Raw genomic sequence first — 123,782 nt, 5'->3', positions numbered from 1 at the left:
ACTCAGCAAACTTTTATGGATTATAACTAGAATTGGATGAGCTTACAATCAGTTAAATATCAGTATGTACAAGATATTTCCAACAAAATTCAGAAGATTATTTGAGACAACTGCACTGTTACTGGAACACTGGACATGCATACTGACTGGCTTCATCTACTCATAAATAGCTACACCGTCTAATATAAATGGAGATTTAATTTTTTTAATAAAACGAAATGTGAGCAATCCACGCCGTTGCTGCTCGTGATAGTAATCAATATAGTAAGTTTGAGTCAAATTTTGTATCGTAATCCTTAAAGACTCATGGGGTTATGTGGGACTACTCTTAACATGGGGTTATGTAGAACTAGTTAAAGTACCACGTACAAGTCGAATGCAAAAAAATGCTAACTGCAGTGATGCAGACTTCGGGATATGCTAAAAGTCCAATCAATCAACAATCTGAAGCTGTCATCAAATATACCGGAAGGATCATTTCATGGTCAGAGACAATCTACTCTACCCACGCCAACTGCAGGAAATTTTTTATGAATTTTATATATTTTAAGCAAACTTAATCGTTTGTATTCAGCAAAAAAAAACACGTCTGGTCGTACCGTACATTGGCCACTACAATCAAGAACAAAGACAGTCGAGGAAAGGGTTGATATTGAATAATGTTATTTCTGTTGGAATGTGAGTTTAATAAGATAAATCACACCCCACAGAATTTCGTGATTTCAACGCTATAAAAATTTAATTAAAAAAAAAGGTAAAAAAGAACCATCTAAACACGTGGTCGAAGCCGAGAAGTTAGAATCAGGCAAGTGGTTCATATAGATGGAATCACAATTTTTCTAAGAAACTGAATAGCACCACCGAAAAAGTACCAGAAAACGTAAACGATGTTTTGGTTATCTGCGACAGAGATTTAGGTAAGCAGGTTGAAAGGGCTGATAGAATGATTGCAACGAATCCAAGATTTGAAATGTATTCAGCTAGGTCTAGTACAGAACCATTAGTTTTAGCTATTAGTGACTCGCAAGATTAAATCAAACAATTTCAGCAACAAATAGCGACCTTGAGCTGTAGAGAAGGACAACTGTCACGAAATAGAAGCCACAGCCGAAGCTACAGGGATAGGAATTTCAACAAAGGAGGTAAATATTGTTACTTTTATTTTACATTTAGAAATAAATGTCGACCCGAAAAATACAGGCAACCTTGCAAATCAAGCAACAAAACCAAAGTTCATCCTCAGAATTAGCAGTTTGTAAGAAATGAAAAGACAGCAACACGTTTTCTAGTTAATAGAGGTATTGACGTCTAGATAATACCACCCAAATCCAAAATTTCACCTACATACCACATCATGCCTAGGTACCAATTTACAAAACATTCTCAGCCTAGATTTAGAATTACGCTGGGAACTCCAATGGCCATTCGTACTAGCAAAAGTGAAGAGAGGAATATCAGTTGCAAACTTCTTGAGCAAGTTCAACCTGATGGTAAACATAAAACACAAAAAGATAATGGATGAAGAAACAAAATTATTATAAATTATAATCACAAAACCAAAATCAACGCCAACATATATTAACAAAAGGCAATCCAATTTATTGCTGAGCCTAGTAGTTACTTACACTTAAATTGGTAAAATTTCAATTTGTATTAGGCAATGAAATAATCAGACCATTAAAATCATCATGTCCAAAAAAAGAACACTAAGACCATGCGGATCTTACATTCTTCATGGAAAACAGGTATTCTTGAAAGTTGGCGAAAGCAGCTGCCATCACATCTTTTGGCTTATTTGAACATAATGTAATGAATGAACCCCCAAACCTTCAACGCTTTATAAATGAAGTTTTCCAAGGCTTGAACTTCTTATCTCCCTACTTAAAGGGCGTCCTACGGCATCAACATCATTACAGGACCATCGTAGCCACCTTAAATTAGTTTTTGATAAACTCAATAATTCAAATCAATATGTCAAAGTCAATATTTGGTGAAGGTCAATTGGCATTTTTACCAGAAGGCTCAAAACTTTAATCAAAAAGTTAAAACTATATTATAATATGAATTGAATTAAAATTGAGATTATTAGGAATTTCTATAGCGTGTATTTAAGGAATGTAGTCAAAGTTCGAGTCCCATTACATGAATATTTCAAAGGTGCAAAGAGAAATCAACACCAACAGAAACAAAAAGAAACTTCGAGAAATGCAGCGCTAACATTTCTAAACCAGAACTCCCACTCACATTATGTACAGATTGTGCATCAGTGCCTTTCAATAAGTGCAGTACTTTTGCAACAGTTTGAAGAAGGTAAAACAATTAAAGCACTTTCTAAAGGAAGGTAATTTACAATCCGAACATACCACAAGCCACCAAGTTATGCATTTAAACAAAATAAAAAAAGGAATCTCCGAGGCAACAATAACATTTACAATATCTATCTCAATTCACAACAGCAATACTATATTTTTAATCTCTGACACTGTAGCAGTTAGATTCTAGGACAATATCGCAAGGTTTTTCGTCATATTCATGGATTAACACTTCCATGAGTGAAAGAGACAAATAAGCAAACCGGTGCTCGATATATTTGTATAGAAACAAAAATTAATATACTTAAGAAGTCGACATACTAAGTCTGAAATAAGTAGTTTTTTAGAGCCAGATGAGCCATCAAATTGACATAGTTGGATCTTTTCCGTTATGCACAACAGTAGTCAAGATATTTTTCGAAAATTCGAAAATCTAAAATTGGATTTCGTATAACTGCAAGAATAATAACAGATCAGAATCGACTACACTGTGCTGTAAATTAGTTAGGTACTACTTAATGGTTGTTTCTACTGGAATACGAGTTTTAATAAAAGAAACCCAGACCCTACAGGTTAAATAGGTTACATCGCGAAGCCGGGAGGTCCCAACGGATATGAATCTTACAAACTGATAATTCTACAACGATGAGACTGGCACAAAAGCCTGAATTCCATCACAGAACTAAGGTGCGTACATATGAATGTACTCCGCTCCACTAAAGGGATACATTCATATATTTTCTTATTAAGAATTACGGATACTTGCGTAAATGGATTTTCGATATTATACGGCTACAACAATACAAAATAGTTAACTCTTAACTCACTATAAATTAAAGGAGATATAACAATCAGCATTCCAGAAAGCTAAATATAACATCTATAAGAAACTTCCCATTCTACCCTACTACAAAACCAAATCGAGTACAGAACAGAAACCACCTAATTAATCCTACGACCTAACTTCCAGTAACTATCTCACCATCGCCGATCCGCTTATAGCATAACAAATCAATAATACTGTTACCGTCATTTTAGATGACGATATTTAAGTCACCCAAAGTAAACAAATATACAAGTCAGTGACAGGATATTTATATTATCCCAACCCTGGAAATTTACTATACAAGACCACGGACCACATGTTATCAAGTTCTAGGTAACCCAAGTATTAACAATTGTTTAAGGATATTGGATAACTATCGATCCCCAGCTTGCCGAGAGCAATTCTCTAATTTCAACTATAAAACAAACCATGTTCAGTACACCAAGACAACTAGATTTGCAAGAGTTAATTTCTCCTTTTGTATTATCAAACCAAACGGAAGAAGAATTTAGAAGACAACCCCCAAAGACACTTAACTAGACAACTCAATACCTACAGCAGTTAATTTCTCCTTGATGTGCACTACCAAACCAAATCGAAAATTAAGATAGAACAACCCACCTGAGACAGTTAACTCCCCTACCCAAATTGCAGTAACAACTTAAGTATCCATCATATAGTAACCATCTAAGTATAATGTATAACAAAACAATTTGGTTCATAACAGTTAATTTATCCTCATTATCCATTGCCTAACCAAATTGAAAACTAAGAGAGAACGACCAAACAAGATAAATAGTTATCTCTGGGACCCAAAGTACAGTATTTGTTTCATAGTGTTTCACTGCCCCAAATATGCTGCCAAACTAAAGCAAAAACCAACAAATAGACCACAAACCACCAAAGATAGATAGTCCAGGGCACAGTAAACTATCCAAGCAAGACAAAAAACTATATTATCCAGGCAAAACAGAAAACGAATAGAGAACTGACCAAATAACCAGATTCCAGGGATGAACGAGTGTAACAGCTGCTGGTACCCTTATCTGTAAAAGTTCTGTTCTTCATTAAAAGACAAAAAACTAGAAGGTTTTATTAAATAATACAGAGTAAAATTAAAAATCTTCATTTATATCACATCTCTTCCCATATCACCTCATCTAAAAGTTCACCTTGAGCTGCACTTGAAACTTTTGAAGTTCATAGTGAAAGTCAGTCGCCTGTAAATAAGAAAAAAAGTTAAAAATTGAAAAAATACTCTAGCATTGAAAATACACATTTTTCAAAAAAGTAAAAAAGAAAACCGTTAAATATAAAAAATAACACTTAATCTGGTTATACAACTATAATAAATACTGATAAATAAACTAAAAACTATCAATACTGAGATCTTTAAAATAAAGCAAATTACGAGTGAACAAAAGTGGAAATACCACATGTTGGAATAAATATTCATAAACACTCCTAATTTTTATTAAAACAACATAGACATAAGTTTGATTATGAAAGAAAAAATACAATTATTTTTTAATAAAATCATAATAAAATACAATGCAAACCATACTATTGAGTAATTAAAAAGTAAAACTAATTCCATAGTGCAAAATGGGTCAAACCTACTAAACTAGAATAAACAATTTAAATGTATGAAGTATGCTGGATCCCTAATATAATATTAGGGTTGAGTAGTGATAATGGTTCGCTCACCAAAAAATTAAGTAATTCAACAATAGAAATTACAAAATCAGAGTAAGCATACTAAGTTTCCTGAAATAATTGAACAATTTATACCAATAATTAAGTTCTTAATAATTAAGTAATTAACAAAAAAAGTTGTATTTCAATAATACTAAACATTCCATTATATTAAAATTGTTATAAAACAACTAAATATACTTGGAGAGATTCTTCAACATAATATTTAGTAATTAACACAACATATTAAGAATTCAATGGTATTCAACAAAAATTACAAAATGAGGCAGATTCATTCAAAATAAAATCTAGTTTCACCAACACCAAACTAAAAACGCACTATCATAAACTTATCGTTGGAATTACAAGAACAAAACATTCTCTAGAAAATCACTATTAGAAGTACCTTTAATCATGCCAGTTAAACATTATTTTCAGATAATGTACTAATGTTTCTTGAAAAAAAAAATAATGCACCTCAAATTTTAAAGATGAAAAAACTATTCTGATACCTTTAGTTCCACAAACAAAGAATGGCATATGCATAACACAGGTCAAAGATTCAGAAAGCATAAACTTAGTATCTTGTATCGTAGTCACATTGTATCTATTATATCTATTAGTATGGTCTTTTACTACAATACTAACAATCAAAATCATTATGCATTAGTATGTAGACGTAAATTAGCAGACGGATCCTATAGTAATTATCGAAAAACCTTGGGCTCGATGAAATTATTAATAGCACAAGTTAATCACCACCAATAGTACCAGCTGGTTTATTACAGATTAAGCATATGACGTTCAGTGATTATTTGCTAATAGGTTTTTCATGATGTAAGATCTAAATTCCGCGAAAAAAAAGAAACATTTCGTTACATATCAGATCAATTTTGATAAAAATGTATGTACCTAATATGTTGTATATATTTTGCCATAATATGTTAATCTAAATATTCCCAGCAAATTAGTTTTTTAAGAATTAGTATAGAAAAATTTATTACCTTCGAAAATCACAGGAAAGGCGCCCTTTTTCATGATCCTTGAGGGAAGTACTTCTCCATTTTCCGGACGTTTTCACGGAAACAAACCGTCTTCCATGCTCCAGACTAAACAAATGTAACATTTATATTAGAAATTGCAGGAAAATAATTAGAACGGTCGTTGTATTTTATATTACCTTTTTCATATCGTACTCTAAAACCTTCTGACGAAAAACAATCCCGCCATAAACCGACATAAGTCGTCAATGTCAATGCAGCCAAACTAATTTTTATAGCGATAGGGTTGTCCAAAGTGTATCGAGATTCCTTAAAAATATATCGATACTATCTGGAAACGATGCTTTTTGGAACAAAAACCTTTTTTATATTTGAAATAATAAACCTAATTGGTACTGATGTTGTGAAAAAATTCGTAAAGACAGATAAGTTTTTTTAAATATTGAAATATAGATATATCGACATTACAATATCTTTCAACACCTGTAAAACAGTTTCGCCAATAGTAATTAAAACTATAAAGAATATAATAATACAATTTATAATAATACTACCTGACTCTTGTTTTCTTAAATAAATCATTTTAGAAATCATCAAAACTTATAGGAAACATAATAGAACTTTATAGCAGTAATATGTATCCTGACTTTTTAATATTTGATTTAATCGGACTGTCATTTCATATAGCATCCTAAATATTTTATTATGTCAAAATATAGTACCTTGCGTCTGCATAAATTTAAATGTTTGAATCTTTATGAAACAAGACTGTATGATAATTATAAGTTCAATTTTGATAAAAATGGAAAAATTAAATATACTTTCCTACTTCCTACCAAATAATAAAAATAATATTCGCGCAGGTAGTTATGGTTTCCACTGCCCGCTATTACTGTATAAGTATTTTAAAGGGAATACTAGGAATAAGTAAAAATTAATTCGGTGATATTTTGTTTCTCTTTTACTTTGGAACAATATTTTACTCTTGAGCTAAAAAAAAACAATTTGCCAACGTCGTATGAGACAAGGTAGGATGAGATATAAACAGGAAAATTCCCCATATCTTTATATTATATCATGGAAAATATATATTTTTTAACGTATCAAAAAGGTATAACGAGTGAATTTCAGCAACTGTTCCTTACCATTATTAGATACATTCTTGACCAGAAATAACGAGTTTCGATCGACCAAAAGTGAAATATGGAAGAATAGTTCATTAGATAGTAACTGTAGCAGTTCACTGTAGCTACTATTTGCAATTAGATCAAACTGGCAACAAAGCTAAACTAGCAATGTAGCATAATAAATTAGCTACAAACATTCAGTTGTATATACAAGGTACAACAAGGCAAATCTAAAATTAGTCAAAAAGTCTATTAATAACCATAAATTGGCTCTACTTACAATCAGAGTACTAACTGGAAACAAAGCTAAACTAACATAGCAACGTGAAACTATACACAATATACTATTACTGGGGTAAAAAAACAATTTACCTACGCAGTATGAGACAAGGTAGGAGACGAGGATGATGATATAAGCAGGAAAATTCCCTATATCTTCATATTATATCCAACAAAACATGGAGAATATAACTTTTAAAAAGTATAAATTTAGCAACTGTTGCTTGCCATAACTAGAGGACTTCTTGATCTCGAAGCAACGCGCTGCGATCTACCAAAAATTCCCCCGATATAAGACTTCCTTCATTAATAGGCAGCCTATTTTGTTGATTATTCATAACAAGATCAACAATGGGAGCAATAACAGGACGCTAAAAAAGAAACAGTGACAACTCGTCTGTCAGGGTTGAAAGACGTACAAGTGAACACCATCGCAACAACTTAACTCCAAGGCTATATGAGACAAGGTATAAAAAGAAAAATTCCTATATCTCCAAAACCTTACACTCACATACGCTTACCACCGTGACAAACCTAACTTGTATGTACCTCTAAATTTACAAATTTACATATCAATAGTTAATTGTTTTGAGTTAATATTTTCGACCAAACCAAATCTCAACACAATTTAAATGTAGCGACCTGGAATTTTGCAGGCCATACAACAGCCCCAAATCCAAGAACGTAGATCCTTACGTTAGACACGTCCGGTTCTCTAACAACGAACTGAGATGCGATAGCAAATTAACTGTAGATTCACCGACCAGTGAATAAAAAAAAGGACTAATTTCTGACACCATCCTTCTAGCTACATTAACAACAGACAAACATCTAACAAATATCTATCGACAAATATTTAATAATTAATATTGTGTTTTAACAATTTTTAACTGGAAATCAACCATTGTTGAAAATCGAACATATTAAGGATATAAAATCCTTACACAGAGACAAACTCCACAGAGGTAAGCTCTTATAACCACATCTAATAATAGATTATAAAAGTTTTGATCAAAAATTATCCAAATTAGAAACACAGATGAAGGAAGCGAGGATTTATGGAGTTTTTAGAGATTATTAGAAATATACAAAAAAAACTATTATTATCGGGATATCAATTAAGTGAAATTAATTAATTAGAATTGTTAAATTTAATGTAGCTCTACTATATTACCTGGAAAATGATCCCAGTCAATCTTCCACTGCCAAAAACTCACAAAGATACCACTTATACGAAGGAGTAACTGATAAATGAACTCAGGTGATTTACATTGAAGAAATAGTTGACTGGTAAAGGATTGGGATCGAATCACGTCTGCAATGAAAAAATGCATATTTTGAAGTCCTTGACGCATTGTATTATTTGGTAAGTATAAAACAATATGATTTGACAGAAACGCTAAAGTAGTTAGTTAAAAGGAGAGTATGTTGAGAAATAAAATGCCTTTTGCCAGTCGGTTTCTATTTGAATTTCATTATATTACGTATTTCAGCTTCCGTCCATAAAATTTCAATTTAAAGGTGCTTATTGGGATAGGCATTACACTTAAGGAGGAGAAAATATCTCCACTAACCACAAACATTTCAATACCAATTTTTATCTTGTCATAATCCCCAAGTAAATGCACAAATCAATCAAGCGACAGTGTAAATTTGACGAATAATTGCTGCCAAAATGTCAATAAACAAAGGAGGTTCGCTGAAGCAGCTTATTTAAAGGATGAACTTTACGAGCTAACTAACTGAATACTAACAGATGATACCATTTACAAAAGTTTGTTTACGCTCATGGAAATCAATGTTATTCTTATAAAATTAGAAGATAACTATTGTTTTAATGACATCTTGTGTTATAACTATATAGTTAAATAATGACTCGACCTCTTATGATCATCCGAGCATGAGAGTTGCTAACCTGAAATATTTTGTGGTTATTCGTTGTTGGACATCAGTTATCAAAACTTATGGGTCCTAGAAGAATATAGTAAAAATTACAATCAATTATATGGTAAAAATTGGTGAAGATTTAACAGAAAGTACTTTAGATGATACATGTCTGATGATACATCAGATGTACTTGTCTACCATGATAACTAACATGATCAATTTTTACACTACCTGTACTTCCAATGGCAATCATATTCTATATAAAACCATGACAATATTTTTACCCCCAATACGATATTAAAAAAATACAATTTAAGCGTTATTTTGGTAGATTATAAAAGTCGATAACACTTCAAAGGACTGCTCAACCGCATTATATTTTAAATTTCAATATAATGCAATTTGTGCGAATAAACTATATTTATATATTCATCAGAATATATATCAAACAAAAGACTCTTCTAAAATATTATACATATAATATACTATTATCAGACTATATTAGAGACAACAGAATCTAATGGAAAACTCATGTCAAAATTCTGTCGAGAGAGAAATTTTCAACTATCTGGACAATAGCCAAAATTTCGAATTAAATGAAATTTGTTAAAATGAGATCATTCCAACAAAATGTTGCAGAAAATATGTTTACAAATAATAGAAGTTTTGGATTGTTCCCCTGATATATTCACTACTTGTTAAAACCTAATCGAAATTCTAAAACAAAACAGAATTATTTATAGTAAATCTCATCCAAATGGGACTAAGTTGCGTTATGTCATAAATTAAAACATACTATATATTATTTACCAATATATGATAATTTAACGAACAAAACAACTATACTTTATAAAATATGAAAGAACTGGAATTAATAACCCTGAATAAACGAAAAGTAAAATGCTGCATATAGGTCCTCAAGAAATTCCTTCAATACCAGAAATTTTTTTTCGAAAAAAATAAAATTAATAAAATAACTTTCAAGTCAATTGCACTACTCAAGTCAATTTACAACATTATAAATCGCATATGCTGCATACTACCTATAAAAATAAATATAAAACTGTTAAACATATATACTATTAAACATTATATCTAAGAACTAACTATACATATTACTAATTTTAAACGAGATGAATTCCTATTGAAATTCAAGCTTATAACGAGCTCAATACTAGATCTCGCTATCGACAGCCGTTTCTGTACCAGAGGCATCTTCAGTCAATTATACTAAAAAAAAATGTTCTAGAAAACGACAAACCTGAAGCCAAAAATTCACATCCAACCTCAAAATCATAAAATGCACTTATTTTACCTGGTTTCCATTTGCGAATTTAACCAGATTAGCCTTTTAGAGAAACAAATAGTTACCGATCGGACCCACCCTCAGTGGAAAAGAGGTAGACCCAGCAGGATCAAGATACTTCATACTTTTAAAGAAAATAAACACTGGATTAAGAACATGAAAAATTGAACAAATAAAATTAAAAAAAGGTCTTCTGCGTTTTCTATATTGTCTTGAATTTCAAGCCAATTTAAAATTATGATGACGTTGCTGAAAGAACGGTTTTAGGAAACCTCGATTATCGAGAACCCATTGATAATCCTTTATAATTTAATCGTTTGCTTCAATACATATTCTGAGAAAGCGAGTTTAAATATAAAAAATCTGTTAATGATAAGAGGATGGCATATGCCTTCAATTTCGACGAACATCTATTTCATTTATGTTTCTGGACAAATCGCGATACTTGTTCATAAAAGTATACTTCTAATAAATAGCTTCTACTTCCATTAATTCAAGTGTAATAATACTGTTCGCTTTATAAATGTCAACTTCCATTAAGGCACTAAGCTCTAAATTTATAAAACTATCATATAATTGAACAATACGTGCTTCTCTGGAGGCAGATGCAACATACAGATATTGCCAAATATATTGTTCTCTATAAAAATACATATTTTAAATGTTAAGACGAAGACATTTTAGCTATAAACTGAGAGGAAAACGGTACTCCAATCTAAATAGTAATTCTCCACCAACAGTGACACCAGAAAAAATATTCCATCCGTCATTTTGCCGTTACACACATAACAAAATTATAAAAGGAAACATTTATAAAATGTTGCAAGCCCCACGCAGAAGATCCTCTATAGATTAGAAATCAAAATCGGTCAAATATACCAAGATTTGACTAGGCTGTCCCTCAATTCCAAATGTATTCATACCAAATACAAAAATGACTTGGGTTGATTGTTACCACGTCACGATGGAGTCAGAGACTATCGTATAATGTATTCATATGTTGGAAGTCGAAGACAAGAATGAAATAGATTCACAGGAAATAGTGATATCTCTTTTCCCATATCGAGTATGTCGTTGAATAACGAATAACCAAAAGACTGTCTGAAGTTCAATTATGACTGACCAAGGCGTTTATAAGAGGAAATGACACCAATTTCTTCAATACTGACGTTACTAAATAAAAACAAAAAGCTCTAATGTTCCATTCGTGAGGTATCCAATATAGGTAAGAAAACACCTTACTTTACCAAGCACAAATCCATTATTCTTATTTAAACTTTAGAATTGTTTGCATACAGTAAAATTAGTATGGCAAGTATACAATACACAAGCCAGACAGATGAGAACTAATAAATGAACTCAGCAAATTAGCTGTTGGGGAAATGTTCCATTCAGGCCATTTCTAAATGCTTACTTTGCTAGATTTTCTCCAAGTACAAATGAAAAGTAGTAATAAATTAATTTATATTTAAGATTGTACTAAGCGTATTAAGTGTTAATATTAAGAATAAGGTAATGAATATTGACAAGACAGGACATCTATTATGCATTTGGCACATTGTAAAAGTCTGAATATAATACACATTCTAAATAAAAATTTGATATCAGATGAAAACTGAAATTATCGCCTTTACAACAGCAAAAATAATCATATATGGTAAAGAAAAAAGATATCCGCCGAGACACCATGAATCTTTGAAAGTGTAACAAAATAATTTGGCATGCAAGTATTCAGTTGTCTACATATGCCGTCAAACTGACACGAAGAATCATCGTGTGAAAAACAGAGTAAGCGATCTCCAAAGGGAACACCAATACAAAGGAGACAATTTTAGTGTATCATACTTTTCTTTGTGGTATCTCCATCTGTTTTAGTTTTTGTTGGTAAATTAAAAGACAAAAGCCTACGAAGTTTTATTGAATAACACATTCTAAAGTTTTACGTCTCCATATAATCTAACAGTGCCAACAAACTTCACTTTCTCTGTTCTTCATCTTGATCTAGCTTCAGAAGTCCTGAGGTTGATACGTTAGTCGATCACCTGTAAACATAAAAAGCCAATTTTAAAGTTTGAAATACAGTGCTGCCACAGTGGCAACTAAAATGATCAAATAGTGTTTGAAATAAATGGTCTTGATAAATTTTTAGCTGTACTAATAAAAGTTTAGTAGAAAGGTGGGATTTGGCATCATTGAGTAAATAAGTTGTGTGATAAATAAGAAAGTGATTTTTATTTAACAATTTCTTTGTTAATAAGTAGTTTCAATTAAGCTCAAAACCACGGCACTTGATATTAGGTTTACAAAGGACCATGAATGGAAGATAGAGGAGTTAATTTAAAAAATGTTAAAGTAAAGCTTTGGCTTGATAGATGTTTGTTACTCGGGCTCTGATCCATCGACAACAACAGTTAAGAAGTGAAGAGATTTTTTGGATGATAGCCCCATAAATTATGTGAATGGTACAGACATCATTTGGTAAAAAAAAATTGGAATTAAATCAAGTCAAGGAAAGTCAGATGAAAGAATTAAGATAAACTATTTTTAGCTCATCAAAATATCAAAATATAGCAAATTATACACAAACAGTTAACAAACTTTAAGAAATAACAGGTCAATTGAAAAGTGACACATAGATACATAGATGGCGCTACTAGAATTAAATCCATACGTTTTTTAGTTAGCCCTAATCCTCAAAAGATGCGTATATAAATTTGACAGCAGTGAAGCAACCTTTGTTATTGTGAAAAAAATTGATAAAAGGGATTTTGCTTGTTGATAAAATATTGCTTATTGAAGGGAAAAAAACCGTTGGAGAAAAAACTTGCCCTGATGCCGAGTTTCCGGACACTGCCCCAGGAAAATCAATCATCAGGGATTGGTATGCTAAGTTTAGACGTGGCGAAATGAACACCGAAGACGGTGAACGCAATGGTCGCCCAAAAGAGGCCGTTACGGACGAAAACATTAAAAAATACAGAAAATGATTTTGAATGACTCTAAGTTGAAATTTAATGAAATAGCAGACACTCTAAAGATATAAACTGAACGAGTTGATGTTTCAGAGCAGTGTTTGAAGATGATCAAGCCTAATAAACCCGAGTTTTGCGTCGATTTGTGACAATGGATGAAACATGGCTCCATCGTTTCACTCCGAAGTCCAATCGACAGTCATCTGGGTGGAGTGCACACGGTGAGCCCGCTCCAAAGCGTGGGAAAACGCAACAGTTGGCTGGCAAGGTTATGGCGTCTGTATTTTGGGATCCGCATGGAATAATTTTCATTGACTACCTTGAAAAAGGAAGGACCATCAAGAGTGACTATTACATAGCGTTATTGAACCGTCTGAAGAACGAAATCACCGAGAACCGACCGCATTTGAAGAAAAAGGAAGTGAGGCTTCATTAAAACAATGCACCTTGTCACAAGTCAGTGAAAACGATGGCAAAAATCCATGAATTGGGCTTCGAATTGCCTCCTCATCCACCGTATTCTCCAGATCTAGCCCCCAGCGACAATTTCCTGTTCTCAGATCGAATGATAGAAAGAAATTTTCATCGAATGAAGAAGTGATCGCCAAAACTGAGGCCTATTTTGAAGCAAAGGACAAATCGTATTACAAAAATAGTATCGAAAAGTTCGAGGGTCGCTATAATCAGTATATCACCCTTAAAGGTAATTATGTTGAATAAAAAATCCTATTTTGCCAAAACAATGTGTTTTACTATGATAGGCTGGGGACTTTTCAATTGACCTGTTATATACTTGTATAACAAGGCATAGGTTTCTTAAAGTAGATTTATTTTGACAAAGATATCATATAGTAGAATAAAATCGTCGAAGAAAAAACTTTAGAAACACAAGTTACTCATAGTATTTAGTAATAATATAAATTAAATTTTTTATATTCCATACGCCATATATCCTCCAAGGCACTAGACATAATAACTGGCCGCAAAGAGTAACTTTCGAGAGAAAAGTACTATAATTTTATTAACATATATCTTCTTACATTTACAAAATAACATAGTTGATTGTGGTACTAGATATGTTACTATTGTTACTTACCAACTTATTTCATGGAAAATACCAGTACGGTATAAAGGTATAAGGTAGTATAAAGTAAAATTACTATATTTTGTTAGTATAAAATATTAAAGCCAATTACTATATCAATGCGTTGACAATTTTAAAATGTACATCCTCCGATATCAACTATTTGCTTAGACTTTTAACAATTTGCTACCCGCATTCCATATATTCATATAAAATACCAAAAGTTAAAAAAAGATAAATTAAAAAAAATGTATATATGTACATTTTTAATAAACAATGCAATATAAAAATTAATTTTAAAACGCATTTAGCTTTGAATATCTCTAAGGAACAGTATTTGTTGGTCTTAATTATTCGCTCTTAAACGTAAACCATTGCCGAAAACTAGATAATTATCTTCCAATCTAGGGAGACACAAAATACATATAGAAATTATACCAAAACAGTATTAAATTTAATGTATTACTTTTTTCTACATATTTTCAACTAAAATTCTCACAAAATGTAAAGAAGTCGTTGACTGAAATAAGTTAGTGTTTCTCCTCTCAAGAAACGAAACAAGTCACTGAGTCATAAAATGCGATCATAAAATAGAGGCATAGATTTTTTTTCTTATTCCAGAATGACCAGCTAGAACCAAGTGGTCTTTTGCTGATCTTGCTCCGGTTTCCGGATAGTAAAGTGTTTTGCGGGTGACAGAGACCTTGGGTTACGACTGCGATTGTCGTAGTTGGTTATCTACCGGCGTTTACGGATGGGTAGGGACTTTATCAAGTTGTTATCGTGTTCTAAGGCGCCTAGAGAGAATGTTACACTGGGCATGTTCGTGAAAGTCTTCGAACGAACGGGATGCATGATTCGAGATGAGTGTTGACGTTCCTCATAAACCATAAGGCATTAGGTAACGCGCGGACTTTTTTGGATTGGAACACTTGGAGTAGTTCAAGTTGTCTCTCAGAGACATACCTGTACCACACTTGTACTCTGAAAAGACAGATTGGACGGTCTAGCATCTTAAATAGAGACCTATTCTGGAGGATTGTGAGTTTACTTTTTCTGCAGAGGAGTGGGTAGAGGTACTATACAGGTCATTGCCTTTGCAGATAGGGTGCTGGATATGGGCTAACTATTGGAACCTGCGGTCGAACTGGAGACCGAGGTATAATACCTTCTGGAGTCAGGGTATAAAGACTTTATGATCTGCGGTAGAACAGAATAGTGGAGGCATAGAATGCCACCTCTCATATATAAAGTTGTAGTCAGGTTTTGTGCGACTTAACCACCTGAGGGCGCGCTAAATAGGAATATTAATTAAACAGGATTATTTAAAATGGCACTTTATGAAATATTTTATTTAAATACTTGTTAACGTTTTTAAAATACATAAAGAACTATCTATTCCCACTGATAGCTTATTTTCTAATTGTACATTGTTATTATCTTAAATATTATAAAGTAAAAATTAAAAATAATGAATCTAAAATATACTTAAAAATATAAGGTTTTTTAAGTTAATGAATATAAGGATTATATATTTGAATTCTGATTAGCAAAACTCTTTTTTTTTCTTTTCCCTTATGACCAGCTAGAACCAAATGGTCTTTTGCTGATGTCGCTTCGGATTCGGGATAGTGAGTGTTTTGCGGGCGACAGAGACCCTGTTTTCGACTGGGATTGTTGTAGTTGGTTTACTACCGAGGTTTGTGTATGGGTAGGGATTTCATCAAGGTGTTGTCGTGTTCTAAGGCGCCTATGGAGAACGTTACACTGAGCATGTTCATAAAATTCTTCCCAAACAGGATGCCTGATTCGAGGTGTGTGTTGACGTTCCTCATAAACCATGAGGCATTAAGTAACGCGCGGTCTTTTTTGGATTGGAACATTTGTGGTAGTTCAAGTTGTCTCTTAGAAACATATATGTACCACACCTGTGCTCCGTTGAGGCAGACTTCAACAAATTTCATTTTCTTGTTTATATTTATACAAATGGATGCTAACGATATTTTATGCAGCCATGTAAATTTGTTCAATTTGCCCTATGAAACCCTATTTATCTTTTTCATCCACCAGAACAAATCACATCCAAATTCTTTCTTATTTTTTGGACTCCGAACCACGGTCCTCGGCATAGTAACAGCCAGTAACGAACAGTAAGACCATCCCAGAAGATATCAGGTCTCATAGAGCCTGGTTACTGGCGTAACTGGGATGGTTATTCTTGGTCATACTTCCACTGTTGCCTAAAGACATTTACAATTACAATCACAAACCTAAAGTACACCCATGTCCCAGCAGGATACGAACCCGCGACTATCGCGGCAGTAGGATGGCCGACCTGTCGCCTGGAGCACTATGCTCACGAAGCCTGATTTTTTCTTATTACATGGTCTTGTTCAGCATGCTTTACACAATAAATCTTATTTTAAATAATAGTACCATTTGCTGGCATACTACCTAATTGATAATTTCCATTAAATTTGATTTTGTGCATATTTTTAGCAATAAATAAAAAAGTCTAGAGATAGCTTTACATTAGAACGAATTAACATAAACTCCTAGTACCATTAAGTAACATTTAAATAGCATAATAATAATAATAGCTAAATAACAAAAATACATATAGTCCTCAGTATTTTCAATGTTACACCGTCTGGTTCTTATCTACATGGAGTTGAAGGCACTGATCAAAAGACTGTTTCAAAAGGACATTCAGAGAAACATGTATTAGTTCTCAAATATCTGAATTTGCTTTAAAAAATATTATATTTCTACTTAACTTCTTCTTTTAATCTTAAGATATTTAACTTGTAGCCATATTTTCTTTACCGATAGCTTAAGGCATATGTTCTGTGAATATACATATATTATGGAATTCAATTAAACTATTGATGTAACATTTAATGACAGCCTTACTCTTAAAATTACAATTAGGCATTGAATCTTCCGGAGCAACTATCTTCCACATTTTGGATCATAATGGTTTCTATCTAGCTTGAAACGCAAAGAACAAACCTTCCTCCGAAACCTTGATGTAGTAACTCATAAGAAGTTCCCTTAATTTCATCTTTCTTATTTTCAAAGGCGACCTGTGCGCTAAGACAATTCTTTAAAAGATTTAACCTTATTCGAACTTTCACATCTTGGAAAACATCACTTTTACTCTGTTTTTGCTTTTAAACAATTCATAAGAAATGTTTTTAAAATTATACATAAAAATAAAAAGGATACAAATATAACCTAAGATGTAGGCATTAAGCCTACCTACCGATCGCGAGTAACCAACTTAGAAATCTTCTAGGAAGACATCCGGCCGTATCCACCCTCGTTAATTTAATGACTGGGACCGTTTTCCTTATCGGATTGTACTTCCTTGTCTAGTACAATTATAAATATTCAACATTATCACAAACATACATTTACTACGTAATTTTTTAACGTTTACTTAGTTACGTTAACTTAGTAACGTTAGTTTAATAATGTTACGTTTAGTTAGTAAAGTTGGTATTGTTATCAAGATTCTTTATCAAAAAAGTTTGAATAACCTGAATATTGTCTAAGGGAATATCGTTTGGATAAACGATTTAGGAACATGCTCGTAGATGTCAAACTGTTATCATTTTGCTTGGAGATTCGATTCGAAATTCAAATATTCAGAAATTTTAATATCACGAAATTTTAATAACAAAACAATTTCCTATGGTAGTGAAGATCAGCCAATTAAAACAGTGCCAGGCTTTACTCTTTTATCTGTTCATGAAATATTTAAGCTACATTTAAATTTTATCGCTTTAAACGACAAAGATCGAACTGAAAAAGATACGTGTAAGTGTGTAGTAGAAATTCTCAATTAAATTATGATAAAAGATTTAATTAATTTAATTGATTAATTTAATTAGTATTTAAATATATAATACCTTTATATCTTATACCCTCAATAAAGGGGATATACCAACCAACAGCGCACGAATTACGTTCAGCATTAATAACATACATATAATATATAAGATTATTAAAATAAAAGTTTATATGTAATCAAGTACGTAGAAATAAAAAAGTATTGTTAAGATTTAAATTCCATCTTTTTGTCTTCGAAAGATTCGATACTTCCCATCATTACTTCTTTGTTGAGCAGTTGGCAACGTTGCAGGGTATATGCGGTCGAAGCAAAATTTGCATATAATCAGTTTGGGTCTCCCACAAAGTACTTTTCTCTGACTAGGCTGTGTAAAGGTATTATAATAATTTTAATAGCTTTCATCACAGTTTGCCATAATTTAAAATGTAAATATTTCTTATTTATCTGGATTAGGTGCAGATTTTCTTATTTTAAGAAATACTTGGAAGGAAAATTAAGACCAACAATGGCGCTAAAACTTGTAAGTGATTTTTATATTAACCAATTAACATTATAGTAATATAATAAATTTATTAGCTTTTATCACATTTTACCCTAATTTAAACTGTAAATATTTTTGTATTTATGTAGATCGGGCTCAGATTATCTACTGTTAAGAAATATGTTACTTGGAAGGAAAATGAAGTCGAGGATGGCGTTAAAATCTGTAAAGTAAGTGATTTTTATAATATTAACCAATTGGTAATATAGTAATGTAATGAATTTAATATCTTGTATGAATTTTACAATAATTTAAAATATAAATATTTTTGTGTTTTAGATCTGGCGCAAATTATCTTGTTTCAAAGAATGTGTGACTTGGAAGGAAAATAAAGTCCATGGATGGTGTTCCTTAAAATGTGTAGAGTAAGTGATTTTTATAATATTAACCACATCATTAACATTGTCCAAAGTATTCAGGTTCTCTGGTTGTGTTATGTTTTACATCATCCATTTAAAAAGAACAATCCCTTTTTGTTATATCTTATTTATTTTTAAACACAAAGAAATTTTTTTCGATAAATCAATTTTATGTAAAGTACTAGTATTCAAGTTAATAACTACACTGTTAATTTTCGATATAAACTTTGGTCATAATTCCACCATCAAGTCAGCTGAAGGGTGTTATTATAGACTATTCTTCTTGCCATATAACAGTTCCTGCATGTATATGTTTTTCGATTTGTGTGTGTATAGTAATAATTCTTTACCACATCCTATAACAATTCTATTTGTATATGCGTTGATAGGATGGAAGACGTGTGAAGCTCTGTGGCCATATTATTCATCTACCGTGTAGTTTTTTTCAGATATATTTTTAAATAAATAAAATAAACACAATTAAACGTTTCATTTATATTTATTTAAATAATAATTTAAAATACTTTACACAAATACCGAGTTAGTATTGTCAATTCCTTAATTACAACATCAGCAGATCCACGTGTTGGGATATTGATTCACCAGTGTGCTATGATATGGCGCATTCGTCATAATAATACCTGATGGTTATTTCTAATTCTTTCACAGCTGCTTTTCAAATGAGAGCATAAACTTATGCTTCATTTTTCCATGATAGTAACTCTTGGACCTGGACAAAAACACTGACTCTGCTCAAGGAATAAAGTCATTTCTGTTTCTGGCTTGAAAGGCAATAATATATCACCAACTAATTAGTGTTATCAAATGTATGAACTGTTATTCTTATTTTTAACTTTTTCCATAAATGTTGTCTTTACACTCTTTAATATTAGCGTCTTGCCAAGCGTGGCCTAATGTTCCAATTTGAAATATGTGTTTCTATATACAAATTGAAATAAAAAATCTTATATCTTTATATTGCAGAAATTCTACTATTTTATGCATTTCATAAATTTAATCTTGAATAGCACTAACATGAAGGTAATTAGATGCTTTCCGTGAATATAACATATTTTTTTGAGAGATTTTAGTATTAATGTTCAGTGCAGATGCAACACAATGAAAATATTTTCAATAAAAACTATAGTAACTTAATTTCAATAGTATCAATAATCTGTACTGTGTACTCTACCTCTTTGTTTTGAATTGACTAGAAACGTAATCTATAGCTGACTGACTATATGTTGGGTTTGTCATTTTCAATCAAAGTAACAATAAACAGTGATGTGAAATTTATCACACGTATTGTATCTTTTTTTAACTAGAATATAATGATAAGGAATATATTGTCTGATATTAAAAGACTATGGGTATATTTTGAATAGACTACATTTGCTTTCCGACTGTCGACTGTTTTCCGCCAATGGTAGTGAAATCAGTATCATTCCATGTTTCCCGAAAGTAGTTTCGATAGTTTTCATTCGATTGTTCTCAGCATTAACGGATTGTTTTGCAGGTTCCAGCACTGTTTCGATACTGCAATTATGCCTAATAATCGCATCGGCCCGTTACTCCTTTTGAACTTGGGAAGGGAGAAGGTTGTTTGACAAGATGGCTAATAGGTAATGATTTTTATTTAATATTTAATATTTCTAATTATTTTTTTGAAATTTAAAATACAATTTAAATCTCTTTGTATTTGTCTAGATTGGTCGAATATTACCTTGTATTTGGAGATGACACATGGAAGGGAAACACTTTGTATTAGGAAATAACTTACATGGAAAGAACAAGAAACAAGTCCATTAGTGGCATCCCTTAAAATATTCAAAGTAAGCAATTTTATAATATTAACGTGCTTGTTATTGTCGTAGAAATTATCAATTATAAAGGTATAACCTTTTTCCTAATCGAATTTCATTTTTATTGAATTTTGGAAATGTTAGAAGCTGTTCATTTAATTATGAAATTTAATTTTATATTAAAGTAGGTGTGGTATATGTATAAAATAATTACTAAAATGCTAAATCCTGTCTGTTTCTGGATATTTCATGAAAATACCAAATTTAGGTCTTATTTATTGATCGAAGTGAGTTTATCATATTGAATTTGTCAATAATTTTTAATATGTTATAAGGACATCAACATAGAATATTGATATAATCCATTTCTAGGCGGCTAATTCATTTTATGAGAAATATTATTTGTATTTAATCTATCATTCTACTATTCGAATTATATTTGCTCGTTCATTTTGACTGTCATTTCTTTACGGACTTTATTTTGTTTTTTGTTTTTAATTTATTCGATTTCTATAAGTTATTTAATTGTTCATGATATTCCCTTGGTGGTTACTGCAACAGCGCTGTACAAACAAGATAGTTTTACTTTGATTTATTGCTTGACTACACTTGAAGGAGCCTCATCTATTCATTAATTTTTCAGACAAGACAGGGATCAACAAATATCTTTTAAGCTTATTTGACAAATATCTTATTAGTTATTTTTTGATAATTTCATTAATTTAGTAAATTCTGAGTTTCTATTAAAATGTGGTTTAATGCATTCTTTTTATGTTATCATTGAGATTAAGCTTAATGTGTTCAATAAGTTTGCTTTCTAATTAATCTAATGTAGAAAGTTGTTTAAGGATTTCTGTGTTGAATTGTTCAACCATCGATTCTGATTTGAAGGAATGTTACCATATTTTATTGTAGTTATTCGATATACCTCATACCAGTAGTATCATTTGTTATTTTTTAATGTATTTAATTTTACATATTCGGGCTTCTTGCATTAAAGTTGCATTAAGTTGGACTCCATTGGTAGACAGGACTGTAATTTGTTTAGACTTGTCTGGTCTTTTCAAATCAAATTTATTGTTTTATGGTCTCAAAAACTTAAATATATTTTCGCAATTTTCGCAAAGAACCAACTACCTGTCGTTCTGCTCTGTTTAATTCTAGTTCCACTTTTGGTGCATTTGATATTATTAGTTTCTTATTTCTCATTTATCGTCTTGATCCAGACTCTGTCATGGGACTACTGGTGTTCCATTCAAAATATTTTTTTTGCTGAAGTCTGAGATTTTTGTTCAACCTAGAAACATGTACATGTTACATGTATTAGGTACTTCCATGTACTCTGATAATTTTTTCATTTTAACCATTTCAGTAAGAAGTAAAACAAAAAACTTAAACAACCAAGCTATTTATTATGAAATTTTAAAAAACAAGTTTCTAGTTCTTAATGTACATTATATTTGATGAACAAACTATGGATTTTTCAAGCTTCTTTTTTTTCCATCAAATTCTGCGAAATATCCATAATTCTCCAAAATAACCATCAAATCTGAATTTGCTGGGCGGTTTTACTCCGATGCGGGCTCTCTTAGTTATTGTATTTTCTACCAGAGACGTTTTCACGTCTTGAAGGTTTTGAAGATCCCTTGAGTAGGATAAGATCTTAGCAACTTTTGTTGTTTTGTTTTTATCTTAAAAGCTTATGACTACTCTTTTAAGTAATATCAGTTATTTTTGGGTAATTTAATTAATTTAGTAGATTTTGAGATCTTATTAAAACGTGGTTTGATGCTACCTTTTTATGTTGGACTCTATTAGCAGATGAGAGATCCATCTGTAATCATCGAATCTGAATTCGCTCGGCGGTTTTACTTCAATACGAGCTCTGTTAGCTATTGTATTTTCTACCAAAGTCGTTTTCACGTCTTGAAGGTTTTGATTTCCCTTCAGTAAGTTAAGATCTTCACCAACTTTTTGTCGAAAGGCTAAAAGATCCAACACGTTTTTCTGAATTCCAAGGAGTTTGCTTTGTTTTTAATACTCCATCCAAGAATTGACCAAAGCTAGATCAAGAGCATGTATGTATAGCATGTAGCATGCGTAGTGTCCTTATCTTATCTTACATGGGGTCGATACAAGCTCAGTAGAAAATCTAATTTATCGATAACCTCTATATTCGATTCAACTTCGATGTACCTTTTTTTCTGATTTGTGCCAACGACTACATTTGTCATAGTCACTTTTCCTATAGAATTTCAGCAACCCAACAGTCACCACTTTTGTCATACAATTTGGTAAATAATTCCGTCCGAGCTAATAAAGTAATTTTCGAAAGAAAGACCATGATTATTTCATTGTATTCTCTCACTAAGATACATAGCATCACTTGATATATTATAAAATCTAAACCATTTTGTCTAGCTAGTATTTATATTTTTATTCTCCAATTCTTGGGATTATTTTTTACATATCGCTATATGTTTACTTGTCCTTTAAAAGGTACAATCTGCTCATCTATACATAAGTTTGTTTCTAACAGAAGTTCCACACATTTTACTAATTGCACCATAAAATGATCTAACCTTCCTGCGACGATCTGAGTATGTGGTCTAGCTGCTACATCTACCAAATGAATAGGCGTAATTCTGAACATTTTTTTTGCATCACATTATATTATTTTTTATAATCGGTATACGAAGTGACCCATCTCAATTCATTCTGATTGTTGGAAAATTTAAATTGCCCATAACAACGTGTGTTCAAAAAATGTCTTTCCAAATGTCCGGGCAAATCGAGAAAATTGTTGTTGAGTACCATAAAAATTAGTTTTATCAATAATCTCATTAAAAATATCGTTCGTAATATATTTTTCAAAGAAGACATAACGTTCGAGATCGATTACTTTTCTACTGGTACATCCCATTTTATTTTCAGTGTTTTATAGATTTAATCCATGTAAGACTATATTTTCCACAAAACCTGTTTGTATCTTCAATTTTTCTTTTTTTTGTGGTATCTGTGGTTGCTTTTAGTAACTTCTAGGTTTTCTTTAAAGTCATTTTGCGCTAAAAGCAAAATAAATGTTTGTTTGTTGTAAATAAGACCTACATTAATTAATATATTTACTATGAGTCCATTTGTGTGCATAACTAGTTTTTACATCGAAAGTAAATTACAGGGTACAGAGTAATTGAGCTGTGCGAAAATTCGTGACCACTGTTGTCCGAAAAGGTTCTAAAAAGCATTTACTTTGAAAAATGTTTACAATACAATGTTGATCAAAATATCATCAGAATTTTCTACAGCTTTCTTTCATTTTTTTGAAATCATAATGCTATCGTGTCGACAGAACTATGTTGATGTCATTCGTGGATTTTCATAACTTAGCAATTATCGATTTGTACAAGCAGTAATCATAAAGCGCTATCAGGTTGCGGTAGTAGAATTTTCCGTTCTATTTGCAACAGTGTATACTTCACAACTTTTCCCCGAGGGTTGTCATGCAAGAGGATGATTTTGCATCTGTTACTCGGCAATACCTAGTATTATTTTGTAATTATAAGTAATTTTCTTTGTTTAATTGTCATCGGTAGACTTCTGTAATAACAGTTTTATTTAACTTTAGTAGTTCGCAATACATACTGCATCTTGTTGATGCTGTTTGTGTTTGTTGATGTGTTAGCCTGTTGATAGAGAAATTCGTAACAAAAAAGTCCACAACTATTACGTCTTCTTATTTCTTGATTAAATTATTTTACTCTTCTCGGGAAGTTTCCAACGGCACCTATTGATTTTCAAAAACAGCATTTTTCTTTGTTTTGAAAATGAAAATTTTGTATCAATCTTCCGAAACAATATTCTAATTATATTGAAGAAAAATTAATTTTAAAATGCATTAATTTCTTTTTGGCTGTTATCTTTTAACAAAATATACTTCCAAGACCAATGCTTCCATTTTGCAGAAAATGTGCGAGGTTCTGTGTTTGTTTAATCGATCGTAGACGTATATTTTTCGTAAACATAACTTGTTGAATATTGTCTAAGAATAATTATGTTTGATTTTTAACTTTGCCATTTCTTTTTATATTGCTTGTCATGTTCTTAGTAACGTTTTAATAACTTTTATTCTGATAGTTTCCTTAGTGTATCTTCTAAGCATTTGACCTTTTTTTTGTTATAGGTGATGGGCAATATCAACTTGGCAATACTGTATAGAGCTGAGGAAAGAGACAATTCAGAAGATGATTGATGTATTATTATGTGATGTTTTTAACTTTGTTTTTGTGTTTAATAAAAAAATCTAGTGTTTTGTCTTTTATTTGGGAAAGAAGAACTCTCAAGCATTTAGGATACCATTATGAAGAAAACTCCGTTCTATCTACACAATTGAATCGATGTTAATTCTACATTGTTCAAGTTTTGCAGGTTGTTGTCGTCTTATGTACAATGGAATGTTGATTTATGCAATACGTTTAGATAGTTTCTTCAGGCTCTATTGTTGAGTTGGTGGTCAAATTTTTATTGGATTTTAATATTAATTTGGTTGGGAATTTAATATTACTTTTTTAAAGGTCTCTTAAGTTTGTTCTCTCTTCTGTACTTGGTTTGGGTTTTCAGCTGGTTCTTGTATAAAGTACATCTGGCGAACTAATACGAATTTGGTTTGAATTTCTAAGTTAAGTTTTAATGGTTTCATTCCTGCTGATTTTAAACTTTCACCTTGTGTCTAATTACTCAGTTCTTTATTTGGTCTAAATTTGCTTTTTTGGATAATTGCTGACCTGGATAATATCACGATGTGTCGTGAGGTTGTTATTTAGGGTGGGTCATTTTGTTTGCCTGTTGGTTAAATTTGAGTCGTTTCATCTTTGCTGGTTTTAAACTTTGACCTTGTGTCTGAAGATTACTCGGTCTAAATTTGTTTTTTTGGATAATTGCTGACCTGGATGTCATAACGTTCTGTCGTGAGTTTATTATTTAGGGTGGGTCATTTTGTTCGCTTCTTGGTTAAATTTGAGTAGTTTCATCTCTGCTGATTTTAAACTTTGACCTTGTGTTTGAAGATTAATCAGTCTAAATTTGCTTTTTTGGGTAATTACTACATGATAATTTCAACATGATGTGTCGTGAGGTTATTATTTAGGATGGGCAATTTTGTCTACTGGTTGGGGTATTGGTATTGTGCCAGGAGTAAAGGGTGAACTGAACCTGTATTGATCTGAATTTGTGTATTAAACTTGATTTGACGTAGTTGGGACTTTGTCTTCTCAGAGTCAGTGTATTTTCTGCTTTATGTGTTTTGGACCAGAGAATAGATGAGTTACTCTGTGAATAAGGTCGTTATTCGCCACAAGTCTAATCGCAGAAGCATGCAGTAAAGATCATTAATAGGAAGCACGAAGGATTATCATTTAAAGCATTACATTTCTGTCATAAGTCTAGGGCCAGGTGTAAAATAGCATACGGTATGAGTCACCGCGAGATTTTGTGAATTGATAACTACCGCACGGTATTGCTTCACGGCGTGCTCGAGCGCAGTTTTGGCTAACGACGTCCTGCGGAACCCAGTGTTCTTGCGGCAATCTTTCGCGTAAAGTCGCGGTGCGGTTAAAAATGAAAGAAGAGTTAATGGAAGCTGTGTGGATTCGATAGGGTTTGTACGATACGAGTCATGTATACTACATAAGGATTAAATTCTTTAATTAAAGTAAATTCGGGGTGAATCTTTCTTAAGATAGAATTTCTCAGTTATCTTTTACTACCTGAAAAAACAAATACAAAATAGCTACAAAACTGAATTCCAGCTCATCCGTTAGTAGTACGGTATAAATTGCCATTGCCTTCTACTGTCTACAGCTTTATTGCGAAGCCGAGTCCTTTACAACAAAAACCACTAACACTAAATGTTGTTATTAATATAAGTTTGGCGATCCAATGAGTACAAATGTACAATATTTTCAAAGTTTTTGGTATTTTCAAGATGTATTTTTACTGCCTCAATAGGAATACATATTTTATCAGAATTATGGTGAAATTTTTTCGTTATCAGTTTGATCAAAGTGAGTTCATGTGTAGGATGTAATGCATCTATTGCTCTTCCGTTCAGCAATTAGAATTGATGAAAGTTAATGACGACTCGTGTTGGAGCTAATCACCGATTTACTGTTTTTGTAGGGTATTTTGATTGAAGATCTTAGGATAGTTTATTGTAATAGTGTGTAAATTCCATTTTACCATGTATTGATTGCGAATTTTGAGAGGGGTTATTAGATAATTTTGAGGTGTAAATTGTAGATTGATTGTTTAAAGTTTAAGGAACTTTGATAGATAGTTTGGCAGTTTGGTTTTTTGACACTTTTGTGATTTTTTAAAATTTTCTTTTTCACATTTGTTAATGCAATGTTTACCTATGCGAGCCTCATATTCAAGCTATTTTTCAATTATTTTTATTAATATTATATAAATACTTAAAGTTGCCTACTTATGTCTGCTGACAATGCTATCCTTTATTTTACCTATTATACTAGTTCATTTTTTTGATAGTTTTTATGTGATATGTTTTAAAATTTTCGTGATATTAAACCTCGGCATGTTGGGCGCAATTCATATTTTCCTGAGGTTAATATACTCCAAAAATTTGTTAAAATTGGCGATAATATCAATCCCGGTTCTTCACTTGTGATGTAGACCATAAAATTCATCGAAAATATGCAAGGTTAGGAGAAAATCATTGTTTCCGTAAAAAATCATAACTTTTTGAAACATTAAGTTGTCGTCGTTGGTCGCTAAAGTTCTTGGGAGTAAATTGGTCAACATTTCTGTGATTAAAAAAACATTTTATTATCCAAACTTTTTTAACCGAACTATGAATGTACCGTAACAAATATAATTATGTACTGTTATAGCAAATATAGTTCTATAAGTGGAAAAGCTAGCTTTTCAAAAAGTATTATTTCAGAAAAAGTTTATTGGCTAACGATTAGTTTTACCAACTCAAGAATTGTTGTTGATCAAATCACCTGTACCAGATATATCCACTATCTCAAAGTCACTTCATATAATTATTCATCAATCTTGTTAACATTTTTACAATATTCAAATAATTTTTTACACATTTTCAAAAAATATCTAGACACCGTTATTTTGGACATTAAATTCACTGTTATGTTCATACATATTTCAAATTGCGTCGGTTTCTGCGGTATCTTCACCGTTAACATTACATCATCACCATTAGCAACTCGAGTAATTTTTACAAGTCTCTTCGTCTTATATCTTCACCAAGTGTGGCCATCTCGTCAATTGGTCAGGGATTCGGATTTGGAAAGATTCAGATATATTTTTAAGATTTTTTTTCTGTTTTCATGGTGTGATGTTGCAGGTTTTGTTGGTTAAGCTGGAGTATTAGATATAATTATCACATCTTTCACCATCACTAAGCATATAATGTTTCAAGTAAATGTTGTCATTCGTTCTAGCCCATTATTTTCATTTGAAACTAATTAATGCGTTCTTATAATATTTGGGATTATGTTGATTTATCGTGGTTTGGTTGGGAGTTGGAGAAATTTTGAATGGGAGTTTGTAGCCATTGTTCTACGCGTTCTGAGATTTCAGGAACAACTTCTTTTTGGTTTTTGTTTGATGGTGACTACTTTTTTAGCATTTAATTTGGATTATCTTCATATATATATTATATCCAAACGGCTTACCTATATAATCTGCTTGGATCTGGTTTATACATTGGTAAACGTTTAATTGGCAATTTAGATTACCTTTAATGACATGGAAAGGAATGTAATCAGATCTGTGAATGGATAGTATTGTTGTAATTCAAAGTGGCAATATCTACTTACTTTTGTGTTGGGCAAGTTACAATAATTAACATTCTTATATCCTCCCATTATGTGTTGTATCATTGGTGGTGGTAGACTCTTTACACGCAACGCTCCCGCAAGTGCCCCAAAGGAAACAGAGTCGAAGGTCTTAGCGATTTGAGTAGAGGCTATGTGAGTTCTAATAATGACTTACAACTGTGTCCTAGTGCTAAGTCAAGGAGGCAGATTTTTTAACTACAGCCAACTGTGTTAATGAAGGCTTGTTGTGTTTGGTCGATCGGTACTTTTGCAGGCTGTTGGCTAAGACCTTGTGGAAAGACCGGGTTATCACCGATGTGATGGGAATCGATCTTAAGCTGCTTGGATCAGATGGATCATTTTTATTTTCGATCGTTATGGTTCTTGACTTATTCTTCTCTTAAGTTCTTGCAATTCTGGTAAGGTATCACATGTCATGAAGACGTTATACACTCTATGTCATAGGAATACTTTTTAAATGTCTCACAGTAATCTCATCGAGATCAGGCGCTGACTTCTCAGATGGATAAGCCAGTCTAATTTCCTCCATCTGTGTAGGTGCTCATAATTCTTATTGTGTCTTATATTAGTGTTTCTAGTATCGCATTAGTTTCCCTTGTCATTATCGTGTGTTGCTAGAGCTCTACAGTTTCTCTTGGAATAGTTTTTGTATTATACATTCAAACTATGTATTTTTAAGCCGATTAATCTTGGCCGAGTGGAGGTTATATTTTAATTTTGTCACCGAGGATTTTATTTTTATTGGCATTTCTCATTCGCTACCAGATCCGAAGAATGAGGAATGTATTCATTGCTATCATTTATGTTCTTGGTTATTTCGTTTATTATTTTAGAAATGCATAAGTTGCCCACAGTTACTCCTTTATTGCGTCTTATATTAGTGTTTTCAGTATCGCATTAGTTTCCCTTGTCATTATCGCGTGCTAATAGGGTTCTGCAGTTTCTCTTGGAATAGTTTTTATATTAGATTATCAATAACCAATCTCTCGTGTGATTTGCCCATACGTGCTGTATTCGTGTGTACTGCCTTCCACCTCATCTTCCTTGATAGCTTAATATTCTGAGTATCGTTATTCGCCTGTCTTGGTCTATGGCATTTCATTGGCAATATGTCACGAACATATATTCTAATTAAGTCTCTTAATTCTGCCTTTTCCTTTTTCAATATATTTCTGCATATGAGGTTCAGCGGCTCTATATTCAAACTATCTATTTTGAATTATTGGCAGCTTTATCGCTACCAGATCCGAAGTGGGAGGAGTGTTTTCAGCGTTATCATTTATGTTCTTGGTTATTTCGTTTATTATTTTAGAAATTAATGCCTGATGTTCTGGTCTCCTCGGGACGTCTCTAATGGCTTCAACTGTTCTGTCCGAGAAGAAAGGAGTCAGAGCTTGATTAATTACCATCACGCCACTGCCTGAAGCCTTCAGCGTGAGAACTGCTTCTCTCCGAGATAGAAGGTGCTTTTCCTCCGTTGTCCATTTCGTCCTTTTGATCTTCGGACTCGTCGCCCCGACGGATCCCTCCAATCTTTGTGCGCAGCGTTTATATGCAGACCTCTCCTCAACTTAGTTGTGAACACCCTATTGCAGTCTGGGTGTTTCTGGTTAATTAATCCGAGGCTGTTTCATTTGATAGGCACCGATTTGTTCTCGTGAATAGGATCTTGGGTTGTACATAGTTGTACCTTATATTACAAAGATTGGAGAATTGCGGTTTGGGTTAAGAGTTGTAAAGCAGATTTCAGATTGATAGAAATTACGCATTCTCTATAAAAATGTTCTTTTTGATTGAGGAAATTTTATTATTAATATTATTTTTTATCGATTTGGTATAATTTCTTAAGGATACATAACATATGCTGATTCAACTGATTTATTTAGGAATTCAGCTTTATGAAGTTATATTTTGAGATTATGAAAACATTTTATACTGACTTTGATCATTGAAAGTCTATAGAGACTTGTTTAAGGGATTCTAATATATTTTCTTTTTCCGTATATTGGAGTACTAGTGTTGAATATATCTTTAGATGAAGATTTGTTGATGATTATTAAAATTTTTATGATCAGTCCTATAAATAATTTTTTAAATATACTAGCTGAAAGATGTATATATCTGAATCATTGAGCTCTAACAGATCTAAATGGAATCGAAACTATCTTGCTTAAGTATATTTAGTATTTAAAAATTACGTTTCAGATCCCGTAGGGAAACTATGATACCCAACTATACGAGTAACACTTCGATAACTTATCTAAATTATCCATGAATTTTTGCAAATTTATAAAATAAAATTCTAATATTTTGAAAAATGGTATCGAAAAGTTGGAGGGTTGTTATAATCGGTGTATCAGCCTTGAAGGGAATTATGTTGAATAAAAAAGACTAATTTTACCAGAAAAATGTGTTTTACTGTGGTAGGCCGGGGACTTTTCAATTGACCTCTTATAACACGAAAAACAGTTTTATTTGCTCGGGTTAGTGGATGGCGTGAATGGTGTGTTGAGTTGGCTTATTTTATTATGTTTGATTATTATTGTAATTTTATAATTATTTAACTGTTGTCCTTTTTCTATATTTCTCGCTGGAGAGTTAATTTTAAAATTATGCAATTCGCTTTTGTTTAGATAAATCAAATGGTGACGTTCATTGAGATTTGTATTTTAAGAGTATTTTAATTGATTGAGGTTGATTATTTTAAGATATTTAGCTTTAATTTTGATAAATATGGCTCCTTTTATTGTAAATGTCTTATTTACAATATCAATCCTTTTTTTAATACGTAAAGTTTTTTAATATTGTTAAAAGAATCTGCTATTTAATATGTTCTATATTTTTAATCTAGTTTTTCCTTAATATCGTTATTTTCTCTGAATAGCGTATAGCCTGTTTTTCTTCAACACCCAAAATATACAACTAATTTATACAACCCATGGTGACGGCACTCTTCATCGGGAAAGTCCGATTATGTCTCGAACCAATTCAACGTTTCCTTCGGGGGTTCTACCCAATGGACGCCATGTGGTTCTTCTCTGAACAAATAAGATACGGAATGCACTAGATATTGGGAATTATACATTATAATATATACAACCCTAAACTAATGCTTAATATTAATCAAACTAATCCATAAAACTAACATATTACTACAAAAATATTGACCCACCAAACTACTCCTTGACCATCAGAGCACAAACTGCACAGAAGTATTTTTTCATGTCATATGTTTCTACAAAAGCTTCTACTACTAAATATATCCTCCCACGAAGATATACTCGCCTCAAATATATTGAAAATATGTACTATAGCGAGATATTTCTAAGTTATGTCCGCCCTGAAAATGTACTTGCCCCGAAAGGATCCATTGAGGGTTTGTCGACTTTAAGTAACTTTTAAGCCCTTTCGGGGGAGTGTCACCAATGGGCAGATGCCCAGTCCAAGCCGCGTGTCCCCGAGTCCTTTTTTCTGATCTGATGATTCGAATTCCTATAAGATTATTAACATTTTGTGAACTACGCTATTTACGAACTAAATGGAAAAAATCCAGGACGCAACCCAGGTTCTATAACTTCTTTTATAATTATAATATATATTTTCAAATAAGAATCGTTTTATATATAGCGTCGCACTAGGAAATTGGAACACATATAATATCTTCGATTTGTGGTAACAGAATTATATAGTTTTTTGAGGTTACAATAATATATTAACTAAGAAAATGCTCAGGACAGTTAAAAGCTTTTGCTTTGAAATGTGCATTCACAGCATCTATTTGAGATCTAAAATTGTAGTAATTGTATATTGCCAATTTTTCGTCAAATAATGTGTAACTTCTGTATATCTGAATTACACACAATTTTTTTTATTGAATTGTAAAATAGATAAGGTTATGTAGAGTATTACATAGCTTTGTTGAGGCGTATGCTCTTTTGCTAAAGTTTTATTTTGTTGAACTCGTATATATGTATGTCGTTGAAATGAATTTTATAATTCTATTATTATATTTTCAAATAATAATGGTTTTATTGTTTAAGATACAAAATAGTGTCGCACTAGGAAACTGGAACACATATTTTTTCCGAGATAAAAACCTACCTGTGACTCGGATCTAAGTTGTGAGTCGGAAGCTCTTTGAAAGGAAGAGTCCTCTTAAGATCGGTACTAGAATTTTCATGGATCAACGATTATTGATTGACCAATTTTCTAGCACTAATTCGTTCTCAACTAACCGTTATTTTTTATCGAGTTTTGCGCTGATCTTGGCCCATTGAACAGGGTAAGGGCTTCCGTTCTGTCTTTTTCTATGTTATTGGCCCTTTTATCGTTACCATCACTCAGAATGATGTTATGTGTATTGGCTATGTTTATCTCTGTCAGGATTCAATGAAAGGGATTCAGAGATTCGGGCTAGAGTATTGACTACTTGTTCGGTGGACTTTTTGGAATATATTATCGGATCTGGTTGGGTTAATTAAGCCAGAAGAGACATATTTCCTTCAGCAAGTTGAGGCTTCGTTGTGGATGGTCTAACAGATGGTTGTTCAGTTGATTTGCCATGGTGGGTCCAGATACAGTCGCATATGTTGTGGAGGACTGTGAGTTGTGCACCGAAGTAAGGGCATAAGGTCTGGGTCCTATCGACATTAAAACATTATGTGTGTAATTACAATACACGATCAATAATCTATTAATGAAAGGATAAGGTCGTGTAAATATCAGTCTTTAAAAGCTATAGCTTGTCTTCTTCAAGGAGGTTCCACTTGATAATAAGTGTATATCCTTAATGCCCCATATTATTCGGTATAGATGTTCGTGGTGGTTGGCGCCCTCGGCCAGTCTGTCAGTGTCTTCGTTGCCTAGAATGGTTTTGTGGTCCAGAAGCCAAATCATGGATATAATGACGTGAATAGAAGTAAAGTGTTGATAAAGCTCTATGGTACTTTCAACCAGTGAATATGTTGTATTCTAAAATTTGCAGCGCATTAAGAGAATCTGTGCAAGTTGCTCGTGTTGCCCAATTCACGAGGGCGCGATACACGGCAAGTAGTTCGACCAAAGTTATAACTTTATAGTCTTATAGTCATATATCTTCTATTTGTGGCAACAGAATTATACAGTTTTTTGAGGTTACAATGATACATTAACTAAGAAAATGCTCAGGGCACTTAAAAGCTTTTGCTTTAAAATATGCCTTCACAGCATCTATATAAGATCGAAAATTGTAATAATTGTATATTGCCAATTTTTCGTCAAAATAATTTGTAACTTCTATCTTTATATGTTTTATTTATGGCATCAGCATTATATGTCTTAATGATCAGAACACTTAAAATTTGTAGCTTTAAAATATACTTTCACAGCATCAATGTAAGACGGAAAATTGCAGCATTTGTATCATAGGTGTTATTACGATGGATATCTTAGACAAACATTTTTATTGAATTGTAAAATACATAAGGTTATGTGGAGGATTATGTAGCTTTGTTGAGGCGTAGAGGCATCATTTTCCATAAATATGGAAGATATTCAAATGATTTCAAATATCGTCAAAGGAATCGCGTGGTTTTAAAACTTAGTCTATATGCGATACTATCTTCTTGAAACTAATTTTATGGTACTATTATTATAGTTCCAGATAAAAATGTATTTATAGTTTAAGATACAAAATAGCGTCCCACTAGGAAACTGGAACACATTTTTTTTAAGAAAAAATTTGCCTATGACTACGATGTAAATTGTGCATCGGGGGTTCTTGGAAAAGGAGAGTTCTCTTAAAGGAATGATGGGTATTACTATTTGCATTTATTTACGGCTTGGTTGATTGAATTGATTGAGGCATAAATAGTAGAACTTTAGGGGAGTGCTGTAGTTTTGGTCTGGTTCAGGTGCTAATACTGCTGCAAATTGATATTAGAAGAAACGCAGGAAATTATGAGATATAGTTTATGCTGATGCATTCTGAGGATAATGTAAACTAATACGTATAGAGAAAAGGTTAAAAGTTATGAAAAGTAGTGTAGAATTTTGTGCACAGCAGGTGCTAATACGGTTGCAAATTTATATTGTTCTAGAAGAAACGCAGGAAATTATGAGATATATTTGAGGCAACCTGTGGTTGCTGTGGTGGAACAGTAGATGTTACGAAAAGTGGTGTAGATTTTGGTCCACTCTAGGCCCTAATACTGCCGCAAATATAATTAAATTATATTAGAATAAACTCAAGAAATTTCGAAATATAATTTCTGCTCAGGCGTTCTGTGGATACAGTGACCAATAAAAACTAATAGGAATACAGAGAACAGTAGATGTTACGAAAAGTACTGTAGGTTTTGGTCCACTGCAGGTGCCAATACTGCTGCCATGCTGTTACCTATTCCTAAGATACAGTCTTTTTTATCAAACTAGATATTTTTCTGTTGCTTGTTATTATTTTTGTTCATATCTTTGTAATTTTAGCGTTCTGTTTCAAATTCCTCCTGATGATTCGCGGAGAGTAGTCTTTGTTTTGTTGGTAATGAGGAAAGTTATCTGGAAACCTTCGTTTTGCTGGTAATTTTGAAAGTTATCTCATCTTGATAGTATTCCGGTTTTGATAGTAATCGAATTGTTCGTTTAGTACGCGCTGTAAGGTGTGTATCCTGTTTAATGACGTGTATTTTTATGTATTTACGTTCGAAAAGTTTGATGCTATTCTTGGAAAATTTGAGAAAGAGGATGTTTGATTGCAGTATTGTTTCATTTTTGAAGGACAATTATTGGTAAAATGGCGTAATATTCCACAATTTACGCATTTTGTTTGTTCCAAATTTGGTTTTGGGTGTTGTTGTGTATTGCGTTGTGATTTTGTAGTATTGGTCTATAGAAAATGTGTTCATGTTAAATTTTCGTTTACCAAAGTAAAATAACCATATTTCACGACTGATTCTTATATAAGCTTGAAAAAGATCTGGTGGATTGCTAGCTTGAATTATGTGTACTGATTTTGGTTCAAATCCTGCTAATAAAGTGTTTAGTACTATGGAATCATCAGTTTGCGCATCCTTTTCGTTATTGGCAATCTTTTCCGTAATAAGTAACATCGGCTTATTACTGAGTGTAATATAGTATCTAGTGTCTCGAGTTTATTTAATAATATACGAGGAGATTGATTTGGTGGTTATTTTAACCCCTGTAGGTCTTGTATTAGAGATGATCTCTAGCGTCGCTGATCATAATTAGTGCTGCATTGCCTCGTAAGTTATCTTTTATTTTTTTTAAAATTAATTATATCTTACATTAGATATGTTTAGTACAATCTCAATTTACAAATTAATTTCACAAGCAAGGCGAGATCATGATTAATACATGAGTATATATTTCCCCAATTCAAACAAAACTAAGCTTAAGCTAAAGTAACACTTATACACTAAACAAGTTCGTTTGGTTTGGTTCGCTTCAATGTACCGATTTCTGCGAGTTGTCCAGTAGCTGTATCGCTTCCACGTTTCTATGATTTATCAAGTTGAGAGTATTTTCGGACTAACCAGTACAATTATCTGCCTTTGAATCTAATCTATTCTGCTTTTTATCTAACCTAATGTTTCCAGTTTATACCATCGAGATATACTCCGAGGTATTTGGCTGATTATGCTTGAGGAATCGGGCATCGGCCAAGGGATATGATTAAGTTTTTGTCATTTCGCCGAAACGCAAAATTAACATGGACCGACTAGGAACTATGAATCTATATATAGCTATGTATTTTTTATAGAGCGTTAGACGGAAATACATCTTTTACCATTATAAATGTGTCGTTGGCAATGTTCCAAGTACTGTCTTTTTTGTTGTTGGGATATCTGCTATATAGAACAGATATAGGGAAAAGCCTTTCTTTTCTTGGAAAAAAAATTGAATGTTTTTTTCTATAACCGCTGTTAGTCTGTACACTTGGTCGATATTTCTATAAAGGGTTTAATACGTTTTAACAGCAGTTTCTCAAATAATTCTGATGTAGTGGGTTTAGTATCATTATTCGAGCAACCTTTATACATTTCGGAACATGGTTCAGTCTCAAACATGCATTGAATATATATGTCAGCAGTATTATTGCTTTTCGTGACAGCTCTTTTAATAGTCCAGGTAAAATATAATCAGTTCTAGGTGCCTTTTTTGGATTGAGGTTATTATCATTTCTCTGACAACTTCCATTGGAGACATCAGATTTACAGCTACATCGGCCTGATAAACAGGATTTACGTCTATTGTGGTTTCTATATGATTAGGTTGGAATACGTTAGCTATATGTTCCACGAATAACTCAAACTTTTTCATCGTTACGTCGAACCCATTCAATTTTAATAGGCGGTACTCTAATCGTTCCTATCCGAGGCGATGAGTGGATTCTTTCCGTTAGGCAATTGTTATCCGCCTTTACAGTTAGTTCATGTTCATGTTCTGATAACGTTTTCGGATTAGCCTTGTCTTTTTTTTTACTTTTAGTTGTATATTTTCGAAAAATTATTCGCTCGTCCTTTAACACTTTGTTATATACATTTCAAAATTGAACATAATTAAAACCATTAATATTCATTTTTATTCAATCGATATAAAATAGTACAAAATATTGTCGTTTAACGGAATATTATTGTTTTTATTTTTTGCGATTTTATCTTGATTCTTGATAAGAGATGCTGATGTTTGGAACTACCAACTGTATATTAAGATTATACGTTATAAATTCGAAAGAATAATTGGGAATTAATGAAGGCTTAGACAGTTTTATTTCGTTGGATCGTCAGAAAATACCCAGTGTCTCTTGTGAAAAGCTCTTGTCGCCAATAGGCGTGTAGTGGGTACGATATAAAGAAATAATATTGTCTACATAGACTAAGGTTAACTTTCTGTAAAGAAACAATATATACATGTAATAAGCATATATTGGATAGATAATAGTATATGTACCTGATAACAACAATATTTGATAAACATTTAACCTAAAACCTGTTCAAGGAGGAAGGGTAATTCTAAATTGCTCACTAAATTACTTACGACACACACGATATCGTTGATATATTTGAATTTTGGTTAATCCAAATAATTTACTATTATTTACTTGATCAAAGCTTGGATGAGCAATATATTTATACCCGTATACTACATTTTCTACTACACGGATGCATTGTAATCAATTTTTATACTAATTACTTAAAAACAATTAAAGTAAAACAGAAAATATGCATAACGTTAAACGAAGATTTCACTACCTGTTGCTTTCACAGCGTTACCACCCTTGATTGAAATAGGCAAAACGTTTCCCCAAGGTCGCCTATACAGTCGAATTCCTATTTTTCTATAGTTCCAACGTACCTGCTATAAAAGTTGTTGCGGTAGAGTAAATAGTAAAGCGGTAAAAATAGGTAAAGCGGTTTGAGGATAATTTCTTGGGTGAATGCTATATTGACGTATGAAGACAAAATAGCAAGTTCCAGGTCTACTTTTTATCGTCTAAGCGATTGGCGTTCCACGACATGATTTTTGGAGCTTTGGAAGCAGCTATTTAGACGAGTGAACGATTGCTGAAAGACTGTTGTGATTGAATGAACTGTAGAATGCTGATTATCTTTGGTATCGTTGGCTGATTTAGCAGTGGGAGGATATTCAAGCAGAATTATATTCGGATTTCATTAAGGCTGTACGGCAGTTACAACCGGTAATATTTTCTGTATGTGGATCTGCTTCGGGATCTTCTTGCCATTCGGGAGATTATATGCGGAAATCTTCGTGTCGCCTTTCGGAAGTCGTCAGTAGTAAGAATAATAAAATGAATGCACTCCTTTCAGTTTAGGGAATTTGTAATGTTGTGATATTGAAGGACTTGTCCTCGGATATTTTTGTGGCTTTTTGTAGATTGATAGAATCCTATCTTTTTTGTGAGCTGTGGATTCAAAGACATTGGTGAATCCGGTCGTTAGGTTGAAAGGGAAGGAGACTTAATGCTAAAATTGAAAGAATTCATTTGTATTTACTCGGCGTTGGATTTTTGAAGGTGGATGGATGACTGCTGTGAATCCGGCTGTGTTTTCTTGACAGGTTTCTTCCCTTTTTTATTCGTAGGCTTCGACGATTGAGGTGGGGAGTTGGCCACCTTCGTCACGGAGGTAGTGGTGATTACTCTTCGTAATGAAATTGAACCCACAATCGGATTCTACACTCCCTCTCGGAATATGGTTAAATAATTTAAAAATGAACATCATTCTAATTTATGTTTATGATCACAATAAGGGGTTTTCCACCTGGCCTAGCTTCCTACACTTTTACTATGCCATAAGCTTGATGTGGTTCGCATCTAAAAATTGTGTATTTCATAAATATACAATTTCATAAACATACAGTTTTAGGCTTGATATGAATAGATAAAACTTTAGCAGCGGCTGTTTTGTTACGTTACGTTTGATATTATAGACATTTATAATTTAATAACTGTGTTCAGCTAGAAATATTTTTATTGCGTTGACGTATGTAGCGTAGTGAAAGTTTTTTATAACGATATTAAAGGTCTTTTCAGATTTTTCTTTGTAAATATCGTGCTGTGATTTTGAAATGTCTAGTTGTTTTTAGTTTATAACCCCTATTTTATAGACTGAAGGTGGTATTAGAATCTCTTTTATCTGTCAAGGTGGTGAAACTGTATTACATACTTATGTTGTTTACGTGTATTTGGTTCTTTCGGACTTCTTAAACGGTTTTTTTTAGTTATTACGATACTCCCTTCTGGTGATGTCTGCGATGCTTCTGTTAGCGATAATTGATAATTATCATACACTGCAAGTTACTACATCAATGGAACGGTAAATGAGCGTTGTGAATTAGCCATAGTTAATTATTAAATTCTGCACTATCACAGACGTCATAATTTTATTGGATTACCGTTTCAGAACTAATAAAATTCCTTATTTTGTAGAATCTCGTTTTGTGAAAATAAATTTTCTGGAGATATTTCCGTGGTTTCCTAGCTATGGTGAGATATTCTAAGCTTCTTTATTATCACAGTCCATTCTGTTGTGACTTTGAATTGTAAACCTCTATTAAAATTCTCGTAGATAGAGCTGAAGATATTTTTTATGTATGTTAGTTTTCATATGTGGCTTTCGTCGGTTTTATTGTCATTTCGCGACTATACAATTGTGAATTTGAGCCTACAATTGGGCATTTCATACAAAGAACGTGGACAAACCAATGTTTATATGTTTCAATAATTTATTTTTATCATAAATTATGGTAAAATATATGACAAAGTGTGTATAATTTTTTTTTTTTGATATAGATAATATGAACGTCAACTGTGAAATGTCAACGTTCAGGGTGACAAGAACACGGGTGAGCAACAACCGATCACTATAGTCGCCTACTAGAGTATTCTTATAATTATTCAGTCCGAACCTCATTCTTATAGAGGAAAGGTGCTCTGGCCGAGTGGTAGTCGTTCAAAAGATGGAAGGGCAGATACACTGGGTATTGGTGACAAAATTTACAGCTCGATGCAGAGCTTGAGGATATCAAGTGACTGTTGTCAAGGCAGCTGAAAATATCCACTGTCTTTGTACTACGGCTCTAGTAAAGTTTCCGATGATAGGATAGACATCAACGTGGATACATATATTCTCGATAGCGAGTTGAGAGTAGACGGCAGATCTCGCCTGTTCATTCCCAAGAGACAAGAGAGCCTTTTTCGTTTGGTTGGCTAGATACATTTTTTTATGACCTGTTGTATAGCGTGTAATTCAGCGAACCTGAAAAGGCAAGTTTACCCATTACATTATAAATATACCTGTACTACGGGTAGAGGGAGAGTAGCTCAAAAAAATGTGCTCTTGACGGAGGGAAGTATTTATAAAAGAAGTATCATATATAAAAAATTTAATAGGAATTAAATAAAGGGAGCCAAATTTCGGAGATTAAATCAAACATAATGGAAGAAGTACTGACATATAGAAGAGAGGTGGCCGGGGGCAGGAGGATGTTTTTATAAAGAAGTCAGGTAGATGCTGAAGAGAGTATTATATAGGAGACAGCCATAATCCATTCTTGGGAGGATGATATATATAATTTTTTTTTCATTTAGGTTTCCTGGCTAGCACCTGTGTGGCGATGAAATAGCCATCGCAGCATAAAAAGATCACGAGTACATCGTTTGTTCAGTTTGTCGATCAAATATGATTCCCAAAAATCTACATTGATCATCAACTGCAGGGGTAGGTATATTCCTAATAATGATATGACGAATCAATGAGCATCTGGATTTACGACGAAGGGCAGCAAACTAGGGTATTTCTTGAACCTTAGAATATCCAAATTCCATGAATTCGCGAACTAGGGATGTTTAATCTTCTCAAATTTCCATTACCTATCGGCTAGCGGTTTTAGCGTTCGAAGTAATTTTATTAAAACAACTTCTTCTTGTTCATCTTCCTCACTTAACCAATCAAGGGGTGCTTTGTGTACCGCCTTCTTTTCTTGATCTCAACGGAATGATCTTATCAATTCAACGCCTTAACGAATTGGACAATTTGTACTCTATACTTTATCAAGTTAATATGCCTTACATGCATTTACGGATGTATATTGATCTTGATAGAGATTTAATTATTATCTCTAATTAAATGTATTCCTTTTAATAGATTTGCAAGCCTTTAAGACTGCATTATAATATGTAAATATAAGTCTAATAAGGCTATTTGGTCTGATATAGTTTTTCTGGTTGCTGATATGTAGACTGGAAATTTTGTTAATTAATATCTTTTACCTTTTTAGTTCATATCTTTTTACCGTTGTGGCTAGATCATCGATATGTTAACAGTTGTGTTAATCCTATTCTTACAAGATTCGACATAATTCTACACTGCCATGATTATTTTTGGTGATTCAATCAGCCTCATCGAACAAATGATCGTGAATTTCACCTCATATGCAGGGGTATACATTTGAGGGTGCAGTATTGTTTGATTGAGTTTTTTTCCAAGAGTTGTTTTGTTATTAATTTGTTATTCTTCGACCTAAATTGTATATCCAATTTTAAATTTGTGTTTAGTTATATAAAGTTTTTATTAAAAGGTAAAGTAAAGGTAAAATTAAAGGTATTAAAAGGTAGTTTTGACTTTCGTAAGCTGTTTTGTAAGCCCCTAAAATTCTTAATTAATTGCACTTAAAGAGTTACTTATATTATCTTGTGGGTTGTTAAATGCTCCATTTTAGTTACTAAATATAAAACAGTATTTATATGGCAAATAAGTATTTTATTAATGAATATGTTTGAACTTAAATATTAACGGGGTACAATAGCCATGCTAGCTGTAGACATTTTATAATATTTGTCCAAATCTATAACCAGCTCCTTCAGAAATGACCTTCTGGATATGTTGTAGTTAGCTGTTAAAAAATCTCACCATAGGCCACCAATTTATATTATATATTATATAAATATGTGGCACATATTTGGTAATTTGTTATGTGTATGAATTGCACCTTTTGTACAGTTTTAAAATTGAATAATTTTTGTTTTTTCTTAGTCATCCTCAGCGTTGTTATCATGATCCATCCCAAATAACAAGATTGCTTTTGATTTCTGTTTTTTTTTAGTTCACATGAATATTCGAAAATTTAAGTAAACTTGACACTACTACACGTATCGATAGTAGTAGGCTTTAAGGTCTTCTAGTAGTTGTTTAGCACGTGCGACCACTAATGTACTAATTATCCATGGTAATGTTTCTTCCAGTATTACACTCATAGTATCAGTAGGTGGTTTAAATGGTCGATAGGCTGTTGAAGAATTAATAAGAATTTGGTCAGTTTGGTCGGAATATATATTAACCCAGAGCATCTTCCTCGAAATTCAGGCTGAAATTCTGTTCAAATTGCAAATATCTCTCATGGTCGTTAATTTTGTCCAGTGACTTCCCCTGTTTTGTGTAGCAGTCAAATCGTAAACATCTCAAAATGTACGAGTGCCTTGTATTTGAGAATAACTAAATCCTAGTTTCATCGGTTGTCCGAAAAGGTCTTTGAAATTCAAATTGAATTATCGGTGAAATTTCGACATATAGAAAAGTTCAAAAAGTGCGAATAGCTCTTCATAAACATGCTAGAATAATTTTAGTTGCGATACCGTTGAAAAGTCTTTTGAGGAGATGCGATATATTCGTTAGTATATATGTCTGGTTGGATGAAGATATTAATCCGTTTAATTTAAGTTTCGAATTATGTAGTCATAATCATGAAGTTATTAATCGTTATTATCTGCTATGAGGGTCATCAGTTTGTAACAACCAAATAATGGTGTAATTACTAGTTACATGTGTATTTTGTCATATATATCAGGTTTTAATTATTTTATAATAGTTTTTCAACACTATACATAGTTCAGGACCCAAAAAGAAAATTGAGATAAAAATGTGCTACCGTCTATAGTAGAAACTCTAAATTGTATTATGATACACAATTTAACTCATTCATTCCCAAAGGTTACTATTGTGTTACGTATAGTTGGTTCTATATTATCTGAGTTTTTGTTTTTAAAACTGCTAGATATTGAAAATCTTACTAACGAATTTTCCAAAGTCAGTCCAATTTCCGTAAGATATTTCCGTATTTGTTTCATCAAAAATGTCTATTTAGAAATCTCTATTTAAAGATGTTTTATTGGCTATATATTATTGATATGTGTATTATTGGTTTTAAATAATTTGGATTACATGTTTTATAATTTTGAAAATCTTCTTGTGTTGTATAATACAAATTTTAATATTTTGTCTTGTGACAGGCCTGAAGTGTTCTGTACTTCGGTTATGGTTATTACCTAGGTTAAGATCTGTGTTTAGGTTATCAATTTTTAACTTTCCATTGAAATTAATTAGCTAAATTGCTAAGATACTTTCGATCAATCTGCTAATTTATGGAAATGTAAGTTATAGTAAATCAAAATAAAGGCCATATCAAAAAAATATGTTAATTTAAGGTCTATACATGGCTCGTTGAATGTAGGTAAAATGAAATGAAACATTTATTCTGGGTATTTTGTAGGCCGTTATTCTATGATGTAAAATTCGATATGTCTCAAGATCGCTACATAATAAAAGTTAATTAAATCAAAATGAATAGAAACGACATATAAAGCAAGTTTTAACGCTTTATTCGACATAAATATAAACGGCTAAGCCAGCGATGATGTTGCTTAGGAGCTGCAACGATTATATAATTTTTACTAAGCACATAGCGTTCATGTAATAAAATAATTTTTATTAATTATTCTTATTAAAATTAATTATTAAAATACGTTGAAAACGTATCAAGTGAAATCTTGGCGGCCTCGTCCGAATGCAAGCATCCTTGACCGCCCTTGCGCGGTACACAATGCTGCCGATGATGGAACCGTCATCCAACAACTGCGGCGTCGCTCCAACTTAATCCAAATCAAAGCAAAGCAGGACATCAGCCGGTCGATATTTTAATTGAAATTATTTTCTTTTCTTCTTTGTTTCTTAAGGAAATATGCAGTAAACTGAGGACAGTGCGCATCAAACGTTCAAACTGAAAATTTATTTGTGGTATTCCAATGGCTATGATATAAAATTTCACTTTTTCATGTTCCAGGAAATTGCAAAAGGTTATAGATGTAAATACTGCTGCTTTATCTGCTCTAATTCTTCATAGTGTCTTTTTAATATTTTAAAGAAAATTGTCTGCCTATAGTCTTGCGCCTGCGGTTTTGTTTATAATGAGACATATCAAAAGTATTTTAAAAGAGCATCTATTTTAATCAGAACTTGAGCCTTATCCTTTTATTGAGGGACCTCCTACAGATTATGTATGTCAAGCAGGTTTCTTACTGCATCACATGCTGCTGCGAATATATTTTAGAAGAAGTACAGAATCATTTTGATGATTTTTGCATTTCTTCGTCATCATACAGCTGATGATATTAGCCTATTTTTGACCTATCATAACTTGCGGAATGTAAATAGGTCTTACCTTATTTCTAACCCATCAGCAGATTTATTTTTTAAAAATTAGCTTGATTGGAAGGAAATGGCATCAAAATCTGTTCTAGACCTGGTAATAACGGTATGATGGGTTTTGTTTATCTATCATAAATATATCATCACTATATTCAATATAATTAAATGTTAATCTTGTTTTCACATAATAGAGTGGCAATAGAGGATTTATGAATATAAAACCGAGTTTTATTGTAAACATTTTCTTGAAATTTTTTCGAAAAACACAGACACGGACATGTACCATTCAAGGAAATCATAAATCGTTTCGAATGTCTATGGTACTTAGAATTCCATCTCGTGGTTCGATATTTTTGACCATTTAATTTCTAGATCGTTCAAGTGTTAAAAAAAATTAAAGGTTTGAAGGATAATGTAAAGGAACTAAGGGATTGAATTGTATTTGCCAGGTGCCAGATGATCACGTCCTAGGGATGTTAGAGCTTCGTAAAAGTCCAAGTCTAAAGACGCGACGGTCAGAGTCACTACGTTCTTCGTACTCATTTTATTTTACTTTACTATTTATTTAACATTATTGTTGGTGTTAGGGTATAAGCTGGTACGTCATGCGTTATTCTCCCTTCATCTTTTTTATAATCATTGTCCGTCAATTATTGACTGCTCACCATCCTAATCTATCATTTTATTGCCTATCATCGTAATAATCTTTTAATGAGATTATCAATAACACCCATTATCAGTCGATACATTTATTTGTCGATGCCGCTATTAACGATACTATATAACTGCCAGTATTTCACCGTTGGCATTGAAAATTGTTTGCTCCGATACGTTTTTATTATGTTTGCGGCATTATCACCCAACCACCTCGACATCAAAATATTGCACGCTTATTTGCATTATTTATTTTGCCATGTTAAGTAGCTGTTGTATAATTTATTTTGATCTCTGCTTTTATTCATTTAAGATGTTTAATTTTTTATTATTGTTTTATTAAATATAATTTTTATTTAAAAATAGTTTCTTAAATAATCCTACATGATATTATCCTTTGTTGTATAGTAAACGAATATTAATTAGTTTGTATTTCTTCAACCGAAAACTATTTTCAGTATGGGACTTGTTGAAATGAGTACAGAAGGATGACTTTACAAGGATGACAAAATGGGTTAGTCGCTTTTTTGGTTTGCGTGCGTCGACTTGCTTAAAATGTTTTAAACTTCTAGCACAGTCCCATGATTATATATACTGAATACAGTGCGTTAAAGTAAGTCGTTGTGACAAAAGAATCACGTGGAATTTTCCGTAATCACTAAGAGATGGACATGGCTCCATATTTCGTATAGTTGTTGCATTATAGCCAAGTTAACCCGGATATTATTTGTTCCCAAGCTGAACAATAAGATCTACAACATTCTTTTTCTGTTATATGACAGGTTGTCATCCATGATGGTAACAATGTACCGGCCTTTGAGGGAATGACTGCCTTAACTATTTTATAGTGCTATCACCTACCTCTAATTTGTTCTTTAGATTAATTGTACATCCAAACCTAACAGCATGATTGACGACACAGCTTGTTCAATGGAAATGTCAGCTGAGGAAGGTCGCCACGCCATATTGGAAGTTTCCACTATTTTATTATTTCTAATTTCTGTCCTGATGAGATGACAAACAAAATTTGTACACAGTTGGATTTCACTATTGAATAGATAAATTCATTATTATTCTTCATATTTCTACAATGTCAGCACAAATGTTCTGGTCTTTCAAATGTTCATTTCATTTTTAACCTACACACTTGATTGGATAAGAAACCCACTTCTGATGTTAGAAATTAAAATAAAGAGGCCGTATTTGTGTAAATAAAAGACGTTTTCGAAAAAATTCTGTTTTTAAATACTGTTTGGTTCGACAGGTAAGATATGGCAATATGTTTCGATCAATGGACCAAAGGAGACTCTTCTGGAGCAATTTCGTGGTGCTGGCCTCACTCGTTTATGCTGACTTAGTATTTGGTTATTACACAGGGCCGTGTCTTGGATTCGTATTCTAACATAATTTCTCTTCAAAATCACTGTATTTAGATATATTTTCATTGTCTTGGGTAGTAAGTCATTGTTTGGAATAGCAACATCATTCTATTTTTTATCTTATTTATTAACTAATATAATATCAGGTAGGTAAGGTTGATCTGCTGGTCGTACGCACTGTCCAGTCTCAGAACAATTTTTAATCGTTGTTTTCTAGAAATTCTTTGATTGGCATAGATCGAATCATCTTATTAACTAACTCTTAGTCGACTATTTTGGCTATCGATCAATCTAGCAGTCCCTGTGACATGTTGTGTTGTGTTAGATTTGTTATCTGCGATATATATAATGATTTTAAATGTCTTTTGGTTGGAACAACTTGATCCATCAGACAACTGATACATCAGTGAATTTCAGTGAATCAGTGAATCAGTGAATTTTTTCAGTGGATTCAGTGAAGTGTTAATTTCCATTGTAGGACTTAAATGTTGTTTCTAGTCCCATTTTAATACCATATGATCAGTTTACAACACAATCTGTATGTATTGATAGCTTGTAAATGTTTTTACTATTGAGATGCATTTTTAGCGAATCTCTTTATAAAGTCCCATCTAAGCTTCTTTTTCATAAGGATTTGGTGGATTCGCAGAGTCTGCTTTGTGCCTAGATATTGGGCATTAGTATCCTCCTATTACTTCAATGATCTGCATTGTAAAGGTGAAGTTGTATTGAATCTTTCCAGGAATTACTGACAGTACAACAAATATCCGATTCAATATCTATCCTGATAACATTAGAAGACTGTTCAGCAGTGTTCGGTATTTGGTGTAATCGGTTCTATGTAACAGTTGTTAATTTAAGATCAGGTGTAATAACTGGTCCTGTTTAATCAGTTCTTTGTTATTATTTTTTATAGGAAAACTATATTTTGTGGATTTGAGAAGACGAGAAAATAAATTCATGGCAATGGAGAGCCAAGACTGTGTCTGAAAAAATGTCTCTCCTAATGGTATCTGTTTCTATGGATTCTGTACGGTTTTGGAGGTGTATTTTCATATTCTACATTAGATATTCCGAAAATGCAACACTATATGTATTTTATAAAGCTTTCAAATACAAATAAACCACTCGTGAAGTATCAAATAGAAAGCCCTTCGTGTAGTCAATGTATGGCATAAATAAATTTCGTTATTTATTAGTGCTTATCTACGCTTTACAAGTTAGTTACCGAATACATGTGATTAGTAAGTAGACTCGAGTATTACCAATTATTATTTTAATTACTAGACCTTATATAGACCGATTATTATTAACGAATTGATTATCGATAGTGAACTTATTCACAGAACTATTATTCGTTGATTCTGTATACGTAAACGCATTTCGGGTTTTGTACTTAATTACAGTTCATAGCGCCTTCCAGATTGCTACCAGTCGAATAGTGAGGACCGATATGACTCCTTATGTTTTATGTATCCTGGATGCTATAGGCTCTAAGGCTGTTGCTATGAACTCCTCTGTAACTTTGAAAACATCAATCATCTTCATGGAGTTTGGTGGAGAAGGGGCTCTGAAGGCAGTCCCCATGGTATACACGATTTAGCAAAAATAATATATTGCGAATGTGTTAGTACTCCTTTGAATTGTTTTCAGTTGGCTTAGATTGAAAGGCGATGCTCTCTAACATTCTTGGTTAATTTTTCTGGAATTTGATATATGGGTTTGTTGTAATATTTCATTCTCTAGGGCATTGTTTCCTAAATATTATTCTGCCATAGTCCGGCAATTTTCAGCCTGCCCCTTCGTGACCCAATTAATACTTTTAAACCTAAACTCGTTCCAGTTGGTAAAGTAAAATACATTTATCAATACTAAAAATGTTTCGTTAATATATATTTTTTATTTTCTTCTTGCTTGCAGGTACTTCACTTGTTTTGTTTAAAGGTTCACTAATGAGTAGAGCTTCATCGTCATTTTCAATATTGACATCTACAGAACTCTCGTTCTTCGTTTTATATAAGGCAACGGCATGTGTATGTTTGCATAATACAAATTTGTTTTCATGTTTTTCGTGCTCACTCATGGACATTTAGGTTTATTGGATGAGGATACGGAACGTGTCTAAATATCTGACATTCACTGCTAGCCCCCATCTGACCATTAGAAATAAACAGTTTTAAGTGGGTTTGTTTAAATTTTCAAATGTTAGGATTGAACTGGAGATGTCTGTTATTTTTACATCTTTTTGTTTTTTGATTTACAATCCTCAGATTGTTTCCGGACTATCCCGAAGTGTCTACTTAGAGAAGTAGTCCATCCTAGAGCTTTGGAAATATATTTAAAAAGTTATAAAATAAGGACTATTTGTAGTTCAAAGAATATTGAAAGGTCTGCTGATTTATTGAGTTTTGTTTTGGGTTCGTACTGAGTTCGATATTACCATTGTGTAGTAAAGTAAGTTGTACTCTTTTTATGTTTATTTACAAAATATTTTGGTTATTTTGAGAGGAATATTGATTTGACTTTTCTGCGTCGATGGTGGGTAGCCCTTGTACCAAGAGGAGTGTTTTCCTTTGCCAATTATTTCGCATTTTCTTTCTTAGAATCACTAAGAAATTATGAAAAGATATATGCTTTTGTATTTTTCGACCCTATGTGTCTACCTGAGCAAATAAGGCCGCAATAAGGCAAATTGTTCTTTTGGCTTAAGGTAGGGGGACTTGGATGACATCATTTTCCGGACTCAGATAAATAATCTGAGGGAGTTTTATTGGTTAAGTGATCGTTCACAGATTTGATCTAAATATAGCTAACATAAATCAATTAAATTAAATAATTTATTAATGTTGTTATAGATGTAAACATTTTTGCAAAAATTAGTACAAATCGATAATAATAAATAGTTTATTAACCTTAAGAATTATTTTATTTCTTTAGGGATTCTTAGGAGTACTAAGAGTTTCATAGTGTCCACTTTCTGGTTGCACTGCTATCACCTTTTGATATAATTTAATTAGTTTGTCTGAATTTTATGAATAGTGAATGTTTTTGATGGGCTCATTCGAATTTCTGTAGCCTTATTGCTGTACATGGATTTTACGAAGTGACTAACGTAATAGGGGAAATATTCCATGTAAAATGAAAATTTATGTAAGTTATAAATATGTTCACCAGAAAGCAAATAAATTTGTGCGTCTGTGTGCATAAGTGACAAATATTCCAAATAATAAAGCAGTCTATACTTTTTATGATATAAGGGATTCCAATCTATAAGATTTACATATTCAAAAGAAATGTCTTACATTACAAAGAGTTCAGGGTACAAACGGTCTGTATAAATGGACTTATCTCTTACAGATCTCTGGCAAAAATAAAAACTTGAGTTTAAACAGTTAGTGTAATTTATTACTTAACTTTCTTAAGTATTAATAAAACTATTTCTCTCGTTGTCGCTATTCGAGAACTTCTTCCATAACTTCCGTAATAAACTGCCTTTGGATCCATTTTATTATAATAGTATATTAATTCTAACAATTAGTTTATATCTTTAGGAGTTATTGCTAGAGGAACTTTTTGACGCAGTGAAAGGAATAATATTTAAGTATCTAATATTAAAAAAACATTTTCTTAGGAGTACTAAGAGTTTCACAGTGTCCACTTACTGGTGGCACTGTTATCACCTTTTGATATAATTTAACTAGTTTGTCTGAATTTATATGATAAGAACCGTGAATGTTTGTGATCGGCTCATTTGCATTTCTGTAATCTTATTATTGTAAATTGATGAAATAATGTCTGAAATATTTGATAAGGAGTTTTTTTAGTTCTTTAAAATCAGTGAGAACGGTCCGTTTTGTTTTTTTTTCCGGTGAATAGAGTGTATATTAACCATTAAAATAGGGGAGGGGGGAGAGTTCATGTTACCCTCCGTTATAGTTACATTTATGTCGCCTATATGTCCAGTAAATCTCCTTACCTTTTACCAGCATGTGAGAAGGCTAATCGAAATCCAGGTCGAATGTTGGCAAGCTTCGTTGACGCTAGTATAATTATTTGGATGGCTTGATGAGATTGCACCATGGAGTTCAGCAAGAAACTCAGCCAAATGATTAACGTTATAAAGCAGGGGTGACCAACTCTGTATATAAGATCTATTTTTATTAGTTTAGTCGAGCATGGATTTAGTTTGGGCTAGACACTGGAGTTAATCAACGTAGATGTTAACATCAACAGTGATATAGTTTGGCATCACTGCAATTATGCTCTTCGTATTTCAGGACATGATGTTTAGGACTTACGAGATAGCTATTTTAAACAGCGGAATAGCACGATTAAATGGATATTTTTTATTGTTAATTTCGACACGCATTGGAAGTTTGAGATAAGCACATAAATTAATTACTTGAGATGAAGCTGAAGTGACGGTAGCAGTCCGGTTGGCATTAACTTTCCGTGCTTGTTTTAGGAATAGACAAATGGATATGGGGCTTTAGCTTTGATTTGACTTGAGTTGTTTTTGGATCTTTTTGCAGCTGATCTAAAAGTACATCCAGAAAAGTCAGCTATGTGAGGATCGCCACAGTTGCTGCTGGTGACACAGGTCTTTTACAAACCCGGGCTGCTGAAAGTTAAAGAAACAGGTAAATGTTGCCGCTTAGGCTTCCTATATAACTCCAACTACTATAGTTGAGGCAGCTTCTATAAGATGGCGGATTGTTACCCCCGCACCAGCGTGGGTAGACCCTGGAGGGCCAATATAGTATTGGTCATCAGGGGACTTCTCCATAATCTTGCAGTTGATAATGAGGTTCACCTTTTCCTTTAATTATAAGTGGTGAAGTGTTTAACTCTTAAGTATCCCCTTGCTCGTTATAAATCAAATAAGCAAGTGCACGTATTTTGGCATCTACAAGAATTTTTTTTTTTTTTAATAATTCCCAGCGAGTAGAAGTGTTGAACAAAATTGTGAACAAAAGGATAATCCACGGCCCGTTTTACTATTAATGTTGTGTACGAAAATAGAAACTGCAACATCATTGGGTGTATGGATGATTTAGATCAGTTTTGTGCAGCAGGTGCTCTATTCGCCAACATTAAGTAATCAAATTTTCTACTTTTCTCCATCATGCGATGCGCCACATAAATATCCTTTTTTTTACAAACTGCAGCAAAGAATATTGGAATTATTCAAATTCAAAATAATATTGATAGCACCCTTAGTGCATTAGCATTAGATATAATAAGTCAAGCCGGAAAATAAACGCAGTTGTCTAGGCAACAGTAAATTTGATCACGGAATTTCTGGTTTAGAGGATGTTCCAATAAATTGTACAAAAGATCGATTTTATTTTAAAGAGCACCTAGTAGTTGGATCACTGTTCTTTTTGGAATACTTTGGAGAATACTGCGGTAAATTTTCTGAGGATAAAGTCACTTCCGTATGTTCCTTTTATCCTTCACTTGATAAAGAACGCTTGCGAACTGAGTTGTCAGGTATTTATTCAAGAAATGATTGCAGAACATTAAATCGTGCGCTACTTTTAAAATTTTTCGTAGCAAAGAATTTTTATAAATTGGGACAACAACTCCCATGGCATCAGAGGCTACAGGTATTTTACAAAACGTTTCTCAGGATATTAGTGAAACAGTTTATCTCCGATATAGACATTTTTAAACACAAAGTATATGGGATAGACTTAATTTTTGCAAAGATTACAGAACACTGAACTGATTCCTAACTAGTTTTTAGTGTTTTTGCTTTACTGCCTTAAAAAACTAGAAGTATTATAATACGTATATATAACTTGATGTATTGATTGTGTTTGTATTATAGTAAATAATAATGTATATTAATTTAGCGACTTTTAGAAGCTACATGTGGTTGAACGTTGAAACTTCCGAATAAAAAATACTCTAGATTTTTACATTTTTCGAAATATGTATTATGTTATCTACATTTCATAACTTTAAAATAATATTTATACAGGTGTAGATACATTTAATATATATTTGTTTTATTTTTAGTCTATAATATATACACGTAATATCGTTTTATCGGCAGAGAGGCAAATCAATAATCAGATAATAAGTAACCTGAATAATAGCTAATAAGCAAATATTATAGAAATTTATTTGCTAAAGGAATACTGTGATAATTGGAAGATCTACGTTTAAATTATAATACATAATTGAATATTTTTAGTATAAGTGATAAAAATTTATTAAATAAAATAATAATAAAATAATAAAAAATAAGGTTTAAACACATTTTCAAACTTTAGGCATAATGCCCTGAAAGTTGACGAGAGATATTCCTGTACAATATAAGTTGTGCCAAACGACGTCATTTTGAAATAACTGTTATACTTTTGATATTGTCAAAGAAATGAATACAATAATTTCCCAATCCAGAAACTAATGAACTTAATCTGATGATAGGTCAAGGCAATGTTAGCTAGAATAATAATGTATTATAAAGAAATTATTAAAAATACATTTGCTTTAGAATTGAAAATGGGAACTACTAAGATTTTAAAAGAAACTAAAACCCAAAATTGTTAAATTTGCTACGTTACGTAAAACATCAATCAGAAGTGCTGTGAGGTCACTTACGGTTTCCTAACTACCTTAGAGCTGCTCTTCGATTTTATTTGGATTACTCGTCTTACATTTTGCATTTAAAAAGTTGGTTTTATGCTACCGACTGAATGAAAAGTTAAGCGAAAATATTAAATTGGGATTTATCGAGGGAAATAACCCAAATTTGTCCAGAATGGATTCGTTGATGGTGATTGTGAAATAATAATTTTAAAGAGAATACCATAATTTTCGTAGAATGCATGTGATTGAATAGTTCAGACCTACGAAACTTGAAATATTTGGAATATTGAATAAATGTAGTTAATAACTGAGAAATGCACAATCGCCTCTTGGTAGATATGAGAATAGTATTATTGAAATCATATAATCCATCACCCTATAACTTACTAAGATATATCAAAATTGTGACAGTTAAAATTTGTAATGACAATTTGAAGATACAGCTGCAAACGTATTTGACAGGGCTACCCATATATACATTTTCGATAAATAGTAACTACACCAAAAAAAGTTTAAATCATATACATTTGGTAAATGCTAAATGATGATCGGGTGAACAAAAAGCACAAATGTAATTTTTTATAGTAATTTTAAGTTTATTTTAATAATAGCCCTATAAACTTATTGTACTACTTTATCAAGTACTTTACAATATCTTTGTTTAGGCATGCTTTAGCGTATTATATTCTTCTATGAGTTCTTAAACTATATCTCCCTTTAGTTTCTTTTACTTTACATGACCTGTGTGACGACATTTGGGTTCATCCATCGTCTGACGTAAGTATTCTTCAAAATGTTTGAAGTTTCTGTTTGTCATAATAGCAGTTACCTTTAACCTGGTGAAGTATGTCCCATCGAATTATTTGATCGTCAAGAAACCAGATATTTCTTGACACTTGTTGGAGGCTTGAAATTAATTAATATTTTTCTTTTTATTTTGAAAATACATGGTGGTTAAGTAGTGAACGACAGGGAATGTTCAGTGAGTACAGTTAGATATCCATTTTAAAATAACAACATTATTAAGGGCTCATATACACAATAAACCAAACAAATGAGACCTAACCTAAAATAACATTAATACTGTTATTTATCTCGATATTATGTTAAAATACACTTAATTAAAGGTACTTAAAATATTAAATAATTACATTAAAATAGTTAGATATGCTTGATATTAAATGACATATATTACAACATGTGCAACTATAAAAATTACGATTAAAAAAGAACTGTCATCAAATACACCAAAAAATTAATCCGCTGCAAAAACATATGACACAAATGAGAGTCGAACAAGACAGGAAAGTAAATCGGTATCTCAATCGGTTTTATCCCATTGACGAGAAGGAATTAGAAAATGAAGTTGACTGGAAATAACAAGGACGATGTAAAAGAAATAAGAAGAATACACCGGAGAAAACTACGGGACAATCTCCATCAATAAACATTAGTCAACAAGAAAAGCAGGTGTGTAAAAATCCACCCTCACTTAACATAGATAAAAGAGAAAAATATGGCCACTAAAGGCATTAATGCTTCATCAGAACTATTAGCTGTAAAGGAAATTAAGCTTAATTTATACCACAATGTAAACCGTGTCAAGAATATGGACATATTCAAATATATTGTTTTATAGGACACCAAGATGCGCGAAATATGCACAAGAACACGCCACAAAACATTTGCACTAAGCCAAAAAATGTACTCCCTATATGTACCAAAGCTACAAAAAAGAAAAAGAAACATATTATATAGACCAAAAACTGTAGACAATCACAAAAAAAATGATGATAAACCATCAACATCACAACAGAACAGGCGAATGACAAGACAAGAAAACAAAGTACTGCATACCTGGAATGACATAGTCGTAGGAAGAAATAGTGCACCACAAAAGAGAAAAAACAACACCAACAACATAGAAGACATGTTACAGAACAGAATGCTAGCATTAGAATAGTAACATGGAACGCTTATGGACTTAATTTCAAAAACGCATTTCATAAATGAAAACTATCTCAGATTCAAGGGATATAATACATACACAATACATCAGCCTAATGCTGCCAGATGAGGAAGCACGTTTATAATAAATCAAAATATTAAACATTTTGAAGATATACTAATAAAAACCGAACAAATGCACCTCTGAGGCTATATATTGCAAATGATAAAAGTAGTCGCTATATACTGTTACTGAGATATAATCACAAGAAAGAACACGATTTCAACGTTCTTGACAATCTTGGAGGAAGATTTGTACCAGGAGGAGGTCTCAATGCGAAACACACCTTTTGGGGTTCTAGATTAATTACTACAAAAAAGAGAGAGTTACTCAATGCAGCTAAAGACCACAACTGTGACTTCCTTCCACTGGACGACCTATATACTGGCCAACAGGCATTAATGGAATTCCTGATTTATTGGAAATCTATATAATCAGAAAAAAATATAAACATCAAAAAATTCAAACACTACAACAAGACCACGGTACAACACAGAAAAGTATTAAATAATAAAATTCTAACTAAACATGAAAAAAACAACAGAAGATGTTGATATAGAAGCCGAGATTTTGGTTAGTGATATAGAATAGACGGTAGGAGACCAATAAAAAGGATAGTTGCTGGGAATTACTATCTTACTGAAATAAGAAATCTCGCAGCTGAAAAAAGAAGGCTGAGCAAACAGAATGTCAATAAATAAAAATATATTAAATAATATCACACAAACCCTGAGCAGATAAATAAAGAACGAAACAATAAATTCCTACTACCATCAAGGGGTCACATATGAGAAAGACACTGACTATTCTCTGTGGAAGGCCACTAAAGGAATAAAATGACCAACATCACATAATCCTCCTTTAAGAAGAGGAAACGCAACATGAGCTCTAGCCCTCCCAGCACTCTAGAAAAACCACTTCCGTTTGCCAACCATCTGGAAATTCCTTTTCAACCAAATCAAACAGATGGAAATGAAATCGTACCTCAAATAAATGAAGTAGTCGCAAAGAAGAACCAGTTACATCAAAAGAACAACCAGAACTATCTTAAAACACTTGCCAAGAAAAGCAGCAGTAAAACTAGTATATTTTATGCAAGTTTTAGATGTGCCTACCTGTTGGAAAGCGACGGAGGTCATCATGAAAAATGCATAATTCCCCTGTATCAGTTTGCTTTTAGAGAAAAACACGCAACAGTAGACCACGCCCATAGACTTTCTGATCAATTGGAAAAAGCACTAGAAGAGAAGACGATATGTTCAGCAATATTCCTGGATGTAATGACCATCAATAAGGTTTGGCATCTTGAATATAAGCTTAAAGTTGGTGTACCACAAGGCAGTGTTTTGGGTCCATTGCTGTATCTCCTCGTATCTCATACAGCTATGATATACCAGTAACAGAAAAAACTACAACAGCCACGTTGCGTATGACACATGTATACTGGCAGTTGACAAAACGGAACAAGAAGCTAAGAAGCAAGACACCAAGAGGCAATAAGTCAAGTTAATGCATGGAAGAAAAGTTTGCGCATGTTAATTTTACCAATAAACACAATGCTCAAATGCCAATAATTATTAACAATTATACTATTCCATATGCAAACACAGCTGAGTACCTAGACATGGACCTAGATGCGAAGTTACGATGGAAATAACACATTGTGAAGAAAACAGAATAGCTGAATCTCAAATATAGAAAATTAAATTGGCTATTAGGTAGATACTCTGAACTAAGATTTCGGAACAAGGTACTAAGGGATATTGTCAAAGTCCCTTGGTATGTAACAAACCACCTCCTACCCAGAGACCTGGAAGTGGAGACGGTGGTAGAGGAGATAAGAAATGTTGCAAAGAAGCATGAATAACGGCTTAACAACTACGAGAACGCAGAAGCAACCCAGCTGCTAGGCCAAAGTGGAATAGTGAGAAGACTTAACATGACCAAACCTTTTGAAATAGTGTAGTGCAGTGACTTAAAAGCAGAGCATAGTGTGTGTTGTGTGGTGTATCTAATAGTGAACAAAACTGAAAGTACGACGCAATGTTGCTGAATTTAACTTTGACTTTTAGTTTATTTTACTTTTATTCACATTATTACAACATTCTAATACAAATAAGATAATGAAAGAAAGAAAAATGTTATAAGATATCATTTATTTTAACGTTATAATTCAATGTTCACTGCTATGTTGAATAGACTGTAGATTAGTTGTAAATAAAAATGAATAAAAAATCTGACCGAAACTATCATCAATGTTTAATACATTATAATTTATAATCGCTATTTGATAGTAGTGACCGGTAGTTTTAATTAGTACTCAATATTTTTAGGTAATAAATATTTAACAATAGACAAAAAGTGGGATTCTTTGGTACAATAGAACTACTGCTGGCAGTGACACTGTGTGCGGCAAAACAAAATAATTTTTATCATTAAGTAATAGAGAAAAAATAATAGGGGTCTCTAGTGAAATATATAAAACCGTATCAGTTTAAACTATCGTTATCAATTTATTTCTATATATGAAAATTCACTCATTATATTGATTCATTTTACGGTTTCATTTCACAGTATAAGTTTAAAGAATCATATTTTCCAAATATGTCACCAGCAATACGAAGGTAAGTTACACTTTTAACATACATTTTAATTAGTATTTTATAGTAGCATAATTGAAATGGTGTGATTGTGTTTGCCATTAAATTAAAATTGGGCAACATTTGGAAATAATTAGTCATATTCCAGTAGAAAAAGTATTAGAAATGTAAAAAAGGCATGAAAAACGCCATATTTATATAGAGGTAATATTGAAATATATTTACATCAACTGCATGTAGTATAGTTACATAAAGACATCGTATTAAAATATTTTTACAGAAAGTCCATAAAGGCTTGAGATATTATCTAATATTATTTGTATTTATGTTCATCTATATCAAAGCAAAATCTTCATCTAGTAGACCAGCGAACTTTTCATCTGAGGTCTCCAGTTATTACATCATTATTTTTCCGAAAAAATAACTTATTTACTTATACACTGTTATAAAAGTATATTATTTTTCCTTGTTTGTTTCACTTCTCCACCTATAGAATAGTAGTCATTAGTAAAAATTAGGTAATTAGGGTGTTATTGATGAATAATGTTATATGTTTTGTTTATTCATAAGTATCAAATATTTATCAATTACTGGAATTTTTGCTACTACTTGTGACCGACATACCTCATTAATTAATTTATTAATGAACTATCTAGCTTTTAGATTAACGTAATGAAAATTTACTCAAAATGTGTGTAAAAGTTATAATTAACTTCAGTATTACTTCTAATACAATTATATATTATTTATCTCATATGAATAGTATAAGAATAATTTACTTATTTGCCTCTTATCATTTAAAAAATCTGCAGCTATATCGTGGTGAAATTTTGGCATATTATCCACTATAAACAAATTGCTGTTCTGATATTTTAACTTTTAAAATTTTAGCCCTACATTCCATATTTACTTTTGTTCTTCCATATTTTAAAACCAATTTCTGGTACAACACTAAGAATAAAACAACCATTTAATTACTAGTATTGTTACAGATATGTTAATGCATCACAAAATCTAAATATACTTTTCTAGTTTTGTTTTCAGTCAATGATACATTTTAAAATAGCCGATTTGCATACTGTTCTTCATATTCAGTTCTGGTACTTTGGGTTTTTAACCTTCCCTGGCACATTTATGCTTCCTGAGAAACCGCAGATGGTGATATGACATGAATGTGACGGGGTTGCCGCCTGTTCGTTTCCGTGAGTTATGTAAGGAGTATTGGTCATCGAATAAACTATCCTTATATCAGAGAAAATAAATAACAATATATTTTTTGCAACAAGTATAAAAGATATCTATATTTTACAAAAAATATATCGATATTACAAATATTATTAAGATATTAAGATAAAAACGGCCATTTAAAATGAATTATTTAAAGTCGAAAAATATCGAAAAATTCCTAGATTCTATCGCCTTTGTTGTCATCCCGCGACGGAGCAATTAATAACTGCAACAACAGCAACATATTTTAATAACAAATATAGAGCGGTAATCGATGGTATTTTTGAAGATTAACTTTACGTTTACATTTTTCTTGAATTAGTTGGACAATATAGTTATTTATTATTTAATGTAGAAAACTAGCAGCAACCAATATAAAAATACATTTTTAGTAAAATGTTATGTAATATAATTTGTAAATTGCTATTGGATACAGGGATTTTCACGATAAATCTGACAATAAAAATTGTTTGAAGGTTATGATAAGGGTAACGATGGAAAGTGATAATACTTGTATACGTTTATACATAAGTATATGTCCTGATTTTGCATGAGCATTTGAGCTGTATGATTTTTCCAGCATGACATCATTTAGAAAATGTTATTGCAATTAACCGAATAATATAAAAAATAAAAGGTAATCTACACGTATATTTAAGTACGTGGTACTTAATTTATCAAAAGTTTCTACTTATTTAAAATATTTTTGACACGAATTATCAATGTGATATACTTACTAGGGAAATAACAAGATAACGATTTAATAATAATTAGAATTGGTCCGTTAAGTATTTCAGTTTTCCGATTTCTCTATAATAAATGTTTTATTAGAATATTTATTATTAATTTTTTATTATACTAAGTAATCTTAAATATTTCTTTGAATGATACAAATCTATAAATAAGTGTTACTAAATTTTACTAAACGTCATATCTTTCACTTATCCAGTCTATGTCCCAAAGAATAGGTATAGAAGGCAAAGTTTTGTTCGTTAGTATGGCGAGTTTTTTTATAGAGTATTCCAGTTCTTTCTCCTTGTTTTTAGAATTATTTCCATAATTGTCAATTTAGTTTATGATTGAAGAAAATAACATTTTATCGTTGCAGCTTTAAAACATAAGTTATATTTAACAGTAGTAGCAAAGGTTTATACAGTTTAAACCTATCCATTTAATACACTAGTTTGAACAAAATATACTGATAGAAAAGAACATATCAATAACTTACAGTTACGATTTTGAAGCATTCATTTACGATATGGTCACGTAATATCTCTTCAGTGTTCTTAATAATTGGAATTGCAACGTATCTAGAGCATTTGCTTTTTCCTTTGTACTCATTGTACTTTCATTATAGTTAGTGCCAGCGTCTGAACTGAGTGGATATCTTATTTTAGCTTTATCCTAATATATAAGTCTTTCCAACATTGACGGCGGAGTATCTCACACGTTTAGCTTCCTTTGCATCTGTTACTATAGTGATAAAAGAAGATACATCACATGTTCATTATCCCTTCGTGTTATAATTGTTCCTAGCAATCTTATTGTTATCCATTACTATATGTATCTATTATTATGCTGTACCTCTAGCCACTATGTTTTGTTGCAATGGTATATAATTTATATTTTAATGTACTTAAAAACTGATTTAATCAAGAAAAGAAGAGTCTTTTGGTTGAATGTCGGTACAAAGCGACACTGGGGGTAAAAAGAGTCCAACCTGTCCTGTTTACCACTTAGGCAAACAATTTAGTTTTCTAAATTTTGGTGATCCCAGATTTCAATAGTCTACAGCTAAGAAACTGAGATATTGTAATCCACCTTTGGTAGCTGTTCACCATGAACTACAAGCTTCTGTCCAAATTCCAATGGAAAATGTTAATTCACGGTACGTTCAGTCCGCCTTTGAACCCTGGCCGTACCCCTTGAACTAAGATGAACGTGCCAGGAATCTATGGGCGAGGGGTGTTTTTCAAAGCTTGAATATTACTTAGTCTATGGCCTTACAGCTTCAATTGCGATATTTTTGCCCGAACCCCACTTAACTACACCCAGAAACGTTTCAAGTAACCGCGGAACGATTGTCAATCCAACACCATTTCAAACGAGAATAGCCTTATTCAAGAAGAGATGATGCGACTGATTGAAAAGCGATACAAACAGAGACTGATATTTTCCATCGATATAAACCTATAAATAGTAATTAGATGGTCAACTATTTTAACAAAAAGATCAAGTATTATAAAATACGTAACTGAACGTGTCGTAATTTGAATGTTTAATAGCAATAATTAAGTTGATGTTGTTTTTTGTTGCAAATTAAAATAACTATATATAATACTATCGAATAGGGAAAGAAAAAGTAAGGTCAGAGTGAAGAAATATCGATATTTTTTCAAAAATATCAAAGCCGAATTATCAATACATTTCTCCGTTACCGATACCCCTAGTAGAATGTGCGTAAAAAAGTAAAAAAATGTAAAGTTGATATTTCAGCGTTGTCAATTATTATCTATTGTATGTATTTGTAGGCATTACAACTACATTAATTTCCATATTTATTATAATGCTCTACATTAATTTTGTTTTGTTAATTTCCATTTAAATTTAAGTTCAAGTTAAATTTTATTTATATATGTGCAATCTTCCATAACAATAGTAATATCAGGAACTCTATTAAGAAAATAAAACAATATGTACGATAATAAATATAATTCATTTATTGACATATAAACGTTATAATAACAATCTAAGTGACTTTCTATATAAATAATGTGAATATGTATGTATATAAGTGATAAAATGTGTAAGTTGTGAAGTCAAACACTTTTATTTTATGAAAAGAAGTAATACCTTATGGGCACGACCGAATAGGCAATACTGCCGGTTAAATTTCACTGTAATATAAAGAAAACGTTTATAATATAAGTACGTCACTTATCATATCACATTACCAGACAACAGTGATACTACTTCAACGTCCAAAAGAAAATGGCGGCATTCAGTTGATTGATTTTATACCTCGATCGTTTGTAATACGGCAAGGTCAGACACGAAAGCTGCCGAAATTAGTACTTATACTTGTACTTATTAGTAATTAGTACTGATACTGCGTCAATACTTAAAATAATCACTACACGAAAATTCGCGTCATCAATGTATACTTTTTTGAATCGTTCACTCATTCATCATAATTAAATGGAGACGTTCACTGTCCAAACCTAATTTTTTTTTGCAGATCAGTAATGAATATTCAGCTTAATCAAGACACTAAGACCTTCGCAGGCCGGAATGGATCATATACAGGTTAGCAATGACGTTCTTCATCAATTGTCATTTTATAAACATTATATATAAAAAAATATTTATTACATTATAGTTACAATTTTTAAAGCTGTTACCTTAATAGTTCTATTTATTTTTTTAAATCATATCAATCGATTATCGAATTTACTTTATTTATAAGTAGGACATTTGACGTAATTTAAATTACAGAATACTTACTACTTTTATTTATAATATAATTATTATCATCATGTTTTAGAATGATAAATATGTATTTAATATCTAACTTATTTATAGTTGCGTAATAATATAATATATATAATTATATAAAAGCATTAATTAAAAACAAGAAAAATTTTAATTAAAATACTTGTAGTATCGTTCCAAGAATGTTGTTGGTGGAATATTGATGTTTCGTTATAATGTTTAACTTAATAATAAAACTACTTTACAGAAGATAATTATCAAGAAGAGTCAATGTCATAAATATAATATAATATCTTTAAAAATAATTAGGTATTTAATCCTTATAAATAGGATTATTTATAAAAAAAATTTCGCATTCATTTCGCAATAACTATTAAGTTATTCAATACATAATAGCTAATCCACAACACCTTTCTGCCTATTCATCAACTGACTCACCCGCTCTTCGAAATAACGATCAACCTGCCAATAATTGAAATCCCTCAAATGCCAGAATGGAACATCATTACAAACAAAACATGCTTGAGAAGTCCGGTAGAACAAGTCGTCCAAAGACACGAAAATCAGCGATTATTGGCTTTAAGAACCCATACAACAGTTTCAGTGCGTTAAACAAGTGCTGTTAAACACCTGCATGACTTGCTGAAGGCAATATGTAATAATAAAAACGATGGGATCTGAAACAATGAAGATTTAAGTGTTTGACCCTGAACACTACAAAGTGTTAATAAGAGAATTGGACAATAGAAATACGCAATTCCATACTACCCAACAAGGCCACGAAGTTGTAAATATACACAATATTAAACATCATGCAACAAAGGAGCCACTGCCAATGTTTGATATTCATTTGAAGCCAAAAGAAAATAATAAACATGTTTACGAGATTAAATATTTGAACCACAAAGTCTTTAAATGTGAATCTCCATACACAAAAAGAATCATCCCGCAATGCGCCAGATGCCAAGCATATGGGCATACCAAAACATACTGTCGCAAGTTATATAGATGTGTGAAATGCGTAGGCGAGCATGCGACGAATGATGCAAAACACGTGGCGATAAAGTAAAATGGGTCAACTGAAAAGGGTGGCCATCATGCAAGTTATAGAAGGGGATGCCTAGTCCGTAAAGCATTAAAACAAAGAACAAAGACTATAACATTTAACTCATCTAATGCACAAATACAACATCCTCATATATCACACGCACACGTAGTAACCAACAGTTCGTAGACAATACCAATCACCACTGAACATATAAGTACTATTAGTAAATTAGAGGAAAAGATGGGTAAACTTATGGAGCAAATGAGTACAATGATGAATTTACTCACCGTCGTCGTTAGCAAGCTGGCCTATTGACTGTACAAATACAAATACAAAATAGCGGTCTGGAATGCTAATGGACTCCAGCAACTTGCGAGGGAACTTAAAATGTTATTGAATGAACAAAATATTGATATCGTGATCATATCCGAAGCATATTTCACTGATGGAAATTATTAACGGATTCCGAAATACAAGCTATATAACACAGATGATAAAGAATATGGAGGAACATTCCAAATTATACGTGGAAACATAAAACACTGCGAAAGAAAGAAATTCAGCGAGGAATATTTACAAGCCGCCAGTGTAACCATTGAAGTGCACGGGCCATTAACAATGAGTGCTAGCTATTGTCCACCTAAACACAACAAGGCAGAAGCAAAACATGTAATGCAATGAAGGCACATAATCTACAACATTTCTCTACCGGTGAGCCAATATATTGGCTGTCAGATAGAAATAAAATTTCCAATACCATAGTATTACCAAAAATATTGACATCAAAAGTGCAAAGCTGAATCATGCTTTCATCTATCATCTCATCGCTCACCAGTTAGCTAGTACGATAGTCAACTTAAATATTGCCAACGAAACGGCTTTCTTAGAACACTAAAACTAACTGGTCATTATTTAGAGAGAAACTAGATTGTTTAATATCTATAAATTAACCTCTCAAAACTGAAAGAGGTACAGAAACAGCAGCAATAAATATAAGAAAAAATATACAAGAGGCCGCATTGTATGCAACTCCTAATAGCGCAGCATATTTAAAATGTTATTATATATCATCTACAAATGTTGACAAAAAAATATTGAAAAATAAAACTGCGAAAACCCTGACAAGTTAGAACAGAACAGAAGAGAAAATTCATCCTGGTAACAAAAGAGCTGAAAGAGTTAATAAAATATAAACAAAATCAAGTATTTCAAAAATATATAGGAGACCAAATAATGCAAAGGAATATTATCTCAGGAAAGTAACAATAAAGATTAAAAACTTCAACAGCAAAATCCACCCTTTAAAATTGATAACAATACCTAGACTTTAGTTTTTTCTAAACATCCAAAAAAAAGTATTTAATCCGTATCCGTTCGAAGTTCAAGTAAATATGCAACAGAAGAAAATCACATAGTTGACTTTCTTAACATTCGGTTTCAAATGGATCTGCCACATGAGAAATTTACTGTTAAGGAAGTGAAACAAACAATAAATAAAAGAAATCAATGCTAACAAAGATCCTGGCTTTGACTTAATTACTGGAAGGATGTTCAAAGATGTTTCCCCATACGCACTTACGCTACTGAAATCATACCCTAGAGACAGGCATTTTATTGTGAAACCGGATGACGAATACACAGATTTACATACAATAGTTTTCAGTGTTCCGCAGGTCCATTGTTATATCTATTGTCTACAGACCGAACTCAAGAAGCACTAGTGTTGCTAATATGCTGACGATACAGCGATTTTATCATCACACAAGGATTCAATATCAGTTACAAGAAACCGCTTCATCTAAAAACTTCATCTAAAGAAAGTCGAATTGTGGCTGAAAACATGGCGTATCAAAGCAAATAAGACAAAATATACCCATATGAAGCTCACTCTTTGTAGAAGAATTTGTCCCCCAGTTAAAAATTAATAATTATCAACTCCCGCAAGTACACAATGTCAAATATTATGAGAATGCATTTCGATCTACGCTAACATTGAAAAACATCTAGTGACAAAACGCAAACAGCTTGGGCTTAAACTGATCGAAATGTATTGGCTGATGATAGGGCGTCAATCTAAATTATCCTTAGATCATAAGGTTTTGCTGTATAAGTCAATACTTGGGCCCATTTGATTAAATAATTCAGCGCGATATCCCCTTATAACCCATAACTAGTGAAAAATGCTAAATACTCTGAAACACATGAGTGTGCATCCAAATGCACTTCCCAAAGAGTTAAATGAGCGCGAAGACAATGGAGTGCGTTGGCTCAAACGCAAACCACCATACACTCTTATTAATAGACACACAGTGAGATATCATAATCTCTAGAATAAAATTTCGATTATAAATTTGTACAGCAGATACTTACTGAAGCGATCTTCTATATGTTAGTATCATAAAATAATACTTATCGCCCACGGGCAGATTGTGAAGTTCTAAGAGTATTAAAGAAAAACCATAAAAGGAGAAAACTATACCCAAATACTGATCGACAACAGGTTGTTGGGTTGTATTTATAGCCTTATTATATTTACAATAAACTCTTCTTCACACCACCTATGAGGTAAAGTTCTATGCGCGTTTTTTTTTTAATTTTGTAGAGGTGTCCTCTGTAGGCCTAATCCACATTTTGTAAGTTTTCATTAGTTGTCCTAACTGATATTTATTACTATATGTGAGAAAAACTATGTGGTAATAACTGCGTTTTTGGTTTTTCTGTTCCACTATTTTTGTAATTTAAATCTTTGAGGGTTACCTCGATGTTCTTAAGTATTTCGTTTTAAGAATATTGATTCTTAAAAGTTTTGTAAACATAAAGTTAATATAAAAATGCTTTCTAACCACAACTATCGCATATAAGGCGTAGCTGTTAACTTGTCAATGTGGTGGAGAATAAATATGTATATCACAGAACTATAAGTAATTCATTTTTTTTCAAATATTAAATCAAATATTTCATCTTTTCTTTTTTATCCCCTCAATAGTTTAATAAATTAATTAATTACATAACGCGAATTAAACTCGTGGTATTTTAAATACCAGATGTACCGGAAAGCAATTACTGGCTTTATTAAAAAAATTACGTGATTTTCACGAAATTGGAAAAACGTATATATTCAAAATATTGGCCATTTGATTCTATTTATATTTTTTTTTAAACTGTTTGTCACCGAGCCATTTTCTAACTTATTCGAAATTGCCTTTCAGAAAGTGCTACTCTGCAAACGCGTGCTCTATTGATGCGAAAAAGTGATATATGGGAGGAGTTCTGGAGAGTATAGAGGGTGCGATAATATCTCCCATCCACGAGCTCGATATTTCAATAAATACATGATACAAATTTAACATTTCTAGTCAGTAGCGATTAATATCAACTGTTTATCTAACCTTCAAGGGTTGGTAATACACCACATCACTTTGATCCTACCAAACACAGAGCATTGTCCTACAACCAAAACGATTTGACTTTGGAATCGATAGATCGGTTTTGGCCAACTATGATTTTTTGCGCTTAGGATTTTAAGTGACTCACACTATTGGGTGCAGATATAACTTACGATTACACCTGTGAAGCAGCACTTCTTAGACGATTTTTGGATTTTCCATTTGCCGGTCATTCAATTCATGTGGGATTAGTGCCACGTGGAGTTTTCATGTTTACGGTTTCTTAAACCATATTTAATGCTTCACTCAATCGTTTTTGAACTTGTGTTGGATCTTCATCCAATAACTTTCGCAGTTTCGCATCTTTAATCTTTTCAGGTCTACCAGAATATTCATTGTCTTCCAAGTCGAAATTACCTCTATCGAATTTTCGAAGCGTGCCTAACATGTCTTAAGGTTAGAGTGTATGCTGACCGTAAGTTTACGCCAGTAAGCGAAGATTTTCAGCAGTTTTTTTTCTTTCGCTTAAGTAAGATAAGAAAGAGATATACGTGCCGTATATGCACGTTTTCTGGCAGGAAACTTGGTGTTTTCAAAGAGGTATAAATCTATGACGGCATTACATGTGCAAAATATAATACATATAGCCTTGAAGCTTGATGTCAGTAGAAGAAAATTGTATATGTTTCAAACCATGACGTTGCATATTTAACCCTAGCGACATCTATTAAAAAAAGTATATTGGCTATAATACACCTGGTATAATAATAATCAATAATGATTTATTTGCAGGAACTGTGGAAAAGAAACACATTAATGTTCTCTTATTGGGTGATACTGGAGAGGAAAAATCCATTTTCATAAATTCGATTTTTAATTATTTGGAATGTGGAAATTTCTACGACACAGAACGAGGAAAATTAACGATTGTGACTCCAACTGAATTTACTATGTCCGACAATAATGGTAACGTTAAAACGATACATGTTAGAACCACCGATAACAGAAGCCAGTTGTTCGGACCGGGAGATGTTCCCACTCAATTTCGAAGTTTTGTACTTAATAGTGGAGGGTATAAAATTCGACTCATCGATACGCCCGGGATGAGAGACACGGGAGATATCAATCAAGACAAAATTATCTGTGAAAATATTTTGACTTATATCAGTGGCTTATGCGAGTTACATGCCATTTGTTACTTGTGCAAGCCGCAACAAGCTGATGCTATACCATACATATCGCAGATCATTAACAATCTACATGGGAATATCTTCAATAATTTCGTGTTTGTCTTTACGGGTATCCAAACGAAGAACTACATAGCAAGTCAAACTATTCAAATGTCGAACTGGGTTGCAGCCCAAAGCTCCGATAAATCAGCGTACTTCAAATTTGGTTTAAATAACAACAAATTCTGTTTCGAAAACGAGAGTTTCCGTTATCTAGCCGCCATCCAGCAAGGTGTTCAACTGAGTACCGAAGTTAGACAAAAGGCCATCACGAGCTGGAACCACGACCAATCTGAGTTTTTTAGGTACGACAATTTATTTATTGTTCTCTTAACACTACACGTCCAAAAAGAGTAATTCACGTTTTTAAGTTTTAAATAAAATGCATCACGAGATGTTTCGAAATTATTTTCAATCAAGGTAATAAATAACTAGCGATGGGAACTATCAACTGAAAATAGTCGAATCAATCGGTAGTCCCAAAACAATCTAGTCGAGAGTAAAAAAACTGGAGACTGAAATTCCAATATTTTCTTACTCATTTTTTTAAACCACGTGACGGAAATGTACATGTTTCATTTCGAACTGTCTCTTGGAAAGAAAAGGAATTAGGTAATTGCTATAATTTTTTTGCATATATTTAACTTGATTGTAAAGATGAATGGGGTAATGAGTAGTAAATATGTTCATCTTAATCCTTCATCAATCTTTACAACCATAGCATAAAGGATGCGATTAAATACAATAACATTTTTATTTACCGTTAATATTTTAAAATTATTATTGCTTGAAACCTGAATGAAGGAAGTTTGAACATTCAGAAGGCTTGAACATTGGTGCGTTTGAGACTTAAAAAATCGAAAAGACAGTTAAAAAACGCAAGAGTTGATAAATAACGATCAAAATGTTGTTGTTTTACATTCTTTAGTAATAAATAATATATTGTTATTTACAATCATACTAGGAAAAGAAACATAAAACCATATATACTACTTACAAATGTATATAAACATAAATTCGACACATTAAAGATCGCAACTAGAACGGCAAAGTCAGAACATTAAAAATTAGTCGAATAAAACTATCAGTCGAACCGAAAATAAAGACTAAATCAGTCGATCAAGTAGTAAATTGCTAAACAAACGATAGTTTCCGATGCTAGTTATTACTGTTCATATCACTCATCAAAACAATTAGATTCAAGAGTGATATGTTCCCTTTTTTATGCCCTTGAAAAATTATTTCTGAAAATAAAAAAAAATGTATTTTCATTTCCAACCTACTGAAGAAACTCAAAACTATAAACATGATGATAAAAAACGTGCATTTCAGAATGATCGATTTTATCGGAAAACTCACACCTCATATTACACAAGACATTAACGCCATCAATGAAGCCATACGAATAATCGATGAGCTCAGAAAACCCATGGTCGATACTATGCAACTTATACAAGATAATATAGTGACATTGCAACAATACACACAATCTATAGACCTACAAAATAGTAGTCCCGAAGAACTGCAACGGAAACACTGCATTCCTTCGGTTGAAATAGTAGTAACCCATCTCAACTATCCAATCACAGTTTGTACAGCTGTTAAATGCTGTGAAGTATACAAGGTAAGTTTAGGCTAAATTTCGTAACTCATTTTTTTTGGCGTTTCATTAAATTAACGCTAAATATGATCCATTCAATGTAATAGTGAACTGACGTCATTTCAATATACGACGTCAAAACGTTGCAATGTTACCGTACATAACTTTAACATTTTACGCATTTTAGCTTCGATATATAAAAACTAGTGTTGAAACTATCGTTTGAAAACAGTCGATAGTCAAAAAACTAGTATACGGTGTAAATGCACGGTAGATGCAGTTTTTTTAAATTCGTGATGTCAAACGAAGATATACGACTCCTTTCCTGTATAAAATGTGAGATAGGAAAGGACGGAAATAATTGCTTGGAGCAGTTAATTTTATATGTGCTTATATTTTCCAACGGTGGTATAACCTTAAACTTTAACTTTAAAAAAGAAAACGTTTCATCGTAATTTTAATATTTAGAAACTCATGAAGACAGTATAATAAATGTAATTGACTGTTAAATTATATTGAATTTAGAGTTTAATTTAAAAAAGAAAAGGAAAAAAATAATTACTGAATACTATTAACATGCAATTAATAATTTCATTTTAAGCGAAGTAGAATTACTTTTTATTTGAATATTCTGTGGATTTGTAAAAAGGAATGGAATTTTTCTATGGAATGGAATAGTACTCCACAAATATTTTAACGTATTTTAATATGTTAATTGCTATTTTTAAATAATATACTATAATAAATAGAACAATAATACAATAGAAATTAAATAAAACCTAAACACAAAAGATATGCAATAACCATAAATACTAAATAAAAATTAAACATATACCTAATTATAGAAAAAAAAAATTAATCTATGACATAATTAAAAATGATTGCACAATAACTACTAGAGCTTTTTAAAATAAATAAATGCTTTATTTATTATTGAACGGAAATAGGTTTTAACAAAAATTGAGAAAGTAATCGAAATATTACCTATAATTATAATAAAGACAGTCAAAAGTATTTTACTATTTATCACTCACAATTTTAATCTTTTCATCCTATTACATTAATAATCTTGAAAAATATCGTTCCAAAATGCTGCATATTAATATACAATGTATTTTTATTTACAAGCAAACTATAAAAAAAACTATACATATTACATATAAATCTATGTAAGCATAAATTGGGTACATTGTCGTCAATGTCGCGGCTAGGATGACAGAACAGAACGTTAAAATCAGTCGAGTGAAACTAGTGGAACCAAAAATAATAACTAAAAGTACACGACTGAAACAGTTGATAGTAAATAGTAACAAAATCAGTCGGACCGAAAATAGTGACTGAAACAGTCACTGGTAAAAAGTAGTAAAATCAGTCGAACCAAAAATAGTGACTGAAACAGTTGATAGCAAAATGTAGTCAATTACTTAACAGTCGATAGCTGATTTCAGTCGATGGTTCCCAACGCTAATAAAAACTATCTAATATAAATAAATTATGAAATAAAAATCATAGTACATCTAATGCATATATTATCGAGTGACTTAAACTACAATTCATTCAAACAGGCACAATAGGTTGTTCTTGTTCAAAACCACCTGTGGAATCCCTTGGTAAATAGTAATTACTATTTTCAGTAAAATGTACAATTCGGCTGTTCTTATTCATTGGTGATATCAGACGAAGATGTACGAATTCCTTCCCGTATAAATTGTGAGAGAGTAAAGGACGGAGATAACTGCTTGGATCGGTTCATTTTAAATCAATTTAACTGGGCAATCGGCAGTGTTAATTAATGCTATATTTTAGTTTTACTTTAAAATTATGAAAACAGAATGGAGTAATTATCTCAAATACGTTTCATCGTAATTTTAATATTTAGAAACTCATGAAGACAGTATAATAAATGTAATTGACTGTTAAATTATATTGAATTTAGAGTTGCGGAATTGTATTTGTATTTTGAAGCTAGAATGGAAGACCAGAAGCGCAAAATATCATGGCTATCACCTGGCGAAGCCGGCCCATCGACTCCAAGGCCAAATTGTTTTTGTCGCAAGATAGAACAGAACTTCGCCAATTTCGAATTAGAAATGATTAACTGAAAGATGGACAAGATGTATAGAATCAGATGGCCAATACATTAGCTTTTTTTTTTAAATATCGGTAATGATTTTCCGATAACCTGTTAAATTCATATATGATAGAAGCTCTCGCATTTTACAAAAATTATTATTTCTATAAGATAATTTACCACCTTAATATTGTTTTAGATTGGTGACCGTAATGAATATCATTATAAAACACAATGTCATAAGCCATGTAATCTACAAAATGTACCACGTGAAGTAATTGGAACTCCTGAGCTGGCGTATTGTGCAGCTATGAACGGCAATCCGTATTGCCAGGTTTGTGGATGTCACTATACCATGCACATGCATGCGTACTATTTAACCAAGAAAGTAGTTGTGAATAAGACAAATAAAAGTGTTCCTGATACGAAACTTACCCAAGAGGAGGCCGTAAAGATAACAAAAGACTTCATTAAAGTTGCAGAAAAAAAACTAACGGATTATAAAAATGAACTCGGTGTGATGACCAAGACCAATGCTACATTTGCACATTTTCTGCAAAGAAATACTACCTCTACCGATTCTTATGCAGAATACATAAACTATCTAATTACTCGGTAAGTACACAAACTTATAACTGGAATCTAGGTATATTCATTTATCTAGATATATCATTTTTGTGAAAAAGTAATTGGGTTGAAATTAATTCCTAGTATTAAATAATAAAAAAATGTTAATTTTAACAGGAGAATTAACGAAATATTAACCATAGCAACTATTAGTCTCCTCTTTAAGACAAGAGACAAATTGCATTGCATATATCCTTCACAGTCTTACAGTATGTATTGCCGTACCTGAGGGTGGCTTTGTCCTTCTTAAACGATAGTATTGTATTTAGTATTTTTTTACATAAGGCAGTTTCATTTAGTTTTAGCAGCTCGTCATATACTAAACGTTGTTGGTTGCCCACTAGGCGCACAGAAAGACTTCGGGTCAATGTGGATGGCTTTCCTAGACTAATTCAAGACACATGAGCAATGCTTGGCACAATTTCATGAACCATCAGTGACAATATATCACAGAAAACTCTTTTTTTATCTATCAAGCAATGAAATTGGGATGTTGAAATTGCAGATTTGACTTAATTTATTTCTTCTTTTGGGCCTTTTCATCGCTTGTAAACGTCTAAATACAGTTAAGCTGTTGTAAATTTATTTGAAAATTTGGGTTAGGCTTATGTCCAGTAAGTCTTGCAATTCATTGTCATGAAGCATCAATAACTGTAGCTATATATAAGATTTCAATATGTGTACTGCATACAAATTTATTATCTTTAAAATGTCGCATATTATTGAAACTACGATGGTTTTTTTATCATTCTGTAACCATTGAATAGCTAGTTTAGTGAGTACTCCATCCGCCTCCTAAAATCTAAGAATATTGAGGCTTATAACTATACTGTTCTCTCCATCCATTTTAGATATTCTACTTTAACGTCTGTACTAGTACACTACTCGAGAATTCATTTTATTTTATAAAAACATTTCAATTTAATAAGCGTTCGATTATTTTTTCACGAATGTAAAATTAAAACAAAGTAAAAACTTTATTAGGTACTAAATATTGTGTTTGATATACAGGGAAAAGTCATCTGGCGGAAACTGTAATATCACAAAAGTGACAGGCTTAGAAGATCTACTGAAACAGCACAATGAACAGAAAAGGATATTAGCTGATGCTGCTACAGAGCACGAGAAAAATGGATTGAGAGATCCGATCATTCCGCAAACTATTTTTAAGTTGAAGTCCGAAGTATTCACACTTCCATTAACAGGTGTAAAAACCAAAATGTTGTATACGTCCCAGAAAGCAGCAATGAAGAAGGAGCATGCTAGTACCAACAACATCCCTACCGTAATTGTTAATCAAATGGCCAAAGAGAATGCAAATAAACCCGCCCACGTTACTACTGACTCTCTAGGTCCTGATGATTCTCGCAAAACTCCTGCAGAATATCCATCACAATCCAAAGACAACGGGATACCTTCCGCAAAATTTCCTTCAGCTTCCAATGATTACAGCACTACTCCTATAGAATATCCATCACATTCCACAGATCATGGCACACCACCTGTAATATTTCCTGAAGTTTCCAATGATTATGGCATAACTCCTGCAGAAAGTCCATCACATTCCAAAGACAACGGGATACCTTCCGCAAAATTTCCTCCAGCTTCCAATGATTACAGCACTACTCCTACAGAATATCCATCACATTCCACAGATCATGGCACACCACCTGCAATATTTCCTGAAGTTTCCAATGATTATGGCATAACTCCTGCAGAAAGTCCATCACATTCCAAAGATCATGGCATACCTCTTGCAAAATATCCTCCAGATTCCAAGGATTATCGCACAACTCCTGCAGAATGTCCAGTGCATTCTAAGAATTATCACAGACCTTGCGCATACTGTCCTTCAAATTTTAAGAATACACGCACACCTCCCGCAACGGATTATTATTGTCCACACAGTTCAGAATACACATGTCCCTCAAATTTTCAACCACCTTATCATATACACCTTTATTCACCTAACGAAAATTATCACCGCAGTTCCACAGGTCCTATTTCAATTATCGTACATATTCACCCACCTTCTTCAATTCATCGACCATTGCCGATCGGCAACCACTCTCCATCTACCCACTATAATGAGCTAAATAATAAGTGTTCCTGTTTTGTAACTTCCGCAAATGCACCGCCTTTAGCAGATCCCCACCAACCATCTACAGATTATCACAAATTTCCCGCCCCAAACCGCTCTCCATCTGAAGATTTGGAAGATCCAAGTTCTTGTTCTACACCTTCCACAGAAATTTAAAAAAAAAATTAAAATACGTGAATAATTTTAAGTATACCCAAGTTATATCTTATTCAGACTATTGGTTTTCTACACATACAGATATATTTTTTATTCAAACGCATATCATTAAACCCAATCACAATAGCTGAAATAATATACGTGAAACAACGAAAGTAAAAAAAAAGTTTAAAATACAAACAGTAAGAAAATGAGAAGGATAAAAGAAATGTTTGACGAGCAGACAAATTTAAACACCTACAAACCATGACATCAAGAAATGGAGTAGAGACGCAAAAATAAAACATATAATTATAAAACCAAACACAGCATTGTACGTAAACTAAATATTCTTGAAGAGAATAAGCTTAAGACACTTAAGATAAAAATAACATTTGGAGCAAAAATAATATTAATCAATGAAATAACAGGGAGTGAAGTGTCTAGGACGTGTATTGAAAGTGACTAAAAATAAGTGACTGAAATAAAATTTCACGTTAGGTCACACAAAATCAAAAAAAAAAAGGAAAAGTAAATCGAGATGGTTAGAAGAAGTTGAATTTAATTTCTTAAAAACAGGAAAAAAAGCTTAAAAATTTAATTACTGAATCCAAAAAAATTGAGAAGTTATTTACAAGTTAATTCATAACCTCTTAACATGTTAAAAATTCTAAGTATATTTTATATAAATTATATTTTATGAATGTTACCGATCTATTTGTAAGTTGTTGCACATATTCTTCTCCGCTTCTCTATTATGCAATAATAATTAAATTTTATGAAAGTTTTAATATCATTATCCTTTCAAGTCCATTTCAAGTAAAGTGAATTTAATCAGCAAAGTAGGTAAAGTAAGATTAATTAAAATCTTAACTTTATAGTCTAAACATATCTGATGAACTAACATATATCATTTGATTGGCAGGTTATATATTCATAGTTAATATCATAGTTATTTAGTTATTCTCACGTATATTTTTTTTCATATATTCTTTTATAATATATATTATTTTATTTCATTTCTATATAGTTGGTGGAGTTAAGGATAAATTGTTATATTATATGTTACATTTATATAAAGTGTTTCTATAGATTAAATCTGGGTATGGTGTATTATTTAGTATTTATGTACATGTAGAGCGTTGAGAGATAACCTTTAAAATTTTCAAAAAAATGTTATCCAAAATGTTGAATATGCAGTGACTAACTACAATTAATTAAAACGAAGAAGGCACATCATCATCAACGAAAGGCACTTTGGATCATTCAGTCATTGACGAAGATTTTTCAGATATGCCACCATAGATTTCCTGGGCGTCTCTCAGGTCACACTCTATCTCTCTCTGTATTTCTTTATATTATATATAACGTCAATAAATGTATGCATCATGTATACAACTGTTTCATTCCATCCTATCTACTTTCACCGAGCCATATCCCCAAATACTAAACCTATCACTAAAATCATATATCGAGATATTAATCGATTTAGAAGACAAAATTAAGTTATTTAATTTTAAGTAGTAGTTTTTCAAAAATCTGTGTTACTTTCTTTTGTTCACTAATTTGTGTTATAGCAAGTTTGAATTAAAAGAAATAAAAATGATGAGAACAGTTGATCATGTATATATATATATATATATATATATATATATATATATATATATATATAAATATATATATATATATATATATATATATATATATATATATATATATAATATATATATATATATATATATATATATATATATACACATATATATATATATATATATATATATATATATATATATATATACACATATATATATATATATATACACATATATATGTATATATACATCTATAATATAAAAATGAATCGCAAAATGTGTTGGTAAGCGCATAACTCAACAACGCCTGGACCAATTTGGCCAAATCTTTTTTTTAAATGTTCGTTGAAGTTCAAGGATGGTTTTTACAGCGAGAAAAATTAGAATTATTGCTGGGAAAAACCTTAAAAATAGCCCTTTTCTTTTTCCCATACAAATGATTTGTAACTAAAACGTAGCCACTTTGAGCTTTATTGCTATGGTATAAAGTTCATATTAAATTACAAGCACTCACTGTTGTCTAAGCAATGTAGGTGTGTTCCTAACGTCAAAGATCATATCTATCAAAACAATGTGCGTGTGTGCGTTGGAGTACAGAATACATAGTTGGAGGAGTTTAATGTCGCGTTCCGAAACTCGCGTTTCTTTTGTATTAGTTTCGGCACGCGAGATAAAATGCATCAGTTTCCACGTCATTACATCAGTCAAACAAAAATCGCGTTACCAACAGTGTTTTATTATTTTTAATAATTAATAAAGTTGTTTGTTACCTAATCTACTGAGTTTGCTTTTGTCAACTGATACACGAAATAAATTCGTATATCGTGTTTTGTGCAGAGTGTTTAGTTATTTAGTGTTTGTTTAGTTCGTGATTAGTGAAAAAATAATTTATATTTGATATGCCTCCTATAAGACGAAGCAATTTAGGTAGAAGAACCAGAAATGCTATAAACCAAGCTAATTACCGATCTAATCGTACTGCACAAGAAGGTGACGACGGAAATGAACGTGAAAGAATTCGGATATCACAAACGCGTGAAGCGCGAGCGCGACATTCAACTAATAATCGCGCAAGTTTGAATCGAGCTGCTTTCAGTTATGATGTGTCAATTGACTACAGTAACTACCAATGTGTTGTTATTGGTTCTATGAACTTGGTTTGCTCACACTGTAAGGCATTAAAATACAAAAACGAAGCCAATGGATTGTGTTGCGCAAATGGTAAAGTGAAATTGATACCATTGGATCCACCACCAGAACCATTGCACTCATTGGTTTCAGGAATAGGAACAGATTCTATACACTTTTTGACACATATCCAACAATATAACAATTGCTTTCAAATGACTTCATTTGGGGCAACAAATGTAGTTCGGGAAAATTTTATGCCAACTTTCAAGGTATGTATTATAGCAGTTACTCATAATTATTTTAGCGAGCAAAATTTTCTGTCACCAAAGTTAAGATGTGTTACTAATCTTCAATTTCTTAATCATTACGAAATATATCACTTAGTCATCATATTATATGGTGATTCAGTTTCAGTGACACTTTTATTATATTTTATATTTGATAGATATTAGTTAAAACTAAATATATACTTTTTAAGATCAAATATTATTTAAGTTTGATCACTGACAATTTATTAATTTATACCACACCATAATATTTTTTTTATTTACAGATACAAGGGCAAATATATCACAGAGCAGGTTCACTCTTACCAGTGTCAGATAGCGACAACAAATTCCTGCAAATTTATTTTATGAGCAATTCACCACAAGAAATTGATCTGCGTTGTGCACATAACAATTTAGTAAAGAGGTCTATTGTAGAACAATTACAAACTTTATTTCATCAACACAATCAATTGATTATATTGTTTAAAACTGCCCTGGATCTGATGCCATCCGATAATCACAAAATTGTAATCAGAGCTGATAAAACACCTGCAGGTCAACATACAAGACGTTTTAATGCACCAACTATTGATGAAGTTGCTATCGTTGTAGTTGGAGGAAACTTGGAATCCCGTGATATTGTTTTACATCGTCGGAATGATCAATTACAACGTATAAAGGAAACACACCGCTCATATGATGCACTGCAATATCCCATTATATTTTGGCAAGGTGAAGATGGCTACGATTTCTCAATAAAAATGATAAATCCCATTACAGGTAACTAAAATATTAGTTTAGCTATGGCGATAATATCTCAGTCACTATATTATGTATTTTAATTTTATATTTGAATGTTATTAAAACAAAATCTATTTACAGGTTCTGAAACCAACAAAAAATTCAGTTCATTGAACTATTATTCATACCGCCTAATGATTCGGGAAAATGAAGATAATCACATATTGAAATGTCGGCGATTATATCACAAATATGTTGTTGACATGTATGTTAAAATTGAAACGGAGAGATTCATCAGGTTGAATCAAACCAAACTCCGATCTGAAGAGTATATTCACCTTCGAGATGCGATTAATACTGATGGAAATGCACAGAATGTCGGTCGGATGACTATTCTTCCAGCAACATACATCGGAAGCCCTCGGCATATGCACGAATATGCTCAAGATGCCATGTCATATGTTCGTCATTATGGTACAGCAGATTTGTTCATCACATTTACATGCAATCCGCAATGGATAGAAATTAAGCAGGAGTTATTCCCTGGGCAATCACCCAATATTGATCGTCATGATATTACAGCCAGAGTCTTTAGACAAAAGTTGAAATCTTTAATGAATTTCATCGTAAAACATAATGTGTTTGGTGAGACACGCTGCTGGATGTATTCTGTGGAGTGGCAGAAACGAGGATTGGCACATGCACACATTTTGATTTGGTTGGTTGAAAAGATAAGGCCAAATGAAGTTGATGCAGTGATATGAGCTGAAATCCCTAATGTACAAGTAGATCCTGGATTGCATGAGGTAGTTATCAAAAACATGATACATGGTCCCTGTGGAACTCTTAATCAAAATTCACCGTGTATGATGGATGGTAAATGTTCAAAACGATATCCACGGACATTAATATCGGAAACAATTACTGGTAATGACGGTTATCCATTGTATCGTCGCAGATCGACAGCAGACAATGGAAAATCAACAATTGTCAAATTAAATCAACAAGATATTGAAATAGATAATCGTTGGATTGTTCCATATTCACCCATTTTATCAAAGACATTCAAAGCACACATCAACGTTGAATCTTGCCATTCAGTGAAATCGATTAAATACATTTGCAAATATGTAACCAAAGGGAGTGATATGGCTGTGATTGGAATTGGTGCAGAGAATTCTAATGATGAAGTTACCCAATACCAAATGGGCCGCTATGTCAGTAGTAATGAAGCAGTTTGGCGAATATTTTCTTTTCCTATTCATGAGAGACACCCTTCTGTTGTTCACTTAGCTGTGCATTTAGAAAATGGACAAAGAGTGTATTTTACAGCACAGAACGCAGTACAAAGAGCTGCTCAGCCACCATCTACTACATTAACCAGTTTTTTTGAGACATGCCAAAACGATGATTTCGCACAAACATTGCTATATTCTGAAATGCCAAAATATTATACCTGGAATCAATCCTCATGGAGATTTATACGATGGAAACAAGGAAAACCAGTTCCAGGATATACAGATGTATATTCCACCGATGCGATTGGCCGGATTTATTCAGTACATCCAAGCAATGATGAATGTTTTTATTTACGACTGCTATTAGTCAATGTACGTGGCCCAACATCATTCCAACAGTTACGAACTGTTGATGGTGAATTGTGTGGATCCTACAGAGAAGCCTGTCAACGTTTGCAATTGCTTGAAAATGACGCTCATTGGGATCAAACTCTCAATGATGCTGTAATATCATCACACGCTCATCAAATACGAACATTGTTTTCTATAATCATATCTACATGCTTCCCATCAAACCCAATTGATTTGTGGATGAAGTACAAAGATTATATGTGTGATGATATTTTGTATCAAATACGGAATAGAATGGGAAATCCAAATATACAAATCAGTGAAGAAATTTACAATGAAGCATTGATTTCAATTGAGGACGTGTGCTTGATAATGTCAAACAAACTATTAATTCAATTAGGCCTGACCGCGCCCAATCGTCCAATGCATGACGCTTTTAACCAAGAGTTGCATCGAGAAAGAATGTATGATCTCAACGCTTTGAAAGAATTAATTCAAACAAATCTTCCACTGTTAAATGAACAGAAGTATGTATTTGAAACTCTTATGAAAGTAACAAATGATGAAACTGGAGGGATTTACTTCTTAGATGCACCTGGTGGTACAGGAAAAACTTTTTTGATTTCATAAATATTAGCAACAATTCGCTCACAAAATAAAATTGCACTTGCACTCGCTTCGTCGGGAATCGCAGTAACTTTGCTTGAAGGTGGTCGAACAGCCCATTCAGCACTAAAATTGCCATTAAATATGCAAAGCAATGAAACTCCAACCTGCAACGTTTCGAAGAACTCTGCAATGGCAAAGGTTTTGCAGCAATGTAAATTGATTGTTTGGGATGAATGCACGATGGCACATAAAAAATCTATGGAGGCTTTAGACAGAACCTTAAAAGATCTACGTAGCAATAATAACCGATTTGGTGGTGCAATGATTTTATTAACAGGAGATTTTCGTCAAACATTGCCAGTGATTCCACGATCAACGCCAGCTGATGAACTCAATGCATGCCTAAAGTCCTCCAATTTGTGGAAACATGTCAAAGTACTTCATTTAAGCAAGAATATGCGTGTCGAGTTGCAAAATGACCAATCTGGAAACATATTCTCTAAACAACTCATTGACATTGGTAATGGCAAATTTCCTATAGACATGTTGACTGGCTGCATTAACTTTCCTCAAAGTTTTTGTCAGTTAACTCGATCAAAAGATGAACTTATTCAGAAGGTGTTTCCAGATGTTTCTCAAAATTACAGAAACCATGATAGGTTGAGCGGACGGGCTATACTGGCTGCAAAAAACATAGATGTAAATGAGTTAAATTTCAAAATTCAAGAACAAATTACAGGCGAATTGAGGATATATGAATCAGTTGATTCGGCTACTAATCAAGATGATGTAGTCAACTATCCACCGGAATTTTTAAACTCGCTGGATTTGCCAGGATTGCCACCTCACAATCTTCAATTAAAGGTTGGATCGGTGGTTATAATGTTGCGAAATATCAACCAACCGCGTCTTTGCAACGGTACACGGTTAGCGATAAAAAAATTACTAAACAATGTGATAGAAGCAACTATACTCAAAGGAAAGTATAAAGGAAAAGATGTTCTCATACCGTGCATCCCAATGATTCCGACTGATGTGCCATTTGAGTTTAAACGACTACAGTTTCCAGTGCGGCTTGCTTTTGCTATGACTATAAACAAGTCCCAGGGGCAATCATTAAGTGTTTGTGGTATTAATCTAGAAAACCCATGTTTCTCACATGGTCAATTGTATGTTGCCTGTTCCCGTGTTGGAAAACCATCAGATTTGTTTATCTATGCGCCAGGTAATCAAACAAAAAACATCGTATACCACAAAGCACTACAATGATAATAATAATAATAATTATGATTCACATGATTAACAATAAAGCTATTACTTACTTTTAAATCCTTATATATGTTTTATTTAATTATTTTTTATTCACAACGCCCTATCACCAGGGTGATGGTTCTGTTCAGGAGAATTTTTTAAAATACGTAGGCACAAAAACTGCCACATTACAAATCTTTTTGACAGGACGAAGTCTGTCGGGTCAGCTAGTATATATATATATATATATATATATATATATATATATATATATATATATATATATATATGTCTCATGAATTTTTTAGAGTTCTGTCTTTTTGATTTCTTATACTGAAAACAAACTTTGAGTCGTTCCGTGTTAAAATTATGTTATTTGTTTTGACCAAAAGTATATGTGCGCCATATGTTATTTTTATTATTATTATTATCTGGAAGATCATTATCTAGACTCATTGTAAAGGATCTAAGTTATTTATTTTATGGACAGTTGACAAAAAATGTTATATTATAGACGTGGCAATATCTTGGGATAAAATCAAAGATATTCCTCAAAGACTTATTGACAGTATAATAAAATAATTTTCTGTATCATGATATATTGCCCTGCCTCGTTTGTTCGTATAGAAACAACTGGAATTGAAGTTATAAAATCAAAATGTAAATTCTCACCCGCTACAGGGTCGTTCTTTATACGGAATTTCGCTATAACTGCCCTCTTCCATTAAGGCACGCTTTCGATTTATGTCCTAAAATGTTTCGCATGTTGCCAATCTTGCGCAAGAGCCATCTTGATGCACACTCTATTCTATTTCCTCTTGTTTACGGGCGTTATTTAGTGTGTACTCATAAAGCGGTTGGTTTAGGCTTGTCTGTGAGTGTTTTTATACATATTTATTACGATTGTTCACATTAAATGGAAAAAATTGGAAACAATAGGGACATTAGGACAATGGAAACAATAGGGAAAAATTAATATGTATTTTATTTTTATTAAACTTATTTTATAATTTTATTGTTTTTTTAGACAAAATGCCACCGAAACGATTACTGCCTTCGAAGACTGATAAAAAGAGAAGCCGTCACGCTAGGAACTAAACTAGAAGGGACTTGCGAAATCTACCATTCAAACTATTCGCGATAAAATAGAAGGCGTATTAAAACATATTTGCAATATGCTGCACTTTAAAATGTATCGATATTAATACGCCAAAGGAACAGGACTATGGAAAAAATGGGAAAACTATTGATTATATGGATTAACGGCAATAACAAACGGAGAATGTAAATGATTCAAATGACTATCCAGGAAAAATTGTCGAAAATTTGAAGAATAAAGATTCTAATGAATCTGCTGAAGATGTCACATTTAAAGCAAGCCGAGAATGGTCTGAAAATTAAGTAATAATAAAATACTAATTTGAAAATGAAAGGTGAGGCAGCTAGCGCCGATGAGGCCGCATCTAAGGAATCTCCCAACATTCTAAAGAGAATTATTGAAAGAGGTGGTTATAAATCTGAACAAGTGTTACACATCGTTTAGGCCATTAGCTGTTATAAATCACGCAAGAACGAAATAGACAAGAAGGCAAAACAAACAACGTACCACCTCTTCATTCTCTTCAGGTTAAAGCCACTAAAAAAATAGGTATATATACATATTTTATGTAACATGAAGTTGTTTTATTTTTGTTTATAGATTATTGTTGGTTTTTGTGGTTATTATTTTATGTGCAAATGTCTGTACATTTTATTTAAATGAAATAAAAGGATAAAATGCATTTTGAATGATAAACCATGTTAAATATTTAACAAATTTGGAACCGATCCCATTGAATTTGTATTAGAATGATTGATACCTTATACGACTTTTTGCTTTGCGACTAAGTTTTGTTGGATCATATTAATCCGCTTCGTAATTTCCTAAAGGCGAATGAGATGAAAAAATTAATTTATAATGAACTCTTTAATCCGTATATCCCTTAATCCATTAACTCTAATAGAATGAAACAAAATTTCAAACTATCTTTGTTAAGTAGCTTTAAGCCCATATACTTATTTGGATAACTACACATTTTTTTTCTTTAATTACTACCTCAAGGTAATTATTAAAATTTTAATTTATTTGTTATAATTAATAAATTTGTTTTTACTTGTGCCATAAAATTTAAGCATTATATAAACCTTGAATCGCTTTGCACTAAAATTCCTAGTGTATGGAACTTCGGTTAATCCTCTCATAAAAGGTTTACGTTTAGTAGCTATTATTTTAGGTAAAAATAAACTTAATTTTAGCCAACTACAGTTGTTAACTATATATCATATTAATTTTATGTAGATTGATAAATCTTTCAAGGCAACCATACTATTTGACATTTGACAACCAACTAATATATCGATCCATCTTCTATGTCGATCGATACCTCAGACAAAGAGTGTTTCTTCTATCTTTCTATCCTTTTGAGTGACGATTACTGCTTACTTTTTTGTTGATTTTTTGTGACAGTGACACTTTACTGCTAAGTGCGCGAGAACTTTTCTCACCTTGATTAATTACAATGTACGATGCCGATGCGAAGACGACCTGACTTAGGTCGTCGCAGTCAATCAAATATGCAGAGAGCTACCTCACGTGCTAACCGCACTGATGACCAGAGAGACAGATCAAGTGAGTGACAATGAAGTAGATAGGCTTAGAATGCAACGAGTTCGTGCACATAAAACACAACAACAGCGAGAACGACATATTGAAATCGAGCGGTTCCGCAGACACAGTGCCACTGTAATCCTGGAACGAGCTGCATTCCACTATGGAGCGGCAATAGATTAGTGCCGACAAATCGGTAACAATTGGGGAAATGACAGTAATTTATAAATATTGCAAGGCGTTAAAATTCAGTATTGTATAAAATTCAGATATGATTCTAAGCACTTCTTGGTTAACATTCAGAAATATAACAGCTGTTTCCAGATGACATGATATAGCGCTACACATATACATTACAATTTCATGCCTACTTTCAAGGTATACCATAACATTTTATCTTATTTACTACGTATCTTCATATCTTTGTTGCTTATTGATATACAATAAAGTATTACAATTTTTTTTATAATATTCAAGCTTGTATTAAAATATATATCAGAAATAATTATTGGACAAATTACTGGAGGCGCTGTTACCACTACCAGATGCAGACCATCACTTTTTACAAATTTATTTTATGGACAATTCAGCTGCGGAAATGGATAAGCGTTGTGGTCATAATCCAACACTGAAGAGAACCATTGTCCGAGAATTACTAATGTTTCTTCACCAGAACACAAATTTGTGAGTCGAATGAGCACCTGCCGGTGAACACAGAAGGAAGTTTAATTCACCCACCATTGACATTGTGGGAGAAAATTTATAATCTAGAGATACTGTGCTTCATCGTCGGAGTAATGATTTAAAACATATATTTGAACCAGACAAGACTTATGATGCGTTACAATATACTTTGATCTTCTGACAGAGGGAAGATGGATACCATTTTAATATAAAAATGGTAAATCAATTAACAGGTAACTAGATTGAACAAGATTAAATAAAATTTTTAAAATCAATTCATCTAAGTAATAAATAAAAAAATTTCATCAAAGATGAAACCGCAAATGTGTTTGCGAAGCAGTTGTTGGACATTGGAAATAATAAAGTAGCAGTGGACACCTCGACCGGATTCATCACATTACTCACAAATTTCTGTCACATCACAAACTCAAAAGAGGAGCTTATTCAGCGTGTTTTCTCAGATATATCGCAACAGTTCAATAACCATAATTGGTTATCCCGGGACAGTTGGTTCCCTTCAAATCAGGCGACACCGTTATGAACCAGGACAACGTAGTCAATTATCCCACAGAGTTTTTAAATTCATTGGAATTGCCTGTATTACCACCTCACAATTTGCTTTTAAAAGTAGGATCAGTTGTCATCATACTGCGTAACATTAATCAACTTCTACTGTGCAATGGAACAAGACTGGCTGTGAAAAAGATGATGAATGATGAACGTCATTGAGGCGACAATCATAAAGGAAAAATACAAAGGAGAGGATGTCTTAATCCCGCGTATACCGATGACTACGGATTTACCATTCCATTTTAAACGTTTACAATTTCCAGTACGTCTGGCTTTTGCGATGACTATAAATAAATATCAAGGCCAGTCGTTGGAAGTTTACGGAAATCAACTTGGAGTTTCCCTGTTTCGCACATGGACAATTATAGGTCGCGTGTTTGCGCGTCGGAAAACCGTCATCTTTGTTTATTTACGCACCATTAAACTGCGTGTGTCCGTAAATATCTAATTGAAGCCTTATAAATTGCCAGTATTGCAGGAAAACTCTGTTTTTTAAGTATGAAACATTATGTGTAATGAATCGCACATAATAATAAAAATTCATTCACACCGAGCATTTTTTTAAATTAATTACGGATCATTAGGTCTTTTATTTATCGATTGAGGTACGACGTCTGTCGGGTCAGCTAGTCAAGAATAAAAATGTATCGCCATTTGCATAGCTACTTTCGGAAGGCGAGTAATTCCTAAAATTAAAAAATTAATATGTTATATGATTATTAATATGAACAACAAAACGCGCTGTATCATAACTAAAGTCTACCATAAAGCGTCGACTAAGATAATGATGCCTGCAACGTTTATACTGTATTGCTCGTGGCATGTTGAACGTACTGGGAAGAACAATTTGAATAGAATACCCTCCAAAGAGAAACAAATTGTTGTCTATAACCAGTTACGCACAGCTCTGCATGAGACTGACCAGCAAGCACTTGCTGAGATGCATGGAAATTTCTTAGCATCTCTTTTGAAAGAACCAGGGACATGTGCGTTTTATGACTATTTTATGAAGAATTACACCAGTAATGTGACTAACTGGTCTTACTGCTATCGTCGAAATAGTGGTCTGAACACAAATATGCTTATCGAATGGATTCATAGAACAATTAAATATATCTACTTAAAGGGAAAACACAATAAGAGGCCTGATGTAGCCTTACAAGATATTACAAAATTTTCTCGGAATAAATTATTGGGTCAGATTATTGCAGAAAGTAAAAGAAAGGCCAACTCAAATATTAGTAAGATCTGGTCAAGGCATAAGACGAGTGACACCACAAGCTTCAATATTTTAACTAGCGAAGATGGGTGACAAGTTATATCATCCGCTTCACAAGGACTATACCATATCCAAAAGAATAATACAAACTGTCCAGATTGCAATACATGCATTCACATACTTACAGCTGTATATGTTAAACATGTGCAAGCACATTTATTTATTGGCAAAATATTTACGAGCTGTATCACCTAATGAAGAAACAAATAATACGAAAGTTAATTGTCCTAAAATTTCATAATTATATTAAAAATATAATCAATCTTTTACAGTCAAAAATAAGTACCTGGTCATGATTATATATAGAAGACATTTTAAGGTATTTTTTAAGATCATAACGTAAGGTATTGGGTTTGGTGTATTCTAATTATGATATGGTTTGATTTCTGATTTTTTACAAAATCATCAATGCAATCAAACTCATTCTCGTTGGGAAATTTAAAATCAATAAAAATCTAATGATTTTTAAAAAGTATGAAAGTGATGAAAGCTAACGAATTAATAAACTGGTACCTGAATGATAGCGTTTTGATTGTACTTGGATTTATAGAATGGATATTTATTGATTGTCGTTGCACTAATTAGGTGCATTTATAAGGTTAAGATTTTTTTTAATACAAAACTAGCTATATTAATAATGCCATTTTTTAGATCAGCAAACGACGTTAGAGTTTATTTATAACAATGAAAATATAGGAAGTTGCAGTTGTTCCACAGTTGAAAGTAGTCAAGAATCAATTTTAGGCTCATGTGAAAATCGTGGTAACAAAAAAGGTCGTTCAGAAGATTCCTACTATCCAATAGCAAAAATAAAGGTTGAAAAAACGAGCCAATTGAAAGATTTAACCGAGTCCCTTCAATCAGTGAAACCAAAAATTCAAGATTTAGGCAGGAGGCTTAAGGAATGTACGCAAATATATGAAATTAATGAGAGGAAAACATTAATAGCTCAATGTTGTATTATACTTTAAAGAAAAACCGTCCATTGCCTGCAAAGGTAGTTGGAAACGTCGATACAAATATAATAGCTGTCCAACTTTTAAACAGAACTATTGAAAATCCTAATAATGTCGACATAACTTAGGCCCATAAACTGACCAAGTACAACAACTGAATGTAATCATGACTGTGAAACTAACAGTGGTGTTGTCTAATTCATTTGCCGTTATTGACCATTGTTACCCAAGTAAATGCACATACTGGTTAATTAGACCTACAAGGGGGATACCACGTTAAAAAAATTGCACCTAGAATTTTTACAAAGAACCAATAAAGCAAACCGTTTATCACAGCAGCGGAATTATAGACTCTTTCAACAAAATCAAAGATTCAACGCCAATTTTAAACCATCATCAAATGTAAAAAGACAAAGACAAGACAGGACAGTACCCTCAACCAATGACTGTAATAAGCACCACACCACTAAGAAGAGATACACAAAATGTTAACTTTCATAGTCAAGGAACATCGGATTTAAATTATGATGAAAATTCAGACGTGACTACAAAAGTAGATGTGACTAAAGTAAAAGCCAAGAATGGAGTCGAACATAATAATAAGGGCTGACTGTTTAAATCCGGAAGAAAGTAGGCAACTCCTAAAAAGCTACGGAAATGTGTTCTATAAGCAAGGAGAAAAGTTAACCTTCACCGATCAGATTAAAAACACATGATCAAAACGACAGATGAGACACCAATTCACGTCAACAGCTACCGATACAGATATCCCATACCTAACATATTGGACATACTGGATAAATTGGGTCTTTGCCAATACTTCACCACCTTGGACCTCGCGAGTGCATGTCACTAAATAAACGTAGAAGAAAAGTCAGTCCCGAAAATAGCTTTCAGTGTTGAACATGGCCACTACGAACTCAAAAGAATGCCGTTTGAACTAAAGAACGCGCCTGCCACATTCCAAAGGACGATCGATAACGTACTAAGGGCACTAACTGGGAGTAATTGCATGATGTATAATATGGACGATATAATCGTTTACTCGACAACACTGCAAGAACACATAAAGGCACTATCACGTGTTTGATAAATTTGACAAACACCGACTAAAGATACAGTTAGATAAGTCGAAATTCATGAGAGAAACAGTGGAATTCCTTGGACACGTCGTAACACCGAATGGAATAAAACCTAACCCGAACAATGTGTGATCAATAAAGGACTTTAAAACACCAAAAACACAAAAAGAAATCAGGACATTCCTTGGACTAATGGGCTGTTATAAGAAATTCATTAAGAATTTTGCAAAATTCACAAAACCCTGGACCAAATGCTTAAAAATGAATACCAAAATCACGATCGAAAAAAGGAATACGTAACAGCATTCGACACCTGCAAAAACATGCCGATTAATAGTCCACTATTACAGCATCCATATTTTACAAAGCAGTGAACCTATACGAGAATCAGGTCATATTTAAAGCCACAAACAAAGAAAACTGTATGCAGCAAGGCAAACGATATTCACCAACAAAACCAGGCTAACCATATTCTTTAACAACAATCACAGTATGGAGGACATAAAATCAGTAATGATCAACTACTTGCTATCGAGTACGTACTGTCTACATTTTCCAGACAAGGAACTAGAACCACCTATACTAAGAACAATAACTGAAACGTTCAAAGATAGTGCGTACAAGTTAATAATCTCTAATCATCTGCTAGAAGACGTAACCAACAAAGAAGAACAAACGCCGGTGGATTGGTACCATGCAGTTCCAGGGTATAAAATACTATCACGACGACGTCTCGCTCTCTTTTCTTATCACCGTCCCCCTGTAACAGTACCACTTCCACAGCGCTACCGTACTTCCTCTACCTAACCTAATATCCTGTCAATTCTCCCATCGACCACATGTATTAATCGTAAGTTAAAATAAACAACTTTGATTCAACCAGTGTTTTTAGTTCCCGTGCAAATTCCTTCCAAAAATAGTAGTGAGTGTTCTGACAAATAATCGCCGCGGCAGCCACACATTTCGACCGACCGACCGACCCGACGAACATTCCTACAATTGGTGACCCCGACGTGATCAAAGTGCCTAACAGGTAAATCAACTCAACATAAGCCACTCGACAGGTGCTTGACACGTGCATGGAAGGATAGCACGAGGAACGGAACTCATCAACAGCACTTGGTCGACGACATCCCACGAGACTAGCCTGATGGACGAAAACCACAGAAGCCCATCATGTATACCAGCAACACATGAGCACCCTCGCAACACGAAACGGGACACGTAACACATTTACAGGTACTCTCAAACAAAGCTAAACGCCTCAAGACGAATGACGTCCTGCTACAGCTCCGATGGCAGCTGATCCCGTAAAACTCCTCGCTCAGGTTGGGATCCCCATCTCATCAGCAGTCCCCGGGCGTTTGTTTGCGTGATTGCGGGTGCATTCCGGAACTTGCACCACATATAGGTACGTTCCACGGCTGTTCCACTAGGAGGGGAGTTATGTGGCCGCCACGACCCTTTAGGCCACCACCAATTCACCATCAACAACTACAAAGGTTGGCAACGCCGGTGGATTGGTACCATGCAGTTCCAGGGTATAAAAGACCATCACGACGACGTCTCGCTCTCTTTTCTTATCACCGTCCCTCTGTAACAGTACCACTTCCACAGCGCTACCGTACTTCCTCTACCTAACTTAATATCCTGTCAATTCTCCCATCGACCACATGTATTAATCGTAAGTAAAAATAAACAACTTTGATTCAATATATTATATATATATACGTGGATATTTACACAGTAAACGCTCAAAAACATCACAAGATTATAGACAGTTTTTCTAAATTCGCATCCCCCTATCCGTTGAATGAAAAAGCCATAGAGGTTCGCCAAAACCTAATTAAACCCTTCTCAGCATGGCGTATCACAAAGAATGACACTGTACCTGTGGATGGCCACATTTCTACCCTTATTTTCTCCAGTCATGAGGAGGGAGGAGCTACGTGGCTGTTAGTTATTGGCAAATATCGCGACAACTATAAATACAGCTCACCAGCAGTGTAATCAGATCGCGAGCTAATTTAAGTCACCAACTTTGTTAGTGCTTCAACCTTAGTTTTTAGAAAGAGTAGTCGTAGATCTTAAAACTGTAGCTTCCTTTGTGAAACAAATAAAGTTCCTTTTTTATATTGTGTCGGCCACGATAAGTATAATTCTTGATATGTTTTATTTCAAATTATTCATTTATATTTTTTTGCGGTTGGCGCGAAATGTGATAGATAATCCAATTAAAATCCTAGAGCGCTAACAGTTTAAATATTAGAATGCCGAACATGACTCCTTCGAAAAGCTGGAAGCAGTTTTGGAGGAACGATGGGATGAAAGTACCTACAGAATTACAGACATGGTAGAGGAAAGCCCGCTAGCGACCGCCGAAGCAATCCCAAAGGTCGTCTTGGTAGAACCAGATGATGTACAGAGATCGCTTTCCAGACCTACGCAGTATCAAGTAGAAATTAGGAGTCTTGGAATTTACGACAAGGACTGAGAATGAAGGAGGTACGACGAAACAAAAGGTCGTAGTAAATCCAAATCCAAAAATATCCAAAAGGTCCCAAGCAGGAAAACGGAGACCCACGATAGAATAGTTGTATACCAGATGAGAGACATGACGAATATTCAAGAATGCTTTTCGGTTTTAAGAACGCCCCGGCAACGTTCAAGGGACCTATGGATAATGTGCTAAGAGAATTGCAAGATAAATTATGCCTTGTATATATGAATATTATTATATATTCAACATCATTACAAGAACACTCATAGTCTCTCACAAAAGTTTTAGAAATATTAATTAAACACAATTTTAGGAGACAATTAGATAAGTGTAAGTTCCTTAAGAAATCCGTCGAATTCCTAGGCCCATGTAATCATTCCTAGTGGTATATATATTTGTAGGATTGTGCCTAAAAAAATTCTGCCATAAAAAAACTTCCTCAGACCCAAAAAGAGATAAAATCGTTCTTGTCGGATATTACCAAAAGTTCAGAAAAAAATTTGTTAAAATTACAAAACCCCTCACCAACTGTCTTAAGAAAAATTGTCAAGATACATATTTCTAAATAAAACTGCCATAAACCTCTCATTCAGGCATTTAAGACATGCAAAAACATTCTCATCAACGATGGTATACTACAATATCCCGATTTTAGCAAACCATTAATTCTAACCAGTGATGCATCTCACAAGGAACAATTCGCTAAGATCTTCCAGTCGCATATTCCAGCAAAACCTTAAACCCTTCCGAATTTAATTATTCTACCATAGAGAAGGAACTTTTATCTATCGTATGCGCAACAATATATTTCAAACCCTAACTCTTCTGATGGAAGTTCATCATCGGAACTGATCACAAACCCCTCCAAAGGCTTTTCTCGACTAAGTAAACCAACTCTAAATTAGTTAGATGGCGACTAAAACTACAAGGGTTTGACTAAAACATTAACTACAAAAAGGATAAAGGAAATTTAAATGCAGACGCATTTTCCCGGCTACCAACAAAATTAGTACAGATTAATCCTGTAGAAAACAATCCACTTCTAACACATGTTTTAGCTCATTGTGTATCAGAAGATTTACAAATGAGCAAAGGCATTGCCGTAATATTTAAACACAATTACAGAATCCTATGAGAGCTACTGGAAAGAAAAGCTAAAGTAGATGATATAATAGTCTGGAATGAATCAAACGAACAACGAAATATATATTATCAATTAACAAAGAAGAAAGCCACTGAGAAGCCTACATATGAAAATTTATGGAATGCCTTAGACAAAATGTACCACCATATAAAAGAAAATAATATAAAAAAATTAGCAATACCTAGATTAGATGGATTAGAATGGTTGAAAGTTGGAGCATGTTGGGCTGTCTAAGAAAAAATGTTAATGTCGAATTTATAATATGTAATATTGAAAAGCAATTATCTAAAATAATAATATCAGATATACAAATCAGACCACCAGATGTTCAAAAAGAAATAGAAGAAAAATCAGAACCTGAAATAATACACGCGTCCCTTGAAAATCCAATTTTAGGCGCACCATACGTTAACAAAACACAAAAACACGTACAAAAATCAAATATTTAAATGGACTAAGAAAATTAAACCATATACCATCAGACAAACCTTGTTCAGTACCAAGAAAAGGACTGTTGCATTTGCCAATTAAAATCCCATAAATCAGAACATCCAGCAGATACTTGTAGTAAGCCACTTTCGCCGGATACGTATTGCCTATATTTTCGTAATAAAAATTTAGAAACCTTTATCTTGAAAATATTTAGAGATAATTTCAAATAATCTTTTGGAAGACGTAATAGACCTAGCAAACCAGAAAGGAATAATTGAACGATATCACTCAGCAAAAACATCTCATAGAGGAATTACTGAAAATATAAAATATATTAAGCATTATTTATTATTATTTATTGGCCAAGCTTAGAATGAGAGTTTTCTAACGGCGGTCCATTCTTTTCGAGTCGAATGGTACAGTTGATCAGATCAAAACAACAAACAAATCTAGAATATTTAGATTTTTTGCTACATTAATCATTCTATACTAATAATAATACAATTGTTGTGTTATTCTTACATGGAAGAACAAAAGTAAGTGCAGAATGAAGGTTATATTTTTAAAAAATAAAAAATCCAAACAGCATCAATTTTACTTATAATGGGAATGTTAACTGCCAAATTTATAACACATCATTTTCAACGACATCGAATAGGTATCAACATATGTCAAAATTTAAGGATAACAAGAATAGAGAAGAAAATGATTCTTGTTGTGTTGGAAGTAGTCAAGTCATTAATGAGGCTCGTCCATCAAGAATAGTAGCAAAAACTGGAGTAACTGGTAATAATTAGACATTTATTTTAAACCTAATATATTTTAGTAGTGATTTAAACTTTGATTTATCGTTAAGATATAGCTAGAATTTGTTGAGAGTAAAAGTTAGACAGCACTTTGATAAGATATAGAACAGTGTACCATGTTACTTTGGAATAACCAAATTATTACTTCTGAATCAGTGATTAAGCTATATTATTATATTATTGGAAAACATCAAATGTTCTGACATAATAACCTAACGGCATTTGAAATATCACCAGACGAAACAAAAATAACACTTGTTAACTGTCGAAAATCTTATTACCCCACTAAAAGGTTCCCTATTACAAAATAATGAAAGACATGTTAAACATTACAAAACAAATATAAATGAAAGATACAAAAGAGGACTGTTCGAAACAGCACAAAAATATCTATTCGGAACAATGAATGCTGACGACGAAACTAAATATAATAATTATATTAAACTATTGGAGTTTAATAAAAAAATTCTCCAAGGCGACATAGCCAATATCCAAGCAGTTTTGAAGAATGTAGCACATGCATCTCCTACAACGGCACTCAATATTCTAATTATTCACATAACCTTAATATTAGAAAATGTAAAAAGCAGCCTGGATACTACAAATAGAATGTGCAGTGACATTCTGTTTGTTAAAGGGCTAAAGCTCGTACATTATAGTATTATAAAATTTAATGACCTTAGCAATAGTATATCAAAAATTCAAAGCAATATGAAAATACCATAGCCGAAACCATCAACTTGGAAACTAATTATTGTTCGTTAACTCCCGTAAGATATAATCAAACGGGTACAACGCAACTTCCAGATAAGTCTATAATATTGTTACCGGCTGAAGAATATACGGTATATTATTGTCTCCTCATCAAACAACAGCCGAAATAATAAGAAATCCCTCTTTAGTGATCCCTTTCACACGCAGAATTGATGTTAAGCCGGCTTCGTGGCGCAGTGGTAAAGGCGATGGGACAGTCCTCCTATTGTTGCGATAGCCGAGGCTTCGAATACTGCCGGGGCATAGTCGTACATTTACGTTTGAGATTGTTTAAAATTTGTGAATGTTCTAGGCAAAAGTGTAAAATCCGACAAGGAAAATGATCCCGGCCACGCCAGTAACCAGGCTGGGTAAGACCGGATGTCTTTGGGGATAATTTCTAAAGTTGGTCACTCGCCAGTCGGTAGGCTTTAATGCCGAGGACCGTGGTTCGGAGCCCACGTTAAATAGTAGGTCCAGTCCAGATAAACCCATAGTTGGTACAAGGAGACTTTAAAATATATATACATATATAAAGTATTGAATTTAAAGAATATTTTAGTTCTCAAAATACTAACATAATCACATCCCAACTTAAGTTACCAAAATTAAAATTAAAAAAAAATATTTCAAAAGATAGAACCAATTTCCATAAAGAATGTTAATAGAACTTGAGAGTGTTAATTTAATGGTACATCGGCTTCATTCCCTTGACGTAGAAAATACAAACCACTTAAATTCGTTTAACCATTACCATTGTTATTATTGTTATAAGGTTAGGAATATATATTTATATTAAATAAAAAACGAAAAGGTTGCAAAAGTGAGCATAAAACTCAACGCCCTCGAAAATGTTACGACATTTTCACATACTTGAGGGGGGAGGAGTTATGTGATCATACTCAATAAATATAACCTTGATCATTGCCCTGGCCAAGCATTACAAATATACAAATATAATTATAGGGCGCTTGTTAGATCAGTGCAATACTGATAGTCGTCTAAGTACAATATCTTACGTCTTATTACGCTATTAGATCGTTCTTGTTAGTTTTAGTATATTCTGTATTAATTAATATTTAAATAAAATTTATTTTACGTTAAGGGCACCTGATTACTCATTACCGCACTAATCAAGGCGGATGTGGTATCGGGACCGGGCGGTGGGAATGCTGAGATGTACACTTTTGGATATAAAGGCCCGCTCTTTGACTAGAAATGATATAGTTTCTTAGACTCTCTCGAAGAGTATCTTGCTGATGTAGTTGATAGACGATTGTCATTGTAATCACCGTTGTAACACCTTGTATATTATCAAGATAGTGGCCATTATAATGTTTGTTGAATATCTGTATTTTATTTACCAAGAAATAAAAGTATTTCTTTCACAAAACAATCCTGTATAAGAGATGCTGGTTACTACCCATTCAGCATAATAGGATACATTAAAAATCATCGTGGTTCGATAGATTGAAGTCCCCAGTGTTAGAAATATTTGAATATTCACAGTATTGCTTGGGGCGTTATGAGTAGGGCTACGTCTTATCTATAACCAAACTTCTGATATCGGCATAGTGTTAGTCTTCAAGGCGTACTCTGTATTAGCTATTAAAATAAAGGGTAATGTTCATAACTTTTATATTAAGCTATATATACCACACATATCCACATATATAGTAAAATTGACTAAAAAAACAGTAAGAACATGACATTAATTTACGAAATATTTAGAGGAGGTGAAAAGAAAAATACAGCATAATACTAAATGTTTATATTATATTCATTTATATATTTTAAAATTTAATATTAATTTTAAATTATAAATTAGAGGATATAAAACAATGAACCTTAACTATACCATAAACTATATAATTTAGTAATTACCACATATTTGAATATACAATACTACAAATGTATTATATATAAATAAAATTCACAATACACAAATAAAATTAACAACTTTCTTGTAGACACAGTCCTTTATACTTCTCACACTAGTATATACATATAATTACTAGTATATATATATATATATATATATATATATATATATATATATATATATATATATATATAATATATATATATATATATTCTTAAATCTTATCTTATCAATAAATCATACAGCTGCAAAGCCTATAAACTGGACGATTAATTGAAATTACTTAAATATATTTTAATATATATTCCCCATTGCTTTGTTAAAACTCAATTGTTGAATATTATTCTGGGATTCATATTGGATTCTTGTATTTGCTTCAATATTGAGTCTTATAACATTCTTCACAAAAAAACCTTATTTAGACAGAATCAAATTTTTTGCCTGTAACCCTTCTTGACTTATCGTACACTACCTAAAATTGATTCGTAAGATAATAATCATAACAATATTTTTAAGGAAAATACTACCTTGATCATAACTCCTTATACAGTTATGAGCTTCTTGACTTCTTGTTTTCTAAGAAATTCTTTAAGCAATATTTTTTTCTTTATCGTCCTGTGACTTCCTTCAAGCCTTACAAATCCTTAGAATATAGATTAGATTGTTTAACATCTATATTATGGATCCGACAAAGATGCTGCCGAAATTCACTATGTATGGATATTAAAATCACTAAATTGGAGATATTGAGATGACAGATGATCTTTCTTGTTATCGACTTTAGTTGAGCAGCAAGCTCATTGTGAAATCTTTCTTTCTCTTGCTACTAAGTATGTCATATTACAAACTTAACATATTAATTTACTTTCACTGCAAATTTTAAATAATTTATCCTATTTGTAACAATTGAAATTAAACCTACCTTTGACTATTCATATAAGTAAAAAGGAACATCACAATATAACTTTAAAAATTCCATATCGAACGCTTTAATAGTTAAACAAATAAATGCCCAACGTTTAATCAAAGCAATGCGGTAGATCGAGATTTCTTTTGAGAAACGCTTGGCTTGCAATACAAATCTAAGGGCAAGACTATATATTGTACTAAATACTAGAAAAACGTATCTACTGTATTTTTTTTTCTAAATAAAATATAAAAATTAATGTCATAAAGTCTTCTTAAATATATTATTTTTCTAAAATAAAATACATCCATAAAGCCTAGCTGTAAATTTGGCAACATCAACTTTTAGAATTTCGGCTTGCGGCGAGTAAATTTCGCCGATGACTATACGAATAATTCCGAAAGCAGCGGAATCTCCAGACCACGATGATTTTTAATATATACTCGGTAAAATACATGTATAATCTAGAATATTATGCCTACCAAGTAATATATACATATATACGGCAGCAGGCCCCATAGCAAGTTAGTATAGTATTGTCTGCAGTCTCGTATGTGTTGTTTGTTAGTTAATATTTCATTCTAATGTAAAACTACTATTAATACTAATTAAATAAAGTTTATTTTTAAAAACAAATCAACGGAGTTTAATATAATTAACGCAGTCGGTAGGACACTTCAAGTGTATTGAGAAGTTCATAGTGAAGTGTACGCTGTTCATATCAACGATTAAACCAAAGAAAGAATCTACGCCCAGTTAGCGAACTAGAACACACCAACTATGCTCCTGTCCTGGATTTAAAGAAGACCTATAGCAACTGCAGAAACCCGAACATATTGGTGCAGCTTGTACACGACAGGTGGCAGACCAGTCAAGATGGGAATCTACTTACAGAAGGTTTTGCTACTTGATAGCAGGAGCGATCTAGAGAAGAACTTCATCGTAAATAATTATTAATGTAATTACGCTGAATTAAGGAACAAAGAAATAAGAATTACTTTCAAGATAAATAATTCAATTAATTGAATATTTTTAAGAGAGATACACTGATCATTCAGTTAGTTTATTAGTGTAATCCCATATATTTCTTGTAAATATCTTATCAAGTTCCTACACTCATTTAGTCATACAAACCACATATCATAAATCATTTTTGTAAATCGATTATATGAAAAAGTTCAGTCAAAAAATAGCAGGAATTACATATCCTAGCATTATAAATAATACTAATCTCCACACGGGGCTTGGTATGACCAAGTACGGTGAATGACGCCACCGGGGCCCGAGTTCCCTTTCCCCGCTATATATCGTGGCTTGGGGATTGCATAAAGGGTTAACGACGCCCAGGGTTCAGCTTCAGTTCTCTTATCACATAAAGCGATTGCCGCCTGTGGTCATGTCTCGCAGGGTCAAGAAATAGACAACCTCAATAAAAACTTAAATCCTAAGGTTGGGTTGAGCCGAAAGGATGCATGGTTGAATATCAATCAGTCTCTATAAATCCAACTACAGAGCAATTCCCGCCCTCCTGTAGGTAAAAAAGGCTAAACAAATTAATTTCCACCTCTTCCATGGTCTAATAGATATTCCGATATGGAATTAATACTAATGGGTCTCCGTTCGACCAATTATCACATTTTCATAATATCGAGTGATATTATTTCATTTGAGAAGATGAGCGGTTAAAATATTTAATCAAATCCTGGAACAAATTGGCGAGCCTGCAACTATGAATAAAATTAGAAACTTCTCCTTACTCGTTTCTGCAAAGCGCGATGACCAGTCTAAGAAACTCCAAACACTGTCTTCTTTATGCGACCTGCCTGTGACTCTGAATCACTGTCGGGGTGTAATAATTCGCCGAGAACTAATACACTGATGATGAAATTATAGAAAAACTAAAACCAGCGAAAGGTCCGGTAAAACCACTTTGTTTAAAGTTTAAATGGCATGATCTCGTAACCTCTCTATCTAGTGCTAATACGATTAGTTAAGAAAAAAAAAATCCCAATCAAAGAATTAATTCTAAAGGAATTAAATCAAACAGATTCAAATTGAATAAAAATTCAAAAATCAGACTCAATCTCAATTAACAATCAATCTTTAAATTTAAGAAAAAATAGTTTAAGAAATTATTTTGCAATAATTATATTTCATATCGATTTAAGACAATTTATTCACCCAATTTTTTTATTTTAGTTAACCATCGCACCTAGAGTCCTTTATCTAAACAAGAAATGAGCTTCATGTAAGTTGCGTTTTGGTAGAAGACATGTAAGTTTATATGGCAAACGCGGCAATACTTGCTAAATTAATTGGCGAAGCTTGAAAAGTTGTTTGTATCAAGACTAGACTTAACAGTGTGGCAGAAGCTAAAACCAGCCGTTAGAGAAAAATTTGGCGTCAATACAAGCTACCAGACATTCCTACAACAATTGCAATGTTAAAAAATGCAATTAAATGAATCAATAATAAGCTTTTACCACAAATTAAAGCTTATGGTTCAACAAATAGTTAACAGAGACATCATAGAATTTCTAGATCAGAATACACAAAGAGCATTATCAACCAAGCAGTTGCTTATGTCTAATTCGCCACCAGCATTGCAACATGCTTCAAACCTCGTTATCAGACATGACACCCTTACTAATCTGATGAAGATCTTAAACACTAATAATCCAACTGTTAAGGCTCAACAACAAAATTATATCGAATTTAATACAAGGAATGAAGTCAACGAATTCTCATTCCAACCAAATACTTTAATCACAATCGTCCAGCACAACAAAATTTCTTTGGAAAAAACCATCAGTCATTTATGTGCCCAGTCAGTAAACTTCAATGCAACCTCAAATAGATATTGATATTGTAATATTCCAAATAGATATTGTAAGGATAAACAAACCCACATATAAGAGGCCTGCGAGCGAAACCATAGATAGTTTGAATCAGTCAGTCTGAACAGCTAGTTTTAATCAGTTAGTTTCTTGTACCAATATTCCAATACCAATTTAACCGCTCATAAATAAAGCCGCCTTCATACTTGGCAAATAGTTATTTAAGTGACTGATTTTCTCATACAGACATTTTATTGTCAAACACAACGAGCATCACACGAGGATCCAATATCAGCCAAAAAAAAACCTCCAACTTCACCTTAACAAAGTCAAATTGTGGTTGAAATCATGGCGTATCAAAGCAAATGAGATAAAATCTACCCGTATGATATTCACTCTTTGCAGAAGAACATGCCCCTCAGTAAAATTGAATAATCATGAACTTCCGCAAGCAGACAGCGTTAAATATCTGGGAATACATTTTGATCGACGTCTGACTTGGAAAAACATATAGTGACAAAACGCAAACAACTTGTTGTATTCAAGTGTGGGGTACTACTAGCAGATATAACACAGATATCCTCCAGAGGTTCCAGAATAAAGTGTTGCGAGTCATCGTCGATGCCCCATATTACCTGTCCAAAAAACTGATTCAACGCAATATCCACATAGAACCCATAAGAGTGTGATTCGGGGTGTTATTGCGAAGTACTCTGAAAGACTATTAGTGTATCCTAATACATTCGCGAAACAATTAAATGTACGCGATGACAGTGAAGTGCGTAGGCTCAAACGCAAACTACCATACCATATAAAGTTTAATAATTTCTAGAATAAGTTAGAATAGTCTCTAGAATAAGTTAGGATAGGCTTTAAAATAAGTTAGAATAGTATCTAGAATAAGATTTAGATTACAAGTTGTACAGCAGATCACTTACTGAAGTGATCTACATGTTAGGATGATTATATTATATAAAGGAAATCAAACAATACTACTTATTGTCGACGGGCAGATTGCTGACGTTCCAAGAGAATAATAAAAAAAGTGATTGATTGTATTAGTGTTTATTGTATCGATCTTAATTCTTGGTTATTATATTGTTTATCTAATAAAGTTGTGATTTTTAAAGGCCATCTTTGATAAACTTTCATAATTTGCGCAGTCGGTAGGATAGTTCTTCAGGTGTTCGAAAGTGTTTAGTGACAGATACGCGAAACTCCTCATTGAAACATGACCATCGTTCGTACAAACGATTAAGAAGAACAAGAACACCCAATAGAAGATCAAGTTAGTAGCTGATCAAACTCCCGATGTTCCTGGATCTTGGAAGCAGTCGACAATCAGAACAGTAACATCAGGATTCCAAACCCAATCGTTCTACAACAAAGGAAAGGATCCACTGGCACTTATCGGCAACCAGCAGAGTGTCAACGGCAGCCTGTAACCCTGGGAATTGAGTTTACCTCCTTGCCGAGTGGTTGCAGACAGCAGGACAAAGACCAAAGAAATCTTCACGGAGTAAGTACCTCTTATTGGCAAGTCCTAGTTTAATTGATTTTCAAAGAAATCAAAGAATCCCAATCAAAGAATTCAAAATTCAACGTGAATCAAATCAAATTCAACTTGAATTATTGAAAACTAAAAAAAAACTTAACTGACATAAAATTTTAGAAAATTTAGTTTTAAGAAATTGTTGGAAAATAATTTGAATGTTTTAACATTTTAATAATCATTCATAGTTGACACAATTTGAATATTGTAATACGTAATTAGAACAAAAAAAAATTATTTTCAAAACTTTGAAAATAATTAAAACTAGATATATTTTAAGATTGTTATATTTGAATATTGCATGAAACGTACTTTTGTAACGGATATTACATATCCCAGATCAAGAACAAGAATCCCTATTGTATTGACCGAATCTATTGAAAGTATTGAGCAGTCCTACTCTAAGTTAAGAACATTAACTGAAATTATAAACGAAATGGGTGATGCATTAAGATCAACCGTTGGATTACTCAAAACATTCGACGCAACTCCGTCCAAACTCGAATCATTTATAGAACAAATTGACACTTTTTATACACGATATTTTACAAATGACATCTCACAGCAAGAGTATGTACTGCTATTAAATCAAAAATTATATCAATAGCAGAAGATTTTCTTCTAACGCGATCAGATTTACAAACCTGGGAATATATCAATCAAAACCGCTTTAAGAATAAAATTCAGTCACTCAGTCACAAGAGCAAACTTCCACCAGCTATTAATATTTCTGAATAAAGGTAAAAATGAATCAAATTTAGATACGAAAACTTAAATCAATTGTAACGAAAATTAACAGCAAGATATGCGTTAAAATTCAAAACGCGGAAGTAAAACAAATTCTTATAACACAAAATGGACTAACTGCAACAGAGAATCTGTTATCTAATATATTAAACGAAATAAAAACGCTTATAATTGTACAAAATCCACAAAATCTGGATTCCGCGATCGACATAATCACAAATTACGAGATCTTAACAAGCCAAAACAATTTCAAGAATAATTACTTGCAAATCATCGCGTCCAATAGAAATAAGAATAATACCACAAGGATTCAATCGACTACCAAATCAGAGCCATAGGATAAATCCTCAACAACGTCCTACGGTTCCTCAACATCCATACAATCAACAACAATACAATTGTCATGGAAAATTATCGTATGTCCAAAAGACATTTAATTCACAGCAACTCCTCAACCGATGGACATATCGCCCGGCACATCGAAAGTAAGTTCGATCCCGAGAATCATGCAACAAACAAAAAGCCCATTTCAAGGCTCAAAAGACATGGCTAATACTGAAAAAGAGAATGCTGTACAAATTTAAATGAGTCTCACCCAGAAGACAGTGATAGAGTAGACGTAAATGTTCCAGAAGAAGCGTTCGAAAATCAAGGAAACAACTAAGATCAAACCACATAATTAGTGCAGTTCCTAGCTATCAATTAAATTCATTTCAAATCAACCAACTACCATATTTTAAGCTAGAAACCCCCGATTATATGTTAAAATTGTTAATAGACACAGGATGTGATTCATATTTACCGAAACCATCATTCGTAGAACAATTCTTTCTAAAATTAATACAAAATCGAACAACTACCCTTAAGACTTGCACAGGAAGTAGATAAAGCTTCGAAAAGCTACATACCTGTACTCCAATGCTACAATGTCTCTCGACTCATTATAAATTTACATTGTTTACATTCCATAAATACTTTGATGGAATAATGGGCATAAAAGACCTAAGAAATCAAAATCTCACATTAGACTTCTCAAACAATATTTTAACTAACGATTATATTAAGATTTCAATCTGCTATCGAACTATTAAATGTGTGAAAATTTACACAAGTCATCATCATCAATTTACACAAGTCCAGTACAGGGATTACCCGAGTCATCAACTCGGATAATCCCTCACATAAGTAATCATCTAAATCCCGAAGAAAGAACAGCCTCGTTCATACTTCTAAAAAAATACAATAATATCCTCCACAAACCAAAAGATAAGTTGATTTTACAAAAAACATCGCCAAACACAAGATAATAAAAACAAACGAAATCCCAGTACATAAAAAGCTACAGATACTCATATGTCCACAAGGAAGAAGTAAAAAGACAAATAAGAGAAATGCTAGAAGAACAAATAATTCAACCCTCAACTTCTCCATGGCTACGAAAATGGAGACTAGTAATCGACTACAGAAAATTGAATGATAACATTATTGAAGACATATATGAATCCCCTGCCTAACATAGCCGGTATTTTAGAAAAATTCGGCACAGGTAAATTTTTTACTACATTCTACCTTGCTAACAGCTTCGCAGCGTCCATAGCCAAAACAGCATTCAATGTAGAACATGGTTATTACGAATATCTAAGAATGCTATTCCTACTAAAGAATGCACCCGCTACATTCCAAAGAACTTTGGATAATGTGATGCGAGGATTAACCGGCAAATTATGTATGGTTTATGATATTGATAATATAACGTTATGATTGACGTCACTTGAAGAACATTTCTTAAAACAAGTAGTCGAAAGACTACAGAACATGCAAATTCAGTTGGACAAGTCTGAATTCATGAAAAAGGCAACAGAATTTCTTGCGCATATTATTACACCAAATGGAATCAAACCAGATGCAAGAAAGATAACGGCAGTTAAAAATTTCCAATTACCAAGAACCCAAAAAGAAATAAAATCCTTTTTCGGACTGGTAGGTTATTACCGTAAATTTATAAAAGACATCGCGAAAATAACGAAACCACTTACTAAATATCTAAAAAAAAAAACGCAAAGATCATAATCGATTAAGAATACGTAAATTAGGTCAAAAAGTGCAAAAATATACTAATAAACAACCCAATCTTGCAACACCCCGACTTTTCGACAGTGGATACTGAGGACAAAACTAAGTAGAATAAAACAGAACCGGAAATCTGGTTCAACAGAAGAGGGGCTCAGTTCAGGGCGGCTGACGCAATCAAATTTCACTATACTATCGCAAGCTTAAATCACGGTGTCTTAAGTGAGGTAATAGATATAATTCGCAAACCACCAGGCACTAAGATATACGACCCATTAAAACATAGATTGATAAAACGGTCTGCGGTCTCGCAAACAAACACGATATGCAAGTTGATGGGGGACATCACGTTAGGAGATCAAACACCATCACAATTACTACACAAACTATAAATTTTAATTCAAGGAAATACACCAGAAAACATCTTGAAAATCCTCAGCTTGGAACAATTGCGACAAAACACGAGAGCGCAGTGATTGTAACGAGGGACGAAGATCTTCAGACGTTAGCAGACAGAATCCAAGACACCAACGAATTATCAAAAATCCAGAACATGCAGGAACAAGCATCACCATCAAACGAAATACAAGAGCAAATCCGCCAATTAAGAAAACAAAAGAAAATGCTAACAGAAAGGCCCAACAATCAAATACCCAAAAAAGTATATAGCAGGGGACCAAATGATCAATTAGATATTTGTTAGTATCATCAAACATATAAACAAAAAGCCAAGAAATGTGTTCAGCCCTGTAGGTACTTGGAAAGCTCAAGAGGATTTCAATAAATGTGGCGTACAGAGTTCCCTAGATACCGCATCGTCTAAAAATGATCGACAGATACCAAATATAAAGTTTCTAGTCGATAAAGGAGCACAAATCCTAGAGCATTTTAGCAAGAAACAAGTCCAGGGGGGCATATAACATAATATAATAATAGTAGGCATAATTAAAACCTCAAATAACATAACATAATTTTAACCTCAAACCTTACCTTTTAACCTTACTTTAATTTTAACCTCAAAATATACAACTGCTAGAGAACAATCAGAAAATCCTTCATTGTGATATCACTAACACCCAAGCAGTTTTAAGGAAATAAGTACAAATCAAAAAGCTTTATCACGCATAATAAAAAGCTTATCTAAAACGACGACAATGAATACTCCCATTACTTATATATTTCTAATATTACATAACGTGACAAGCAACATTGGCAGAATAAATAAAAAGTGCAGTGATTTTGATGAAATTTTGTGTGGCGTACAGAGTTCCCTAGATACCGCATCGTCTAAAAATTATCGACAGATACCAAATATAAAGTTTCTAGTCGATAAAGGAGCGCAAATCCTAGAGCATTTTAGCAAGAAACAAGTCCAGTGGGGCATATAACATAATATAATAATAATAGGCATAATTAAAACCTCAAATAATATAACATAATTTTAACCTCAAACCTTACCTTTTAACCTTACTTTAATTTTAACCTCAAAATATACAACTGCTAGAGAACAATCAGAAAATCCTTCATTGTGATATCACTAACACCCAAGCAGTTTTAAGGAAATAAGTACAAATCAAAAAGCTTTATCACGCATAATAAAAAGCTTATCTAAAACGACGACAATGAATACTCTCATTACTTATATATTTCTAATATTACATAACGTGACAAGCAACATTGACAGAATAAATAAAAAGTGCAGTGATTTTGATGAAATTTTGTGTGGCGTACAGAGTTCCCTAGATACCGCATCGTCTAAAAATTATCGACAGATACCAAATATAAAGTTTCTAGTCGATAAAGGAGCGCAAATCCTAGAGCATTTTAGCAAGAAACAAGTCCAGTGGGGCATATAACATAATATAATAATAATAGGCATAATTAAAACCTCAAATAACATAACATAATTTTAACCTCAAACCTTACCTTTTAACCTTACTTTAATTTTAACCTCAAAATATACAACTGCTAGAGGACAATCAGAAAATCCTTCATTGTGATATCACTAACACCCAAGCAGTTTTAAGGAAATAGGTACAAATCAAAAAGCTTTATCACGCATAATAAAAAGCTTATCTAAAACGACGACAATGAATACTCTCATTACTTATATATTTCTAATATTACATAACGTGACAAGCAACATTGACAGAATAAATAAAATGTGCAGTGATTTTGATGAAATTTTGTGTGGCGTACAGAGTTCCCTAGATACCGCATCGTCTAAAAATTATCGACAGATACCAAATATAAAGTTTCTAGTCGATAAAGGAGCGCAAATCCTAGAGCATTTTAGCAAGAAACAAGTCCAGGGGGGCATATCACATAATATAATAATAATAGGCATAATTAAAACTCAAATAACATAACATAATTTTAACCTCAAACCTTACCTTTTAACCTTACTTTAATTTTAACCTCAAAATATACAACTGCTAGAGAACAATCAGAAAATCCTTCATTGTGATATCACTAACACCCAAGCAGTTTTAAGGAAATAAGTACAAATCAAAAAGCTTTATCACGCATAATAAAAAGCTTATCTAAAACGACGACAATGAATACTCTCATTACTTATATATTTCTAATATTACATAACGTGACAAGCAACATTGACAGAATAAATAAAAAGTGCAGTGATTTTGATGAAATTTTGTGTGGCGTACAGAGTTCCCTAGATACCGCATCGTCTAAAAATTATCGACAGATACCAAATATAAAGTTTCTAGTCGATAAAGGAGCACAAATCATAGAGCATTTTAGCAAGAAACAAGTCCAGGGGGGCATATAACATAATATAATAATAATAGGCATAATTAAAACCTCAAATAATATAACATAATTTTAATCTCAAACCTTACCTTTTAACCTTACTTTAATTTTAACCTCAAAATATACAACTGCTAGAGGACAATCAGAAAATCCTTCATTGTGATATCACTAACACCCAAGCAGTTTTAAGGAAATAGGTACAAATCAAAAAGCTTTATCACGCATAATAAAAAGCTTATCTCAAACGACGACAATGAATACTCCCATTACTTATATATTTCTAATATTACATAACGTGACAAGCAACATTGGCAGAATAAATAAAAAGTGCAGTGATTTTGATGAAATTTCATACGTATATTCGGTAGGACTGCGAATCGGTTTAAACTAATTTTTATACCCCTAAGTGTTAAGGGTGGCTCACCCCATAATTTTTTTTTCATTTTTTGGACAAATTCTTTTATTTTTATTTTTTATTATGTGGCATTCAAAAATACATACATCCCTAAATGTTTACCCTTCTAATATCAACCCTGACTTTTTAAAAGTGATATTAGTAATTCAATCATTTTCAACTTCGGTCGGTAACTGAATCAATTAGCACTGGACCAGTATCCCATTTCTTACACAGTTTTTGGAAAAATTTCGGCCATTATTACTGTTTGTACATCGTAGTAGTGACGCTTACAATTATCTTTTTGTTATTTTCATGTAATCTTTAAACTAAATTCATTATAAATTTGCAGTGGTGTAATTATTATTATTAACTATAAATATTAAGGAAAAATATTGTGAAACGTAAGTTACAAAAACCCATTAATATTATACTGTTCTTCATAATACGTTTAATTTGCAGGGCCGTCATAATTAATTTCTTAATCCAAATTCGCTAATTAAATCCAACTACGAAAAATAGAACTATAACTTCAATAAAATATAAATAAATACATTATACTTTTCTTCAACATTAAGTAATTTAATTTTTTAAACAGAGAACAATGCCTACACGACGCAGAGGGGTTTCTTTGGGCCGTAAAATACGTAACGGAACAGCTACGCAGAAGGAATGGCGCGATTGCATCAATTAGAATCACAAGATATACGGAGCTGAGCGAAATGAAGAAAGAAGTTTAGAGCAAAGACGATCATGCCGACTCGTATTCAACAGACTGAGAGTAAATGACCTACAATGCCCCCGAGAAAGTCTATAACTTATCTCTCAGTCAATCCTGCCCCTAGCAGTCGCCTATGAGGCCGATGTTGCCTCATAGGCATGAACAGTATGCTCATCCAAGTCATAATTGAAGCTATCGACAAGGAATGCATTGTGATGCTCTTAAATTCAAAAATGAGCCAACGGGGGTGTGTTGCACATCAGGGAAGGTGCAACTACCTGTTACTGATACACCACCTGAACCATTATTATAACCAAGAGTTTATTGTTTGGCACAGATCCATATTCTAACGTGGTTCTGAAATCAATTCGGACATTCAATTCAAAAAACAATGCTTCCAAATGACATTCGGATAGTTAAAAATAATACTGTAAATGGTCAACAATTCAATTCAACATTTACAATCAAAGGTCAAATTTATCATAGTGGGCTGGTTGCTGCCAATGACAAACGAATTCAAAATTCTTTGTATAGATAAATCGTCGTCAACGATCACAGCGCTCAAACCTGATGAAAAGAAAAACAGATCCAGAACCGATAACATATACGATTTAACTAAAGTCTATTAAGGTTTAATTGAACGTATGAATTCTAAATTAAATGGAGAGAAAACGTCACCCTGGCACGATTAAATGAAAACCGAGAAGACGACTCGGATGTACCAGAAGATCTTGAGCAATTGCTTCAACTTCCCCCTAGGCTACTAAATGTGTAGTAACATCATGCACTTAGAAAAGCAGACCTTAAGTGAGATAACTGAAATGTACGTTCGAGATATCCTGCTATCGAGATATCATAATACCATTCCAAGCGAATGTAAATGTACGAAACTTTCGAGAAAGAAACAGAGACGTAGGAAGTATCCTCGCATACAACACCTATGGGCTGAAGATCGGACTCAGGCATAGAAGGCTATTGACGCCGACCAACTCGAAAAATCCAAAAAATCGATTCCAGTCAACATCCTCGAGCCCTATTGATGAGCCCTTCTTACGAGAGAAACCAATGCAACGTCAGAGGACCATAAATCTAGCATCTCGATCATAATATGAAAAACATAACAATAATACAATAAACATGTAATACATAATATACATATACACTTATCTTAAAACTTAATGTATTTGTATGGAAACAAAGCAAATGTGGTTGTTTATAATTCATTACCGCGGACCTGTTAAATGTCAAGACTGCTGTAACATTTAACAAAGAATATTATTTTAGTGTTATGCAATATTTGCGTAAAGCTACTTTCGTGTAACTACCATATATCAACTGAAAGTTTAGAATATATCGATAATCGAATAATCCCGCGACTTGATTTTACTAAGCAATGATGAGAAAAGTCACCAGCGACACAATTTATATTTACGGCCGTAGTGTCCTGACATGAGGATTGCATAAAGAATCAATGATGTCTATGGACGAATCACTAATCCTAATCCATGCGATTGTTGTCTGTGGCTATATCTCATAGGAAACCTTAGTTTAACTGGCCGGATCGAAGAAGAATAAATAAGAATCTCAATCCTGACGTAGGATTTAGCTGAAATCCAAGCATACTCATTAAAGAATGTCATGATGCATATTTGGGATAAATACTTACATGAAGGGAACATATAACGGAACAAAAAACGACCTGAACCAAGACATTTCAATAACATTATAATACGATCTAAACATTAATATATAAAATGTAGGGTGCTACTTCTTAAGGAAGTCTATAGATTCTTCTTCATATCGCTAAACAATAACATAACCAACGTGTTAATTACAAGAAGACCCATTACATATTGCTACATAATATTATTTTTTAAGATCAATTACTTAGAGTTCTTCAAATGATCGATCTCGATATAGACAAACCGGTTGCATCCAGTTTTATATCACAGACAATCATATTAGGGACAATGGCTGAATGGCAACTGATGGTCATCACTCCCAATAACGAAGCCTACAGAGTACTTCCAGCCCCTTTGTAGTAGTTAAGATACTGTATCCCGGATCACTATTACAGTGCACTTGTATTTCTTCATAGGAACAACATGATCACTATTAATTCAACCCCTCTCAAATGGTCAAACAGACCCAGATTAGCTATCGAACCTATAGAAAAAAAAAGCAAAAGAAAAAGATTTTGACAAATTCTTCACTATAAGAAGATTACAAGATAGATTCACCGAGATAGTTTTCCCATTCCTCATCCACAAGTTTATCACTAATACATCGTTTATCACTATAAACGTAGAAAAGCAAGGCACAAGAAAGCTGAAGGACAGATCCCTATTAATACAGGTTGAAAATTACAACACGACAGCCCCCAAAAAATATTCAAACAATCCTATCCCACATTGACGAAACTTCGCCAATGAATAAATAAACGACATATCACTCCTGATCTCAACGCTCAATAACGAACAATCCCCGAAGAATAGAACGCTGACATCCCTGTGCGAGGTGGTCGCAGTATGAAGTCCCTGTCTCTCGGGAGTCTCTGTGAAGCCCCATGCCACCCTGAACCACTGCAGTGTTGTTATCACCCATAGAAATCTCTCATTGCATAAGGACGTGGAGATTACTGAAAAGATGAAGCCGTTTGTATTACCAAAATTAATATATAATTTTGGATCCGAAATATATACACCATAAAGATCAGTAGAAGGTAAGAAGAAACTGGTTATTTAAAAGAGTTCGTTATAAGGTTACTTATAAATTGTATGTGGTTAACAATGGGTTAATCAAGTAAAAGACGATAAACAACAAATATGTTGTTTATCGTCTTTTACTTATTCTTATTTTTATATTTCAAGTGAATGAGATGCATGGGAAAGAATTTCAAATGAAATGAAAAGGCCGATTGCAGAACTTAAAAAAAGAGACTTTAATGGCCAGTTCTAGGCAACATTTAAAGAAAAAAAGAGACCCAATATATTTCAGGTGTGGTACAGAAGATGTATCCCACATTATTTGGGTATTTTATGATATTATGGATATTAAAATAAAAAGCAATTAGACATTTATTATTAATGACAATTTATTATAGATCAGAATAACTAAGTTACAGCTTTCAGTTATAATAGTAAATATTTTTAGTTGATGTTTTAAAACAAAATTTGCGAAATTTCATTTCACTTCTATTGAATTTCTTGGAATTCTACGAGGCAAAACTTTTAACGGAAAGAACCCGGAATAAAGTTTTTGTTTCCAATAACCAGACAATACTAATTGGTCATTATCATACACATCCAGTGCTTCTCCTGGAGTATAGATCTTCCTAAAATGATATAGTAAAACGCACGTCATAGTAACAATAGAACCTTTTTCAACATACAAGAACTAGAAACCAGAACTAGAAAGTATTTGATTAAAAATGCTTTCAGGGGAGCCTATCTCGTCATTTACAAGGTATGGCTTCATAAGATATGAATGAAGGCCGAATGCACCATCACCAATATTACGTATGGAAATTTAATGCCTGTGTGAAGGATTGCGTGCATGCCAATAATCAAATATGGCAATAGTAGACAAGGTTGAGGAAAACTAATAAATTTCCTAGAATCCCTACATAAAGATAATTATGTATAGTGCAGAGGTTCGGAGCTCCAGGAACGGTTTATGACACGCAGGTCTATCAAGCGTCTATGCGGCATTTATTAGCACGTGTAGGTCTGAAAATACCTAGGATTGCGTACATGCCAATAATCAAATATAGCAACATCGAATATTACAAATACTTCTTGATCGCAATAAAGGATGATTCGTTAGCAAAACTCTTTCGTTATACATAAATGTTTGGTTGCTTCTGTTGGTGAACTTGAATCAGTCAAAAAATTATGGACTGGTCCGTTAATAGCTATCACTGAGAATTACAAACAATCGGAGAAATTTAAGAAAACCAAATTTCACAATAAATAAATATATCTCCTCATTCACTACTGAACTTTTGTAAAGGAGTGAACTCCAGTAATGATTTGCTATTTTGTACAGAGGAAGTCTTGGAGGATCTTAAAACTCAGAAATTTCAGTTAAACGCGTCACTTTGAAGAAAAATGGAGTTACAATAGCAACAGCCTGATTCTGATATTCCGTAAGACTTCTCTTCCAGAAAGAGTCCGAGACGATTACCTCAGTTTAAGAGTGAAACACCTAACCTTCTATGATGATTTCAGTGGCAAATTTGGACATATCTCACAAATCTGCACTGTCAATCCAGCATACACCTCATGCGGAGAAGACAGTCACATTGACCGAATGTATACCAGGATCACCCTCCTAGATATAGGGAATAACCAGTATATAAGGAAGGGTTGATAGTACAAAAGCCGAGAGTAACAGAAAGTATATCGTACTTTGCAGAAAAATACAAGGATAAATCACATACTGGCACAGCACAACATTTCGATCTCGGATATTGCTGATACCCCTAGTACACCAGCTCATCTACCTACCCCTCTTGTCCCTCCGCCACGCGACCATAACGATGGAACCTCCCATGTACTTCTGAGGAACTATCTTATAAGTTCTCCGCCGCCACAGTTCATCTGCTATTTGACGAGATGAAACACAACATCCGCCCTCATGGTCGACTCGATTCTTACTCCTATTGGGAAGAAGGGCAAGCATCGCTCGTCTTCTATCAACTATATTTCGCTTATTGACCAAAAAAATAATTAAATAAATATACAATAGACTGCCCTAGTTCTTTTAGGACCAATTTTCAAACCTCTCCCTTCCAGTGTATGTAACCAAAAGTATGTAAATATTTACGTATATCAAGTTCCAATCTTCCAATTACTAGCAATTATATAAGAAAACCTACGCATTTTTTCACACACTCGAAATTTTACTGAATACAATATGTTGAATAACGGTGTTCTTGGATATGGGAACCCGACCAAACTATTAGCCAATCGAGATAATGATGCTTAAATGCTCCTAGTACCAGTATCTGTGCAGATCGGGCATTGGAGTACACCCCATTTTTATAAAAGGCAACTTGAATTATCAACTCAATTTTGGAGGAAGCGTAAACGAGATCGAATAAGAAAAGGTTCATGAATTTACCAAAATTCTACAGAAATTAAATGAGCCCATATGAAGGAGGAAGTAGAATGTAAATGAAGCCAATACTTCCTCGAAGGCAAATCAATATTGTGAGAACGACATAGGTGAACAACTTCTAAGAACATCCCTAAACTACGCTCCTGGCATTAACCACGGCGAAAAAAAACTTGGAAAAAACACTGAAAAATCAACAGGTTCAAGACCAGGCATAAGTCCGTTCTAAAACTTAAAACATGCTTAAAAGCCAACAATAAATCGGACATACATCTAAAAAATCGGACCCGAATTCATTCCAAATTAACCCATTTTCTTCATCTTAAAGAGAGAAGAATTATGTTTATTATGAGAATCATCCCAGCAATTAAACGAAAAGTATCGTTCTTTTGTCTGAACCGAAACCAAATCGAAGTAATTAAAACACATTCTGTAATTGAAAAATGGAAATATAATACGTTTATAAAATCGTGGCAGGTGACCAGTTAAGGATGTAACAGTACCTCTAGAAGATCGTAGAACAGTGCATTCTGATTGGTATATAACCATTTGTTTGTCAGAAGTCTTCGGTGAAATAAGGAAAACAAACAAGAGGCGCCGGATTGTTCATCATGACAATGCGAGCTCTCACACATCGGCTGAAACAGGAGACTATTTGAACAGTTAAAACATCGAATTGATGGGTAATCCGCCGTACAGCCCTGATTTGCCACCCAGTGACTTCTTTTTGTTCCCGTCCGTGAAGAATAAACTGCGTGGTCAAAGATTTTTATCGCCCCAAAAAGCTATTGAAGCATTCAAAAATCATGTTTTGAAGATACCTTATTCGGAATAGAATAAATGCTTTGAAAACTGGTTTAAGCGTATGCACCTCGAGGCCCAAATCTCGATACTGCAAAATCAAATCTCCACGAATGAATACTAGCGAAATTTACCATGAATTCAACGACTTCAAATATTCATAAAGAGAAGCAAGCTCCGAGAGCGAAGGCAAGTTTCAACCCGTCCGCCGAAAAAAAAAGACAGAAGAATCAAATCAACCGATGAAGAATTACTAATCCTGAAGACTAACAGTCAATAGGCCAAGAAATCAAATATTGGCCAAAGCAGGGGTGAGTTTGCTTTAAAAACTATATTGAATAGCAATACCGCTGCAACTTCCGCATCTCCTTCAGCTTCTTAGCGAATTAACGCGATTCAAACCGAAGATCTGATGGATCACACCACGACGATCAAGAATTACCTAATTAACTAAAATCAAAATATGATTCCTCTCTACCGACCACAGCTAGTATAAAAAAACCGAGTTCCACCGATTATCGTCCGCGATAAGCATGCTTACTCGAACCCGAAAGGGTAGTTTTTTTTCTTTCCACGCCAGACGACCACCGCATGATGATCAACATAATGAACGACTGCAAATACGCCTAACACACTTTCTGCCCGGCGAGAAACGACATCTCCCGACTGTTATCAAGGGCATCCTCGAGAGCATCTGCGTCGACGAAGTCCGAACCGCGCTTATGAAGCTCGGTCAACCCTATCCACATCGAATGGTGGGAAACAAAGAAGGGAAAACCAATTTCCCAACAACAACAACGCAGGCGCGTCCAATGTTATAACTGCCTAGTCTTCGGCCACTCCTCGGACAACTGTAAAGCCACAATTGCTAAACGATTCACGTTCATGTCCTAAAGACATAAAATATCCGCCTAAATGCCGCAACTACAGTGAACCTCACACTGCAAACTACTTGGGATGCGGATGCCGTCCAGTCCCAAAAACATCCAAACCCAAAAAAACCGATCCCTCCTCCCAACCCCTTGTGGGAAACTCAGAATAACAGTCGACTAGCTGCTTCCTCCGCAGCACCACAAGATGATGAATGAAACCATATCCAACGCCATCAACAAGCAAACAGTCGGAATGCTTAATTTGAAAGATGGCGAACGCAGCATAATGGTCATACAGTATTATAATTTTGCGTTTTCTGCCGATTTGCACTGTTTTCGGTGTTTTTGTGATAATCCATAATTTCATAATACATCCCAAAAGCAAGAGATGTTACGTACCTGGATGTACCGATAAAAGAGAATATACATAGATAAAAAATAAAATAAAAAACAAATAGAATATATATTGAATGTCTTCCCTACTAAATAGACTTCGTGAAGGCACGTTTATTGGATGAGGAACTTAAAATAAACGCAACGATCTATAATCGTGCAGGGGTTTCAGACAAACATAAATGCAAAAGATGAACTTGAAGAACTGAGGGAAGTTTTGTTCGATCCAGTTCATTCCCCAAACTTTCGCTATGGAGAAAATTAATCAATTTAAGAACAAATATGAATGATAAACTGGAGGACCATTATCTAATGTTCGATACGATTATCCCAGAACTGAAACAGTATATCTGAGCTAAATCAGAGTGGCAAGGTGTATCACTTACCCCTGTCATTGCCAAGTATGTACGATGTAGGTTGTAGGTTGATTAGGTAAAAAGCCCAAAATTAACAGGATTAAGCATGAAACAATATGAGAAACCCTACTGGGTATGTTACCGGCAATGTACTGATGAATTCAGAGTAACACTTCCTTCAGGAACGGGTCTTAGGGCAAATCCAACATTATTTTTACCTGGTATGTACATAATTATCTATTATACTCATATATTGCATTTAACTGAATATTTCTATTATATATAATTTAATGTCTAATTCGATTATTCTTTGATTTTCTAGAACCAAAACCAGGATCAATAGTCAGTAATAATAAAAACTCTTCCTCGTGTCCTCGGAAGTATAGCAGTCACCTACAGATATCTGATTAATCTCGTGAAATATATTTGTCGCCCAAATCTGGGAGTCAATACAAAAAGATGCCGAAATCTTACAAAAAAACTCGCCAATAACAAACAATTTTTTTAGCAAAATGCGCATTTCTAATATACAAATACGAATGCAATTAATAACTAAATTATTTGAAAATCACCTAAATGAAACAACATTAAGATTCCTTTTAACCAGTTTAATAATCAACGAAGACACCAAAAAGTAGACGTTTCACAATACAGGAGAAAATTTTGGCAACAGCCCTATTAAAGTAAAGTTTTCGATAGTAAGTGCCTAAGTAAAGCTGACGTATTTAAATGGGCCAAAGCATTCTGGTCGCGAAACCGCCGAGAATGAGCCGCATGTTCGTCGACCGCGAACCAGCCTTACACCATACAACATTAGGATGACGTAGGTACACGTAGGATGAGTGTTCAAGATATTTCGACTGAACTCGGCATTAGTACTGGTACTGTAGAGTCTATAATCTACGGACACCTTCAATATAACAAAATAACGGCACGATGGTTTTCTAAACTGTTGAATTTGGAAAAAAAATTATACGGTTGAAAGTTTGTCGCCGCTTGCTGACGCAATACGAGGCGCAGGGGGACGGTTTTTTAACACGAATCTTCGCTAAAGAGTGGGTCAAGAAGCGCCAGTCAAAGCGAACAAAATCAGGTCCGCGGGTAAGGTTCTGGGACTGGCTGGGCGTGCTGTACGTCGATTTCCTGCACAACCAACGTACAATTAATACCGCATACTACTCTAACTTTCTGACAACATACGTGAAACCCGCTTATCGCTCGAAACGAAGGAATATTCCAGCACGAAGTGCGATTCTTCTCCAGGATAACGTGCGCCTTCATACCGCGCGCCTCACGCTCGATAAAATATCGGAATTAGGGTGAGAGGCAATGGAACACCCCCCTACTGTCCGGATTTATCACCCTACGAGTACCACATATTTGAACCACTGGAAGAACCCCTCGAAGGTCAAAGATTCAAAAACATCGACGACGAGGTAGAAGAGTTCGTGCGCACATGGCTGTTAGTGTTGCCCAAGGAATTCTTCGATACTGACATCAAAAAACTTCCGGAAATATAGACAAAATGAGCAACTAGTGAGGGAAAATACCCCGAAAAACTGTACATTATTGTAAACCTTTTCAATAGTAAATAAACGTGTCAGAGTATTTGTCCCGATCATATTTGAACCACCCTCGTACAATCACCAAAGACGGTAAACTCTGTAATACTTGATCAACTACTTGGAAGAAATAGTTTAACCACTGCATTGCTTTGAAATCCGAGATAGAAACTCACGTAAATGTACTCATCCAAATCTCTAAATCAATTAATTTAAAATATAAAGAAATAACCAGCGACGCAAAAATTATAACCCGAGAAAAAGTTTATAACGTCAATGAGAAAACTTTTAATAAAGATATAGAGAAGATGAAAGGACATCCGCTTCTACAGCATCAAACCCTAAAATTTCATTTTCGTTGTGGTCTACATACAAGAAATTAATTACAAATATAACAGCTTCCAATTTTACAATAGTCATATCATCAATTTCAGGTAGTTTGTCTTGAAAGTCAAGGATAGAGGACCCACTCAAATTCTGGTTTAATTTTCGTAATTTTTCGCCAGTTGAAAATATAAAAAAGCTACCAGATAAAGAAAATGTAGTTAAGAGAGCCGCAATTATAAAACAATGTCACAGCTTACTGTATGAAAATAACTTGAATTGTTTTATTTATCAAAAAAGGACGTAGCTTTGCGGATTTGTACGAAGGGCAACTAATTGAAAGACATGGCTGAAACATGACGTAATTCCGACCTTTAATTTAAATAATAAGGATTTCGTTATGACTTACTGCATTGAAATAATGAAGCACTATTTATTAACAGATCAGAAGACAAGGAAATATCCCGCCAATGGCAATATCACATGAGGTAGATATCAACCTCTGGTATATAGGAGATTTTTCTAGTCCAAAGACTTAGAAATAAGATTATAATAAGAAACTTATGTTTATTGTTAGAAAATGGAGGTTCTAACATGAAATTATATTTACATCATCCTTCACAGATTAATTACAAACAATCCAGCCTATCCCTTAAATTTCTCCTAGGCGAATATCAAACTTTTCAACTGGATATTACAATAGTAGAATACTCATGTTATATTTCCATCCATCTACCATATAACTTATTTCAACAAATCATATTTCACTTGAATAGCTGTAGGTTAACCACTGTGCACAATAAAGTGGCCTAATAAAAACTACAGCACTAAAAGATGTAATCAAAAAAGTTATTATCAATTGTGAAGAATGTTTGTTAGATGGTACTAATCGATATTTTATAAAAACAAAACAACAAAATAATCACTTCGATTTTCTTGTTAATAATAATTGCTATTTGACGGACATCATGTGTTCAAAGGCATTAGGAACAATATGATGACACTTCACATTAAATGATTGAAGCAGAGTAGCAAAATAGAAAATTTGCAACAAAATGACTGATAGTCACGTGATCAAAGGAAAAATAAATAAAATGAAAGTATAGAGCTGTACGCAAGTGTTCGCTAAACCAATAGCGAGTACTATTTTTACATGTCTGACAGGGAGTGAGCTTTTTAATTTTATTCTTATTTATAGCATCATCATTATTGACATAACTTATTAATACTTGCTATTATGTGATACTAGTTGAGTTGTAGCGTTGATACTGCACTACTTGTACTCTTTTTGGATAAATTTGACAACATTAATTCATCAAAACATTTATCAATACGAGGCTAATGGCTTGCCATCAGCTGTCACATCACATCACTTTTTGGAAATAAGCTATTGGCATACTAAGTACTATGAAGTTTGTGTCCGGAGAAACAAAGAAGTGTGTACCTTTCCTTTTTAACACAATGTTTACGCTAAAAGCATTTATATATTTAATACCCAAATTATTACAAGATAATGAATATGTTCTTATGAGAGCATTCCAACTAGGAGTTGCGGTATAACAGAAAATTCTCTCCAGCGGCAGACCACTTAGTTTAGTTGTTAATTACTTTTTATTACGATGGCAAGCTGTGCAAAAATGAAAATATGGTCTGGATAAAGAGGTAATACCTCACCGGGCAAATCACTACCAACTTTTACGTTTCAATCTGTCTAAAAACATTTTAAACGATCATTCAAGAAGCAAAACAGAACGCGAGGACCATACAGAACGTATAAACGGACTCTTATATAACAAAAAAGTCATATCATGGATAAATACAACACGCTTGCCTTCCATTCGAATCTTTATGCTACATCAATAATAAACAACTTTGGCGCGAACCAACGAAACTGGAACTTAGTGTCGAATAGAAATAAGGAACTTCTAATGAACATAACGTGCAAATATAAATCTAAAACCTGTGTCTACATAAAACACAATTAGATTCTAGACATATTTTTGGTGGGCGAAGTTAACAAAATTGCCAAGGACAAAAATGACACATTCTTTACACTTACACACTTATAAAAAGTATATAGCAAAATTATATATAATATATATTCATATATCTCATGTATTTTACTATTTTTAAAATAGTGTAAATTAATATAACCGTAATTTCCCCCTAAAATTTTGACTGTGCTTATTTTAATTTCCTGCCGAAACTGGTATATGGAATTACGGGCGTAATTTGAAACTTCTATATGCTAGATGCGTTCCAGAACTCCAGAATGAAATCCCTATCCATACCATTCCTTTAGGCATCCTCTACCTGCGAATAAAGAGATAAATGACTAAATAAAAAAAAACGATTAAATGATGAGATTACACGATCATCGATATCACCAAATTCCACCCCGCTACGGATCATGCCTAAAAGATGAATACCCCAGGAGAGAAAAAAAATAATTACGAAAATGTTATATTTTCACATTAGACATAAAACCCTATATCCATCGAAAAAACAGCCTTTACCTTAAACAAGGGACATTATTAATATGTCATGATGCCGTTTGGGTTAAAAAATCCCCTACTACATATCAAAGATTTATAGACGAAGTCCTGCGTGAACATCTTTACGTTTACAGCGTTGTCTTCAAAACACTACATGGACATCCAAGACAACCTACAAAAAATCTTTAAAAAGACTAACAAGTCATTGAAAAATCAGCTTCACAAACCTTAGCTGGGACGTATCAGCACTACAACGAGCGTAAAAACCCGAACTTAGATAAAATTAACGCAATAAAAGACTACCCTATGCCTACAACGTCCAAAAGATTAAAAGATTCACACTCCTAACGGGATATTACAGAAAATTCATGATGAACGACGCAAAACTGACAGTATCACCGCCTATTGTCAATTCGATCAACTACGCCATTCCCTATAAGATCAATATAGATATAGTCTATTCATGTTGTAAAATATCACAGGAAAAATAAATTGGAAAGAAATACGAGTATACATGTGTCTGGACTAAATGCGAAGCCTGTAGAACAAACCCTATTTATGGCGATAATATTAACGACACTGGATTTATTGAAGCCCTTGAATGGATGTACAGATTTTACTGCGAAAAAATCTACCCGTAATAATGAAGAATCATCGAGTAACAATATAAGATTTCCCCTTCCACCACTGACTTCTATTCATAATGATGATAATTTGATTTCGAACACATCACCGGACTTGAGGTCTAGGTCTGAGACTCAAACAGAAGAGTCTACTTCTGGAACTGGACATGAACCAACATATGACCGTCGTCTTCAGGCATTGATCATAGGAGACTACGTCCAATATCTCCATATGACATAAGTCCCGTGCGGTATAGAATAGAGGTAGAAAAGCTGCTGTATCTTCTTTTACAACTTCATCTCTAAATAAAAATGTCGTTATTGAAACAAATAAGAAGAAAATTGAGGAAGAAAGTAAAAGGAAAGGTAAGAAACCCAAGCAAAATAAACGAAGTATAGAAAATAAGAAAGCCAAGACTAGGGACGAAAGTGAAAAAGATATCCAATTCGATTCTAATAGTGAACTAGATGTCCCCATAGGAAGAGAAGCTCCTGACTCTGCCGATGCAACGTGTATGTTTTGTCAGGAACTTTCTTCCGAAAACGCAAAAGGAGAACTGTGGACTCGATGTTTGATATGTAAGCTCTGGAAACATAATGACTATGCTGGGCCAGAGTTGCAATCTGAGCAATCATCCAATTTCTCTAAAACCCTTTTAATTAATTTTAATAACAGACGCAAAGACACTAGAAGATGTATTACATTATAATAGCTACTACTGCAGTTAGAAGATAGACTTTGGCCCAAGTGTTTCATTTAAGTACAATACGAAGTACTCTAGAGCTTCGACAAAATAATTCAAAATTATATAAAAAGTTCTTCGGAGAAAGAAATATTAATTGACTTTGATTGACCTTTGGTTTGGAAAGTTAATGTCCTCATGGAGGAAAAAACAAGAATTGGTAATTAGCAAGTCAATCTAAACGATTACACTTGACAATAAATATTTACCGTGTTATCGAATTAATAAATAATTTCGGTTATTAAAACCAGAATGAATCAAACAGCCAAAAATCGATATTATAAAATCTGACTATCTTACTAATCAAACCAGCTCATAGTCTGCATCAACAAACCAAAACAACCCACTAACCAATGTTTGAACTGCTTTCTTCAATTACAAAACTTATGGGCCAATAAAAGGCAAACATAAACTTCTGGTAAGCAGAAATAGAACAGATATGGCCACATAGATTAAATTGTCTCCAGTCACCAAATGAGAAACAACTATAAAACAAATTATAACTTTGTCAGGACAGAACTTAATCCAGAAGTATAAACATTTTTTCCTACCAGCTACCAGATTTAAAACCAATAGAGAACAAGCGACCTCAGTAAGAATATGAAACAGCCCACAAAATCTATAAAGTTATCAGAACATTCGTTCTAACAAACATCAAACAAGACTTCTATTATCAGCTACAATATTGACAACAAAAAACCACTAGTAAATAAACGATCTCACTAATAGACCGCAATATTTGTGCACAAACCAGAACTAGTCTTGTATACCAGCTGCCAGACGACATCAAATATCAATAGAGAACAAATACCTCAGTGAGAATATGACAGCCTACAGATGGATATATTGTTAACCAAAAATCAACAGGAAACAAACGGCCCCAATAAAAATAGTCTTCTATGTCAGCTACCAGATGGGAAACCAAAGACCAACAGAAAACAAACGACCTCAGTAAGAATAAAACCTGCAAAACCGATAAAAAGTAAACACAGCATCTGATCCAACAAACATCAACCAGACTTCTAAATCAGCTAGCATATTGACAACCAAAAACCAACCGGAAACAAATGAATTCAGTAAAAATATGAAGTAATCTACAATAGTTACCACAGAGGAAACCATAGACAACAAACGACCTCAGTGAGAATAAGACAGCCTGCAAAATCCATATTAAATACAGCACATGATCTAACAAATATCAACCAGACATAACCAACAGGAAAGAACCGGAGTAAAAATATGGTAGGGTTTACTTTATCCACAAACATTAAAGTCTTTTACATCAGCTACCAGATTGGAAACCAAAAACAAAGACCTCAGCCAGAATATATAGGCTGTAAAATCCACACAAAGCTGACACAGCAGTTAGCCATGCCAATATTCTAATAAGTCACATATCAGCATATACCATCATAAACCATGACCATAACATGACATCCTTCTGAAAAAGCCATATGATAGCATAGATAAGAGCAGCAAACTGTATTTCTAAAAAT

General features: G+C 33.0%; 2 protein-coding genes and 4 long non-coding RNA genes across 7 annotated transcripts; 3 read left to right on the top strand and 3 right to left on the bottom strand.

Annotated features, from left to right (window-relative positions):
- Positions 1-4,218: 4,218 nt before the first annotated feature.
- On the bottom strand, positions 4,219-6,177 carry LOC143200189 (uncharacterized). Its single transcript, XR_013006660.1, has 3 exons — positions 6,014-6,177; positions 5,838-5,942; positions 4,219-4,358 (listed from the first exon to the last, which is right to left on the bottom strand). It is a non-coding gene; the product is annotated as an uncharacterized LOC143200189 (long non-coding RNA).
- A 1,637-nt stretch (positions 6,178-7,814) lies between these two features.
- LOC143200190 (uncharacterized) lies at positions 7,815-14,650 on the bottom strand. Its single transcript, XR_013006661.1, has 2 exons — positions 14,502-14,650; positions 7,815-12,475 (listed from the first exon to the last, which is right to left on the bottom strand). It is a non-coding gene; the product is annotated as an uncharacterized LOC143200190 (long non-coding RNA).
- A 4,048-nt stretch (positions 14,651-18,698) lies between these two features.
- On the top strand, positions 18,699-20,063 carry LOC143199871 (uncharacterized). The gene is made up of 4 exons (XR_013006576.1): positions 18,699-18,865; positions 18,976-19,056; positions 19,166-19,251; positions 19,915-20,063. It is a non-coding gene; the product is annotated as an uncharacterized LOC143199871 (long non-coding RNA).
- Positions 20,064-20,815: 752 nt separating this feature from the next.
- On the top strand, positions 20,816-75,178 carry LOC143199869 (uncharacterized). Of its 2 annotated transcripts, XM_076409989.1 has the most exons (7): positions 20,816-20,867; positions 20,953-21,077; positions 62,629-62,696; positions 68,109-68,850; positions 69,878-70,169; positions 72,416-72,831; positions 73,855-75,178. In XM_076409989.1, the coding sequence occupies exons 3-7, from the start codon at positions 62,636-62,638 to the stop codon at positions 75,098-75,100; spliced, it is 2,757 nt and encodes a 918-aa protein (XP_076266104.1). In that variant the 5' UTR covers positions 20,816-20,867; positions 20,953-21,077; positions 62,629-62,635; the 3' UTR covers positions 75,101-75,178. The 2 variants fall into 2 exon arrangements, with proteins under 2 accessions (XP_076266104.1, XP_076266103.1); XM_076409988.1 differs by lacking the exons at positions 20,816-20,867; positions 20,953-21,077 and adding an exon at positions 58,045-58,187.
- A 5,556-nt stretch (positions 75,179-80,734) lies between these two features.
- On the top strand, positions 80,735-88,691 carry LOC143200182 (ATP-dependent DNA helicase PIF1-like). Its single transcript, XM_076410590.1, has 2 exons — positions 80,735-83,912; positions 88,096-88,691. Exon 1 carries the CDS (start codon positions 81,155-81,157, stop codon positions 82,280-82,282), a length of 1,128 nt encoding a protein of 375 aa, XP_076266705.1. The 5' UTR covers positions 80,735-81,154; the 3' UTR covers positions 82,283-83,912; positions 88,096-88,691.
- Positions 88,692-97,287: 8,596 nt separating this feature from the next.
- On the bottom strand, positions 97,288-97,661 carry LOC143199856 (uncharacterized). The gene is made up of 2 exons (XR_013006571.1): positions 97,527-97,661; positions 97,288-97,471 (listed from the first exon to the last, which is right to left on the bottom strand). It is a non-coding gene; the product is annotated as an uncharacterized LOC143199856 (long non-coding RNA).
- Between the last annotated feature and the right edge of the window lie 26,121 nt (positions 97,662-123,782).

The sequence above is a fragment of the Rhynchophorus ferrugineus genome, unplaced genomic scaffold, assembly GCF_030347505.1.
Source record: "Rhynchophorus ferrugineus isolate W39M unplaced genomic scaffold, kcgeb_rfMv2 rfM7, whole genome shotgun sequence".
In the NCBI taxonomy this organism is placed as follows: domain Eukaryota; kingdom Metazoa; phylum Arthropoda; class Insecta; order Coleoptera; family Curculionidae; genus Rhynchophorus; species Rhynchophorus ferrugineus.
Note: the sequence above shows the minus strand (reverse complement) of the source record. Positions and strands in the feature narration are given on the sequence as shown.

Coding starts and splice junctions, on each gene's coding strand:
- LOC143199869 (XM_076409988.1), top strand. CDS start 58,168: ATGTCACCAGCAATACGAAG. Junction 70,170..72,415: donor AATGCTGTGAAGTATACAAG/GTAAGTTTAGGC, acceptor ATATTGTTTTAG/ATTGGTGACCGTAATGAATA. Junction 72,832..73,854: donor ATAAACTATCTAATTACTCG/GTAAGTACACAA, acceptor TTTGATATACAG/GGAAAAGTCATCTGGCGGAA.
- LOC143200182 (XM_076410590.1), top strand. CDS start 81,155: ATGCAAAGCAATGAAACTCCAACCTGCAACGTTTCGAAGAACTCTGCA.